The sequence below is a fragment of the Malus domestica genome, chromosome 17, assembly GCF_042453785.1.
Source record: "Malus domestica chromosome 17, GDT2T_hap1".
NCBI lineage: Eukaryota > Viridiplantae > Streptophyta > Magnoliopsida > Rosales > Rosaceae > Malus > Malus domestica.
In genome coordinates this window covers 34,430,848-34,571,820 of record NC_091677.1, presented here as the reverse complement: position 1 = coordinate 34,571,820, position 140,973 = coordinate 34,430,848, and the positions used below count along the sequence as shown (strand labels likewise).

The window sequence follows — 140,973 nt, the reverse complement described above, 5'->3', positions numbered from 1 at the left end:
GTAGCTGGTATATGAGATTTTGTCACTTTCGAAGCATCATTAAATGCATCTGGCATTTGATTAACAATACTTCAAAGATGAAATATTATTTTCGCTTCATTCTCACATTGAGTGTTTTGTGGATCAAAATGAGATAAGGTAGGTACAACCCATGTCAGCTCTTGCCGTTCTTCTGAAACAGTATTTTCTCCCCTTAATGACGGGAAGACTGTCTCATCAAAGTGACAATCCGCAAAACGAGCTGTAAACATATCACTTGTCAAGGGTTCAAAATATGTAATGATAGATGGTGAATCAAACCCCACATAAATTCCCAGTTTGCGATGAGGTCCCATTTTAGTGCGTTGTGGCAGTGCAATAGGCACATAAATAGCATAACCAAAAACTCGTAAATATGAAATGTTTGGTTGATGCCCAAACATGAGTTATATTGATGAGTATTGGTGGTTGGCTATGGGTCTCAATTGAACCAATGATGCAGCATGTATGATGGCATGTCCCCATGCAGAGACTGGTAATTTTGTTTTCATGAGCAGAATGCAAGCTATTAATTAAAGCCGCTTGATAAAGGCTTCTGCTAAACCATTTTGATTATGGATATGAGGAACAGGGTGTTCAACATCAATGCCCAGTGTCGTGCAGTAATCATCAAAGGTTTAAGACGTAAATTCACCAGCGTTATTAAATCTGACTGACTTAATAGGATGATCTGGGAACTATGCTCGCCACTTAATTATCTGAGCAAGAAGTCTCGCAAAAGTTACATTTCGAGTAGACAATAGGCAAACATGTAACCATCGAGTAGATAGATCAACCAAAACCATAAAATGTCGAAATGGTCCAGAAGGTGGTTGAATAGGCCCATAAATATCCCTTTGAATCTTTTGCAAAAATGATGGGGATTCAACATCAACCTTTAGTTGTGATAGTCTAATTAACAACTTCCCTTGAAAACAAACCTTACAAGGGTTATCATTTGAGATAGCAATGTGTCTGCTCAACAATGGATGTCCATTAGAGTTGGTAATGATTCTACGCATCATAGTGGATCTTGGATGACCCAGACGGTCATGCCAAAGCATGTAAACTTTTGAATCAATGAACTTCTGGTTCATGATAGTATGTGCTTCAATTGTCTTTATGTATGTATAATACAATCCACTCGATAAACCATGCAACTTCTCCAATATACGCTTCTAGGTATCATTGGAGGTAATGCATAGATATTCCACATTTTATGCACTTTTCGGTTCAATGTGGTATCCATTTAAACATATGTTTTTAAAACTCAACAAATTTCGAGTAGATCAAGTAGCATACAATACATTTTGTAAGGACAATATTGTTCCATTTGGTAACATGATCTGGGCTTTTCCTGAGCCTTCAATTACATCTGATTAGCCTGATATTTTTGTTACCTTTACTTTTGTAAGCATCAAGCTTGAGAAATATTTTCGATCTCGAAGTATTGTATGCGTGGTTGTGCTGTCTGCAAGATAAATATCTCCGCCATTACTCTTGTTTTGACAATAACCATAATTTTTATCCATGCTCTCTAAGTAAGGCAATCATGGTTAAAAAAACAGTTTATTCATAATAAAAGGAAACTGAAATGTCATTTTTATTGAATTGAAAATACGAGCTTTAAGCTACAAATTTAGATAATAAGAGTACATCAAATATAAGTGATTCAATCGAACCGATACACTTCATTCCTTCTTTCCACAATGAAGTTTGCAACATCCAGGTAGGTTGTATTCAATTGCCCTGATAAATCGAACACTAGATCAGGTATATTCATCGGTTTAGCCTGGTCGATAAAATTGGTTTCGATACCCTTCTCCTTGAGGGAGACTTGATACAAGTCCACCAGATGTTTTGAGGTACAACAGGTACGCACCTAGTGCCCATTGACACCACACCTATGGTAAACTCCTTCAGGATTTCTATGAGTGTTATTCATATGAGCTTTGCCTTTTTGGCGATTTGCATTTTTGAAGCTCGGGCCCGAATTATGCCTTAGAACCTGGTTTTGAAACTGGACACCATAGTTTTTGCCTTTCCCGTTCCACCGCCCTCGCTTGTTGCCATATCCTCGTTTGTAATTATTACCACGAGAGGATGGGGTATTTACTTCAAGGGAAGCAACATTCACTTCTAGGAATGGTACCGATCTAGTAGGTTGGGACTGATGATTCTTAATCAGGAGCTTATTGTTCTGTTCAGCCACAAGGAGCACATATATCTGCTGGTTGTACTCAGTAAAGCCTTGGGCATGAAAGGTGCTGAAAGTATTTTCCAGCATATCTTCCTCAATGATGGTTTCCCCACAAAGCTTCATTTGGGAGCTAATTATAAACATTGCATAATTGTGCTCAGCCATTGTCATGAAATCCTGGATTCTTAGGTAAGTCCACTCATAACGAGCCATTGGAAGAATCATTGTTTTCTGGTGATTGTATCTATTTCTCAGTGCCTTCCAGAAGGTTAATGGATCCTCAACAGTTAGGTACTCGCCCTTCAGTCCTTTATCAAGGTGGCGACGAATAAAGATCATGGCCTTAGCCCGATCTTAAGAGGATGCATTGTTTTCCTCCTTGATGGTTTCTCCAAGATTCTCTGCCTCTAGATGGATCTTGGCATGCACTACCCACGTAAGGTAATTCTTCCCAGTAATATCCAGGGCAACAAAATCAAGATTTGTCAAGTTCACCATTTTCTTTTCTGAAAGAAAAATGAGATGTGCAAGAACTTGCAATAATATGTATTCTGGAGGAATGTAATGTTATAACTTCTGGTTCTTACAAATTTTTCATTTTGATCTTCAAGCCAAAATGATAAGCACTTGAAACTTCATGCTCGAGATTTTAATGAGGAGGGCGATTGTACCGCACCACTCTCATTGAAACAATATAGCATAAGATGGGTGATTGTACCGCACCACTTAAGTAGCAGAAAAATTTAAATATGCAGAGCGGGGTGGGCAATTATACCGCATCACCTAAATTTGCAGTAAAATTAAATTTGCAGTTCAAGATGGGCGATGATACCTCACCCTCTTCGATTGCAGTAAGATAAACACTGGGTTAGTAATCAGGAACTACACCAAACAAAAAATCAAAGGTATAAGTAATTGTCATATTGAGAACTAGAAACAGGCATGGTGTTAGCAGTTCTTTACGAGGGTACATCCAGCAGGTAAGGCAGATGAGAAAGAAGAACAGGAAAATCCTTGGAATAAATGTTTTTCACCGATGTGAACAGTTTAGGGTTAGAGAGCCTTGCTGATAACGTGTTATAAATAGACAAAAGTTAGAGAGATAACCTTTGCTAAGGACAGGAACGAAGCGGGTACGAAATATCACACTGTTTTGCTTCGTAGCTCTAACACAAAAGGATTGCATATAAAAGAGGAAGTGAGGGATACTGATATTATTGATTTGGGTTCTTTATTTCTTAATTTCTTAATTTTCCTATTCAATTTTAGTTTGTTTTCCAAAATAACTTAAACTCGAATGGTGGGTGGTCAGAGAAGAGAATGCTTTGAATGTGTTAATTGTATTCTTCTCATTTTGAGGTATATATAATCATGTACAATCCTACTACAATAAAGAATGAATAATTACAATCAATTTACAACCTAAACTAGGAAACCCACTATTATAGGAATCCCATAATTAACGGGAAATATTATACAAGTCAACACTCCCCCTCAAGTTGGTGCATATATGTCACACATGCCCAACTTGTCCAAGAAGCTTGAGAACTTGTCACTCGAACCAGCCTTTATGAGAATATTAGCCACTTGATCCTCGATCCTAATCAGGGGCAATTCAATTATTTTTTCCTCCAATTTCTCTTTAATGAATAACCTATCAACCTCTACATGCTTTGTTCTATCATGTTGTACCGGATTATGAGCGATATCCCTAGCAGCTTTGTTGTCCTAAAATAACTTCATCGGCGAACTATGGTTGACCCCCAAATCTCGTAATAGAAACTTAAACCACAAGAGTTCACAAATATCAAAAGCCATACCTCTATATTCCGCTTCTGCACACCAACAAAAGTGAAATATCCTGATGTTGAGCGTCGATCATCTACCGAACTCGCCCAATCGCAACGGTATACCCTTCGATTCTAAAATGCTCATTTTTCTTAAACATAATTCCTTTACCTAGACTTCCCTTCAAGTAACACAATATCCTCATCACCACACTCATATGTTGTTCTCCCGAATCATGCATATACTGACTGACTACGCTCAAGGCAAAAGCAAAATCAGGTCTTGTATGTGCCAAATACATCAATCTCCCAACTAACCTTTGATATCTTCCATTTGTCTACTATTACTTGATTCTTGTCGAGGCTCAACTTTGTTCCTTCAGCTAACAGAGTTGCTACAGGTTTATAGGCTGACATCCCGATCTCATTTAACAAATCAATGATATACTTTTTTTAGGACAAGAATATCCTAGACTTGCCTCTTGATACCTCAATCCCAAGAAAGTACTTCAGAGGTCCAAGATCTTTCATTTCGAACTCCGTAGACAAATACTTCTTTAGAACCGATTGTTCCATTGGGTCATTCCTGGTAACCACTATGTTATCCACATATACAATGAGTGTTGTAATCTTTTCATTCTTTCGTTTCAAGAATAGGGTGTGATCCTAATTGTTCTGGCTATACCCGAATGCCTTCATTGATTTAGTGAACCTGTCGAACCATGCCTTTGGTATAATCCATATAGTGACTTCTTTAGCTTACATACCTTACCCTTATTCATGTCTATTCTGGTACATCCTAGTGGAAGCTCCATATAAATTTCTTCAGTTAAATCTCCATGTAGGAATGCATTTTTGACATCGAACTATTGAAATGGCCAATCTAGGTTCGCTGCCATGGACAAGAGAACTCGGATAGTATTGATCTTGGCTACTAGCGTAAATGTGTCCGTGTAATCTATGCCATACTTCTGAGTGTACCCATTTGCTACTAGTCTTGCTTTAAACCGATCAATCGTTCCATCTGCTTTGTATTTCACTATATAGACCCATTTACATCCCACATGTTTCTTGCTTGCTGGCAAGTCCGATAGTTCCCAGGTAGCATTCTTCTTCAACAACCTTAGTTTTTCATTCATTACTTCTTTCCATCTATGATCGGCTAAGGTTTCCTGCACACTGTTAGGAATATATATAATAGACAATTGATTCATAAAGGACTTATTTGATTCAGACAAGTGACAGGTGGACACATAATTGTTTAATGGGTACCTCACTCTTGAGTTATGGGTTGGTTTGCTCATTGAATGCTTAGTTTTACACTTAGGGCATAAGTGGCTTTAGGAATACCTCGATTAATTCTTTCTAGGAGACTACGAAGTGGTGGTCCATCTGGCGTAGAAAATGATTGGTTATAAGAATCATTAAGAGACGAGTTGGCATGTACTGTTTCTTCTACAACCGCGGGCTCCACCTGCAAGAGGGCCGATAGAGCCATGTATCCTATTATCTCGAACTCGATAGAAAGCTGATGTACAGCAGCAACCTGCTCGAAACTTGGTTGTTGTGCAGTCGACACGGGTTCGGTGGTAGGCTGTTGCACAGTGGCCTGCTGCTTGACGGCCTACTGCTGCACCGTAGCTTGCTGCTTGGCAGCAGGATATTGTGGAATGGTCTGTCGTTAGGTGGTGGGTGGCTGCACCATAATGTGCTGTTCAATTCCATAATCAAGCATACGAACTTCATCACCATGAAACTCCCCTTGAAGTGAGGACTCAAAGGAACCAAAATACATCTCTGTTTCATGAAAAATGACATCAGCAGTGATAATCATTTTCTTAGTGGGACGGTGATAGCACCGATAACCCTTCTAAGTAGTAGCATACCCCATAAACACACATCGAAGAGCTCGAGGTTGTAGTTTGTTTTGCCATTGTGAATGATGTACGTGGACAAAAGCCATGCATCTAAGAACTCGAGGGGAAAGGCTAGGGACTGGTGGGCAGCTGAGCAGAGACATAAGAGTCTAAAATGGTATCTGAAACTCTAGGGTACCAGAGGGAAGTGATTAATAAGGTAAGCAGCTGACGTGAAAGCCACACCCTAAAATAATACAAGAGAATACGTGTTTCAATAAGAAAAGCACAAACCATTTCTAACAAGTGTCAATTCTTCCATTCAGCCACCTCATTCTGCTGAGGAGTATACAGATATGTGGTCTGATGAACAATACCGTGCGTATCAAAGAAAGAGCGAAGTTCAATATTAACATACTCGCCTCTATTATCACTTCGAACCACCTGAATTTTCATATTGTATTGTATCGAAACCATTTTGTGAAATTTTTGAAATGCCATATTCACATAACTTTTTTATTTTAGCAAAGTGACCCAAGTCATTCTCGTACAATCATTAATAAATGTGACAACCCAATGAGCTCTACCAAGAGAGGCAATTTTGGAAGGGCCCCAAACATCCGAGTGCACATTCATAAAAGGAACGGAACTCTTATTTAAACTTGGAGGAAAAGAAGTTCGATGGCTCTTAGCCATTTCACACACATCACACTTAAACTAAGAAACATCGTTTTTCACAAACAAACTAAGAAATAACTTATGCAAATAACCAAACGAAGCGTGGCCAAGACGACGGTGCCGCATCCACAAATCGAACCCTTTATTATTCTCGGCTGGAGTCCCATTCACTGACAGTGCTTGAGTGAGCAATCCCGAGCTACTGGAATTCAACTCAAGGTAGTATAGCTTCCTTTGTCTAATACCATAACTAATCATCTTCCGCATCCAAATATCCTTAAATACATAAAAATAAGGCCAAAACACCACCAAACAATGTAAGGCAAGGTTTATTTGGGCAACCGATAATAAATTATAATTCAATGAGGGAATCACAAAAACAGTATCAAGTTTCATGGTATCAGAAAGGGAAACTGTGCCTTCCCTAAAGACTGGGGCGACATCACCATTAGCCACATTAACCTCAGTGTGGGTAGAGTTTTTTAGTGAGGAAATATGTCTAGAATCACAAGTCATATGTTCATTAGCTCCATAATCAATTATCCACGTAGTATTCATAACAAAAGTGGAGACGTTAAGTGCCTTACCATCAGTACCTACTGCGGCAATCAGAGCTGATGTTTTGCTTGCTACATCCACTGAATCATCCTTGGTTTCTGCAATGGAAGCTCGAGGTTTGTTGAAGCGAGGGTCATGTTTCTTATCCCAATTCTCGGGATACCCAATCAGCTTGAAGCACTGATTTTTGGAATGTCCCGTTATACCACAATAGGGACATTTGCCTTGAGGAAGATCACGACTGGGTTGGCCGGTTCTTGGTTACCCATTTTTATTCTCAAACCCACCTCGGTCGGTGCGGTTGGAGGGATCGCGAGCCTTAGCTGCCATTGCAGCCAGTTCTGAGCTTTGACCCTCCATCTTCATAGCTTCCTTGCAATTTGCTTCACGATGAACATACACATAAGCAACCTTAAGTCCAAGTGGTAGGTCTTTGTGCAATATTTCTCCACGAACCTGATCAAACCCATCATCAATACCACCAAGAAACAAATACAACCTTTGTCGCTCGGTTGTCTTCTAGAAAATCATAACATCTTTTGCACATGCCATGGTCACTTTGTTAAAGTGGTCTAATTCCTGAAAAATATCTGTTAATTCTCCAAAGTAACCAGCCAAAGACCGCCCATTCTGCTTGAGACGTGAAGCTTTCTGATTTAATGAATAAATTCTAGCCTCATCATTCTCATCAAAATAAGCAGTCTTAAAAGCATCACATATCTCTTTAGAAGTTGACAATCGAAAATAACGTTTCATGATCTCCGGCTTCATTGCCGATAAGAGCTAACTCTTAATTCTCTGATCTTCAGAGAACCAATCATCCTATTTGGGATTATCCTCTGCATGGGCCTTAATGGAGCCATGAACATATCCCATTTTCTTCCTTCTAGCATTATGAATTTGAATAAGAGAAGCCCATAAATCATAGTTCTTCTTAACCAAAACCATCCCAATGTTGAAGCTTGAATTATCCAACTAAATCATGATCGGAGCGGTAGCAGAAACGATTTGGTTGTTCTCAGCAGACATCGTTCACGAAGAATAGGAAACATGTGCAGTGGCAAAGGTACTCGAGGCAGCAACAACACACATTGTTCACCAGAATTCGGGGTAAAAGATCGAGACACAGCAACAACTTCACGTTGCTAGCTGTTCGTCGAAGGCATTACGGTGGTGTTGGGCACGACACAGTAACAAACCTTGTTAGGGTTCGAAACTTTCTTTCCTTTTTTTACGACCTGGCTTTGGTGCCAAGAAGAGAATGCTTTGAATGTGTTAATTGTATTTTTCTCATTTTGAGGTATATATAATCATGTACAATCCTACTACAATAAGGAAAGAATAATTACAATCTACAACCTAAACTAGGAAACCCAATATTATAGGAATCCCATAATTAACGGGAAATATTATACAAGTCAACAATCAGAGAAATTGAGTGTCCATAATCTATTTTTGAGTGTAAACAAAATCACTCTTTTAACGTAGTTGATTGCAACAACACTAATTGCATTGACACTCTTAGTTGCACAAACAATCCCCCAAGTCAAATAATCTTGGAAGCTTTAACCATGTCCAACGAAAGCTTCACTTTTTGAGCTATCGATAGCAAAAGTCCTGCTCTCCTAAGGTTTCATGTTGAGGACATATGTCTATGAGTAGACCTGTAAACGGGTCGGGTTTGTCGGGTTTATCGAGTTTGGGTTCAATCCGACCCGTTAAGTTAACGGGTCACCTGAACCCAACCCGTTAAGCTAACGGGTCATCCAAACCTGACCCGTTAAGCTAACGAGTCAACCATTTCACCGGTTAACACCCGTTAACAATTATTATTATTATTTTATTTTATTTTCATATAGTTTATTTTTTGTTGTTAAGACTTTACTGAAATTACTAAAATATCATCAACTAATGGGTGATAACGGATACTAACAAGTCTAATGGGTTGACCTAAAATGACTCGTTATTTAACAGGCTGTTAACGAGTTCACCCGTTAGCGATCCGACCTGTTAAGCGACCCGACCCGTTAAGCATCCACCCAAATACTAATATTAACGGGTCGGGTCGGGTCAGGTCCAAAATGACAGGTCTACCTATGAGAACCAAATGCATATTAGTAGTAATATGTAGATCTAATATTTAACAACTTAATAAAGTAAAACAAGAAAATGAGAGAGTGGTATGAATAGATAAATACGTGTCTGTGATGACCAAATGCATATTAGTAGTAATATGTAGATCTAATATTTAACACAGAAGGCCTGCTGAAATTTTATGTAGTTTTGGCAAATACGTGCTAAAATTTTATGTGAAGATTGTGGAATGTGAGAGTGGTTTAGATAGGTAAAAGAGGTATATTAAATATAATTTTTTATTTAAAAAATGGCTGTTGGGTTAGTATGTATGGCCGTGTTCAACAAAATGTGAGATGATTATACACTTCAAAGAAAAGAGAAGGAAAAAAAATAAAAAAACAAAAGAAAAAAACACCAAAGCGGGCAGATAAGAAGGGTGTCGCGCGCGTGGCACCGGCTGCGATGGAGGTAGCCTACGCCTAGGGTTAAGAAAATTAGATCTAATAGCGAGTGCTTAAATTGAGATTGAAACTGAAATTGAATTTGGGGGAAAGATTGAATAGATTGCAACCGCAGCAGCAGCAGAAGATGAAGATGAAGAAGAATTTCAGAAAAAGAAGCTTTCCGGCGGAGGATAACGACCAAGATTGTGAGAAAACCAGTGCCCAAGAAGATGAAGAAGAAAAAGAGAGGAGGTATTGTTTTCGTTTCTTGATTTATAAATCTGTCTGAAAGGTAGAAATACAGATTCTACTGTTATTTTATTTTGAAAAGAAAGAATATGTAATGTTTCTGCAAATAATGGAACTGAACTGAATGCTTAGGTTGGCACTGGAGGAGGTGAAATTCCTTCAGAAGCAGAGGGAGAGGAAGTCTGGGATCCCCGCCTTAACCAATAATAACGCCGCCACGCAGACTCTTCCCGGTTCCACTAATAACAACAATAGTAACAGCAACAATAATGCTAGCTTTAATAAGAACAAGAACAAAAGAGGTAGTGACGACACTCATTCTCCGAGTAATAACAACAACGGTGAAGGCGGAGGCGATGGCGACAAGGACGATCTGGTTCTCCAAGATACTTTTGCTCAGGAAACTGCGGTCATGGCTGAAGATCCCAATATGTAATGTCCTCTTGCTATTTTGCTATTGCTATTGCTTTTGAGTTCTCCGGAGTTGAATTGGTATTTCAAATCACATGTTGTATTCTAAAACCTCCACTGCATCTGCCACCCACATAATCCATAAAAACAATATTCACATTAGGTGTAGTTGAATGGGACTACTATAGACTGCTGTTATCGCTCAGCATGATTAAGACAGACTTATATATTGATCATTCATTTGACAGGTTGAAATATGTTGAACAAGAACTAGCAAAGAAGAGGGGCAAAAAAATTGATACTTCAGATCAAGTTGAAAATGATTTAAAGCGTGCTGAAGATGAGTTGTACAAAATACCTGACCATCTTAAAGTGAGTCACTCAGTCCTCTAGTTTTCTTTTGTGAAATGCTCTACGCTACGTTAGAAACATCGGACCTATCTAGACCTATGACTTCTTTTAACTTGGTTCATTCCCTGCCAGGTGAAAAGGCGGAACTCAGAAGAAAGCTCCACTCAATGGACTACTGGGATTGCCGAGGTTCAGCTTCCCATTGAGTAAAGCTCTTCTATATTTAGATTTGTTACACTATATATGTTATTGAAAATTCTCATTTGACATTAATGATAGAGCATTGATCCCCGCAAGGTTATGCCTTGGTTAGATCTGCATTGATAGAGTGAGAGCACAATCCTTGCATGTATTCTCATGATACTTAATTTATGCTATACATTTTTCTTTCTAATGGTTGCAGATATAAGCTGAGAAATATTGAGGAAACTGAGGCTGCCAAGAAGTTTTTGCAGGAGAAGCGGCTCACTGGGCGGACAAAATCAGAATTTAGCATCCCTTCAAGTTACAGTGCTGACTATTTCCAGCGTGGCAGGGATTATGCTGAGAAGCTTAGACGAGGTTGGTTAGATTTGCTTCTTGATCCCCTTGAACAATATAAGTAGATTACCTAGATTGACTTCCGACCAGACTGGCAAGACAAGGGTGATCATAGTAAAGAGATCTAGGTTCCTTTATGTTAATCTTTGTTTTAACTTCACAAAATATTTCTTTTTGTTGAATTCTTTATAATTATATTATGTGTATGGCATGCTACCAATTACTAACAACAAACATGAAACTCACAGAACATCCCGAGCTCTACAAGGACAAAAGTTCACAGGATGATGGTGGTGTTTCCAGACAAAATGATACTGGCACAGAAGCAGCAGGGCAGAGGCAAGCTGCAACAGATCAGTTCATGCTCGAGCGCTTCCGCAAACGAGAGCGTCACCGCGTCATGAGGAGATAAAATGCCAAGATGGAAAATTTAGCTAATAAAAAGGAGTCGAGTAGCTTGTGCACTCATTAGGTAATGTACTAATTAAAATACGGCATCCATTGCAGTTTATGTGGCGAAAACTCATAGTTTCGCTAAAGCATTGCCTTTTTTTATGTAATATCTAGCATGACTTTGCGTGCTTAGAAGCAACGGTGGTACTGAATTTGATGGAGCCAGATCTCCAGCACACAGCTGCATGTCTATCCATTTATCAAGGCTCTTATCCTTTGATTTGATTTGGGAATTTTGGTTCTGGTTCTCGACTATTGGTCCTCACGCCTCCTCGACTTTTTTCACTTGTGTTTTTGTTCGGGGTATTGAGGTGCCCACTGTGTTGGTTTCGATAAAGGACCATATTTATGCATTGGAGGTTCTTTAGGATATGTCAATGTCTCCATTCCACCGGAAGTGGTACAAACTGTGCTAAAGTTGAGTTCATAGCGAGGGCTCTTTGGCTTTGTAGGTGGCTGCTCGTCTTCCGAAAACCACTACCCTTCAGAAATACCTTGCAAACGAATTGTAATCTTGTTTGATCACGAATAAGCTCATACTTCATTCGACAGTCCACACATCAATGGCAATAGGCATTGGAATTTCATGAGATAATAATGTCACATACACGATGCATACATTAGCCTCGATATAAGCATCCTGTTGGAAAAATCAAACCCCGAAAACATAGAACTTAATCCTTATATATTCTTCCAAAACCTGCATAGAACCCGTTCCCGAGTTCTAAACACTCACTTCTCCCTTGGGTCAGGGACTTGCGTCATCCCTACGCATGTGCATAACTGAAACAACCACTTAAATTTGCCCAGCATTCAGAGCTTAAGGAGGAAATTGAATGCCAGATCGTTTTATATCGTATCATGACTGCACACTAGTGTTAAGGGGGAAAGTTTTGAAACAGGTGCAGTGGGACAAATTCGAAGGCCCAAACCACCACTGGGCGATCGACCACTTGCATGCATGCCACAGCTGGGTGATATGATCAGAGACAAAACAAGGGAGAGATGAAAACCATGACTGGCAATGTACTGCCAACTGCACATAAAATTATTTGACACTCATTTATCAATCCTAAGGTTATTACATAGATGTCCTAGTTCAGGCCTCGCGTCCATCCATGATGTGAACTTTATATCAGCCGCACAAGTGCAGTAAAGGTAGGACCTAAATGTGATTAGGAAAAAGTACCGCCTGCAGATGGAAAGAGTGGGTTAAATTAATATAACAAAAAAATGAATCATGAACTCAACGAAAACGTTATTGCTTGCTGAACACATCCATGTGAAGAATTCATATCTGGGATCAATGCAGTACAAATTCAGGTTTTTGTGGGTTTCAACAGTAAGATGAGAAATGGAGAACCTATAGTCAAGACTCAATACAACACAAGAAATAACTCATAATCAATGATTTTTTTTTTTTTCCTTTCTTTCTTTCTTTCTTTCTTTTCTTTTATGAAAAGGAACAAATTTATTAAAAAGTAACCAGTGAACAACTAGAAGCCAGATACAAAGGGAACTAGCAGAAATTTACAGCAGCCACATAAAAAATCTATGATATTAACATCTTCCGCTGCCGCCCAGTCTAGCAAGATAGTCGAAAGTAAATAAATCCCTAAACTATGACAAGCCCAAAGCCCAAAGAGAAGTGTAAAGAGAATACTTAAGGGATAGGGTATAATATTGTAGCTAAGACCAAATATTTAGGCCCAAACCTAAACCAAAGCGAATAGGCTAACTTGGCTATTGCGAGAAAGCTACATGACACCAGCTCACACACTACACAGGATCGACATTGTCATTCCTAACATAAAATTTGGAGATCAAAGAAGAGTTCTCATCCTCTACTGATATGCAACCTCCTACTGTTGGAATTGGTTTTCATAGACCACCTGGACTGACTATATTTATCCAATACTTTAAAAGGTGAATGAAATTTGACATAGGCCAAACCTTCTTATCTAAAGGTGGAAGACATGATGCAAACATTCATAATAAATACAAGAAAAGCAGGACAATGCTACTTCAACCTACTTTAATGCTTTGATCCCCATGTCCATGAGACATGCTCGTTGCTCGTCATCAGCATCAGGGAACTTTTTGAGTTCCTTACTATAATAAAGAATGTCATCTCGCAGATGTCCCGCACCTGCACACCTTTTAATTGAAGAACCAAAGTAAGAAGCATAAACAAGAAGTGCCAATTATTAGCAGCTGAAGGTATGTTAAGGATCATTTACTCCCCACAAATGTAAAATAAGCAAAAATCGAGCAAGTGCATAATTACACGAATGAAACACAATCACACAAGCATAGAAGCATTATTTTCTTTTTTATGTCGACTGAAGACATGGGTTATATGACACAGCCAATACCTAACAGATTAGTATTTGCAATTTGTGAGGGTCGTTGTAGCTATTGTATGAAATTCTTGATTAATAATGACACAGCCAACACCCCAATTTATTTTTTCTACACTACTGATTGCTAAACCTGCTTTTACATTTGAAGACATTACCTGATGCTTAGACAAGAAGGAAGTACCATAAGGAGAGAAGTTCCACATGGACTTTTTCATATATAAAATACCTTTCAATAACAATGTCAACGTCTGCTTTGCTCTTAGGACCGTACACAAGAACTCTTGTAAGGCTTAGTATGTCTCGGTAGTCACCCATCCTCAGAACTTCTTCATCAGAAGCTCGAGAAGGCAAATCCTCTTCAGGTGTACACATGAGGTTTGTTCCAACCAAAGGTTGTGGATCCTTTGGTAGGGAATTTGTTTCTGCACCAATTCTGATACAAATAATAGCCATTGCATATGCAACTCCTCCAAACCCTGTGTGTGATACAAAAAGGTAACACCCTGCAGAGCTATAGGTAAAAGTCAATTTTACTGAAATTTATAATTAAATTCATAAATAAATTCACAAATTGAACACCCGTAACATGTTAGTGGTATCCAAATGCCAGAAGTGGTGTATTACTGTAAAACCTCCGAGTGTTTTTCATTTAGAAAAATATAAAATAAACTCCTGTAAAATGTGTGTGGTATCATGATGAGGAAAAATCCCTTCAGCATACAACTTTGTTATCGTAACAGAGGGCAAAGATAAAATTCCCAAAAGAAATAATGGTGTCGAGAGTACTTGTAATTCACATCTATAAATTTTGTTTCACAATTTTCATTGTTTGGTACAATTTTGTTAGTTTTGATATCTTTAGTGGTATCACCAGTTACAGATGGGAATCATACGAAGCGTGGATACTTACTCATCTATGCAGTATTGAATTGCATCCACATCAGACGCTAAAGCCTCTCTTTCTCTAGTTAATGGTATTCTCCTGTATGCAATATTATAACCCTCATCTTTCAGAGCGGCATATACTTCAGCAGGTGTCTTAACATCATCTGCAAAGATGTTTTCTAAGTATCCTATGACACTGGACTGGTTTAATGCCGGGCTATATTCTTCACGGTGTAAAAGCATACGGCCACCGGACTGCCTGACCTCAGATAGTATATCTTCTTTTAGTCGTGCTTCCATGTGTTCCACCTGCAAATGGTTCCGTTGAATTTAAAACTGGAGTTTATAGCTAGCTTAGGGAATTGTACTTGAAATATGAAAGAAAAAACATTGGTGCACACCACTGAGCCTGTGATTCCCACATGCTTGAGTGTATCAACAGGTTTGTTTAGCTCCCGTAGGACAAATGGTGTACCATTAATGTAGACAATTGCTTCTTCTCTCAGATCAGTTAAAACCACTTTCTGAGCAGCAGATCCTTCTGCTTTGGGTTTGGCACCTAAATATGCCAACATCTCTTTGGCACCAAGAATTGTTGGTGTAGCCATGCTATACACAGGATATCCATCCACCTGATTGAAGAAAAAAACAAAATTAGCCAAAAAAAGTAGAAAGTCTCTTTGTTCTGTCCAACTTACCTTTCTATGTAATCCACTAAAGCTTATAAAAACAGTTATACATGCCAATGTAAAAATATGGCTCCAATATGATAAAAAATATCTTGATTCATGCAATCAATAACTCAGAGTGCCGGAGTTAGCCCTTCAACATATCATTAAGCAGGGAGTGTAGCCTTTAAGCAAACCCACTGTGCACTGTTTATGGCTTGCTTGGGAGTTCTTTTGGCAGCACACCTAAGGAAATGCTTCCAAATGAATAAGTTACAACTTACAAGCAATTGGGCTCTTAATAAAAAATTTCTACATGTTAAAAATTAAAGAACCACGACAAATAACACTACTGAATAAACCCGCTTTTTACGAAAAACACTCCATAGAATTAACTTGAAAACTATTATGATTCTTGTGAGGATTTTGGTTCAAAGATGCAAGCAAGTGTAAGTAAATAAATCTATGCTTCATAATCATTGGTTGGCATCGATTTGAAGGTTTTAGCTTTCGATGTAGTTGATGCATGGCCGATACTGTTTCCCAATTAGTTGTAATTTCCATCATTACCAAGGAAAAAGTCAAATGCCTTGAATGTCTAGAATCTCTCAATTGTATGACCTTAAACGAAAATTAACTTAATTGCTTAAGATAGATGCTGTGTTGTCAATTTGGTGGCTGAGGATGACTCTTGAGGCATTTTATCTCTAATATAGGGAAGTAGTAGTTATGTTATAAACTAGACTATACAAATATCCAAACTTTTTTAAAAAAGAGAAACGCAAGTATAATAATTAGTGAATGCTTGAAAAATATTTTAAAAAACTTGCCCCTTTTATCTTGTCGAACCAGAAAGGAGCAGAGAAAAGAAGGCGATCCAATTAGTTATCTGGGTGAAAAAACATTAGGCAGCTTTGCAAGGTTCGTTACTCCTACGATAGAGCTGGGTATATGAAAAGGTGAGTTATCTTCTTTTTCCTTCTCTTTCTTTTACTCTTTTCCTCCTACATGGTGGTAATAATAAAACAACCCTAGCCTCTGTCTCATGATTTTAAACAAAAAGGAGCAGAGAAAGGATGGTCTTCTGTGGCTGGCTCAGAAATATTTTGAATATTACAAGGTAGGCCCTTATGCTTGCTTTAAAAACCAAGACCCCCATTTGAAGCGAAATTGCAAATGTACCCCTGTTGTATCTGTGTGACATACCAACCAAAAAGTTAGGGCCGTATATGTTTGGATTGCTAACCAATTTTAAATATACGTACGACATAGCTCACCACTCCTAATATCCCAGGCATTGATTATTTTTTTCTTTCTGTAAAAAAGGTCGTACCCAGTGCACAAGGCTCCCGCTTTACGCAAGGTCTGGGAGAGGTGAATGTCGGCTAGCCTTACCCCCATTTATGGAGAGGCTGCTCCCAATATTTTTTTCTTTCTGTAGTCGTCTTATAATCCATTTCATTTCCTATACATGGATGTGTTGTTTTGTCTCTCCTGGTACATAAACCATAGCTGGCCTAGTGAGAATACAACCCACATGGACTTCTTCAACAACTTTAGCAACAAGCTCAAATGTAACACTATGAATCCCCTTAACCTTGGCAATAAGAATATACATTACTTGTCCATCATTAGATTAAATAGCCAACATTCAATGAGGCTTACGGAAGATATGTATGCCACAGGCTTTCCTTCACCTTCCTACCACATCTTTCACTACTTTCCACAACTATCATCCCCAAAAGAGGCTTAAAATTTTCCCCAAAATGTGAGAGTATTGTTGCTAGTGAAGAATCCCAGCACCTCATTTTCCCTACCTGCTCCTATTGACCTATCAACGTTCTATTTGGTGAGATTAGCGTTCCACATCAAGTATGTCAAGCCTTGCACCCCAATACATAAATATCTTGGGCCTCTACACCAACGTCAGGTGGTTTTGGGTTGGTTACGTAACCAGAGAAATTTTTCACGTGTCAGGCACAATGGCTACAAATATTCCACATCATCCAAACATAATGCATCCAAATATTTGTCTCAGACTCCGACACATGTTCGGTCTCATTTTGAAAATATATATATGGATCCAATATAACAGTCTTTGGACCACAATATATAATATCCTGGACCTCTCCGCTCATTAGTAATGGGTTGGGTGCTCTAATTTTAGCACTATTCTTCCAAATTTCGACCCCTCTGCAAGGTTATAGGATAAACCATTTCCTAACCCTGTTAACTTATTTTAATAAATCATTGACCATGAAGGACACCTAAAACCAGAAGACCACCTGCAGACTCGCTTCACCTCAAATATGTAAATTTAAATATATAAGTTTGAATAAACGCAACTACATGAAGTAATGCTGTTACACACATTCCATCTGTAGCCTTATCCAATTGAATAGAAACTTGAGATCCCTACTTATCTATCACCCAGAAAGAACTATAAGCATACCTTATAAACATGTGGTGCACCATGGATTTGAATGTGACTAGACGTCCTTTGACCTGGAAAGAAATACATTTTAAGTATAGAACCTTTCCCCAAAACAGAACCGTTACGGGCCTTGATAATGGCCTCCATGACAGCATCTCCATGTTGGGACTCATGTGGTGCTCTCAACTCCTCCTGAATTCCAAAACCAAAGTGTTCAAAAATTATATATCCATCCCAAAATAAAGAAATATAAATTAACCTCTTAGAGTAAGCTTGCCAACCAATAGAAAAAAAAAAAGAAAAAAAAAGAAAGTCTCTAAGCCAAAAGTAGAAGGGATTTACAGGGACAGTAAAAAAGCGTCCAGGTCTTAGTCTTATGCTCCATTTCATTGCTTGAACCTCTGGTCTCTGATGCAACCAATTCTTAAACGTCATCCTAGATTCTCCTTGCCCACAGAATCCATCAAATGCTTCACTTCCTAAGTATGCTGCAAAAGCAATTAAACGGAAGTAGCGCTCCAAGTACTCAGCACCACGATTTAGTGCCACCCTCCTTACCCTTGGCTCAACATGTTGTTGATTGAATACCTTTCTATACTGCAGAACAGCCTGACGTATGTTCTGTAGAGCAGAACATCTATCTATAATAGCATCTAAGGCCTCCCGGCATTCCACCCCATTATCAAATAATCTTGTTATTTTCCACAACAAGAGGATGTCATTCATGCCGAATACACGGCTTTGCTCCTTTTCATTTCTAAAATTTGTAACACTGGAGGTTGATGCAGCACTACTACCTCCAGTTTCGTCACCACTTGAGCTACCACCATCCACCTCTTCAAGGGTAATATTGTCAACCAGGATTTTGATAGGTCTCCCATAGTCAATTCGGAGTTTCAAAAGGCAAGCAATTACCGTACCTGTGGTTGTCCTTCCTCTACCCATCTGTGAATATTAAAGGAAAAAGAAAAATACTACAGATTGGTTCGGAAAAAATTTATTGTCTCCTTGCACGTAAACAGAAAAGAAGGAAAAGGGAAAGAATTAAATGTGAACCTGGCAATTGAAAACAAAAGCAGTGTCCTTGGAAGCAGAAGCAATATTAATAGCCAATGTGTCAAAGTCAGAACTTTTGGGAGCTTTACCATCCGTTATGGGTACACGCGCATACTTGATAGGAAAACCATCTTCCTCCAAACCTTTAAAAACCTCTAGCGGGGTCTGAATAGCCTCAGAATTTACATGCTCCCAAGCATCAAATATTTGCCCATCATCTGTTTCATGAATAACCATTATGGCACCCCCATAATGATCGGCTTCTCGCAAGATATCTTCTTTTAACCGAGCTTCCATCCTCTCCACCCTCTCACGATCAATACCCTGGAAAAATAGATCATAGTTTCAATATCTACCTCAAAAAGGAACAAAAACAAAGCCATTTGTACCAATGATGACAGTTGTAATTACGCCTTGAGATTTTACCCTTATATGGGTCTTAGATGCCATGTTCATGCTACAACATCTTTGTGCTTGAAACCCCAAATGTGCCTAGGTTGAGGTCCGTATTCTGTTCACTCTTGTTAAAGTTCAATGGAATCAAAGGTCTGAGAAGAGAGCCATTTACTCTTTCCCTTTTGTAGTACAAATCATCCATAACTGTAAAGACATCTGTCTTCATATGATTAAAAAAAAATTAATTATGGACTGGTGCAATAAAACTGGACACTGCACGACAGTTCTGTTAATAATTATTTCTATTTCTAATATAAGTATGACTAGATGAAAGATCAAGGAAATGCTTGTTATCTAGGGGTGGGAGGCTTAGTTTTGTGCAATTTTCTTTTTCCTGTTTATTAACGAAAGAGGTTCTGGAAAATTCACTGGCATACCATGTCTTTCTTCAAAATTCCAAATCGCGTGCAAGGTAAATTAGAGATCATTTAGGGAAGGGCAGAGGAGAAAGGGTTAGTACATGGTGAAGTGGGAATTGGTTTTATACCTATTGGAATAGGACCAGACTCAGGGTGGAATGTAGAGTCAATGTGGTATCGTTATTAGGTGGTATAATATATACATTATGGATGTGATCAAGGAGCAAATCCATTTGACATGCTGTCCTCAGGAGTAAATATTGTCTAGATGCCAGCGGGTGGTTATGTTTATCATTCCCCCACAAGAGAGACTCTGCTGTATGAATCTTAGAACGCCATTGCGCTCGGTTTTGCGCCAAGTCTTCCGTTAGCTCCAAGTACTCCTTATCTTTTCTTATAGTCTCTTTCCCAATCTTCCTAGGTCTTCCTCTACCCCTTTTGCCCTGAGCCTCCGTCTCCTAGTTGCATTTTCTAACCGAAGCATCCATAGGTCTTCCATTCATGTGTTCAAACCATCTTAACCGATTTTCTCTTATCTTATTTTCAATTGTGGCCACTCCTACTTTACCTCAGATATCCTCGTTCTTAATCCTATCCTTTCTCATGTGCCCACACACCCAACGAAGCATTCTCATCTCTCCTACACTCATTTTCTGGACATGTTGCTTTTTGACAGTCCAACGTATATAAAGGATAATATTTTCTTTTATTACCATAACATGCTTATGTTCTCAAATTCTCAAACAATGAATTGCACCAATCTTCAGGCAACAAAAGCATCTCATGATGCCCAATTATCTGGCAAGGTAACACATTTGCATACAGCTAGACATGTATTTTGACAGTATGAAGATGATTAAAGTACCATGCAAAGTGTACTACCTATGCCGTAGAAGAGTCCATTTTGCTCCTTGTAGCATATAGCAAGTTATTAATTTAATCTAGCTTTATACTGCAAGGAGAAAATTGCATTTTATGGTATGATCAAACAACTTTTGAGTATAAACTACCATGCAAAGTGTCTGATGGTTAAAGTTAACTCCAAGCAACAAGTACTGCTTCATTTTTTATTTCCAATAAATATCATATAGATGTGACATGAAAGGTAAAACTAAGACAAAAAATTACCGTGTACTCGAGCATATTTTTGTAAGGCCTTTCAACCTCACGAAGTACAAATGGTTTTCCGTTGATATAAATAACAGGTTCTTCTCTCATATTATGCCAAAAAACTGGGCGGCCATCTTTGGAGCTACCAATCCTGTGGATGACAGATCGTATACCATCAATTGTTGGATTTGCAACTCCATAAACAGAAAATCCAGGGACCTCTCGGAAATTAGGGGCACCATCCACTCTTTCTGGTAAATTTTGGTTTTGACAACCAGGACAGTGGTCACTTTTCAGAACTGTTTGACTACCAAGAACCTCGCCCTTTCTCAAGGCAGCAACTACACCCATCTCACAAGGCCGACCATCAGCAGATTCAGCAATCTTCTTTAAAGATGGATTCAAACTTGCATATCCAAGTGCACCCATTGGATCTCTTCTCAGAAGCCTACAACCAAGAGAAATTGAAGCAAAAGAACTTAACCAGATGGTGTCCCAATAACTAAGCTGTGCTATATTTCATTTATGAATTCGCAAAAAGCCATGAACATAAAGTAATTATTAACTAAGTTTCATCTTATTTGTACCTTAGTAGATAAGAAAAGAAAAATTACCAAAGATGGTATAAAAAAAGAAATGAAAACTCAAATGCTACACCTGTTATTTTTACCTGCGAATAATACTATACAATTCAGGCCTAGCTTTCATCCAATCAGCAAAACCAATATAATCACAGGAACTAGAACGGAGGGCTGCTCCCTCTGAATGAATGTACACGGTAAAGCATATAAGGAAGTAGTATCGTTCCAAATACTCCATGAAAAATGAAAGTGATGCTTCCTTTTTCATCTCATCTGGCTGGCGCATAATACTATTGCGATAAGTAGCAATTGCTTCACGTAAGTTCTGTACTTAGATTCAATAGATAGAAACATCAAACTCTTAAGATAAACCATCAAAATCTTAGATAACATGAAGCAATAAAATCATCTATCCAAAAAGGAAAAAATAAATTCATGCAAAGGTAAAACATGTACTGAGATGCTGTACCATAAAGTTAATAAATAAAGGATTGAAACTATACCTGCATAGAGGCACACTTGTCAATGACTTTATCCACTTGTCTCTTGCCTTCAACGCCACCCTAAAGGCATGTTGTTGATTAATAAAATACTTGAGAATATCTTAACCATTTAACATAACCATAGGCAGCAAAAGAAGATATCAAATACCTCTAATACCCGAATCAAGCTTCTTATGACAGCATATTCACCTCTACGAATCGCATCTTCTGAACTTGGAACATTGTCACCAACAATTTCACTGGATTCAGAAATTTTTCCAATTGAATTGGTTCTTGGAATACCTATTTTATTTGAAAATAATATACAATTATGAAATCCTTTAAAAGCATAACCAACAAAAAAGTAACCAATAAAGGACTTGAAATTCTCTAAACTAGACACACCCAAAATAAAAGATAACTGAAATTATTGTAAATATGCCCAGGACTCTCACAAGAAACCAGCAGAAAATGCAGAACATGGTTTATTTTTCAATGGAGGAATCTGCTAATGGTAAGAGAAGCTTCTGGTATTTCTCAGAAGTCAAAAGTAATATTAATAGCTGAGTGTTGAGTGGCAGGGATAAACACTCAAAAGATGGAGTTAGTCTCAGTTTTGTTATGTGAGGTGAGGAGATGGCCTATGACACATTTAGGATTATCTTCAAATGACAAGGCAACACAGAGGGAATAGCGTTTGGTATCCTGTTGTAGAAAATGTGGAGAAGAGGCTAGATGGTTGGAGCCAAGAATTTTTGTCTCAAGGTGGTAGGCTGTAATCCATTCGGTTTTAAACACGTACCGGTAATCACCTTTCACTTTTTAAGATTTCCAGTAATGTGACCAAGAGGCTAAAGAGAGATGAGGAATGTTTCATGGGAGGGGGTAGCGAAGAGGAAAATAGATCATTTGAGTTGATGAAAGTAATGGCTCGGGTGAAGGAAATGGGAGGAATTTGGTTAAGAATTATAGGGTGCTTGGAAAATGGTTTTCAAGGTTTCGATTAGAGAGAAATCCCCTTCCGTATGCTGTCATTATATAATATGGGCTTTATGAGAATGGTTGGGATCCAACTTTGTGACAAGAGCCTCAAATTGATGTCCATGGAAAGATAATTTTACTGCCTTCTTTTTTTTCTTCTTATTGTCGTTTTGGGGTGTTGAACGGAGAAGGGGTGTGACTTTGGATGAGTGTTGGGTTCCAGTATTAGGGAGAATGACAAGTCATCCAATATAGTTAATATTAAATAGTTTGTTAAAGCTAAATGTAATTAGTTCTGTTAGTAACTGTAATTAGTTAAGGTAGTTGAGGGTATTCTTGTAACTAGCCTAAGGCAGCTAAGGCTATATATATTCACATCTGTGTAACTGACTTATTCATTCAATACAATTGGAAAACTTACAGAGGAAGTTTTCTGTTTCTATATGGTATCAGAGCCATTCTGCTTCACAACATCGACCTTCCCTTCAGCTCGTCAAATCGATCGATTCTCGATCGATTCTTGCTTTCTTCTCTCTAATTCTTCTATTTTTCGTCTCCGATCTCTCTTGAATCTTGATCTCTACAAGATATGGCTGCTCAATTTGAATCGCCACCAACTGGATCGTCTTCTCCGATCATCTCCCCTTAGGTCCAAAACCCTAATTCTTCTTGTAATCCAAGTCCTCTGAATTCGTATACCTCTCTTACGATTCACAACATCAGCAGTATAGTGTCGATCAAGCTGAAAAGATCCAACTATTTGCCATGGCGAGCACTGTTTGCTCCAATTTTCAAGCGATACAAACTTCTTAGTATCATTGATGGCACTGAGATTTTTCCTTCACCATTCTTGCCTGATCGCTCGATGAACCCTGCCTTCTAGGATTGGTATGAAAAGGATCAAAATCTCTTGATCTGGCTTAATTCTACCCTATCAGAAGAGATCATTCCGTTCACGGTTGGGGTTTCCTCTTCTCGCGAGCTCTGGGTGAAGCTTGAACAGCGCTTTGGTGGAGTTTCAGAGGCTCACATTCACCAATTGCGATCGCGACTTCAATCAATTCAGAAAGGATCTCAGTCCATCTCTAAGTATCTTCAACAAATCATGGAAATTGCTTATTCCTTACAAGCTGCTGGTGCTTCAATGTCCGATCATGACCTAATTGCTGCCACACTACATGGATTGCCTGATGAATTCAAGTCCTTTATTGATTCCATCATGCAGCGGTTATCCTCTACATCCCTTGATGAACTCCATGGTCTCTTACTCACCAAAGAGTTATCTATGGCTCGCCGCAAGACTATTATTTCATCCTCTGCAACTTGGTGGCAAAGGGCTTTCATCAGCAAGGAGTTTATTTTCAAGAAACCTTCAGTCATGTTGCTAAACCAGTTACCATTCGGATTCTCCTTACACTTGATGTCCAATATAATTGGTTTTTGAACAAATTAGACATTAGCAATGCATTTCTTCATGGAGATTTAAAGGATGATGTTTACATGCAACAACCTCCTGGTCTTATTGATCCTAACTCTCCCAGTTTTGTTTGCAAGCTGAAGAAATCCTTATATGGTCTTAAACAAGCTCCTCGAGCTTGGTTTGATAAATTGTTTCAAGCCCTTCATACAATTGGGTTTCACCAATCCCAATCTGATGCTTCTTTGTTTGTTCTTAATGGCCCTTGGTCATTGTCCTTGTTTATGTGGACGATATCTTAGTCACTGGACCCAACTCTCAACTCTGTTAACAGTTTATACAACTTAGCACTCAGTTTCCAATGAAAGATCTTGGTCCTTTACACTATTCCTTGGGGTTGGAAGTACGCAAATCTAACAAAGGACTCTTTCTACATCAGACCAAGTACTTACTTGATCTCTTTAAGAAAACAAATATGGAGGGTGCAAAACCTTGTTGCACTCCTCTTGGTTCTAAGAAACTGGATCACAGTGGACCTCTCTTATCAAATCTCACTTATAGTTGGTGGGTTACAATATCTCACTTGGACTCGACCGGATCTTGCATTTGCTGTCAATCAGATATGTTAATTTATGCATGCTCCAAGAGAACATCTTCAAGCAGCAAAAAAGGTCCTCAGATTTCTTAAAGGTTCTATTTCCCATGGTTTATGGTTCACTAAAAGTCCTATCAATCTTTCAGCATACTCGGATGCTGATTGGATTGGCTGCACATTTGATAGGCGGTCCACCAGTGGATAGTGTATTTCTTGGCTCTAATCTCATCAGTTGGAGTGCAAAGAAACAAAGCATTGTTGCTCGTTCCTCTACAAAAGTTGAATATCGTTCTTTAGCACATACTACTGCAGAACTCACTTGGGTCTGCAAAATTCTCAAAGATCTTCATTTCCCTCTACCAACACTGCCTACACTATGGTGTGATAATATCTCAGCAATCTCTTTAGCATCTAATCCTATTTTTCATGCTCGAACCAAGCATGTTGAGATTGACTATCACTACATCTGGGAGTTGGTACTAGCAAATCTCATCAAAGTTCACTATGTTTGCAGTGAAGACCAATTAGCTGATCTCCACACCAAATCTTTGTCTAGAAGCAGATTCTCTTATCTGTGTTCCAAACTTCCAATTGGAATCCTCTCTGATTCCTCCTTTAGTTTGAGGAGGTGTATTAGGGAGAATGACAAGTCATCCAATATAGTTAATGTTAAATAGTTTGTTAAAGCTAAATGTAATTAGTTTTGTTAGTAACTGTATTAAGGTGGTTGAGGGTATTCTTGTAAATAGCCTAAGACAGCTAAGGCTATATATATTCACATCTGTGCAACTGATTTATTCATTCAACACAATTGGAAAACTTACAGAGGAAGTTTTCTCTTTCTATATCCGGAAGTGTTTGTACTATTATAGAACTTTGTGGAACTGTTTCGAGGTAATTGGACTGGAGAGGAATAGCATAATTTTTTAAAACTACAGAGGTAAACCACAGGAGAGTTCTTGAGAAGAAGTCAGGTTTCCTTGTGAGCTTCTCTTTCTCAAGCCTTTAGAATCTTTCATTTTTTTATCTTTTTTTTTTTTGTAATTTTATTAGATTGGAGAGCTGCTGTGGGGTAGCTTTTAGAGTTGTATTACAGTGTAACAGGTGTATTTTGGATCTGTCTTTTGACATTTGTATCATTTTGTTTCTGACATCTGGTTCACTAAGTTTTGTATTGTGACTTTAAGCTTTTAAATAAAATATTGTTTCCGGAATGAGATAGAGAGAGATCAGAATCTTCCAATTGTAATACAACCTAAATGATCAGGAGGTGGGAGTTAACTTCATTACTGTCCTGGTTCTTGCTTTACCTTTCCGGTCCCTTTTACAGGAAATAGGGGAATCTCGAGGTCGGAGTCGTTAGAGATACTCTTGTAAATCCTTTTCAAGACAACTAATGGAACACTCTTCTCTTTCTCCATTTATTTCCTCTCATTTAATTTAGAAGGCTAAAGTATCGCTCAAGTTACAGGTGCTAGCTTAGATAATCAATTAGTCACAAGAGGTTGATTACTTGTATATGGCTTCAAGAAGGAGACGACCTTTTTCTTGTCAATCTCCACATTGATGTGTTTTGAGTAAAAGTGAGACTTAAAATTAGACCACTTGCTTATTTGCTGTCCAAATGTGTTGTCCTTGTGGTTTGAGGCTGTTCAGGGAGGCTGATATGAGTTGGATGATTATAACCATGTTGTCTTTGTGATTATTGTCTTCTAATATCAGAAATCACATAAATACTGTTTAAACTTGAAATGGAAGAGGTGGAGAGAAGAAGGAGCATATGAGGAAATCCTATTTTCATTAGAATAGCACAAACAAACTCCTTCAGAAAAGAAATATAGATTAACCAAGTTAACAAGTTCTAGAACAACAAAACTCCTTCGGATGACTGAAATGAGTCAATTCAATAGAATTAGTATTTGAGTGAATAGAGTAAGAGGATTACCGGAAGCTCCTATACGGTTGAGGTATATCAAAGTTGCAATCACCATTCCCGTTGTAGTTCGCCCACGTCCCATTTGACAGTTAAAAATTATTTCTGCATTTATGTCAGCTTGAGAAATTTTATGAACCTGAATACAAAGAATAAAAGAGTAAATAAAGCGCAAACATCAGCAAATGTAATTCAGGAAGGTGATAATATTCTATGACCACAAGACCACAAACAGACTTTAACTCTAGGAGTGCAGCTCAATTCATGGTCATGCCAAGAACTAATGCACTCCAACCAATTTAGGTTCGGTTGGTCTTGGTTCCCATCTTCTTGGACCCAATTGATTGAGGTTTGGTCCCAGGTTTTACCTGGCCTGAAAAGAATTGTGCTACATGTACTGTTCGACTAGAAAATGAACTAACCAAAATATCGAAATCCAGCTCCTTAGGTGACTTTTCATCAGTTATAGGAACACGTTCATAGTCAACAAGGTATCCTTGTTCTTGCAATTCCTCGTAAACCTACAGAATAATAAAATAAATAAATTACTTAACATTAAGTATACAGGTGGGTTTTCACCTGTTCTCTCATTCCCATCTATGATAGTTGTTCCAATGAGATACCTCTAGTGGTGTCTTCACAGAATCACGTGACACTGGTTCCCATTGATCCACCATCTGACCATCTGGCAGTTCATCAGTGACAAGGATCTTATTTCCATATCTGCTATTTCAGATGTGGAAATAATGTCCAATATCATAGAAAGCAGGCGTGAGAAAATGTTAAAGTTTATGGTGCACAATTTCCTAACATCCAGAGGTAAATTCAGCGTACAACCAAAGGAGATACCTTGCAGCTTCAGTTAAAAGATCTTCCTTTAACCGGGCTTCCATTTGTTCAACCCTAGCCCTGTTAATTCCCTGATGGTTTTTGTAAAGCCACAATCAATTTAGAAGGAAACAGAAAATGTGGCTAATTAACACGTTGACATGCTTGTGCATTGCAATGCAAATAGCATTATGCATGTATTATAATTAGCAATCCTCTATATTCTCTAAGTCCCGACCCCAATACAAAACAAAAGCAGAAGGGTAAAAACAAAAGAACAAAAAGAAAAAAACCACCATATTCTCCCCCCCCCCCCCCCAACAAAAAAAGAAGAACTATATTTTATAATAGATAATGTTAGACCATGCAGTTATTCGTTCACTACTTCTTAAGTAATGAAGGCAAGTATTTAATAACTAAATCATCGAATATGCCAAATTTGATGGTAAAATTACATTTACAAAAAGCATACCGTATATTCAAGGTTGGAAAAGGGCCTCTCCACATCACGCAAAACAAAAGGGCGACCATTAATATAGACCACCTGTTTGAAGATATGAAGTAAAGTCAGAAAATGCATACTCAAGGGTAATTTTATATGAGATTTTGCAAGTCTAAGAGTACCTTTATATACCGATTAAGGAGTAGGACTAGACTATTTTAGATTAGTCCTATGTTTGGAAACATCTTGGAATAGATGGCAAATCTAATCCCCTTTTTTATTTATATGAAACAAACTTTTATTAATGAAAAACTAATACAACAATGGTGAACAAGTGGTCAGCAGCATAAAAAATACAACCACTATACAGAGGCTTTCCAATTTGACCAAATAAAAGTAAAGGATAACTCTCTAAATTCTGAAGGCATATGCACACAAAGACGCCCAAAAATGCACCCTTAAAAAACAAAAGGAATAATTGGTTGACCAGAGGGGAGAGGTGGATTTACACGGAAAACTGGGGCTTAAGGGAACTCTACTAATTGATACAACCAACAGACCCACCTTATGGTAGAAGAATTCAACTCATTCATTCTGAAGTATCTCTCTACAATCCATTCCTTTCAAGCCCTAGCTTTCTCCTATTCTTTTTGTCCCTCTTTGGTGGGGTAAATAGAACTTTGCCTATGTAAGTTTATCTCATGCTACCGGTTCCCAGCTCGGATAAAGGAGGAAGGTGGAGGGCGTCAGGTAATCGACAGCCGACACTCTGTTTTCACATTGAATCCCTAAGATAACGAATCTTAAATGAAATTGCGTTAAAGCTAGGTCGTCACCTGGAAGTGACGCCTTGTGTGGCCAAGCACAATGATAATTAAGCAAGGGTGGTGACGTACAAACTTCTTTTTTAACGACTCCACTCAAAGTTGTTTGGAAACATCTAATGACATCAACTTTACCCGGGACACTCAAAAGAAGTAATTTGACCTTACTGGACGAGTGAGGCCAAAGAAGCTAGGACTTGAGGGAGGATTCAAGAGAGTATAATGCGTTTAGGTAAGTGGAATGTACAAATCCTAAGAGGAAATTCCTGATTTGAAAACCCTAAACTTTTTTCCATACCAAACCATCCTCTAAACAACCTAAATAATTTAAGCCAGATCACCATTAACCTTACAGTTTTCTGCCATCCTTTACAAGTCAGATTCAGATCCTTTATTAAGGTCTGCCCACCATATAAGAATCAGTAGACAGATACGGTCTTTATTCAGATCTTTACAAATCAAATTCAGATCCTTTATTCAGATCTTTCATACCAGAAGACAAATGTTGTGGGATAAAGTTCGTTTATGGTCTTTATTATGGTATTCGGTTTCTACAGAATTTAAAGAATCTTTTCCTTTATTTGGCTTCATTGGAAAGCTTCTATTCGTTCGCTTTATGGAATTTTCTTAGCTCTTACAATTTTATGGGGACTTTGTTTGTCATCTTGTTGATTGCTTTCTGCTTTTCTTTATTGACATATTGTCCACTTGTGTAATTTTATTGTCATATGCAATAATATTTCATTTCATTAAAAAAATAAAAGTGTCTGGAAAATTCATCCGTCGCTCGACACACCAGTTGGCAGAATGGGCAACATTGAATACTACAATTACAACGGGATTCAGTGAAAGGATGAAGCCAAGAGCTATTACTTGATGTATAGGCACAATATCATCATAAACAGTTGAGCTCATTAGCTTTTGACTGTCAATAGCTATTCATTAAATTTCTAGTTTAGGTTTCTTGTTTATAAGAGGTCGCACTTGGTGCGATGGCAAGTGCCTTCGCCCATGAGCGGTAGGTCTCGGGTTCGAGACTTGGGAGCAGCCACTCCATAAAATGGGGGTAAGGCTAGCCGACATTCACCTCTCCCAGACCCTGCGTAAAGCGGGAGCCTTGTGCACTGGGTACGACCTTTTTAGGTTTCTTGTTTATACAATAATTTTCAATATTAACTTCCCAAAACTGCATTTAGTTCCGGATTGGGTGACTGCATACTCGAGATTAAACTGCTGAAACTTGATCATTATTATATTCTGAAAACAAGATTTCCTACAATAATGTATTATTTTGGTTATTAACAATCAAAAAGACGATGCACATTTTATAACTGAAATATGATGCTAGTCATTTGCACAAATTGTATTGTGCAAACTTCCAATATAGGAAAGAAAGAAATCAAACTCTGACATGTAGAAATAGCATGGAACATATTAACCTTACCGGCTCCTCACGAAGGTTAATCCAAAGAACTTGTGCTCGCTTGCCATCAATTTGTTGAGCTCCAATATGGTTAAGAACATTCTGGATTCCATCGATTGTTGGAATGGCAACACCATGAACATGTAGCGAATCGGCCTATAAACCAAGAGGATAAATATGGAAGGAAAACAAATCAAACAACGCAAGGGATGAGAAGGGAAATGACGTGAAACATGTGCGAGTGATTTAGAGAAGTTTCCATGTAATATTCAAGTTTCATTAAAACGTAAGCATTAGGATGCTACAATGAAAATATGTTGAACCTGATTACGGACAGATTTATATACCTGAGACCACGATGCTTGACGTGGTTGAAGAGGCAACTACTTGACAATGTACATTTTGGTGACAAATCAAGTGAAGTTGTAAGTGGTAAGTATGTGATTGTCTACATATGCGTGAAGTTGTAGAATTGAAGCATTAAAAGCAACCAATAGATCCAGTGGTCAATCAAACAAACAAGTGCTGACTAAATTGAATCCATTAACCCAAAAGGATGCATAGCATATCAAAAGAAAAATGGTTGGCTGATTTTAAGAGAAGTAAGAGACCTGACGGTAATTGGGAGCGCCATCGATGTGGGGATACAAGCGTTTGTTCTGGCAGCCTGGGAAGTGGTCGCTCTTGAGAATGGTCTTCTTGCCCAGCACTGATCCTCCTCTTAGTTTCATTACCTGCTCCGGCTCCTTTGGTATCGACATGGCTCATTTATCTAGTTTCTTTGTTGGGTATCAAATAAAAAACAAACCAGGCAACCGAAACGATTTCCTTCTTTCTTCTAGTAGTGCTACTACTATTGCTATTTCAGTAATCTAGTTAGTCGTCGTAGGTCAAAAATTGCCCTAAGCAAGCACACGGCAGACCAATGACTGACCGCATACAAACATAAGATGATGAAAGGATGAGATTCACTGACTACAAAGTAGAAGAAATAGGAAAGAAATCCAACAACAACAAAAAAACCAAAGGAATCTATCCTCAATTGAGAGAGAGAGAGAGAGAGAGAGAGAGAGAGATGGGTACAATTGAATTTAGAAATAGGAAAAGAGCTGGATTTTATAATTACCTCCAATCCAATCCTCAGTTTCTCATCTCATCTTATCCACGGTAACTGGAAACAAATGTCTCTTTCCTAAAACGAGAGAGAGAGAGAGAGAGAGAGAGAGAGAGAGAGAGAGAGAGAGAGAAAGTGCGAGCGAGGGATGGATGTCGATGACGAGATGTTGTTTTGTTGAGACGGAGTTGCTGAGTTGCTGAGTTGATGTGCGAGTGCGAAAGCGAAGTGGGGCAGAAGAGAGTCCTCGAGGCCCCTCCTCCTCCTTACTCCGCCTCAATCACTCCTCGCACTATACTAAACGTGAAAAGCGTGTTTTTTTCTTGGGATTCTTGGTTTATTTCATTTGCCATTTGCCACGCCAAGGCTGAGCGACAAACATGGCAGTTGGATTTCTATCCAATGGTATAATTATTATAATTTTAAAAGGAGTTCTTGTTTGTAACCGTTGGATCGAAATCCAACTGTCCGTGTTTGTCGTTCAGCAGGATTCCAAGGGTTTGCCTCGGAGAGGATCCAGTTCCATTTAAATGTATCAAGGCTAATTGCTGTGTATTTTTTAAGTTGCTTATTTTAAGAATAATTAATTGTAAAATAAAATAGTTCAATATTGGATAAAAAATAACAGTTTTAAAAGTGTCGTGGGTATGAAAAGTAAAAATGCAATAACAAAGACGAACATGGTAGTGAGAGTGGTGACAACAACCACGGTGATGGCAGCGCTGGCAGCTGTGGCATCGACATTGATGGGGTAATTGGCGGTGTAGGGGCATTAATGCTGGTGGAGAGTGGTGTATACTTGACGGTGGCAGCGATGACGGTGGTGATGTTGGCAATAGTGTAAGGGTGGATGTAGTAGTTTTAGGTGGTGGCCACGACAGCGGTGACCGCGGCGCAACCAATCCAAATTTCAGTTGATGGTGGCAGGTTGATATCGGTTCCAAAAACCCACCTCTTCAAACTTTCTGCACTAAATTTTCCTATAAATTTTCCAATTTAATTTGGTATTACGATTTGTTTTGAATTGGTTTTAGGAACTTAAAGATTTATCTTTGCTTAGAAATAACCTAATTTGTTAATTAATCTTTGCTTAGAAATAAGTTAATAAAGACCAAGTACCAATTGGTTACTCCAGCAAACAGAGGAAGTAAATTACGTTCAGTTTTTATTCGCCCTTTCTAATGGGAGCAGAACAAGCGTACAAATATTATGAATGCAACAAATCATGTAAAGGTACGCATGGGAGAGAGATTGAGAAGTGTTATCGCTCCCTCGCTTTATGTTTTTACTTTATTTATTTATAACGTGAAAAGCAGTGGCATAACACAGTGGAAGTGACAAACCAATTTGTAATTGGTTTACACCAGATACCGAATGATGTCTATCAAACTGACACACCAGCCGCAACAGCATCCACACTGGCAACTTGGCTTATAAAATTTTTGGATGAAGGCAAACCGGCAACCACGTCTTCTTCAATTCCACACTCGTTTGTTCCTCTTCTGATCTTGAAGTAGCCATCCTGCACACCATATGCAATTACGCATACACAATTAGTTTGTGCTTTAGGATCTGAGAGGCCACGTATAACTGTTATCCATAGTTGTTTCAAAACAAATAAACAATTTAATTGAGACATACATCACCCCAGCTTCTATTCCACTGATTCGCCAGAAGCTGAAACACATGAGTGCACGGTCAACAACTAGTGTTAGAAGACAAATTCTGGTTGCAGAAAATACCAGTGCATAGACATACCCAATAGTCCTCTCCATCATTGGTTGTCCCCCATCCAATTAGCTTAACAGCATGACCTCCCAATACATCACCTTTAACATGCTTGTAAACTCCTGATTTATAGTGTGCAAAGTCCTGTAAAACAGTTTAAACAAAACAAAATTTGCGTTGAGTTTAGCGAACTATTATTGGCATTCCAAAAATCTAATTGTGCACTCCGCATAAGAGTATTTTTCTTTCTAAATATACAAAGTTTGGAGTGTCAATAACAATTCCCGTTGTTTGTTCTTTAAATGTCAATTTCTTGCAACTGGTCATCAAAGTTCCTAGTATATAAACTTGGCATTTCACATGTCATGACATTTAACAGAAAAACCAACACACTTTTTGTTTTCTTCGGAAAGAAAGCTTAAGGAATAAAGAGAGGAAAAGAACAAAAGGCAGTGGCCAGACCACCCCTAAAAAGATGAAGCAGAACTGAGACAAAAACATCCCAACTGAAAAGAACAAAAGGCCTAACCAGAACTAGGACATGGCAGCTTTCCAATAGGCAGATTAAGGAGATGCAATTCCTTTTGAATTGGGGGAAACTGAAGCTCAAAGAGCCGACCAAACTTAACTATACTCCATAGTGCCACCATAATCTTCAAAAATCTTTCGGTTCTTTCCATCCAAATAAATGAAACCAGAGCAATCATACAACTCCACATCACCTTTGATTTCTTACCCTTCCAAGAGATAGCAAAAGATTCACTGAAAAGAGAAAGAATCCTTTGGAATTATCCAACACAATCCCATTTCCTTATCCCACTGCAACCACAATACCAAGGACACCGGAGAATCAAGGATCACATATCCAAGATAGTATATGAGGGTTAATCCTGAATTAAGTTTAGGATAAAGTCTGATGACCAAATTGACAGCAAAGATAAGACTGCTCAAATGGGGATATAATTTGTTTATGCAAAGTGATGATGCCATATTTTTTTTTTCTCTAATCTTCTTGACTTTTAGCTGACCATGAGTTCAGTTGTGTTCATTACAGTGTCACACTCGGCTCATGCATACTACTCAGTTGTGTTCAATGAAAAAAAGCTGCAACTCTGTAGGTATTATCACCCCCTGCGCCACCCTCTCTCCCCCTAGTTTCTCCCCAAAACCCCTTCACTTTTAATATGAATGATAGTTGTGAAGAGACGTAAAATGTTCTTGAAAATGTTATAAGATTATATCAAGTTTGGAGTGCCAGGCCATCAATGCATTAGGAGTTGAAATCTCAGTGAAGACTGATAATCATATGAAGAAGGCAAATAATCATATTTAGTTCTTTTCCAATATCACAAATGGGGAGGAAAAGGAAAAGAGAAAAGGACAGAAAGTGTTAAGAACATTGTACACCTAAATTGCTGTTTTCAATTATGGAACAAGAACTTACCTCGTAAACAGTGAATGCAACCTCAACTGGTCCATTCCTATAAACCTCTGCCATGATACTGTGAGGATCAGAGTTGATTCTATACGCACTGATACTATAACGCTTTGAATTCTTCCAGATCTGGTTCCCATCTACACATTTTTTAACGCACTTTGGAGTCGGATAAGCAGGCTCACAACCAGGGTGCGAGCAGCCAGTTGAATCAAAGTATGGGTCACACTGCCAGATGGAACACTAATCAGGACTTCATGCAGTATTAAAAAGTTGTTTATGAACCTAATGAAAGAAAGAACCCTTAAATTTTATATCAGACGGGACTGGTGCAGATTAAATGGAGAGACTAACACAGGGACCTCTTTTTTTTTTTGTTATATTGATTTCCCTGTTTAGGATGAACTACGGAATTATTCCTAAGTGAGAAGAAAGACTTGCAATTCGCGTGCACTGACAATCATTCTAACAATGGAAGAACAGTACGCTTTTAATGCAAGGGTTAGGAATGGTCCCTATGTTGCGAGAGTTGGACTTCCCTTTTGGGTGAGAATTGGTTGGAAATACAAAGGAACCCATTGTCTTTAGGTAACACAATGACCTCCCTTATTTTCTGCAGTTATGCTGACCTCCTTGTTTAGGAATTAGGATGAGCTAAGAATTATACCTACATCGCAAGAAAAACTTTTAATTCTAAAGTAAGCAGTGACAGTCATTCTAATGGAGGAAGACTGAGCTTGGGAGCAAGGTTTGGGAATGGTTCTTATGTTGCAAGAAGGCTTCGAGTTCTAAGGTAAGAGAGCACTAAGATATCATTTCAATATCAAAGGTAGACTTGCATTTGATGTGAAGGTTAGGATTGGTACTGATTATGATCTTGAAAACATTATGTATCTGACAATAGTTCTACAAATGATGGCATAATAGGCAGATGCAAGAACAGAGGTAAGGTTTATCTACTATCGTTTTGAGATTCCACTGGAGAGGTAGGATTGGTACATGAATTTGCTACCTCTTCAGTGACAACACCATGGTGGATAAAGTACCGCCAAGCATAAATTGGATATCCCCCATTACAACCAGCTCCACACATGAAACCACAACACGCTAGGAGATCATTAACAGACAGAGAGATATTCTGCAATAAAGCATAAAGCAAATTAAAAAAGAGAACAAAATATACAAAAGAAGTCAATGTAAATTAGAAATGGAAAAGAGAAAGAGTGCAGCTTTTACCATGCCATAATGGACACAAAAACGATCTGATAGTGCTTCAACAGCAGCAAAAGCCCAACAAGAGCCACAGTGACCCTATATTTCCAGGAAAACCAAATTTTCCCCTTGAATTTTCGGCATCAATTTATTGGACAATATATCATTGGGATGTAGGACAAATTATTACCTGATCTTCATTAAAGAAATTGATCCAGCATTTGACATAAAAAGGGGAATTCATCAGCACCTTTTGCCTTTGAATTTTTAAATCAAAGAAAAAGCGGGATAACAACATATAAAACGAAATCACCAACTGACCTAATATTCTTCCAATGGTGTTACACTGAGGCCAAGCGGTTCTGGCATCAAAATTATTTGGCAACTTGAGAGATTTTGGATAAGTTTTGATAGGAAAACTCTGCAAGTCCTTTTGGGGTGTTGGTTTGACTCCCAGGAGGTGCATAAACTGGCTAACCTGTGGAAAGAAAAGGAAAAATCTTGGGACCTAGTAGTAATACAAAAATAAGCAATAGATGCATCTGTGAGGCAATAGGAGGGCAGGAAATTCGTTTAAATGTGAGCATAATAATATCCTTGGGGTTGAAAGACTCACAGTGTAATTGGAGAATCGAGGATTCATGGCAGCTTCCCATCCAGCCTTGGGGTTTTCATTTATCTGTTTAATGATCGAGTCCTGTTTGGGGGTGAATCACAAATTAATAATGGAATGGAAGTCTCAGTTATTAGCCTAACACCCCCAACCCCCAAAAAAAAACAGGTATTGTATTATCCATAGCATTGATAGATGAGGAAGCAAAAGAGAAAAACCTGAAGAATAGGAGATTGAAGCTTAGTCTTGGAAAGTGGTTTGGCTGCAATCAACTGTGGAGAGTGTTAAACGTTAGTTTGATTTTTGGCCAGCAACCAACGACTGGCGTTAGCTTCAACAATTGAAACTCCAATTCTCACCATATTCATATAATTGATTATGAGTCAAAGAAAGGAAACAGAACAAACAGGGGATAAGATCAAAGGAGATTAATTGACAAGACCAACTTACCTGTGGTTGAAAGCTGGAGATGGCCCCTAAAAGTAACAGACAAGTCGCAGCAGCAAAATACACCTGCGGAATTCTTATGGTAGCCATCTTCCTCCCTCCACTCCCCCTTTCTATCTTCCTATCAAGTCTTTCTTTGTTAACAAGGACTCGACTCCAGGAAAGATAATTATTCTCTCGCTTCCCGTCTTCTCCTTGTATCCTCCTTTTGCTATTTATTTATTTATTTATCTATTTATTTACGTTGTTGGTCGCTTGTCAGAAAAAATTATATGGAAATGTTATTGGTGGGATTAAAGAGATTGTTGCACGACACGTCGACAATGACTTAGCCTTGATATTTGTGTAAAACATTATGGGCCGGCTGGCTACTGCCTTTAAGTGCCCATCCAGCATTGGTCTTTGCAAAACTTTCCTCATCCGCCAGTTTGTAAGGATAATTACTTTCCTCGTACTCCTCATAAATCATCTTTACAAAACACTAGCTAAATTAAAAATGTTTGCGACATTTAATTGAATTCAAATAAATTGACAAACATTATATTCTAAAAAATATTAAAAAAATTCATGATAATTAAATGGACAAATAGTTTCGAATTGAATTAATTTTTTGCAAAGATAATTATGAAGTTCGATGTGGTGTGAGCCCCATAACTAATCCCATTATTTTGAAGTAAAAAAATGAAGTTCCCTTTCCTTAAAGGTTTGGAAATATTATAATCATAGTTGTTCATTCTCTTTATTATCATATAACTATCATCTTAGAAAAATTCATTCAATCTCAAGATTATTTAGTCATCCCGTATGAATTACTATAATCATTGGTTTGTTTGACAGATATGAATGTAAAATAGTCTCCAAATCAAATGAATTTTCTAAACACAACATTTAGATGATATTAATGAAATGTCACGTTTAAAGAGACATATTCTCATGCAACCGATGACGACATATGACAAACGTTTATTGGATAGTTGTGGTAGTTTTGAACATGTGACATTAACAGATCAATGACACCACTAAAACTGTGTGTATTGATTTCAAAAGAGATAAACTCTAGACCTAACAAGCATTCAATGGACCAGTGACGACGCTTGTGACATCCCACATCGCGCCAGGGGAATGATCCTTAAATGCATATTCTCATACCTACGTAGCACGAGGCATTTTGGGAGCTCACTGGCTTCGGGTTCCGTCGGAACTCTGAAGTTAATCGAGAAGGTGGCCAGAGCACTCCCATGATGGGTGACCCACTGGAAAGTTGCTCGTGAGTTCCCAGAAACAAAATCGTGAAAGCGTGGTCGGGGTCCAAAGCGGACAATATCGTGCTACGGTGATGGAGCAGGCCTGGGAAATGGTCCACCCTAGGCGGGGATGTGACAAAGACATCCGATAAAAATTGGAACGATACTAAGAAGATTAGCATGGCCCATGTGCAAGGATGACACGCATAAATCTAGAAATGGTATCAAAGCCATCCATGGCCGGAAGTGTGCCGACGAGGACGTCGGGCCCTTAAGGGGGGTGGATTGTGACATCCCACATCGCCCAGGGGAGTGATCCTTAAATGGATATTTCCATCCCTACCTAGCACGATACCTTTTGGGAGCTCACTGGCTTTGGGTTCTGTCGGAACTCTGAAGTTAAGCGAGAAGGTGGCTAAAACACTCCCATGATTGGTGACCCACTGGGAAGTTACTTGTGAGTTCTCAGAAACAAAACCGTGAGGGCATGGTCGTGGCCCAAAACGGACAATATCGTGCTACGGTGGTTGAGCAGACTCAGGAAGTGGTCCGCCCCTGGCCGGGATGTGGCAACGCCACTGAGAGCATATCTTTTAGTTCCATAAAGCTCTATCCCACAAGTTGTAATCAACTATATCCTACAAGCAGTGGCGAAGCCAGGATTTCTCGAAGGGAATGGCGAACTTAAAAGAGTGCAAGGTTAAAGAAAAATGGCAACAACTAAATCTTTTTATATAATAATGTCTTCCATAATTAATCAATACAAACAAATTACAATTGTTGCCGGCGAAGTTTCATGAGATCCATACGATCAAAATCTTGAGGATAAAGTTGGGCAAAACGAACAATTTTTGCTTTGTCAAAAGATGCAAAATTATTTACCGAACTCAAACATGTCATACAAAGAAGGAACTCGGTGTTTACCTCATTAAAGCGATCATTCAATTCATTTAGTTGCATATCAAGGACTTGAAAATAAAGTTCCACATGATAGTAATGAAAGTTTGTGATTTTTGGAGCTTTGTGCCTTGATTTTCCAGGTACAAAATACAAATTCTCCATGTTAGGAATGATAATATCATGTTCCTCGCAAATGCAAGGCATGGGTCTTGTGATTGGTTAAAAGGGGATTAGGTTTGAAAAAGTGAAGGTCTGCTTTGAAAAATGGAAGGCACGGGGAGTCGGGGATAGTGGTCCCCTTTAAATTTTTCTATCTTTTTAGGCAATTAATGATGGCGATGACATCATTTGTTTATTTAAGGAGTTTTTTTTTTTCAATACTTAAATGAAACGATGCCGTTCCATTTAGGGGATTTAAAAAAAAAATTACACAAGCTGCTCAGAAACACAGAAAGGCAGAAACCATCTGCAGACTACAGTGCAGGTGCACCATTCATTCCGACAAGACCAGAGGGGCGGAACCACGTTCATGGGCTTAATTTCCAGCGAGGGGAGGAACGGCCGCCCCTCCTAGTCCCTCTGTAGCTTTGCCACTGCCTACAAGGCCCACGTGCACGAGGCATGATGGGCTTCGATTCTAACGAAAATGGGTACAGAATTCCTAATAGACTTTGATAAACGGAACATAATTTCAAGTCCTAGTACAAGCATCTGCAGTGCATTTTCAATCCCTTACGTCTAACGTTTTGTAGTCAATTTTTTTACTAACTTGGCCTCAATCCCTTAAGATTTGATAAAAAATCTCCCGTCCAAACATAGCCTAAAGTGAGTGTACAATCTCAAACACACACAGTTCATCCTAAAGGCATTCCTTCTGTAAATTTAATTATCGAAAATATCAAGAACTCCAAAACTTAATTTGAAGAGCAACAGTAAGCCCAACCCTATGATTAGTTTATTCTTTTGAAAGACACATTGAACGATGGCAATTAGAAGCAATGGTCCAACCGTCCAACCGTCCAACCAAATGAACCAACAAGCCTTTTCTTCTAGTTTTGCTGTGTCGAAGAATCTAAGCCTTTTCTTCTAGCTTTGCTGTCTCGAAGAATACAAGCTGAGAGCGCATTCATCCTTTTAGCCTCGAAACAATGTCTGTGCATAAACTGCATATACCAGTATCTGACAAATAAGAATTGTCATGCAAAGTAAACTATTGGAAGGCAGGTTGATCAAAGTCAAGAGGAGAGTAGGTTTTAAAAGAAAAGTGGCATCCAAAGTCATTAGTACTTGAACAATTACCTCAAAAAAGGAAAAGAGAAAGCAAACATTAGTACTTGAAAGTTGAAACAAGTATTTCCCAGCAGACAAATTCTACTTGAGAGGCTTCATACCCTGCACACGTCACAGAAAAATTCAACATCTGTATTACTGGCACCAAATTTTTAAAATCCAGATAATTTGCTATATGCATTTAAAAGAGACCTGCTTAAATTATTTCATGAAAAAGTTGCTGAGAAGGGTATTCTAACCCTTACTTCACAAATGATAAAATATTGGGTCTATTAAGCCACTACTGTCTCTTCCAAAAAAAAAAAAAAAAAGCCATTACCGTCACATGCTCTAACTAATCATTGGGTATTCCTACGCATGAACCCAGTTTCACATGTGCTCAACTCAATATTACAAAATATAAGCTTTATTCATATTTCATTATTATGATATGTGCGGCAGGCAACCTCTTAATCAAACCTGAAAATCCTAAAAGGGCAATATATAATCGAATGGATATAACTAACCATCCTGTTAATTTTTAATTAGTTAGTCAATAATATTTTCATTGTGCCCTCTCCCTAGCTTTGTAAGAGGCATAGATTCCAGACAGCCACCAATCAGATTTATTTCTCCCCTCGATTTGTAAACAGAGAAAAATAACTCCAATTGATTCTTAAACATTAGTAGTTCAGGTGATGGTACTCCCACATGCTGTATTGACACCCAATCTTTATATCTTCTACCCCAAAAACTGCTTATTAACTTCCTATGAACTACAGTTTTCTGTCTCTTTCAAAACAATTAGATCAGCCCGACCTCAAACCAAATAATATAGTCTTTTCCTTCTACTACCCGACCCTCTTAAAATTCAGCTAACTAACTTCATTTACAATTATCACTCACCTAGCTCTAGGGGTGGGTTCCAAAAACCGAAAACCGAAAAAAACGGAAAACCAAACCGAACCGAAACCGAAAAAACCGAACCAAATTGAAAAAACCGAACCGAACCGAATTCTTTTGGTTTGGTTCGGTTTTAGTGATCTAGAAACCGAACCGAACCGAATTAATTAAATTAATTTTTTTATTTAATTATTTGTTTTGGGTATTATTTTCTAAACCGAATTTGTAAGTTAAAATGTGCTAAACCCAATGTGTTGCCAAACTTTAAGCTCAAAATATTAAAAAAAGGCCTATAAAAACTCTAAACCCTAACCTATTATTTCACCTCTCCCAGACCCTGCGTAAAGCGGGAGCCTTGTGCACTGGGTACGACCTTTTTTTATAAGGTTTCGGAACCAAACCTTCTCTTGAAGTACCTACATCCATCTCCATAGCACTGTCTACTTCTGCCCCAGCTTTCTTTTCCAAATCTACTCTCATATAACATGTAACAGAATCCATAAACATTTATTTCGGGTAGATTACTTGGGTAATTTGTGATAAAAAAAAATCCAACACACACTAAATAAATCCACCCATGCATTACTTTTACTAATCAAGTTGTCAACATGCAGTTACAAGCAAACAACCTTGATCTTTGAACAACATCATACAATTTAACTTTTCTAAGTCATTTGTACGATTTTTGTGCTGTGAGGTTGTTAGTTTGGACTTTGGAAGACTTGATTGATGATTTTAGTTCAACTTTAAATGTTTATTTTCATTGTCTTTGATTCTAGTTAGAATGCTTATGTTATGATTGTGTTGGATATGTTAAAATTTAAAATTTCAATATTTTTCATTTTTTGAAAAAAACAAAAAACAAAAAACCGAAACCGAACCAGAAAAAACCGAACCGAAAAATAACCAAACCAAAAAAAACCGAAAAAAAAATGAACCGAACCGAAATTTCGGTTTGGTTTCGGTTTTGGCAAAAAACTGAACCGATTTAAACCGAACCCACCCCTACCTAGCTCTTCCTGCGTGGTGCCACCTCTTTGTTCATGGTTAATCCCAGATTTCAAGTTTTCCCTCAACCTTTTTCACTTTGCAGCTCTAAGACTTTCATCCATTATTTAGGGGTGGGCTTGGTTGTTTGAATACGAAATATCTTTTCATGTTTATGGTTAAATTAGCTTCAACTGTAAGTGAATTCCTAGTCCTCAGCATTTCCTTTTTTGTAGTTTCAGTTTGTACTCATCTGTTATTTTAAATATATTGTGTTCCTGGGTTTTTCTATTCTATATATAAAAAAATCAGGTTTCAGGCAGACGCATCTTGTAAGACAGCACATACATATAACACTTTGTCAACTGAAAATTGGTTCTCACCTCTTATCAGAATTTCCAGAGCAATTTTATTCACACAGGCCTATTTGAATCCCCAAGTTCTGCTTTTATGAACATGTTCGACTATTTTGGGTGTCAGCACTCATTTGTACTATTACAAACTTGAGTCAGGAAAGCAAATCTTAGGATAAAAGAAAAGAATTTTATGTCACATGCAACATAAAGTAGTATATGCAACTTTCATCTTTGGCCCACACGCAAGATCATACGAATATGATTTTCGTATGGAATCCATGGTTATATTAGTCACCTGAACTTTAAACTGAGTACTTAGTTTTAACTTCTGCGTTTACTAGGTGGCCACCATATTGAGTGTTCTTGTCCTAACAGGAAAGCAAATGTTCTATAAAGTACACATAAGATACGTTACATAAAGAATGCAGGTCAGACAAGAAAAATATGAGCATTTGTTTACCAAAGGAATGTGTGCCTAGGATACCTCTGTATGGTCTCTGTGTGTGTGTGTGTGTGTGTGTGTGTGTGTTTGAGGTGAGGAAGATGTTTGTGGGGGTAATTATTACCACGCCACTCTATTCTAGACTAAAAGAACCCCTACTTCTCTTATCTCTTTGGAGTGGCAAAGCCTGAAAATACACTTCTTTCTTACAAAAATAAAGCAACTAGAATCCAGGTCTTCTCTAGAACCCTTAGCCCTTCAAACAGCACTAAAATTCCTACTATTACTGCCAATCTGAATCTCTGGCAAGCATAATTTTCTATCTTCCACAATTTTTACCCTTCAAAATTTTTGTTTTTTCATCTCTTAATGTATAAATCTCATTTCTGTTATTTCACTTTCCTAGAATCCAAACCATACTGATTTCAACTGTAGAAGCAAACATAATTTGTTGGTGCAAGTACCATTCGTTATGGCTAATGCAAGTACAAGCAAGGAAAGGAACAAAGCCGGAAATAAAATCCTGGAACAATAGTTGCCTGGCGTACAGGAAAACAAAATGGTGCCCCTCAACTAAGAATGCCAAGGATCATAACCTCTAACTTTTGGCTAAAAAGTTATACAAGGATGCTATGCAACTGACTACTCTTAGTGCCTGAAGAATCTTGGTCCCCACAGAGGAGAAGGAGGAAAAGACCAAATGGCTTCATATTGTTATCTTACCTTTTAGATTGCTTAGAAAGTTAGAAGTAGGAAAAATAGCCCACTAACCTGATATGGAAAAGATTCTTGGTCAATAGAAACGGCACCGAAATAAAATTGATGAGGACATCAGTGCTAAATCATTTAAGGTTTTTCACCAAGAGAGATGGAGGAAGAGACCACAAAGCTCTGCCTTTGCTTTGTGGCTGGATCAATGTTCCCTACAGTTTTTTCTTTTGGAATCTTCCAGGAATCAAACTATTGTCTTTTATGGTTCTAAATGTTCCAGAAAGATAGAGGGTGCATTCATTTCAATTTCAATGGACCTTGCAGTTACTCCCCAAGCCTTTGGTAGGCAGCTTTCTAGAAATTAATAAGTTAATGCATCTAGAATTTTATAGGAGTCGAAAAGCCTTTTGCCATTAAGAGTTATCTGGACTATAAATATATGTAAGTGCCTTTACGCAAAGCAATTAAGTTTATAAATAAAATTCAGTTTCAGAAATACTCTGATCTCTTTCCTGCGAAAGGAATTTGGTGTGAAGCCAAGCTTGGGTGTTAAGCCCCTGGAGTGAATCCAGTTCATTTCTTCTTCTAAAAACAGGTTCTCTATTTCCTTACCCCTCTCATCTCGTACCAACCATTTGCACAACACTCTACAGGAATTATTACTCGCATTGGAGTTGAACCAACCCTAAACTACAGGAGTCGAAGCAATTTAAAACTACGTAGTTTCTAAAATTTGCGAAGGGACATACTGTGGGTACAAAAATCCGCTTGTATTACTCTAGTTTCCTACTCTGAATTTTCTGGTGCGTTATGGGTGTTTGTAGTTTCTTATGACTTTTTATTGTTAAATTAATTTTACTATTAATCTTGTCCCTAAACATATCATGCATGGAACTCATTGTGACCTAAAGGTTGTGGGTTTGCCACAGGACATAGCCTAGCTGAAAGCAGGGTTAAGGATACATGTGTCTGACCCTCCAAACCCCAAATGGCATTACAGAAAGCATCTAGTTACCTAATAACAGCAGGAATAAGTTGTTATCCAAAAGTCAAAAGCTAAAATATGAAAGTGAAGTGATAATTCCTATAGTGAAAATTAGAAGTATTACCTTGGAAAACCTTAGTTCATTGACTGCTAGTCGGAGAGAATCATTCGAGAGTATTAACCGCGACAGAGCACCTGTGCTCAACCTGCATTATTTAGCAAGTAAGCTATCAAACAGAAGAATTATTGTCTAGACATAATGAACTTTTTTCCGCGCCCTGATGTTTGCACAAATTAAACAAAAACTTTCCATTTGTAAGTAAGTGAATCATCAAACAGAATCATCTTCCCGTCTATCCTATTTTATCCCCTTTTTGTTGCTGGTCGTTCTGTCAATCTCCAGTGGAAGTTAATTCGAACTGGAAAATGGTAGTTTTTTATTTATTTATTTTTATTTTAAAAGAAGAGTGGGAATTTTTGCTGTTAATGATAACTTATGTAGGCTGTACTTTGAAACCACTACTGTTGCCTTGGTGCATGTACATGGTGTCTCCATACAAACTGGCTAGTCAATCTAAGATGGAGCCAACTGGAAAGGGATTGTAAGAAGAGAATACGGATAATGTGCACAATTATTAATTACGGAGAAAGTGTAGAGAACATTGGGAATGGTATACCCCAGGAACTTTGCTGTCTCTGAGACAGAACCGTCAACTGTGAAAATGAGATCCAGCAGAGCTTGCATTCCCTGCAAAAGGAGAATGACTAGTATAAGATCGTCCACAGCGGTAGACGATAGTAGAAAGAATGACTTAATATAAGAGAATTAACATACCAAAATGAACTTAGGATTGTTGGGACCAATTTGGGGACCACAATCTGAGCCTCTGATGGTAGACTTTGGGGGAAGAATTTGAAGAAGCTCTCGAGGAGGGGAATAAGCATCGAGATCGACGGTGTTCCTGACTAGACTAGAATAGAATAGTTCCATAAGATAACAATTTGATAATTAAAAATAATAATAAGAAGAAGAAGAATATTGACAGGGAATGAAGTTGTTCACCTTTGAGAGCTATAAGAGTGCGAAGGCGAGCCAAGGCTGAGGCACGATTCATATGCTGGGATCGGTCCTCCGCAGCCTAATAAATAAGAATTGGAATTCCAATTAATTGAATTGACTACGAAGAGAGAGAGAGAGATCGAGACGAGCAATGGATCACCTGCGCAGTAATACCGGTGGGGAGGTGCTTGAGGCGTACGGCAGACTCTCGCTTGTTACGGTGCTGACCCCCCGGACCAGACGTCTTGAAAGTGTCCATTTGGCACTGGCTCATCAGCTCTTGGTCCGTAGATTCCAGATATCTTTTTCCGACATTGGAGCCATTAGGCCCATTACTATTACTAGCACTGACGCTGCTACTGCTGCTGCTGCTTCCATACTTAGAGCACCGTACGAAGAAGAAGGATTGTGGCGGTGGTGGATGTTTTTGGGACCACGCCCAGTTGCTGAAGCTTTCCTTTCTTCTTAGTGTTACAGCAGCAGCAGCTGCTCTGCCACTGCTTCTTGAAACACCACCTACTCCCCCTACTACTCTTAAACCCCATGAATATGAATACCACAATTTCCACCCTGACAGTGCCACTGCCATTATCATCTGTCCCTGAATTCTCTCTTCTCCCCTCGTTTCCAAAACCCCTATTGCCTATTGCCACCGCCGCCCACCCTTTGGGCCTTGCCCTTTGCATACTTTTCAATCCCTGGGCCTTGCCTCCGATTTTCTTTTAATTTAAGGGAATATTTATTTACACCCACATTTTAGTTAATCTTTTACATTTACCCTTAAATGCATTTATCATTTAACTTTACTTTTTGCCCCTCACTTTTAAGTTCCCCACATTTTGGTTTTTGTTAAACTTTACATTTATCATTTAACTTTACATTTTGCCCCTCACTTTTAAGTTCGCTCGACTAAAACCATTTATCCAAAATATTTAGGTTCACCCGTTTCCTTTAGCTGATCAGGGAACTAGATCTCATCAGCTAGATTGGTCTTTAATTGTGGGTAAATTATTTTAACCATTTGTTGAAATGTCTAGAAATTAAGTATCACGTTCTCTAATATTGTCAAACAAGGATGATGAATTTATTTGGGACTTTCATAAACCTCACACCAACCACCACGATGGCATTTTTGCTCACCACCATTTAGTGTGGTGTATGCTCACCACCTTATTTATCATCATTAGATGGGTTTGAATTTCGAGATTTGTGCCTATCTACTACACGAATCTCGAAATTCAAACTCATCTAACGGTAATAAATAGGGTGGTGAGCATACACCACACTAAATGATGGTGAGCAAAAATACTCCCCAACCACCACCCCACCTTCACCACATCTCTGTTGTAGATCTGATGTCAGCCACCATTTATACTCACTAAGGATGCATTTGTTTGCCATCATTAACTTTAACCGGATTGCATTGAATTACATGTTAGTGTAGACTAGTGTTTGTTACAGACATGACTAAGTTTAATGGAACAAAGGAAGACTTACCTCAACTAAATCCATCACCATGATGTTTTAGCAAGACCCCTCAAAAAGCATCAAACCGCTACACCCGTCTGCTTTGCTTCGTCTAGGACCAGTTCACACATCTTCGCCTTGAAGGAATACTAGAGGTCAAGAATGTTGGAGATTTCACATCAGATCATTCCTTCATCCATCGAACCGCCAAAGGAGCACCATTGCAGCAATACAACTGTTGAGGGGAAGTCGTAACGTCAAAAGCACTATGAATAGATCATGATTTAAATATTCAAAATTATGTTGGAATCAACGAAATTGAGGATTCCCGATTATGCATTTTGCAGGAAAGATCTATCAAAAAATCGGAGAAAAAGAAGTGATGGGAGGGAGAGAGTCGAACGGAGAAACAGAGGAATAAACAATATACTACCCTTCTGAAATGAGGAATAAATAATTGGATCTTTGAAATTAATTCAGCCTGCGATAATTTGGTGCACAAACGCACCACAAATTGCTTCTCTTAACATAATCTTAGCCCATTGAAGAAAAAAAAAAAACATAATGTAACTCATAACGTCGCTTCACCCGCAAACTTCTCTTTCACTATTCGGTCCCACATGCCCAACTTTCTTCCACTCTTCTTTTTCACCCAATGCTACAACAAGCTTGACCAACCAAAAATCCAAAGCAATGTTTGACAAATCTCTAGTGGGCATAGAGTAAAGGTCTAGGCCTATGTGGTTTTTTATTTTAGGGTAAATATCAGTTTACTACCCTCATATTTTATGGTTTTCAACATTTAGTACATCAAGTTTTTTTTCGTCCCAGAGTCATACTTAAAGTATTAATTTTGGGATAGTCACATACATCCGTTAGTCAAATTGTTAAGTCTGCCGTTAACTGATGACTTGGCGCCTATGTGGATAATGATTGGGTGCCACATGTCATTAAGGGGTCCACGTGGATTTTTTTTGGAGAAAGAGTTAAAAAAAAAAAAAAAAAAAACCTGTCTTCTACCTCCCCCAACCCCCCGCACCGCTTCCCTCCCTCTCTCTTCTACAACCTACAACCTGCACCACCCTCCCTTCGCTCTTCCTTCCTCCCTTATCCTTCCATTCTCTCTTCTGCACCAACCCACCAAACCCTAGAAAATTAATTTGCAGACTGCACACCGTAACCCTTCTCTCTTCTGCAACCCACACCCTTTCATTCCCTTCTCTCTTCTACAACCTGCACCACCCTCCATTCTCTCCACGTCATCAGTTAATGGTAAATTTAACAGTTTGATTAACAGATGTATAAGATTGTCCCAAAATTAACACTTTAGGCATGATTATGAGACGAAAAAAACTTGATGTACTAAATGTTAAAAACCACGAAAAATGAGGGAAGTAAACTGATATTTACCCTAAAATAAAAAACCACATAGGCCTAGACCTTTACTCTATGCCCACTAGAGATTTGTCGAACATTGCTTTGGATTTTTGGTTGGTCAAGCTTGTTGTAGCATTGGGTGAAAAAGAAGAGTGGAAGAAAGTTGGGCATGTGGGACCGAATAGTGAAAGAGAAGTTTGCGGGTGAAGCGACGTTATGAGTTACATTATGTTTTTTTTTTTTTTTTATGTATAAGACTGTCCCAAAATTAACACTTTAGGCACGATTATGGGACGAAAAAAATTTGATGTACTAAATGTTAAAAACCACGAAACATGAGGATAGTAAACTGATATTTACCCTTTATTTTAATTAAATCTATTATATAATATAGTAAATGTTCACTTATACTATAATCTAGAAACATAAAATGTAAAATGACAAACTATATAAATTATAAAGTACTAGAATTTATTAAAAGCAAGGACGAGACTATGGCAAATGGAGACGCATGCAGTCGTAGAGAGAAAGAGTATGGGTTTCCTTTTTTTGTCTAAAAGAGAAAGTCGTGACTCTAAATTTTTTAACAAAATAAGAAAATAACAAAAGAAAAGTCGTATATAGCCTGCCTAGGCCCACTTAGGCCCTATTTAATTTTTTAAATGTCTAGAGACTAATTATAGCAGTGACCAGCTGGCTACCACCTAAAGTCACCTTTTAGAACATTGAGAAAAGACGTATGAAAATGGGTATGAGATTTCAAAATGACATTAAACAACTGTTAGGAAGCTTCTATGAGTGTTCGGACAAAAATTGTGAATGCCTCTTGGAGAAATTTTTAATTGTGACGAAAACACAGATGTTACACCATGTGTTTTTGTGTAAGTGGTAAAAAAATTTAATTTTTAAGTTATTAACTTTTTAACACACATAACCCACCATTTATATATGGACACGTAGCCAAATGAGAAATTTCTAATTCGACCAATTAAAACTGAATCTCACTTAAGATAACATTTATAGCTTTGAATCTTAATTATTATTATTATTATTATTATTATTTGCTTTCTCAATCTATTTTGTGATAAATGTAATTTGTGTGAATCAAAATAAACACTTTTATAGTTAGGCTATGGGGATTATAGTTCCTTGGTTCATTTCAAGTGGTATTGTGAAAGGGATATGATTTTTATATATGTGTGCTAATTTTTGTCTAATGATTCTCTTTTGATTTAAAGTAATGTGCCAATGCGTATGGGCTTCCGAGAACTTGAAAATTTATGATGCCCTTCCTGCAAAATAATGCTACACACTGTAGATACTCCCAAATGCTTTTTGGTTTAAAGTGTTGAAAGGCAAATATTTACCACATGGTGATTAACTTACAACATCTAGAGGCTACATGCCTTCTTTGATATAAACAAGTCTATTGCACGAAAGAAAAACATTTGTGGAAGGATCAAAATGGCAGATTGGTGATGATAGAAGCGTGAATCTGGCTCTCAACACCACTTGCCTTAAACCTACAGTTGTGATACCAAGACCTGCTCCAACATTTGTATGTGATGCAATCTGTGATGCGTACTAGTCAGTGGCAGTTTGGGCAATCATCCATTTTCTTATATGAAATAGCAATGAAACGAAGTCTGTGAGAGTAGAGAATATGAGTGTGAAAATCATTTTTCTTGTTAAAAGATTTAAAATTAATATGAAGAGAAATAAATTTATCCGTGACTGTAGGAAAAATAAAAAAAAATATAGAAATTGATTGGACCATTTTCTTGATAAAATAAAAAATTCTAATTTTTTTAATAATTGTTTGATATGCCCTAGAACTTAGCTGTGATCTCACTTTACTTCTTGAAATTCAAATTTTGTCACTTTGCACTTTCAAACTCAATTTCGCTTCAATTTGACATTTTTCATCCAATCCATCATTTATAATATTTAAGTGAGTCTCGACCTAAATATGACGTTTGCCTTTCTCTCCATCTCATTATGATGGTTGAGGTCTCTCCTTCTCTCCATCTTGAATGTCGACTAGGCGATCCAACGCCATGAAGAAAACTAAGGTATAAGGAGACAAAAGTGATACATTTTTCAAGCTCTACAATTAAGTGACATAGGAATTATGTGGCAACCATATCAACAGTTAAGTGGTCCTTACTCATGCCATGTCAAATTTTAAATAGACTTATTGATAGACTTGACGGAAAATGACAAAGTGAAATGAAAATTGAATTTGAAGGTGCAAAGTGGAGAAGTATGAGGTTTAAGGTGCAAAGTTGAGAAATAGGACATTTAAGGAGTAAAGTAAGATTAAATTGGAGTTTTACATCGGGCATACTAAAAAATAAGTCTAATTTTACTATAATTTTATTTCTTTTGATGGGTTGTCTCACAAAAGATGAAACTTTGCTTTCCATTAAATAGGAAATATTTTAAGTGTGCTTAGAACACGAACACTCATTATACAAGTAAAAAATATTTGAAAAAAAAAATCATAACTGTTGTAGAACAGTGGATGTTCACTCAAAGAATTAAATAATGGGCAATTTGCCCTTTCGAGGCTTGCTTCACACGACTCCTATTTTCCATATAAATACAAACTCCCCACAACATCAAAAGTAAGGAAATTCAAAAAAGAGGAAGAGAGAGAAAAGAGGAAGAGGAGATGAAATAATAAAGAGAGTTATTTTTGTACTACTATTATTTCAGACTCTCGATGAAAGTATCACTGCTACCCCGAGGATATACTCCAGTCACACTAACTGTAGAGGAACCTCTTAAATTTTGTGTCTTGTTTCATTTATTCCACTGCACACACCGTCAATTTTATAACACGTTATCAGCACGAGAAGCTCTCATATCAGTGGAAAGCACAACGCCATAAATCAGGTGAAGCACTATTTACCTCTCACATCCGTTAGCTAAAATCTCACAGAATAAAAGGTATGTCCATTTTCTGTCTCTCCCACCACACTAGAAGCGTCCCATCGAATTTCAGTGAGAATTGAAATTTTACGACCTGTAGTCGTCACGAGATGAGAAAACTCATACTTGATAATTGGTTTCCAGAGATCCAGAAAAATCTCATCAAACTTAGAAACCCAGATCGCATTGTTTTCAACGGATCTCGAGGACTCCCATGAATCCTCAATTGTCTGAGATGGTGATGGCAGGACTGACTCCACACAGGCCTCCCTCTCTTGTGCCTCCATCAACCCCGATGTCATCTATGTCTCTGTAGGAAGGTTCTTGTTTCGCGATGTCATGTTCCCTGGGCCATGCAAGAACAACAACAGTCTCTACTAGCCTTTTGGATTGAATTGAATTTAGGCAACCTCCACAACAACCTCGCTGGCCCTACATTTCGAGACTGGCAAAGACAGAGAAGGAAGAAAAATAATAGAAAAGGGGGATTGATGGAATGGTAAGGCACATGTGAAAAAAGTTTGGAAATGTGTGGTGTTGACTGCACCCTAAGAAAAATAATAATAATAAAATGTAAAGGGATTTGAATGGTGCACGGCACCATTTGGTCAAAGTAATAAATAAATAAAAAAACAAATATAAAGGTTTCTATTGGTGCATGGCACCATGTTGCAAAAATTAGAAAAATAATAATAACAAGGTTTGAATAAGTGCTGACAAAAGAAAGAAAAATAATAAATAAAAGGAGGTCTAATACTTCTTGTTATTTATGTGAATTGGCGTTGGTTTAAAACCTTTTCACAAGTTCTATTTACTTTAAAGCAATTTATTTATCATGGACGGTATTACCGCCTACTGCTTTAAGTTTTGATTTATTTGAATGGTGTTGAATTAATGCCCTTGTCACAAACTTTATTTACTTAAATGCAATTTATTTATTATGGCTGGAATTACCGTCTATTGCTTTAATTTATTTATTATACTTATCTTTTGTTACGATGAATATAATAAGGACCCAAAGTTCTTTGATTAGATCAGAACCTGCAATTTCTTGATTCTCATCATATAAAAATGATTGGACCCAAAGTTCCATATACAAAAAGATCGGGCATGAAGTCCCTTGATCCTCAAGATTAGGACAAGAAGTTCCTTGATGAGTATCGTAAGTTTGCAGTGCCGCAGTGCCTCAACTTAATTGTAATAAAAGCCATAAGAGTCTCAATCTACAGACTATTAAATAAGGACCAAAAGTTCCTTATATCCATACTCAAATTGGTTTAGTAGAAGTTTTTATTAAGCAGATAAAATTGATTACCCGCGCTTTGCTCATGAAAACAAAATTGCCAGTTTTTACATGGGTACATGCTATTTTGCATGATGCAGTATCAATTTGGTTGAAATTTGTTACCAACCATCAATACTTCTCAGTACAACTCGTTTTTGGAAACCAACCAAACATTATACATTTACGAGTTTTTTGTTGTGTTATCTATGTGCCTATTGAACTGCGACAACATACTAAAATAAGGCATCAACGCAAATTGGAAATTTATGTTGAATTTGATTCACCATCTATCACTCAACATTTGGAACCCTTGACTAGGGATATGTTTACCGCGTAGTTTGCGGACTGTCATTTTGATAAGACAATTTTCTCGCCGTTAGGGGGAGAAAATAACATCGTTCCATAAGAATGATGAGAAAATAGCATTCTAGAAAAATGGTAAGAAAAAACCGTTATAGAAGAACGAAGAGAATTTGTCTTATTTTGATTCATGAAACAATCAATGAGAAAAATGAAGTGAGAATGATTAATGATGCAACGAAATTGATGAAATCATATATAATTGCTGCAAATGTACCTACAAGAATTGATGTCCCTGTTGGACAAAAATAATGATGCAGTAAATGATTTCTCTGTTGCACGCCTGAAGCATGGCAGATTCTTAGACTAAAAAACAGATTCAATCTTTCGAAAAAAGAAAAATATGGCACTACTAAACTATTGCATTCCCGAAGCATAATTGTTGCATACTAGAAGCATGATAATCGCCGCATGGATATACGTCCTAATAAGGACAATCTGCAAACATGGGAATTTTGGTGTCTTATGCATGAAGCATGATAGACGTATAGGTTCCAATAACTCAACTCCCGAAATGGAGATTAAAATCCAAGCTCTATAACGCTCAAGAAGAGGTTATGATCCGCATTCTCTAAATTACGACTATCCTGGAAGAGATCGTGTAATGATCTTAAAGAGGCAATGGATATCTAAAAGCTTTTATGCATGCGCATGCACATGAGAATACGGGAACACAAATTGATGATAACCAATAGTAATGTTGGTTTTTACAAGTAGCTACTAAATTCATAAATGAGCTGTGTTGATATTGAGTCCCGTTCTTTTCCGTCAACAAAATTTATTGGCCAAAAATGGAGAAAGACAATTTCATTACAATTTTGTAAGAACATGGAAAAATGGACCTATATACTTGAATACAATACAAATAGCCAAAATATGTTGAACTTAGAAGGTTATATATAGACATTTGTAATGCAGTGAAATACACTCACATGATATGACACAAGGTTTCTAATTGAAACCTAAAATTATACTCTTGTAAATAAGTTAATATGAATGGAGAATCATATATGAAGGGTTTTGAATCATCCACATCATATCTTCATAAGTAAATCCCTCAAGAATACATGGGAGCAAACTGCTTTGTATAAATTTCAAAGGAAAATGTGTCATGAAGTGTAGAAAATCCCTGAAGGATTCATATTGCTTGAAGAAAGCCTTGAAAAGGTAAAACATAAATTATGTACTCAATACCAATGGAGGATATAAATTGTCTTAGTGAGTATTATTATTATTATATTGTTAAAATCTCTTGCAAGACTTGATGATATTAAATTGAAACTCCTGAAGAGTCTAAAAAGAGTATAAAGTGTTGAGAGAAATATTATCTCAAACTGCAAATTTAACAATATGCCAACATGAATCTTATCCATGATGTTTATGATATTAAAGAATCATATAAATTGAAAATTATGAGTTGAATACTCAAATTATTTAGACACTAAAAATGATCATTTATCTTCGCGAGGATAAAGATAAATTGATATTTGGTCTAGAAGTACCACATCTTAGTGAAGTATATGCTTTATTGTATTTACACAATACATTGAATGAAATAAAGCTTATTTATTGATATCTCCGAGAAATTACAGACATGTACATACACATGAGTTAAAACAATTAAAAATGATGGAACCTTCATAAATGTTACTCATGTGAAGCATCAGTACTCGAAAATATCCCAGTAGGGGGAGACACCGGATGTTGATTATTTGGAGCCTCAGTACTTGGTGGAACTCCATACGACTGGGACAATGTGTGTCATTGGAATAAAGCCTCAAACATCTGATTGTCACTTTGAGTCCAATTTTCGGATTCTAGCAGCTGGTCAATCTTTCTTTTCATGCTGGTTGAGTAATTATTTGCAAGCACATGTAACACTCTATTCTCGTGCTTGAGCCATCTGATATCTTGTTTAAGACTTGCCACCTCAGCCATCAATGATTCAACTTTGCGAGTTCAAACAAGTAGGCGTTGACCTATATTGGAAACAGAGCTAGCACACTGAACACTAAGAGCCAAAGAGTCTTGAACGACCAACTCATCAGACCGTTCTGAAAGGATTATGTTATCCTTTGGAGTAAGAAGATTCCTAGCTACTATTGTAGCAATCATGTTATTCCTCATCACAGAGTCTCCAACTGTAAGAGGGCCATTAAAAGATAAGAATGACGGGCGCCATATATTATCCTGATGCGGCTCGTCTATATCCCTCGTGAGACTCAAATCTAAACAAAGGTTAGATGGGCAAGCTATTATCAGAAAATGATGAAGGAGAAGAATGTCAGATAAATTAAACTCTCATAAATACAACAGAGACAATTTTCACAGGTGAGAAATCTTCAAAGTGCAATTTGAATACAATCGATACCTCTATAAAAGAAGAGGCAACGTGGTCATGTGTTCAAAATTGAAGAGACACCATTATCCGAATTTCAAAAGCTGGATTTCCCTGCATAAAGTTAGTCAACATTTTTCAGATACAATCTCAGTTTTTCGGGTATCACGTGCAACTTTGTTAATGATATCTGACAGAGTTGAAAACACGTGAAGTTACCGACACGCGTAGGTAACAAGGCCACATCCGCACCACTACCTGCTATTGGGGAAATCCCTATATATGTCGACCTTCATCCTCCATGGCAAAGCACACATCCAAAACTCCTAACTCTCTCTCATTGTCGAAAATGCATCTGGAACCAAACCTCTCAACATACTCAATTTTCTTCCTTTCCAAACATAACTCTTCAAACAAGTCACACCATAGTAAGAGTATATCATATCATCAAGGTCGAAAGCAAGAGTATCTCATATTATGCTTTCTCCCTGTCCTTTCTTTTGCCCTTGTTCTTACTTGCAAAGACAATGATAAAGAAAGCAATATGTCTGAACCTCCAATCAAACTTCCTGTAAGGTTCACCTGGAACTTTTCATGATTGCTTACCTAGAATTGCTCTCAAGTAGCCATCTTCAACTGTTGATGGAGTTGTGTCTCAAGTCACCAACACCGTAGAATAATTAGCCCATTGTTGGCTCTTTACACTGAAGCTGCCATGCATGGATGAGTCACCAAGAAATGATGAGCTATCTAAATGCAAGGGTTGCATTCCATTCCTGCATCAATGAACAAATACTACAAGAGAAGATGTCACACATGCATGGGGGAAAACTAGGGAAAATACCACTTCTGCAAAGGGAACAGATAAGGCAAGTGAAAATGATACATCGAAGCTCGTAGAGAATCAACAAGCGTAACAAACACATGCTGATTCATTCCCGACGAAGCTGAAGATCACTTGTCACGTGAAGCTCTTCGTGTTCCAATTTCATTCAACCTCAAGCCTAGATAGCCTTTGAAGAAATCACAAGTCTGATTCAAGATCAAGTGTCCACTACCCTTGAATAAAATTCAGCTCCAGATAAAATGAGTAAATTCAGACATTTGGAGGAAATCTAGTAGAAGGCCCTCTAGCCCAATTCAAGAACAAGCCTGTGGAAAGTCAATAAGCACAACATATATGGTACTACTCATCAGGAGGAACAACCAAAACAGATCAAGATTTTAATGAGTCAATCAAAGACTTATGGCCATCCGAGAAGAAGTGTTGTAGAACAGTGGATGTCCACCCAAAGAATTAAATAATGGGCAAGTTGCCCTTCCGAGTCTTGCTTCACACGACTCCTATTTTCCATATAAGTACAAACTCCGCACAACATCAAAAGTAAGGAAATTCACAAAAGAGGAAGAGAGAGAAAAGAGGAAGAAGAAAGGAAATAATAAAGAGAGTTATTTTTATACTACTATTATTCCAGACTCTCAATGAAAGCACCACTGCTACCTTGAGAATGTACTTAGAAACCTCGTAAATTTTATGTCTTATTTCATTTATTTCACTGCACACACCGTCAATTTTATAACAATAACTCTTATATAATAACATGGCGTAGTTGCGGTCACAATGTAAAATCTCTAGTCAAGTTGATATTCTCAGTCCGCAAATAGGGTTTTAGGTATTTTCCCCTCTCTGTCCCTTCTGCTCTCGATAATTGTTTGTCTTGTTTAATTCTAACCCCCACCCCCGGTACCTTCCTTGAGCTCCTCCCTAAAATCTCGTACGTCTGAATCGTACCATCAGCATCACCGGCATCAGCATCTAGGGCTTTAACTGTATATTCAACAGATCAGTTTTGCAGTAGGCTTGTCATTACAGGTAAATTCTGCCTTCCCTCCTGCTCATTCATCTGCTTATTAACCGTGCAATTTGATTAAGAAGGAGAAGAAGAATCGTGATGTTTCGAAATTGAATTTTATATTTGTTTTCTGTTACGTTTACAGGTGATTGGAGATGGCTGAGGTAGTTTTGAATGAAAACATCCCTTCTTGTGAAGAAGAAAACGAGACTTTGGAGCCTACAAACAAGGAGGCCGCTCAACAATCTCCAACTTTGCATCTTGTAGATGAAGATGACGACAAAGGTTTATAAATCTCCTCCTTAACATTTAATCATTCATAACTTTTATTAGCATTAATTAGCTTCTTCATCTCTGAGGAAAACATAATCATGACTATATTAAGGAATGAATCAAGCTACAAACATGAATGCCTTCATGCTTAATCGTGTTTATATGTATTCACCCACTCAAAAGAAAATCCTTAAATTTCTTTAATCACGTTAATGTTTGGAATTTATCATGAAAGGGAATGCCTTTATGCTTCTACTCCATTATAATACTTATCTTTTTCAAGAGAAACAAAAAATTATAATACTCAATTAATCATCACTTCTGCTATTTCTTCAGAACTTCTGTATCTAAGAGTCTAAGTGGTGCTATAATCCTCCATGCAGGTTAAGCATTCCGTTGTGGTGTGACTATTGTATTAGAGCCCGCCATTTAGTTAACCATAGAATATTTTAGTTGATGGTCCAATAGTAGATATACCAAGTTATCCCCCGAGATTTTATTACGGTGAGGGATGAGCAAAAATCTAGGGCTCTGATTCGGAGAATGAAATAATGTGGGGGCATTTTAAGTTTTTTATATTATAAATACTGATATAGTGGGGCATTTTAATGTCTTATACTTCCAATTTGTTCGTGTGTTTTTCTTCTAATGTATCAAGTTTTGCATCTCACCTCTCTCTTTCTCTCTCTGCCTTTCTCCTTGAGCAGACATTTCAAAGAAAAAAAAGAAGAAAAGTAAGAGCAAGTAAGGAAAATTTTTGTGGTGTTACAAACAAATGCTTTTTTGTTTGAACATTAAAATTGAATTTTTGTTGAATTTCTTTCCTTATCTGCAGGAAAAAGAAAGCACAACATGAGCAGACTAATCCACAATCTATGCAAGGGCAGACTGATCCACCATCTATTCCTCTTGTTGACCTGTTCCCATCTGGGGAGTTTCCCGAGGGTGAAATTCAACAGTACAAAGACGAGTGAGTGTATTTGATTGTTCTTGTAATTTACAGCACTTCTTTTAATGGTGTTTGGAACTTTGTAATTCTCCACTAGTTAAAGAGGCAAGTCTGCTCATGGGCGAAAGTGTAACCCATATTTCTCTAGTACCAGAATTGAAAAGGGCCTGTTGTTTGAGGTGGAATTTTGGGGAAAACTAGGAATTTTTATAACAACATTTGATCCCAGCTGAAGGTAATGGAGGAAAGAAAAAAGAGAAGAAAGAGGAGAAAGGGGGAGGGGGGGGGGGGTAGGAGCCAAGAGTTGTAAAAGGAAATAGAGGAATTGAAGAATAATTGAAGTCTGATGTCAATTGCGAGAGGACGGGTGTTGGCAGAGCAGGGGTAGAACAAGTCAATAATTAGGATAAGTAGTTTGGAATGTACTTGGGAAGTGAAAGGTAAATAAGTTTTAGTTATGGGGTTTCAGTGAAACCAGTTCTTGGAGATTTATCGTTTCATGTTACTTTACAAGATTGGAAAACTGCTTTTAGGTATGATTGGGATGATCTATTTACAAGTGTTGCTAGAAGTGTAATCATGTTTCTTATTGCGGGATAATGTTCCTGGGATGTTATTTGTATCAGGGGGAAGGCAGATGTCTTGTCCAGTATTTCTATGTATTATGTACATTAGTTGCTTCTCAATTAATTTTTTTTCTAATCTATAAATATTGAAAGTTAAGACCTGTGATTCTCCAACAGTGCATTATGTGTGAAAGAGGAAGTGACAGTGGGGATTATCTGTTTCTTCACTGCTCTATAGTTGATTTGAGTTGGGTGATTGCAGCTGCATGTTGCTCTTTTGTCTGTGAGATGTATTAGGCATCGGCAGCACTAAGAAGCCAAATCTTCTGATTATTGTGTTGTGTGCTCACTATATTTTGGTTAACCTGGATGGAGAGGAATTTTGTGAATCATAGTCGTGGAGGAGGTGTTATGGGATAAAATAAGATTCGGTTCAATGTCTCCGGGATATTTTGTTCTGCAACTTTGGGGAGTTAGAATGCAGCTTTCCTGGAAAAATTGAAAGGGTTTTGTTGGATAGCTTTTATTTGTTTATTTATTTTGTCGTGCTCCTGCAGTGTTCTAGTCTACAATAGCTGTACTTTAGTATCAGGGGGGCTGAAATATTTACTGAACTTCTGTTTCTCATGAAAAATATTTCATAGAATTTTCATGTATAACAGCCAGCTAAAATAATCTTAGTTTTCTTTGAGCATAAGTAAAAGTTATAATATTACATGCCAATTGAAATACAATTGCTTATGAAGCTTTTCAATTTATAGATCAGGAATTTTGGGTTAATGTACGTGCAGTGAAACTGAGTAATATGCTTAGAATGCATGACCAAGAGCATTTTACCCTTGGTAATGGACAACCATCAATGTAATATGCTCTCAGTGTAACCGTCTTATTGGTTAAAGTCAGCCCAAGTTTGATTTGCATGATACTGGACCTGTGCGGCTATTTGTATATCATTTGTGTGTATTTCTTCAAGATAGAAGTTAAATTTGGTATTGTGTTTTTCAGTAACCTTTGGAGGACTACCTCTGAAGAGAAGAGGGAGCTGGAGCGCCTTGAAAAACCAATGTATAATTCTGTTCGTCGAGCGGCAGAAGTTCATCGCCAGGTGCAGTTTTATCATGCGAATGTATTCTGCTTAAATTGGCATAGAAGGAATGAGAGGAAATTATCCTGTGGCTTTGTTTATTTGTAATTAGGTTCGGAAATACATCAAAGGCATCTTAAGGCCTGGAATGTTGATGACTGATTTGTGTGAGACTCTGGAGAACACAGTGAGGAAGTTGATATCTGAGAATGGTCTGGATGCAGGCATTGCTTTCCCGACAGGATGCTCTTTGAATTGGTAGACTTTTTAAAATTCGTCAGCTTCGAATTTAATTTCTTCTATTGTTTACCACATAAGTCTGTTTGTGTTCATTCCTGTTCTTACTGTTAGGGTTGCTGCTCATTGGACCCCTAATACAGGGGACAAGACTGTGCTTCAGTATGATGATGTAATGAAGCTGGATTTTGGAACTCATGTTGACGGTAATTCATCCTTCTTGTGTTTTAAAGCCTGTTGGGAAGTCAGCTTTTGGTGAACTCTAGTATGCTTGGCCAATTTTATAGTGCATGAGTTATTGTTGACTTTACAGGAAACATAGTTGACTGCGCTTTTACAGTAGCATTTAATCCTATGTTTGATCCACTCCTTGAAGCCTCGCGTGAAGCAACAAATACGGGTATCAAGGTAAGAATTTATGCGTTGAATACACTTTTTTTCTTTCTTATAGTTTAGGCAAGTGTCAATTGAACCCATCTACTTAAAAATTCAATAAGACCCTAAATCTTTACAATTGTGGGTTGAAGTCATTATTGCTAGCAATTGTTTTGTTGCGACTAGAGTAGTATAAAGTAAGACTGATAATATCCTTACATGAAAGACAATTAAGGAATCATTCATCACAATGTCATCACTCTTTATACTAATTGAGGTGAAATATGCAAGCAATTGCCGCTACATTATCTAAGAGACAAGCCAAACATGTAAAAACCGGGTTTTTTGTCCTTCTGTCGTGCTCCGAGACCGTGTAGAATATCACTAGAGGTGAAATTAAACTTTGTTTGCTCTTCTCTCAAGGGAAGCTATTTAAAGTGTATAATGCATATGAGAAGAAAGAAGTAACTACACTGACTGTAAAAGTTAGCTCCTGATTGTACACCTTACAAGTGAGCTTATTATACAATTCAACAAAGGCCTGATATTATGAGGGTAAGACAGGGAAATGAACTTGTAGCATTTGATGCCCTTGTCTACTTCTAGTGCTTCCAACTTTAAGGGTATGTTTGGGTTGAGGGACTTCCAAATTCCACGGCATTTAGACAAAATGAAGAAGAAATGAACCACAAAAAGTTAGAAGGAAGTAGAAAATACACCACATGAACATTACAAAGTTGTGTACTAGTCATATGAAAATCCCTCTCACATACCTTGTAATACTCATGAGGTACACTTTGTAATTCCTCCACTGTCTAATTCTTTGTTATCCGTTTTCTTCTTCATTTTGCCTAAATGCCTTGGAATTTTGAAGTTCCTCACCCAAACATACCCTAAAACTAAAAGCGTTGATTGTGTTTGATCACTTTCGTTTCTCTGTAGAAGGTTTCCTGTCATCCAATGCATATCAAACTAGTTTCAACTGATTTCAAATAATTCTGGTACTCTGCTGGGATGTATAACTTGTAGTTGTTTATCATTACAAGCTGACTGGATATTTTTTTCTCTGAAACTTGAATTTAGTGCTTCAATCAAAGGTTAATTACTCTGTAATATGTTGGCTTTATAATTGTTTAGGAGTCTGGAATTGATGTGCGTCTTTGTGATGTTGGTGCTGCAATACAAGAAGTCATGGAATCATATGAGGTTGAAATAAATGGAAAGGTTTATCAAGGTAATTTTCCATGTGATGTGATTATCTTTTACACTCGTAACAAAGTACAAGGTACACATTTGTTTGAAAAGGTGCAGCCTTCACCAGCAACACATGTTGTGAATAAAATTATTGGCAACATTTGAGTTACACTAATTCTAAACAAGTAAAACTTATGTTTTGTGGTGAGGGAAGTATAGTTGTCTCAAACTAGCGAACAGTCTTTCTTTCTCAAGATCAATATCTGAAATGCTCAGTGTAAATTTATTTTACGAAGCTACTTTCTACTATTAATTTCAAGAAAAGTTGGTTAGGCATGCTTAGTCCTTTCACCGGCAGGTTTCTTGGGGTAGACCATACCGTTGCACCAAGGCACACCTTTGGTGTTGGGATTTATTGGTACATAATGAGATTCATAAATAACAAGCCACAATGGAAGTGAATAAATAGATTAGGAGGAAAGGTTGTGCGCAGTGCACACAATATTACATGGTTAGGAAACTTGTTGTAGATTACTACTCTTAAGGGGCACATGGAAACACCCAACTTTTTGAGAAATATCCTATCTATGCTCATGGAACAGAAATTTGTTCTTCACTATGAGAGTAGATGGTACAACACGTACTTGAGCCAAATCAACCACTGGTATATGAAAATACTCTCTTCCCTAAGTGTAGGAGGGAGGGTTTGAACCCAGGACACAGTGGGTTGAAGAGAAAGGCCTTAATAACCAGGGGAGTAAAACAAACACACAATTTCTCACTTTTTTTCTTTTCTGTTCATTGTTGTATATTTAGCCGACCCCACTTAGTGGGAAAAGGCTTTGTTGTTGTTGTTGTTGTTGTTGTTCATTGTTGTATATGCTCAACAAGCAACGAGTAATGGGTTTGCCAATTGTAATACAAACAACTCTTATACTTTTTATGACGTCTGTATGATAATTCTGTACATGTGAGGTAGACTTTGTCTGATGTTGACAGTTAAAAGTATTCGAAACTTGAATGGACATAGCATTGGACGTTATCAAATCCATGCTGGAAAATCTGTTCCTATTGTGAAAGGCGGGGAGCAGACGAAAATGGAAGAGGGTGAATTTTTCGCAATTGAAACTTTTGCATCAACTGGTAAAACAAAGTTTTTGTACTTGGCAGCAATTTGATGTGAAATAGGTAGTAGTCCACATGCTATTTACTGTGCTAATTATCCCATTTTCTACAACTTATATCTAGGGAAAGGGTATGTCAGAGAAGATCTAGAGTGCAGCCATTACATGAAAAATTTTGAAGCTGGCCACATCCCACTGAGGTTGCCCAGGGCAAAGCAATTGCTAGCAACAATTAACAAGAACTTCTCCACATTGGCCTTCTGCAGGCGTTACTTAGACCGCCTTGGAGAGACTAAGTATCTTATGGCACTAAAGAATCTGTGTGATGCCGGCATTGTGCAGGTAATTTTCATCAAACAACTTGCTCATCGAAATGTAGGTATATTAATAGTCGTTACAGCTGTGCTTCTACACTAATTTTTCATCACTATCTGATATTGTGAAGCATGGCTTAGTTCGATTTCTTTATGCTGTGAAATAGTTTTCCTGTAAACTGAATTTGCTCTCTGGTCGCAGTGGCCTTAGTTGCTGTCACACAAATAGAGTTTATTGTATAGTACTTGCATATGTTATGGTTCCAGACCGATTCTAGACTGAAGCTGAAATTGCTGGTCTAGAATCAGGTGAATGGGTCCAATTTCAGATGGTTGCAAGTCTTTAAATTGACGTTCTAACATGCTTGAGGAAAGGGGATTTTATTTTGTAGTTTACCTAATTGAGTGTCTCTGGAAATATCTTCAAGTCATTTTAGGATGAAAATAAAGAACCGAGGGTAAAAAAAATAAACCTACTTGAAATATGTGATTCTTGTGTATCTGGGTTGCTCTTCCTTGCTCTGTAAATTAAATTTGCTAACTATCCAACCACCGCCAAAATCACAGTCAGACATGTGCATGATTTTTTAAATGAGTAATTTATGTAGATTTGACAGTATGTAATTTCCGAGGAACGTTTCAATATATCACAATGTAGCTTTTATTATATGTTGTGTTTGGCCATAAGGCTTCTTGCAATTGGTTTTGATGAAGAACCTTGTTGATTTTTTTTTCTTTTTATGGCAGCCCTATCCTCCTCTCTGTGATGTTAAGGGCAGCTATGTTTCTCAGTTTGAGCATACCATTTTACTCCGGCCAACCTGCAAAGAGGTCATATCCAGAGGCGACGACTACTGATATCGGTGCCAATAACTTCTCCATGAAAACCGGCATGGTGGTTATACCATGTTTTTTCTAGATTACAAACGGGAGTGCGTTTATTTCAGTTTTCCGCATTTAGCTTTGTCTCGCAATCTTTTTAACTCTCAGTGAGGCTCTGTCATCATTTATGGTCTGCGTATGTGACTTGATTTTTTTTTTTTTTTTTTTTTAAACTCAAATTTCGCTCCCTTATGAATCTCTATTTTTTTTCTTTCACTTTGCCTGAATTCCATGGATTCCGTCGTACCCCTATTTATCCTCACTTATGAAAAACCAACTCAATTATCTACAACTTTCTCTTTACACCAGTTTTGTTTTTTATTGTTTTTAATCAAATATGCAGAATTAAATTCCCAGAAACAAGATTGCAAACATGAATGACCTTTTAAATGTTTTGCTGTTGTGTGATTATGCACTTTAATAATAACTACCATCGTATCCAATCATTATCAACTGCAAGCACCTTATAAATTGTAAATGGCATCCACACTTTTTTGTCTAAAAATTTCTTCTATCGTCGTCTTTTATGTATTTTTTGCAAATTAGGTTTATATGTTGTCCATTCATTTTGCAATTTCATGCAAGTCTAGAGCTCTTGTTATATTTTCGCGTTCAAATTATTATTATACCTTTTAAGGTCCGTAGCGGTCATTTTGCAAAAGAACAAACTTGTAATTAATTTTTTTTATTAAAATGTGAGTGATGAGATTAGACAATGGGACGAAAATAATAACACTCATCTGAATATCAATGGCTGCTTCTATAACCTTCCTTGTGCACAAAACTAGGTATTTGCCATCACTTTGACAGCACCGTAAGTAATAAGTTTGGAAACTTTTTTTGGCTTTCACATGTTAAGATGTTGCTCCAGATTATTCAATTGACTGAATCCACAACACACGAAAGGATTTCCGTTTGTTACTGTGGAGAGGAGTGGTCAGTCTCAAGAAGCCCTAAATCAAGTAAGTGATCCTCTATCATAGTGGTGGAGAGGAGTGCTTTGCACCACGGCATGGATTCAAATTCCGTTGACTCTTTAATTTTATATCTATCTAATAGATTTGTTATTTGACGGAAAAAAAGAAGCCTGAAATCAGCAATACAAAATGGGAGTTTTAACGAAACGCTACTGATACTATTCACTTTTAACGAAAAACCACATTTTTACCTTTATCTGGTGCTGCAAAGCCTGCATTACAAGGTAGTCATGGGTTTATATGAGGTTGAAATAAATGGAAAGGTTTATCAACGTCATAAGAGCATTCTCAATAAGAGGCTGTATATGGGGCTAGAAAAGTGGTGGATATAACCCAATTTAGAGCTTCAATGAATCTTTGGGGCTCCAAAAAAGAATCTCTCCCAATAAGGCGCTGTATATCTTTTGGGTTCTATGTGGGACTATATATACTATTTATGTAGTAATTTGATTACATGGTCAATTTATTTTTGTCTTAACTTTTCTTAACTTGATTTTTGGACGTGTTATATTTTAATTTATGAACTTTTTAATCTAAAAAATTCAAATTATGACAAAGTCAGATTTCATCACTTATGCACTGTTGTAGGTCCTCTTATCTCAACCTCATTCGTTGGTTTGTTTCTATGAAATTAGACAAGATAAGATTTCATTTCATAACAACCATTGGATTTAATTATTTTATCTCAATCTCATTAGTTGGTTTATTTCTCTGATTGACACATTCTCCGAAATCAAAGAAGATTTTCATTTCATAACAACCATGGGATTGGATTATTTTATCACAATTTAGTTATGTTATTTGTTTATGTGAACACGGAAAATTCCCGAAACGAAAGAGACAAGAACAACATGCACAAACAAATATTTGTATTTGATGATTTTGGGTTACAATCTCTCTTAAATTTGATCATCTGATTCAATCTCCGTAAGGTGTGTATTTGTGGATGTGTGATTGATCCAAAGGGCCGTTGGGCTTGATCTAAGGATGAACGTTCTTCAAGGGCCGTGGACTTGATCTTGAAGGTGGATTTGAGCGGATCTTCAAAGGGGCTTTTGGGTTTGATCTTTGAAGAACAGTGATGAATGGATCTCCAAGGGTTTTTGGGCTTGATCTTGAAGAACAATGATGAACGGATCTTCAAGGGCTTTTGGGCTTGATCTTGAAGAACGGTTGGATGTGTGGATTTGTCGACGTTTGTTGATCCAAAGGGCCGTTGGGGCTTGATCTTAGATGAACAGTGACGAACGGATCTCCAAGGGCTTTTGGGCTTGATCTTGAAGAACGGTTGGATGTGTGGATTTGTCGACGTTTGTTGATCCAAAGGGCCGTTGGAGCTTGATCTTGGATGAACGGATGATGAACGATGGTGCTTTCTTCAAGGGCCGTCAGGGCTTGATCTTGAATTGGTGGATGGTTGATCCAAGGGCCGTCGGGGCTTGATCTTGGATGAATGATGAACGAAGAACGAAGAACACTTTCTTCAAGGGCCGTCGGGGCTTGATCTTGAATTGGTGGATGATTGTTGATCCAAAGGGCCGTTGGGGCTTGATCTTAGGATGAACGATGAACGAAGAACGCTTTCTTGATTCTTCGGGAACCTGGATGCTTGAGAGCTTCAGAGTTTCAGAGCTTCAGAGCTTCAAGAGTTTTGCCTAATGATTTTGGTTCCCATAAATGAATGAATTAGCCTTCTATTTATAGAAATTTCCAAGGCCTAATTTTGAATATAATATCCCAGATGAAATAAGTCGTTTCTGCCAGGTGTTGACATGTGTCCTGTTTGATGACTTTTCCAACTATTTCGATTTTTTGTTTAGACACACGCTACGTGTAAAATTTATGTAATACATGAGCGTTGAAACTTTGATTTATCGGTCAACATTTATTTACTGAAATTTTGATGTCTACAAATGCCCCCACTTCAAGGCGCGTCGTATACATGTGCTTGTCGCGTGTAGGAGATGCGTTTTGAAGTCACTTAATATAGATGTCGATCCAAGGGCCATCGATGCTTGATCTTGAATTGGGCTGGAGCTTTCTTCAAGGGCCGTTGAGGCTTGTTCTTGAACTTTTGTTTGAAATTTCTTCAATGGCCGTTGAGGCTTATTCTTGAACTTTTGTTTGAAATTTCTTCAAGGGCCGTCGAGGCTTGATCTTGAAGGTTGAAATTGGACCACAAGGAACTTCATGTGGTAGATGATCTTTGGCTTTGGTAGTGGATGAATCAGCACGTATTTTGTTGCACTTGTTGACTTTCCACAGCTTTGATCTTGAACTGGATTGGAGAACTTTCTGGATTCCTCCAATTGTTGACTTTCCACAGCTTATTCTTGAACTGGGTTGGAGGATTTTCTGGTTTCCTCCAATTGTTGACTTTCCACAGCTTATTCTTGAACTGGATTTGATTCAAGGGTGGTAGACACTTGATCTTGAATCGGATTTGTGATTTCTTCAAGGGCCGTTGAGGCTTGATCTTGAACTTTGGCTGGAAGCTTCTTCAAGGGCCTTTGAGGCTTGTTCTCGAAGGTTGATTCGAACACATGGCAAGCAGACACGAGGTAAAGGTGACAGCCTATTTCTTTGTTCAATCTTTTTAATTCACACCTGAGCAGTTTGGTCAACGGTATGATCTTCAAGATTGATGGGCTCTTCTTCCAGTTGGTGACTTGATCTTTAAGGATTCGATTCAAGGGTGGTGAATCGGCACGTGCAGCCCACAACGCCTAGTAAGTCGACCCAAGAATTTGAGGGTCAAAACGAGTTTACCGTCCAGAGTGATTGCAACCCTGATGATATGAGATACTTTTGATTTTGAAGAAGTAGCGGATGACTCAGCACGTGCTTTGTTGCACTTGTCTCCACATGCTTCAAGGTATCATTTTCATTTCCTTTAATTGTTCCTCAGGCAGATGCGGCATCTTCTCGAGTTCTTCATCTCAGACTCTTTCTGCTGAGTTGATTGTGCATGCTGCATTCTTCTCTGCTTGTTTCTTCAGGCAGATGTGGCAGCTTCTCGAGTTCCTCAGTTCGGACTCCTTCTGCTGAGTTGACTGTGCATACCGCATTTTTCTCTGCTTGTTTCTTCTACACGTTGTCTCCACATGCTGCAAGGTATCATTTTCACTTGCCTTTATCTGTTCTTCAGGCAGATGTGGCAGCTTCTTTGGAAGTACAGCAGCAATGAGAGACGAGTACTCGAGAGCAATGCTAGGTAGGCAATCAGGGAAGGGTTCCCAGCAGTCGGTTCCTTACCTGAGTTTGAGTGGAAGTTCCGGCATATTGTTTTCTTTATCCTTGTCTTTGTAGGTAGGAACAAGGACAAAGGAAAGGACAGGGAGAACGCATGATATGAGATACTCTTGCTTTCTACCCTGGTGATATGAGATACTTTTGCTTTGGAGTCATTGGCTTGCAGAGGTACCCCAAGGAATAAGGAACATTGAATGACTCGAGAGGCTTCGTTGGGAAAGCATTTTTTGGAGATGAAGAAAGGCTCTGTATGTCTGCCTTGCTATGGAAGGCGAAGGTGGACATTTATAGGAAGTTCTTTGATACATGTAGAGGTACTATTCTTTCACTCATGTCGGCAACCAATGCGTGATTGAACAGTAAACTTCACGTGCTTTCTCCTTCACCGAAAATCTTCGACAAATTGCCCGTGATTTGCGCAAAGTTGAGTGTGCATATGACAGGTGTTGACGAGGTTGAAAAAGACTGGCGGCTCTTCGATATCTGGGATCGGCGCTTCGACAAATTACCCGTGATTTCCGCAAAGCTGAGTTTGCGTGTGACGGGTGCCGATGCGTCTGGAAAAGCAAGATGCTTCTCCGATTTCTGAGCTTGCCTCTTCGATTTTTGAATGGCCTCTTCGAATTCTGAGCCCGCCTCTTCGATCTCTGAAATCCCGTCGAGTGCTGATTTTTTATAGAGGCATGCAGTTCGTTTCAAAGCACACTTGAATTTTCGCTTGTAGAAATTCCCTTCTTGCACTTCTAAGATCTTGATTTGTCCGATCTCTTTTTCCTTCAACACTTTGAAAATGTCTGGACCCTCCGACCGTCGTTTTGACTTGAATCTTGGTGAAGAGGCAGTCCCGCCTTCTCCAGACAACATATGGCGCCCATCCTTCATATCCCCTACTGGTCCTCTTACCGTTGGGGATTCGGTGGTGAAGAATGATATGACCGCTGCGGTGGTGGCTCGAAATCTTGTCACTCCCAGGGATAACAGACTACTTTCCAAACAGTCTGATGAGTTGGCTGTTAAGGATTCTCTGGCTCTCAGTGTGCAGTGTGCAGGTTCTATGTCTAATATGGCTCAACGCCTATTTGCTCGAACCCGTCAAGTTGAATCATTGGCGGCTGAAGTGACGAGTCTCAAACAGGAGATTAGAGGGCTTAAGCAGGAGAATAAACAATTGCATAAGCTCGCACATAACTATGCGACAAACATGAAGAGGAAGATTGATCAGATGCAGGAATCTGATGGTCATATTTTACTTGATCATCAGAGGTTTGTGGGTTTGTTCCAGCAGCATTTGCCTTCGTCTTCTGGGGCTGTACCGCGTAATGAAGCTACAAATGATCAACCTTCGATGCCTACTCTTCCTGGAGTTCCGCCGAGTGGTGTGGCTTCAAATAGTCAGCCTCCGGCGCCTCTCATTTCTGGAGCTTCGCCGAGTGGTGAGGCGGCACCTGATCGTCCTTGAAGATCCCCTCTTGTAAATTTGATTTTGATTTGATTTTATTTTTTTTTTGCTGTAAACATATATATTATGCACACACACATACATACATATTAATTTTTTTTCATGGACTGATTCACCATTCCAAAACCTTTTCCCCTTTTTTTTTGCATGGTGCTAGCCACCAAGGATCCACTTACTTCTTTATATATATATATATATATATATATATATATATATATATATATATATATATATATATATATATATATATATATATATATATACATATATACATATATATATATATTTTCTTTCTTTTTCTGCACATGGTCTTTTTTTTTTTTTTAAATTAATTTTTAATTAATTTATTTATTTTATATATATATATATATATATATATATTTTTAATTTCTTTGCACATGGTGCCTGAAGCACCACCTTTGCTTTTCCCTTTTCTTTCTTTTCCTTTCGTGGTGCTTACACCCACCATCACTAATGAAATGATGGCCCTTATACTCACACCGCACCATGATATATATACATATATATATTATTTTATTATTATTATTTTATTTTTTTTTCCTTTATATACGGTGCTATGCCAGCCTGGGGTACTCTCGTTCCCCTGGCAGAGTTGATGCAGAGGTGAAAGAGGTGGCAGAAGTAGCTTTTGCTTTGCTTCTAGTCGTGATACCCAACGTGACACCACTTGCGACGAGGGCGCCTTTGTTCTTTGCGCCGGTTATGGGAACAGCTTGAGCCTTCCTTGACGTCATTGATTTTGGAAGTGTGCTTATATTCCTTGAACGGAGAAAGAGATGAGAGGCAGAGATTGTCCCACCGGGCATGCCAATTTGTAAACACGGAAAATTCCTGAAACGAAATAGACAAGAACAACGTGCACAAACAAATATTTGTATTTGATGATTTTGGGTTACAATCTCTCTTAAATTTGATCCTCTGATTCAATCTCCGTAAGATGTGTATTTGTGGATGTGTGATTGATCCAAAGGGTCGTTGGGCTTGATCTAAGGATGAACGTTCTTCAAGGGCCGTGGACTTGATCTTGAAGGTGGATTTGAGCGGATCTTCAAAGGGGCTTTTGGGCTTGATCTTTGAAGAACAGTGATGAATGGATCTCCAAGGGGTTTTGGGCTTGATCTTGAAGAACAATGATGAACGGATCTTCAAGGGCTTTTGGGCTTGATCTTGAAGAACGGTTGGATGTGTGGATTTGTCGACGTTTGTTGATCCAAAGGGCCGTTGGGGCTTGATCTTGGATGAACAATGACGAACGGATCTCCAAGGGCTTTTGGGCTTGATCTTGAAGAACGGTTGGATGTGTTTGCAGTTTCAACTCGTGCAGACAAGGAGCATTTGGTGCCGTGTTGCAGTTTCAGCTCGTGCAGGCAAGGTGCTTTAGTGTTACCTTTTATGCTCGTGCAGACCAGGAGCTTAGTGCCATGCAGTTTTAGGCTCATGTAGGCGAGGAGCCTTGTGTCTTGCAGTTTAGGCTCTTACAGACAAGGAGCTTTGGTGTTGCCTTTTATGCTCGTACAGACGAGGAGCTTTGGTTCGTGCAGTTTAGGCTCGTGCGAACAAGGAGCATTTTGTCCTACAGTTTAGGCTCGTGCGGACAAGGAGCTTTGTGTCTTTGCAGTTTAGGCTCTTGCAGACAATGAGCTTTGGTTCGTCAAGCGATCTGAGAGAGTTGTTCCTCGCAATCTTCATAGCAAGGAGCCTTGACTGAGTAGTTGAAGAAGTCTTCTGGGAAGATGTCACGCATCGTGATGGGGATGGATGATCTTCGTGTCAAAGTTTCATTATCTCCAACACTTTCACATTGTTCTGGAGGTGAATAGGAGCTGTTTTGCCCCATTTCCCATTGGTGAGCTTGTGGAGAAGACATATGCTTCTTGTGCAATTTCTTCGGAGTGACATAAGTCCATCCTTCAACTTCACTCGGCTTGACTGGCATGTTTTTAGAGCATGCCCCCAGCGATTGAGGTGAAAATTTTGAGTTGACAGAGCCGAAAGTGATGTCTTCTTCCAGGATTTCGTCTTCTTTGTCTTCTTGGGCCCTCTCTTCAGTGCGGTCCTCTTGGGTTTGTTGCCGTGAAGATTGGCCGGTGTAGATGATGGTGCGCCTTCTTACCTTCAATGGTCCTTTTGTGTCGACTTCCAAAGTTGCTTGGCGCCTCATCCTTGAAGGAATCAAGCTTTGAACATCGTCTTTTCCTGCTAGACTATAGAGCTTCTCTCCCTTTGGCGTTGTCTTTCTGTTTCTAGAAAGCTTCTTAGTTTCTTCGAGTCTGTCCAAAGCCGACCGTTGCGGAGGAGATCTAGCTGTGCCGCTTTGTTTCTTAGGTTTTGATAACCTTTCAAAGACTGATCTTTGCGGTATTGGCGTCTCAAGCCTTTTGAAGACGGAAGTTTGGTCTCGACCACTGAGGCGATCAAGTGCTGCAATTCTAGGTTTTGAATAATTCAGCCTTTCGAAGACTGAAGTTCGAGGGGCGGGTTTAGGCTCCTCTTTTGGCCTTGTGGCTTGTGGTCTTGGCTTCCTCGTTTTTTTGTAGGTTACCGATGTCCACCCTTTCTTATCACCAGTAGATGCATCTTGGTTGCTTGCCCCCGGTGATGGTTGTGTAGGAGGTGCCATGTGACTTGAACATTGACGGGAATGGTCATGCATGCTTCGGAGATGCACAGGATCGAGTGATTCAAACACGATAGTAGTAGTGTGTGCCGCAGCCGTGTCTTCGAGGTCAAGCTCGATTTCCCCTTGTTGTGATAGCTTCAGGATGAGATCTTTCAGTACGAAGCACTTTTCCGTTGAATGACTGATGAAGCGGTGAAATTTACAGTATCTTGGGTTGTCGGTATGATTCATCTCTTCCGGCCGTCTGCACTCAGGCAAACTGATCACCTTCTTGTCCAACAGGTCATCCAGCATGGCAACTACATCAGAGTCGGGGAATGGATAAATCTTCTCTTCAAGCTCCTTCAAAGTGCGTCTACGCATCTTTTGATCACGAAAAGCTTCGGTTTGAATCGCCTTACCTCGTGTGGAGATTTTGACGGGAGCTGTGTTGACCGGCATCGCTTCCTTGGTGGGTTTCCATGCAGCCTTTTCCACCTTTGTCCCAAGAACTTTGTCGTTCTTGTAGTCGACGATTGGTTCTTTCTTCCCATGATGGGCGATGCTCAGTTCCATGTCATGGGCGCGAGTGGCCAATTCCTCGAAGGTCCGTGGTTTAATGCCTTGAAGGATGTATTGCAAACCCCATTGCATGCCTTGGATGCACATCTCAATTGAAGAGGTTTCCGAGAGCCTGTCTTTACAGTCGAGGCTTAGAGTGCGCCATCTATTGATGTAGTCAATGACTGGCTCGTCTTTCCACTGCTTTGTGCTCGTTAGCTCTAGCATGCTCACAGTGCGGCGGGTGCTGTAGAAGCGATTGAGGAATTCCCGCTCCAATTGCTCCCAACTGTTGATGGACTCAGGCTCCAGATCCGTGTACCACTCAAAGACGTTTCCTTTCAGCGAGCGCACAAACTGCTTGGCGAGGTAGTCTCCCTCCGTCCCCGCGTTGTTGCAAGTTTCGACGAAATGTGCAACGTGCTGCTTTGTGTTTCCTTTTCCATCAAATTGCATGAACTTTGGTGGTTGATAACCCCTTGGCATCCTTAGGGCATCAATCTTCTTGGAATAGGGCTTCGAGTAGAACAATGAGGTATGTGAGCTCCCTTCGTACTGTGCCTTGATGGTGTTGGTGATCATCTCCTGCAGTTGCTGGATAGAAAGAGATCCCATGAGTGCCGCTGCTTGGTCTGGCTCCGGCTTCACATCGTTTTTCTCCACCTGAGGCTCATCTTCTTCGTCGTCTCTTCTCTTTAGTGGATCATTCTCTGGGTTGGGGTTCTCGCCGTCCTGTGGCTCCAGTCGGCAATTTGCAAGTCTTTTTCTTCCACAATCTGTGTTAGCCTTGCAATCGCTTCATTCATTTGAGCCAGTTGTTCTTCAACGGAGGTAACGCCGATAGTCATGACTTGTGCGACCAATAGACGTGACTTTCCTTTAGACATCCAGGATGCTGACGAAGAACGTCGTTGGCTGCTTTGGGACGTCATCGTGTGTGCCCCAACATCATGCTTCGGTGCCCCCAGTGAGGTCAGGTTGATGACATACTCACACCTTGGATGCTCCCCTTGCTCTTTTAGCGGCACCAATTTTGAAGTGGCATGTTGAGGAGCGGTTGTGGCGCCAATGGATTGTCCGTTTGCGGCAGAAGTGCTTAGGATCTTTCCCTCAGTGGTTGCAAGAATGGCTTGTCCCTTGCTTGATGCCATTGATTTTGAGGTGTGCTTGGATTCCTTGAACGGAGAAAGAGATGAGAGGCAGAGATTGTCCCACTGGGCGTGCCAATTTGTGAACACGGAAAATTCCCGAAACGAAAGAGACAAGAACAACGTGCACAAACAAATATTTGTATTTGATGATTTTGGGTTACAATCTCTCTTAAATTTGATCCTCTGATTCAATCTCCGTAAGGTGTGTATTTGTGGATATGTGATTGATCCAAAGGGCCGTTGGGCTTGATCTAAGGATGAACGTTCTTCAAGGGTCGTGGACTTGATCTTGAAGGTGGATTTGAGCGGATCTTCAAAGGGGCTTTTGGGCTTGATCTTTGAAGAACAGTGATGAATGGATCTCCAAGGGGTTTTGGGCTTGATCTTGAAGAACAATGATGAACGGATCTTCAAGGGCTTTTGGGCTTGATCTTGAAGAACGGTTGGATGTGTGGATTTGTCGACGTTTGTTGATCCAAAGGGCCGTTGGGGCTTGGTCTTGGATGAACAGTGACGAACGGATCTCCAAGGGCTTTTGGGCTTGATCTTGAAGAACGGTTGGATGTGTGGATTTGTCGACGTTTGTTGATCCAAAGGGCCGTTGGAGCTTGATCTTGGATGAACGGATGATGAACGATGGTGCTTTCTTCAAGGGCCGTCAGGGCTTGATCTTGAATTGGTGGATGGTTGATCCAAGGGCCGTCGAGGCTTGATCTTGGATGAACGATGAACGAAGAACGAAGAACACTTTCTTCAAGGGCCGTCGGGGCTTGATCTTGAATTGGTGGATGATTGTTGATCCAAAGGGCCGTTGGGGCTTGATCTTAGGATGAACGATGAACGAAGAACGCTTTCTTGATTCTTCGGGAATCTGGATGCTTGAGAGCTTCAGAGTTTCAGAGCTTCAGAGCTTCAAGAGTTTTGCCTAATGATTTTGGTTCCCATAAATGAATGAATTAGCCTTCTATTTATAGAAATTTCCAAGGCCTAATTTTGAATATAATATCCCAGATGAAATAAGTCGTTTCTGCCAGGTGTTGACATGTGTCCTGTTTGATGACTTTTCCAACTATTTCGATTTTTTGTTTAGACACACGCTACGTGTAAAATTTATGTAATACATGAGCGTTGAAACTTTGATTTATCGGTCAACATTTATTTACTGAAATTTCGATGTCTACAGTTTCGGTTTAGGTCTCTAAACTACCAATGATTTGTTTCGGTTTAGGTCTCTAAACTACCAAGTTAAATATCATCACTTTTTTTTTTATGAATTTTTAATCTAGAAAATTAAACACAAAGCATAACATTTTTTTCTAATCAATAACACACACAAAATAGTCGTTGTTTGTATATGTTTTGTTAATCAAACAATCGGCTGAAAATAACTTTTAAAATCCTAAACAGTTGAAAAATAAACCCTTAAAATCATGTTATGGAATTAAAAATGGGGCTCACTCATTAAATAAATAAAAAATAAATAAAAAAAACCAAGACTGGACCCTCAATTTGGTGTGGGTTTGATATTTTTTTGGACTAGATGAAGCCTAATTTTTTCTACCCAAAAATTGAAGTTGCTAGCCCATGTGATGGATGTAGCTCAATTTTCTTGCTTATTCTAGATAAAAAATTTCATTGAAGCTACAAATATGGTAGGCCCAAAGAGAACAAGGCTCCCATTAGGAATGCTCTAACAACTAACAAAGTACAAGCTATTAGCTATAAACTTGTTTGATAAGGACTGACCTCTGTGCACACATAAATGTGGTGGTCAGTGAATTTAATCACCACACATCAATTTTGTATATGCTGTCTAAATCCGTTAAACTATTTTGTTAGTTTGATGACGTGACACACATAAAACCTATTCATATAATAGTTTTCCAAAAATGGTGGGGCTTAGCGGGCTTACTTTTTCCCAAACTGATATTGCAAAAACAAGCTTGAATTGAAAAAAGTGGTGAAGTTTGAGTGGGTCGGTGATTTTGAACAAAAATAGTGGAAGCCGCAGATTTAGGAACGTTGTCTTATAAGTTTAGAATTTAATGGAAATGGAGGAGAAAAATCGTGCAAAAAATAGTGTAGGGATCTCATATTTTTGGAGGCCGAGAGCAGTTGAGGGAGAGGAAGAAATGGGGCTGGGGGAAAAGTTGATGGCAATAACTCAGTTGGAGCATCTCATAAAAGATGACAAATATAATATGTTAAAATTTTATTATGTGTTTTTGTCTCTCAATAAAATATACTATGTCAAAATTTTATTTGGAATATAAACGTTTTTGTCTATCATTAAAATGTTTAAAACTAGTAGAATTCCATGAAATATATTGTATGTTTTTGTCTCTATATACAAGGCTCCTAAAGAGAGAGAAATTTGATCAAATTAGATATGTAGTGGGCCAGGCCTAATGAGTATTAAGATGTTTAGTGGGCTCAATGTGTAAAACATGTGTGCTGGGTGGGCCTAATAAGTAGACGATTTCATTCCTGCAAATTTCAAATTTCAAAGGCACATTGAGAGTCGACCGTTGAGAGAGAGAGAGAGAGAGAGTTAAGTAAACAAGAAGAGGATTGGACTGGATCTGCTCAGAATTTACAAGGAAAGACAAAAGACACAAATTAGTCAGCAGTACTGGTTCTGTGTTTGGAGAAGGAGCAACCGGCAAGACGATTAGCAACTAGTCTAGCCTAGTGTGGTTGGAAATGAACAGGAGACGCCATGGCTGGCAACGCCCTTTCCATCCTCTCCAGGTAACTCCGACTCGCTTGGTTTCATTTCATATTTTGGTTTCATTTGGTAACTTTGCGAAACCAAACGTAAATGTGGGAGTTGCAGATTGTTGGAATTGCAGTTTACAGTTTTCTTGTGGTGGTCTTCTACACATTCCTCGGACTTTTCCTCGGAAATAGAACCGCCGAAATCACGGTTACCACCGTCTTTTCCTTTGTGGTACTCTACTCTACTCTTCTCTATCAATCGATATCAGCATGACATCTCATATCTGAGTGAATTCATTTTAATCTTGAAATTTGAAATATGAATTTCAGGCTGTATCGGTCATGTTTCTCTTCATAAGGTGCACAGCCACTGACCCATCTGACAGAACCAGCCTTAAGAAGAAGAACAAGAAGAAACCTAAAGGTGGCAAAGGACTTCCGAAGCTCAACTACGGCTTCCTTCTCGGCCAGATTGTAGTCACCTTCTTTAGGAGGGTGGAGAGGAAGATCCTCAGGACTTTTATAAGGAGGAGGTATCTCGATCCATGGATGACCGCCGCTCAGTTGGATCCCTTGCTCCCGTTTCCCTTTGTCCTCATGAAGGAAGACGCTGTCTCTCCTGATTTCAGGGAAGACGACATCTCTTTCTGCGCACTCTGCGACTTTGAGGTAAACAACGGATTAATCCCTAACCCCTAATCCTATTCCGAGCTTAGATATCTCACTCTCATCACATAATTTGTATTTACACAAGTAATTGTAATTCTGTTTGCAGGTGAAAAAACACAGTAAGCACTGCAGGACCTGCAACCGTTGCGTTGATGGATTCGACCACCACTGCAGGGTGAGAAATGTTGAATCTTGTCCTTGTTTTTCTCGTTCAATTTGAAAGAACAAATAGCAAGTATTTTATTTAAGATATGTTATTTCAGTTTGAAACTGAATTGTTTCTATCTTCCAGTGGTTAAACAACTGCATCGGGAAAAAGAACTACACCACATTCATTCTCCTTATGATTTTCGTTTTGTTATTGGTAAGTTACAAGTTGAGATTTTAGTGACTTTGCTACACCTGTTTTCTGTCCCATGGTAACAAACTTACTGCTTCCGGTGACACAGCTAATCATAGAAGGATCAACTGCAATTGCCATATTCGTCAGGTGCTTCTCAGATAAAAATGGAATAGAACAGGAACTGAAGAGGAAGCTCTACGTGGAATTCCCAAGAAGCGTTCTTGCTACAATATCGGTAATTAATCTTGTCTCAAATCTCCATCACAATCATCACTCAGTTACTTGTTCCAACTCCATGCAAATCTTGCAGGTTTTGCTGACTTTAATGATAGCTTATGGTTCAGCAGCAATGGGACAGCTTTTTTTCTTTCATGTGGTTCTCATACGGAAGGTACTTGTCAATTCTCAATTTCTCATATGCTATTGACCCAACATTCCTCATTATTTGCCAAATTCCAGTCTCACAGTAACAGTATATCTAATGCTCTATCTCACTGAAACTTTTGGCACAACAAATTCCTGCTGCAGGGAATGAGAACATATGACTATATCCTGGCAATGAAAGAGGAGAGCCAATCCATAGAAATGGATCCATTCGATGTCGATTCAGATTTCTCCTCGGATGTGAGTAGCGATTTTGATTCACCTGAAAAAGCCTCATTCATATCGCGGTTTATATGCAGAGGAAGCGGTGCAACTCAGGTAAAGTCTATATCTTATACGGCATACATACAGCCTTCCCTAGTTTTGCATCTTCAGATTTCAGAAGGCATACAAGTCTATTTGCCACATGACTTATGGAATAAATTGCCATTTAAAGTTACAGAACAACCGAAGGTTGTCCATAAGAATTGATAGCGATCCTCAGCCCTTTACCTCAACTAAGAAACAAGGCTTCCGTGTCAGCATTGACCCCTGGAGACTGATCAAGTTGAGCAAAGAGAAAGCATTGATAGCAGCAGAGAAAGCCAGAGAACGGATTGTGAAACAGAAGCCGCCTACAGAAGAGGATTCATTGAAACCCCTACCGTTAGAGACCAAACGTGGACCACTGATGACGAGCACAGATAAAAGCACGGCTACTGCTATAGGATCAGGCTTAACACCTCTTATATCCAAAGGGTGGATGCCTGGGTCACCCGGCAGAAAGTTTTCAAGCCCAAGAAGGCGGTTTTCTGGCTCGCCAACAACGTCATCTGGCATTGCGCCGTCACCAAAACAAAAATACCGAAACAATTTTGACTTGAAATTGACGGAGGTGTCGAGGGAGCTGGAGACCTACATATCAAGGCAGGTTTTGTGTTCTGTTATAAAGAAGGATGGGAATGAGGCATCTCCGAGATAGGGAGGATTGTGCTTAGTAGAAAATTGATTCTCAACCTTTGAGAAAGGTTCATTTACCACCTGTGTGTGTACTCTTGATATCTTATGCGGTTTTTTTGGAGACTAATGTATATGCACTCTTAAAATTATTATACCACCCATTGGATGTAATTCTTTTAAACTTTACTCGCCATTCAATGTACTTTTACTTTCATCGAAATGAACTTCACTAAAATTTGGGTCGTAAAACTCATCTGGGCGCTCCTCATACTGACTGGTGAACCTTATAGCTATTCCTATACCATCCAAGGTCATGTTTGAATTTTGATACATATATATTTCTCACATAACCACCCTTTCCTGGGGAGGTCTTTATTCTAATACCTGTTTTGGAACCGAAAAAGTGGAGGTCTTCTGCATGAACTTCTGACACAACTCCCGACATCTCACTTCCAATTGCAATTCCTGCGCTTGTTTCAGTTTTACCAGTAATTCTTAGAAGGATGATGTTTCTACTGGGACGACCATATAAAGTGCCATACTCATCCCACCCACTTTTGATGAAAACCAGTTCATCACCAGTACTAATATGACAGTCTTCAATGCAGAGATTATCTGAAGAGTCTGGATGCAATAAAATGGATGGGTAAGAAAAAATTTGTGTGCTCATAGTTCAACCTGCTGAATGAAGGGGGTAGAACGTAGTTTAAAGTTGATGCAGCTGGTAAAAAATGAAAGTGAATCATGTGCTTATTTGAGCTCAGCAATTTTCAAGGGGAGAGTGACGGTCCACAACAACGACGGTGGATAATCAGGCGCATTTGTGTGGTAAAGGATTAACATTTGATCCGCACATGCAGCAAAACTATGATGTTTCCCTTATTTTTGTTCTATAGTGAGAAGTTAAGCTGAGCACCCCACGGGCTTTTTACAAACTACCCTAAGTGCAGTTGGTTTTGACATATTTGTATGACAAGACAACCATGAGTGATTGGTGTTTGTAATTATTTATATTTGTATAATCATCTTTAAAGGAGATTTTGGTGATTCACCTGGATCAATGCCGTCGTGTTTCGAGACCTTAGAGGAGAAAGGGTTGTCCGATTATGGATAGTAACATGGCTGTTCAGTCCCACCATAATTCATAAAATCTTACCACTTTCCATAGTGTTCAAATAATACTCAATGCACTTCAGTTGACTAAGCAAGGACAAAAGGTGATAGCCAATCCTTGTGGATGAATCATAAAACTAACCTGCAATATGCAGGTGAAGGGTCCAAAATGGTGAACTTAGGAAGGTCAGGTTTGAAATGACAACCCCAGTCGAGTTTATCAACTCCAACAAATGGGGCCTTGTATAATTCAAGGTTTTATTACGGAACCAATCCCACCAGATGCTACCTTGGTCACCACTGGTGCTATTATCACCTGCATGATGAAAGCAGCAACATCTACAAATCAAACAAAGTATATATATATAACAGAGCCGATTCCGCATCAAATATTACCAACCAGTTATGATAATGTCCGTCAAATTGCATCCCTAGATGAGACTTTGATGTCTTCCTCCTGTCAACTCCCTTCCTCGACCGTAGGCTGGTAATGGTTCAACAATTGGGCAATCATCGGAGTTCTGGAACATTACAGAAGAAGTTACTCAGTATTATGAGCTAAAATATTATAAATGTGTCCACAAGGTCAAAACAGATAGCATAGCACTGCCCTATTGAACTTGGAGTTCAACTCTTATCTGGACTGGAGATTGAACATAATTTATACTTTTGGAACTAGCACCAATAATCACCGCAATAATTAAGCTATCCTGAATGCACAATAAACTTGGCAATTTCTCACAAACAACATTTCAGAATTCTGGCAATAAGCTTAGTATTGACACTAGTGACCTATAGGATTGTGAATGGCTTTTATGTTTAGGGTGGCCCCATCTCCTACAGCGCCAAATTCAGCGATGGCGACACTGTGAGGTCGAATTGCTCCTGAGTTGGTCTGATTGCTGCAGTGTGGGCTGCCCTTGACAGACCAGGGAGCAGCACCGCCGAGCAATCCAAGTAGCAGAAGCACATTCACCACCTGAACAAACGTGCACAGGACGTTGGTCCTTGGATACCATACCACACCATGATTGTAGCTGCTGATTTTTCTTTTGTTCTCCATTTAATTTGTCAATGTTTATTGACAACAACGAATACCTATTATTTACAAACCCAAAAACATGACTCCCCCTTCCCTTCCTTCCCTTTTCTTTCCCACTTAGCCTTTCTCACTCTTTCTTCCTCCAAATTTCAAATTTCATGTCACTCCTCCCTTTTTCCTATCTACTTAATTGCATTAGTTTTGGGTTTCTCCCTTTCTTCTAAGATCCTTTGACCCTCAAAAAGTTGCCAACCAACCGATATCATATGTTCCATTCATTTATTTTTTCCAACCCTCTCCTAAGTCATAACAAATATTAAATTGTAACAAAATGTATAAATAAATCAGACTTGATGCACAATTTTTCATTTGTTTCGTTCCGTTCCGTGCACTTGAAAATATCATTCCACACTCTTGTTCGAGTCATAAAGTTAATATCATTCCAAAGCTTGGCGCTTCTACTGGGGCACTGAGCCTCTCTTCCTCACTACCGTTTTGCTAAAATTCTTAACCAAACTGGTAGAGGTTTTTCATGAAGCAGTGGGTGTGCATAAACATGCCACCCATAAACAAAAACATCCATGCTTCCAAGTCTGCCTTTTTCCAAGAGTACGTGCGTCCTTTCTCCTTTGGGTATTTGATACTTTCTGAGTTCTAATTAATTGTCTTTGTCGACAAATACATTGTGTTACGAAGTTGCTTAATCTCTGTTAAACATGTAGTTTCTATGAAGGGGAACGTCTTAATCGTCTTCTCCAACAAATTGGGAGGTCAATAGATTTTAACTTGAGCGAGACTTATTATCCAACAACAACAACAGTATTAGTCTAATGCTTTTTATTTTATTACACAGAAAAATAGAGTCAGAAAGACTTGTGGATGGCAAGTCCTTACCAGAAAAGATGTGGTTCAAGGTTTGTGCATTTGGATCCAATTCATCATGTATTTTGTTTGATAACATGTTTGTTTTTTAATCCAACGGGAAAGAGGATTCGAAGTTGGGACCTCTTCAGACACACTGCAACAAGTGTGATGAATAACTGTATTGTGTTTGTAGCAACAATTTGCAATAGGGGTGAATGACGTGGCGCGCGTGCTTGAACGCATGGCATCAACAGCAAGAGCAAGCAGCTTAGCAGGTAAAGCAGCAGCAGCATGCGAAAGCTTCAGGCTGTTGTGATCGCATCCGATTGCAACCCACGATGGCTGTCAAAGCATCTGCCAAGCTTGGCTCTTTCAGGGAAGGTCCCAGTCATCTTTCTCAAAGATAACGAGGGAGCTTTTTTAAGATTGGGCCAACTTCTCAAACTCAAAACAGCCATTGCCATTGGTGTTAAGGTAACTAGCTACTGAAAAGCATTGAGTGCTCCAACTTTAGCCATTTCCCTTGAGTCGTTTGCTCTTCTGTTTTGCAGGCTAAAGGAAATGCCATCAATCTACTTTTTGAGGAGATTCTTAGTGGCAATATAATGCAACTCGGTGTCGGAACTGAAGGCCTCAACTCTTCAGTCTCAACTCTTCTCAAATGCTTACCACAACACAAGGAGAAGTTCAGAGATGAGCCTCCTATGCATGTAGATGTTGAAGACAACAGTTGTAGGTGCTGTTTCTGTTTCAGTTTCAGAGATTGTTTGTATGTACTATGTCTGCCTGACCATGCAGCTAGCTTCTTATGATCAAGCCAATGAATGGAACAGAGATACAGTAATCTTGCAATTTCTATCATTATGATCATCGTAGTGTTACAACAAATTTCCCATTCTTTCGGTCCTATTTTCTGTAATGCGGTAGATTGAACACCCTCCTCCGCCTTTTCCTATTCTTAAGAAACACGTTTGGAGATTTAACACCTCTTCGTCCAAAATTTTACATTACAACCAATTGTACAGTAATATATACCAATCAATACAATGGAATGAAGCTTCCATTTTCTCGGCATCTTCCTTTTCATCTTCTGCAGGGATAACCGTGTAGGTCCATGTAGATGTTAAGCACTAGATTGGGGGGTCGCAGCTGCTGAAGGATCGACAGAGCTCAACGGATCAGGGTTATTATTACTCCTCCTACCATTTGTGACAACTGAATTGTTATTCTCTCTTTGGTCTCCATCCTTCTTTACCATCACCGGTTGAAACTGCCATATAATAAAATACAAATACAAAATTAGAATTGGAAAGCTTGATATATTTGACCAACATGTTTCTGATGAAAAAGTTTTTAACTTTTAATTTGATACACACCTGGTATATGGAATATATAACATTTCTTCTTATCTGTGCCATCATCTCTAAGAAAAGATTATAGCCTTCAAGCTTGTATTCAATAAGTGGATCCCGTTGTGCGTATCCACGTAAACCAACAGCCTGTTGAACAAACTTAAGTGCTTGTAAGTGCTCCTTCCACAGGCGATCAATATTGCTTAAAACTAGGAACCTTTCAGCATCCTTCATCAAGCCTGGTGCTTTGCTCTCAATAATATCCTGATACACGTAGTTCAACAACATTGATAATCAGAATTATACGCCTTCCAGAAAATTGATAGCAAGCCTAGTTTGCAAACCCAAGTTATTCATAACAAAAGATCACTTGCAAGACTTGGTCTGTCAATATACAGATTTAACTCTATATTCAGAAAAGGTCACAGCAGTAGCATTTGTCAGTAGTAAGTTGTGATTACCTTAGCGAGTATTACACAAAGAACATGCACAAATATTTGTCTGAGTATTCATTCATGGTTGCCACATTTTAGCAGAATTTGTAATCAAAATAAGCAGAAGCTTGCCCTTCTAATTATAACTAAGCATCCCTTTAAATCGGCGAGATCTTAATATTCTCAATAATCATGAAATTTTTCTTACGAAAACTTCTTATACTCACCCTTTTCTGCAAATATGCTTCACGACCACGAAGACGAAGGTACTCCTGCAAATCCTCATAACTTGAACAATTGCTCCTCAGCAAGTCCGGTGTCAAATCATTCAATAGGTAGCAATATCTAGAGCCAAGGAAATATTGCCATTAAAAGTCTTAAGTGCCAAAATCAAACAACTAGATCACACCATAGAATTGACATAAACAGCTAAATTTACAAGCATAGAGCAACCTTTTCTGCAGATATTCTTAACAAAAAGCTTGCAGTTGCAGCAATCAATAGTTAGTATAAGTATTGGGTTTTCCAATAGAGTTTAAAACTCAGCTTCTGGTAACTAAATGGTAGGATTAGAAAGAAATGATGTGCCATCATTCATCTGACACTTTTTTTACACAGCTTTTGCATAAGCACAGAGAATGGAAGACAAAACTTACTGTTGAAGTTTCTTGATGAGCTTCTCAAGATCCCAACTTTCTTTTGAAGCATCTGACCCAATATTTGCCTATTCACCATACAAAATTTGATTTCTCAGACCCAAGAATCAGATACAGATCGACTCTGCAAGAGATCTAAGGGAAAAAATTATCAAAAAGAATATTGTTTAGCATGCGTACCTCCAAGATATCATCCATTGTTAGTTCAGCATATTCAATAATAAGTGATTGGAGATTGTCAGATTCAAGGGCTCGTCTTCTTTCCGTATAGACACGGTCTCTTTGGCTGTTTAACACTTCATCAAACTCAAATAATTGCTTTCGGATATCAAAGAAATAATTTTCCACTTTCCGTTGAGCTTCATCTAGTGCTTTGGTTAGCATCTTGGACTCAATTGGCAGGTCCTCAACTCTGAAAGCTCTCATTAAACCCTACACGTTGCAATGCCAATCATTCGTTAGAAGGCCTACAGCAGCATTAGCAATTAAAGACCCAGGATCAAAGCTTAAACCTGAATACGGTCTCCACCAAATATACGAAAGATGTTGTCTTCAAGACTTAAGAAGAACCGAGAACTTCCAGGATCCCCCTGCCTTCCAGTTCGACCACGAAGCTATACAGATACAAATTACTGAAATCAATTTCGAGACGTGCTCTCTGGCAGGAAATCTCTCATGACCAATGTTGAGAAAATAAGGAAATTCAACTAAAAAGAGTTTTAGTTAATTGAAGACAATATAACTAATCTTTCCAAGACCTAAACCTGATTATCGATTCGACGAGATTCATGGCGTTCTGTCCCCACGACATGAAGCCCGCCAGATGACACAACCTGCCAGAGATTAGAAATATAAGATATCAGCACTAATACAGAAAGTTGAGGAAATTGTATTTTGTGGAACGAAGCTAACCTTCTTTCTTTCTTCCTCTGTGTAGACCTTATATTCTTTAACAATTTCTAGAAATGCACTCCGCAGTTTGGCTATGACTTGGTCCTCAGCAGGGCCCTAACAAATGTGAAGATTCAATAATCTATTATAAGGATAGGAGGATAGGAAGTTCCAGCTAAGAATCAAGGATTCACCTTTTCACAAGAATAAGATAAACGCTCCTCTGCTTCAAGCTCATTTAATGACCTCTGACCCCACGTTTCAACAGCTAACTTTACAGCTTCCTCAGCCAACTTGGTCTTTTCATTGGATAGTTTGCATGGAAATAGGTTTTCATTAACCTGAAAAAATCATTCTGAGTTTCAAGATAATAAATTCATTGAACAATGCAACTGTCATGTCTAAACTATTGTACCTCAAGTGAAAACCAATTACAGACAACCATAAAGAAAAACACACCTTCCATGATTTCTTTGGGGGAAGTTTTTTCACTGACACATAACCACCTTCTGTTAGTTTAACAACTCTGCAAGAAAACGAAAGGCAGAATGAATTGTGTGCTTTAACCTTAGATAACTTTTAGAAGAAAAAAAGCAACATCCTGCAGAGTATTTGAAAATCAAATATTGTAATTGTCAGAATACAAGGCCCCATGAAACATTCCCATATAAAATCAATGGAAATTCTTCCTTCAAAACAAGTAACTCTAAATACTCTAAATACACTTCCTAGGCATTAGTCGGTGGGCACTTGTACTCTGTCATGTACTATATAAATTTCATTTAATGTAAGCATATTTTTTTTATAAAAATAAAAATAAAAATAAAATCTGAATACTCTAAAGTGAATGGAAGTGGAAATATGCTAACTACAAAAGTCAAACACATAATATGAACTTCTTAGTATTATATAGCTCTGCAATCTGCATGCTAGGATAAAGAACTTGTAAGTCATATTTTTGTTAATTAGTCTGTTGTCCAAAACAAACACTGAGTTATAATTTTGGTGTTGAGTTGAGTAATGCTTCACAGTGTCAATAGTTACGTTGATGACTACCATTAAGACTGATCATGGTCTAACACATTCCATTCACATTGAAGACAACTCAAGACTTGCATCTAGGAATGCAAAGTTGATTTAAAAACTCATATGTATCATTCTAGTTAGTTAAATCTTGGATTGCATACATTCATGTGTTAGTCATTATCAGTTTGGTAAAAAATCTGTCCAACTCCAGTAAGGGGGAAAATGATCAATATCAAGATAATGTTTGTTTATTGAATTATTAAGAATAAGAGGTGAAATCCTAGTAATTGTTTTCTGTTACTTATTAAGAGCTCAACTCAACTCATTTGATTTCAAAAAGTAAGCTTTGCTTGGTTACTGTAAAACAACTTTATGAATTGAACCCGGCAATCAAATTTCAAGACATTCGATTTGATTTTCTAGGTATTTTGTTGAACAAAAATGGGAGGTTATTTCATCATTCACATTGTAAGCTTAAAAGTAAATAAAAATGATACAAAGACAACTAAATCAATGTAAATATATTTTTCAAATTAAATAAATAAATAAATAAACCATTGTAAATAAGGTAGTGCTAAGGTAGTAGTAGTAGGGAGAATTGTGATTTGTTCTAGGTAAGTAGGAGCAATAAGATTCTGAGATAACATATTCCACCCCTCTAGAATATTTTATCCATCTTAAGGTTTCCTATGTAGTATTGTAGTAGACCATAATTCCTAACAATCTTCTAAGTGGTATTGGTGTCTGATAAACATTAAGTCCAAGTTTCGAAAATGTTAACTACTAGGAAAACAAGCTTGAAGCTCAGACAATACCTTGGCATCAGCATCTCCCGTAGCTTCAGCCTTGCCATAAATTCAGCATTCCCACCAAGGATAATGTCAGTTCCTCGACCTGCCATATTGGTCGCAATAGTCACTGCCCCTAGACGACCACTTTGTGCCACAATTTCTGCTTCCCTCTCCACATTCTCTGGCTTTGCATTGAGAACCTTCCAGAAAATATAAAGATAATAAATTTCCTCTCAAAAAGCACATAGTATTCTACAGTTTCTAAATAACATCATCCAAATTTAAACTAACAAAATAAAGTGAAGATTAACTTTGCACCCAGTTGGTCTTCAAATAATTTAATAGTACAAAATCCCCAAGTAATGATTTTAAATATTGACAGAGGAGACCGTACCTCATGGGGAATTCCAACTTCTTGCAATTGCTCAGACAATGAGTCACTCTGCTCAACACTAGTTGTACCAACAAGTACAGGACGACCTGTCTTGTTCATCCTAGAAATCTCTACTACAACAGCCCGCCATTTTCCTTTAGTTGCCCTGAAGACTACATCAGATTCATCCTGTGAAAGAGATTAAAGAGATGATAAGAAACTTGATTGTACTAATTATAGTAAAATAAAACCATCACAGTCTTGTGCAAACTACCTATATTTTGTATACAGGGCATCCAAATCTATTTACTGAACCACTTATAAAAGTATCTATAAAAGATAGAAATAAGAGTAATTATTAGCAGTACAATTTGTATAGTTTACTAGTATTTTATAATGGCAAGATAAAATAGTATAAAATACCTTTCTAATCATAGGCTTGTTTGTTGGAACAATTGTAACTTTAAGCTTGTATATACTTTCAAATTCTGTGCTTTCAGTTGCTGCAGTGCCAGTCATCCCACAAAGTTTTGGGAACTGTAATAGTTAAATAAATAAATAAGTTTAAGAAGATAAATTCCCATAAATATGACAGATATTGAGATGAGAGATAGAATGCTCCAACCTGGAGAAAGAAATTTTGGTAGCTAATTGAAGCCAGTGTCACAGTTTCATTTTGAATGGGCAGACCTTCTTTTGCTTCAACTGCTTGGTGAAGTCCATCACTCCAGCGCCTCCCCTAAATGACAAATAATAAGCCACTATAACCTGTACCTTGAGAGATTAAGAAATATAACCCTGACTTTTGCACCCATATTTCTCATATATCTAATTCTGAGATAGGAGAACACTTTCAACAGATTACCAACATGACTACATTTCTCACACAAGATTGGAAATCAATCGGTTATAGGCTATGGCATCACCGCAAGATAGTTAATATTGCATGGTTTGTGAGATAACTCTACATGAAAATGTTGTGTTCGATGGGATTGATTTAACATATATATTACAAACTATTGCATTAGTAAATGTATGACACCACCTAGGTACCTAATCATTCCATGACCACAAAATACATGAGAAAACAAACTACACTGCACAACACAAACAATAAGGCCTTTAACTAATCCAAGAACTAACACACTGGTAAATTATATAACTATTGACAAATATAATCACCTGCATAACTCGACCTGTAAACTCATCAACAATAAGAACCTCTTTTCCACGGATGATATAGTTTACATCTCTAAGAAAGAGTTCTTTCGCTTTTATTGCATTCAGAACATAAGATGCCCACTGTTCTCGGGGATCATATAGATCTTTTACACCCAGAATCTCTTCCGAATCTTCATAACCCTGTTCTGTGAGCAGAACTGTTTTCATCTTTTCATCCACCTGCAACAAAAACCTCAGTAAGAATACTACAAGATCTAATTCATCATTCATGGCTCCTGGAATTTATTAAATCCTCCAGATAGAGAAACTTCTGCATTAAAATACACAGCAGTCTTACAGTGTAATGTATTTCACGCTCAAATACTGCAGCTATCTTTGCAGCTTTATAATACCGATCGCTAGGTTTTTCTGCAGGTCCAGATATAATGAGAGGTGTCCTTGCTTCATCAATAAGGATGGAATCAACCTCGTCAATTACACAGTAATTGAAATTCCTCAAGACAAGCTCCTCAACACTCTGCACATGCCAAGAAGTACATTCAGTTCGAATAATATAGTTAAACAATCTCTTGAATGGATGGAAAATGTACTCAGCTAAATAAAATAATATGGAAATAGAAAATAAGGCAAGAATTACTTTCCGTGGCCAGATTATCTCTCAAGTAATCAAAACCAAGCTCACTGTTGGTAACATATGTGATGTCGCATAAGTAATTCTCCCTTCGTTGCTCACTTGTCATATTCTCTGCTCAAGGAAACATCCAGTTGTTAGGTAAGTCCGTAACTGTCCAATCTCAATTAGCAAGCAAGCAATATGTAGAAAAAAATATCCAGCAACACTTTAAATTAACATCCTCACTAATAAACATATCAGTAGACTTGCAAATAAACAATAAATGGCCATGAACTAAACTCTAAAAAGATTTTCCATTATCTAATTTTAATTTTAAGTGCCACAACATTAAAATGACGACTGGTAGTAAATAGACTTTCAAATTGTAGGAAAAGTGAGGCATGAAGCACTTAGTACTTGCAGAAGCAGAAGCACTCAATCTACCAATCTCCCGAGTTCCTAGGAGTTAGTCTTGATCCAAAATACAAACCAATAGAAATGGAGATTGAAGGAAGCGATAAGAAGGAGACATACGTTGGATTAGGCCAACCTTCAATCCAAGGAAACGAGGAACCTGGCCAACCCACTCACAATCCCGCCGTGCCAGATAATCGTTGACAGTAACAACATGAACTCCTTTTCCAATTAATGCATTTAAATATGCTGGTAAGATAGCAACAAGGGTTTTTCCTTCTCCAGTTCTCATTTCAGCTATTTCCCCCTTATGAAGAACCATGCCACCTAAATGATCAAAAAGTAACATCCGGTAAGTAAAGGCATAACATGCATATTTAAGCACCCAGCAGAAGTGAACAAAGGCGTCCTTCTGTTCAGACAATGGGTGATCTAAGCAGAAGTGTTGTTTCATTTGAGTATCTCAACCAATACCAACAGAACAATAGTATAACAAATGAAATGTCATGCATCTGTACCAGAGGCCAAATTAAATGTTCATTTATTTATTTTGACAGGACGATTTGAGCAAGATTCAGATGGATAGTATGTGAGGGAGTGGAGGATAACTACCTATGAGTTGGACATCAAAGGGACGAAGGCCTAAAACCCTCTTCGAAGCCTCCCTTACGACGGCAAATGCTTCCTGGAATGGGAATGCTTCTTTGGTTATAAATATAAGCAAAGAAAATATACAACAGAAACTATAAAATGGAGACGAAGAACTGAGTAGCATCCTCGGCCTGAGCAACAAGCACAATCCAGAATACAAAACCCATGTTTTAATTCCTACGTTAGAGAAAACCAAAAAGTTAGAATTTAAGGAAGAAAATAATACTGACAGGTAAAAGGGAATCCAAAGATTCTCCCTGCTTGGCGCGTTCTTGAAAGAGGCGCGTCTTCTCCCTCAGCTCCGAATCGGAGAGCGCAGACATCTGAGCTTCCAAGCCATTGATGACAGACACGGTGGGAGCATACTGCTGCCTGGTGGACTCACCAGTGTCGCTTCCTTTGAAAATCCCACCTAATAAACCTCCCAACGAAGCCACTGCTTGCATTCTTCGTCTTCTTCGGCACACCATTCTCGATGTTTCGGGCATTTGGAAGGTTCTTCCGCCGAAAAAGGAGGAACCCAGCTGCCGGTTTTTAAGGTTGAGGGGGTGGGAAAACTTGGAGCACAGAGGTGACAGCTGATGATGTTTCACCAGAGGAAGAGGCGCCACCGCCATTATTCCTTGAGGTTGCGAGTTCAAGGAGGGATTCAAACGGTTTGTCTGTTATTTACAAAAGCCCAGGATCCAGAGGTTGGCTTGCTCTCGAGTCTGAAACCAATTGGATAAGGTGAGCGTAACTGTATAATTACCCCCAAAAAATAACAGGAAATGACCTTGAGAATGGAAACAAAGGGTTTATCTGTGGCTTTACTCTTTATATTTGAATTCTTTTAATTTTGTAATTTATCAACTGTTGCAATTCATGGACAACATATAGTCTTACACTCTTTTGTTTATTTTCTTGACGAAGTAATCAAATAACCCTCTCGTGGAGGGATATTAGAAGTTATGTCGAACTCATCTTTACGTCTCAATACGTTACTTTTTACTAAGTCATGTGATTGCTTCATTAAGAAATAGACAGAAAATTGGACAATAAACGCATTAGTATTTGTAACCTATAAAACAAAAATACACGTACAAAATAATATTTGTATTGATACTCCCTAGAGTTCAATGTCAAGATTGAACTAAAGGTGACGAACACTTGATTTTGGACCGGAATGTGATTTGGTCAAAAATTATCGAGGCTTGATCTTCTTCAATTTGGAACCGCGAGAAGTGTGAGATGGTCTTTAACTTTAGGTGTGAAGAAATCGGCACATGTGTGGTATGTTTTGGTGACTCACCACGACTTTAACGAACAACACGAGAATGTTTATATGTTTGATGTTTGCTTTGAATAGGGAGATTTTTTTGGTTGATCAAAAGCTTGAGCTTGCTTTCTTTACGATAGTCTAGTATTTTCCAGGAAGGAATTGAGACTAAATCTGAAAATTCTAATTTCAATTTAACCCTTGTTCTTTCTTTCGTGAACCTCTTGTTTGCCTCATTATAATATATAGGCATAATAAAGCAACATTATCGTCCCAGTTAAAACAAAAGCAGCAACTATAGCCTAGAGGAAGAGAATGATATTGATCATCGGATGGAATGGGATGGGAGCTCATGTCTTTAACTGCAATTTCCTCTGTTGACCAAAAACAAGAAAAATAACTATAATTTCCCGTTAACAGCGAGAAAAGAAAGAAAAGAAGAATCCCTTTTGACACAATTTCCTCTGCCTTTTTGAAGCGACATTAGCCAACAAGTTTGTTTAAGAAAGCAAACATCCTCTAGCTTGGTTCCGGAGGCACCACTTTCAAGCTTCGTACCCACTCGCAGAAACTAGGCTCGTCAAAACTAATAAAACTGCTTTTCAGCTTTGTCCGCTTTTCTGTTGTCAAAGTTCGTAGCTGTGGGAATCTTGCCTCCTGCAGTACATGCAACAGTTCAATACGTCATTCGCACCAAAGTAAAACCAATGTAAATAGGAAACCGTTTAGATTACAAAGACAATTAGCCACATTCGCCACTGTTTATCGTCTTCACTCTCACCTGCTCATAAGGAGGATCCTTGTGTGCAGGTATGAGCCGCGATACAAAATATCGAGCCTGAGAACTTCCTTCCTGTTTAACAACCAGACCATTAGGTTCAGCTTCATTTCTAGAGATTACAAAGAGCAAGAATATACAAAGAAATAAGAAAGAATATACAAAGAAATAACCTTGAACGACAGGATCCGAGGAGCTGGAAACCGCAGTTCAGTGAGCTCTTCAGCTAATGTTCTGCAAGCTGCTAAAGCAGCTGCACTTTTTCCTTCATCAGCAGCGAGTTCAGCACCCTGAATACACCATTCAAAAGGAAGCTGTTCAACTAAAAGATATGGAAACAATAATATATGAAAAAAATCTATGATATTTCTGAACAGAGAAAGACTTGAGCAACAAAGAGAAAACAAACTTTTGAGTTTAAGACCAAAGACTGCTCTAAGTAATACTCCGTTACCTGCTTGTGGATGTTATCATATGAATTTGTAGACTGCTCAAGAGCGCTCGGCACAACCAGCCTATACATCTATTTTAAATAGTTATTATTTCTTCCTTTTAATTTTAAGCAAGGATTACAAATTACTTTTGTGCGATAGGATTTGCTATGGAACTTCAAAATCTAACTCCCACCCAATAAAGAATTAATAGAAATGAGGAACATCCCTAAAATTCTTTGGTGTTGATGTTTATAATGATGTCGAAACTGTTACCACCACCCCCAATACTCACCCCCGTCAGTTTTGTTTCTGAGAGATCCTAATTCACTCAACTCACCCCCTTCGTATTCCTCCTATATTATCATTTCCATCCACCTTAATCTGCTAAGCCTAACTCTAAAACTAATGTAAAAAATGCTTGAAAGATCTGGACTTTCCCTAGATTTCTATAGGCATTAACCCATGCTTAAGCCCAGGCAAATGAATTTTAAGGTTGTCACAATAGTCACACCATTATCAACATGTGATAAATCACCATATTACTCTTCAAAGCATCCTTCTATAGAGTATCATCCACTTCATCAACTGATGAAATCTGCTAGAATCATCACAATAACCGCTTCACCACTATGGATAACCGTTACAAAATCATGGAATCTTACAATCATACACATCATCACCATTGATATTGAGGTTTTTAGTTTAAATCGCCCCTTCAAGTGATTTTATATGAGGGCAAACTTTTAATTAATTTTTTTAATAAAAGGGAGGTGGGGAAACAGGTTTGAAGGGTGACACTTCCTCCCTCTAATCTCCTCTAATCTTGGAAGATTCTGTTATTTCTCTCTATTACAGATCACCACAAGGGTAATCATCTTATCAGCTCTCCCAAAAAATCCTTGACCAAAAACAAGTGGTAGTTTCTAGACCAAACCCCCATCACTTTTAACCATTGCAATAACTCGGTGAAAGAGCAATGCAAAGAAAATATGATGGATATTATCATCATTACCCTTACATAAAGATTGACAATGTAGAGAACTAGAGATAAACATGCATAGGTTCTCTTCCCTAGAGCATATCACAAGTACTATCTTTTCCAGGGGGAAGAAACCAAGTAAAATTCTGTACCTTAAAAGGTATCCTAGCCTCCGTATCATCTTACACATCAAGATTTTCTAACGAGAGAAAATTCCAGAAATATGAATAGTGATACTACAACGGTCACTTCAAGTGACTCCATGCACTTACACATATAAAACTTCATATATCAGAGGCAGGAATAGTATTTCCGATTTCTTTTGGGGGCATTAATAGCAAGACTTTAATGCTTTTCAATTTAAGTCCAATCAATGTCAGAAATGACAAAGTTATGGCCCTTCTGGGCAGATAGATGGCATGCAACATTTAGAATAAATAAATAAAAATTGAAAACTGTATGAACCAAAGCACATACCAACCAAATGAAGACATCTGTACCATGGTCAAGAACAACTGCTGCATCTGACTGCATAGCAAGGTCATAAGCTGGTAGTTCCTCAAATGTTCCCCCTTCCCGATGCATTAAACAGCGAGGTGCTACCATTCGAAGTGAGAGATCAAAGGATGCATTCAGAAACAAGTTTCGTAACACAGACCTCTCATCTTCATGGCCAACAATGCTTCCCAACAGTGGGCCCCTTCTTAGCTGAAACAGGAGCTCTGGCAATAAAGAGATCTCCTTTGGAAACCGATAAAACTTTGACTTTGGTACTTGAGACCCAAATTTCAGAGCAATGTCTTTAATTCTTTCATCTATTGTTGCTCGCATATCAATTGCATCAGAATAGTTTTTAGCTCGCAAGAGAGTCCGTTTTGCAATAAGAACTGCTGCTACTTCATCTTGAACACTTGTAAGATATGCTGAAACACTATCAACTGTTGGCAATCTAACAGTAATTACTCTTGATATATCAGCTTGATACACATTTAAGTACTGAATTGTAAACTGGAAATACACATACTCAGTCCTAATGTCCCTCTTATTTTCCAAGGAGAGTGAGAAGCTCTGTGTCTCCTCAACACTAAGCATTTGTATATAAAGGGAAGTGTCGTTTTTGAAGGTTTCATGAGTGTCAATATGTGCCTCTTCACCAGGACCCACAACTTGAGTTATGAGAATGTCATCGGAACAGCGTATTGCCAAGAACCCACGGGAGCCTGCAGCCCTGGTAGATGCCCTTTGTAAGTTCACACCAAAGGCTTCCCCAAAGTCGTCATGGAGAACAAAAATGCCTCCAGAAGCTTTTGCAAGAGGCTGCAAAACAGGAACTCTTACAGGGCATTGCCCAGCACATAAAATGTCGACCACTGTATTTTGTCGGTGTGCCTCTTGACCCAGATGCTCCATCCATTTCAATGCAGTCTTTTCCATATGAGGATAATTTGGGTGACTGAAAGAATGAGGAACAGATCCAGGACCGTATGTATTAGGCCCACCAGCACAAACAATGATTCTGCTATTACCCCCAGACCTTTTAATTACCCCGCGAGACATTTCTCCTGATGGCCCTTGAACTATAGCAAGTGCAACCTCAACTGCCGTACCCAGGCACCGATCTCTAGAAGTTTCTGAAATTTTCAGTTTGTATGGCCTCAAGGATGAGAATATGGCATGTGCTACTGGTAATGATGCATGCATTGGAGACAAGTATAAACCACTTCCATATATCAAAGCCTTCAAGGCGTCCTGACTTGGTGATTTATCTCCTGGAAGCACATCAGCAGATGCAATTGATTCCTCTGAAAAATCATAAACTGATACTGTGCGACCATACAGTATTATTCCAATTCTCATTGTCGGGGGAAGTGAATCAACAAATGCATGCAAGGAGCTCTGTAAGTCCCACAGATGTGGTTCGTCTAAACACTCATCTATGACAAGAACTATAGGTGCAGACATTCTTGAGTCAGAAACGGGAACAAAACCGGGTCTATTGTTCCCAGTTTGAACATAATCAACCATAGGAGATGACAACTCTGGAAAATTACAAAGATCTTCCTTGCTGGGAGCTCTGTATTCGCCCTCGCTTCCATTCAGTTCTCGGCAAATTACACATTGCCACTGACCTGAGCCCAATAAGATGTTGCAATAAATATTGGCATAAGCTCCACAACTGTGGCAGCGATGAGGATCACGTTGTATTATCTGGGGACCTGGAGAAATTTCCCTTCCAGGTGAAACCAAGGCCCCAAAACCCAAACTGGGTACATTTGCTTGTTTCTTTTGTTTCAACACCTATATAATAACATGCATAGGCGAGAGGTTCAGTGAAAGTTTTAACCATCTAGGGAAAGATACATTCTTTCAAGCATAAATGATTGCATACTGAGCTCAAGGATATCTAGATATATGTATGTTTCCACAAAAAAAGAAATCTAACATGTCCTTACTTAAAGTGTGTGGTTAGAGAAATCTAGAGGCAGCTTATAAGTTCTAAAAAAGTTTAAAAATCAACCCAAAGTTTACATATATACTGACAAACAGATAGTAAAACCGTAATGGTTGAAAACCAAGAGAGCAAGATAGATACCTTATGCGCTGAGAATAGGACATATGGTGATTCTCCAACAGGCACAGCATCATCCTCTGTATCATTAGAAAGTTGGTGCTGTGAGCCATTCGAAAAATTGGGAGGCGAACATGTTGACAAAGATGTACCCGGGGAGAAAGCAACTGGCTGAGGAGTTGCAGGTGAAGCACGAAAAGGCACAGCAGCAGGCCGCACAGGGGAAGTAAAAACAGGAGGTCCAGGGGGTGTACTCAAGTGAGGAATAGGGCTGCCAGTTTTCAACCCATTAGCTGGTGATGGTACATTTGGGGTTTTGATCAAAGGAGGAGGAGTTTGATCGTGTTGAAACTTTGGTGGAGGGAATCTAGGAGTAATTAAAGGTGGTGGAGGAATAGAAATTTTCTCAGGGTCAGGAGATGGTATGTGTGGGCGTGAGGGAGTGATACTGACAGAGTATCCAATGGGAGGCTGCGGTGGATTTGACATCGAAAGTTTCCAAATCCCTCTATAGAAAACAAAAGAAGCTCAAGAACCCGGGATTGAGAATTAAAATTTATTATGGCACAGTAGAAATAAATTATGTTGAAACCCAGTTGTAGAAAGCAAGGGCTTCGAATTGGAAGGCAAATTGAACGAGTTATTCATATAAATTGAACTGAGGGATGATAAGAAACAGTGTGATAAGTAGGTTCACACATGGATCGTATTGAAACCCAAAAGATTTCGAAGAAAGAATGAGCTAATAGGAGGCCTTTGATGAACAAAAACCTCCCAAAACCCCAGAGTCCAAAATTAAGAGTAAAAAATTGAATCGAACCGAATGGAATGAAATCAAGGGCAGAACCCTACTGGGTCGCCAACATTTCACAATTGAAGCTTCTTCTTCCCGCTGCTTCCAAATTCGCTCTTGTACTTGCGTACACAACTCAATCTAAAAAAGACACGGAAAACATGAAATTCACAATTTTGAATTAATTCAATTGTGCTATGAACGGAAATGCAATCAAGCAAAGGATCTAGGGTTTCTATTACATTAAGAATCGGAATTCAGCTGGAATCAAATTGATAAGAAATTAAAAAGAAAATTGGAAATTTTGCGTACCTGAGGCTGAGAGGGAATTGGCGAAGACTCGATTTAGGAGGATTTCATGTGACATAGAATCTGAGGGCATATTTCTTTCTTTTTTATTTCGAAACGCAGAAAAATCAAAGACCCTCTCTTGACTTGAAGGAGCTTTCTCGGTTTTTCTTCTCTTCTGTCGTTCTTTGCCTTTTTGCCCCGTGTGTTTTATTTTTTTATTTTTTCTTACTTGTTCTTTTTATAATTTATATTTACGTTTTATTACGTTAGGAGCTTTTGGGCAGGGAAATGGAAAACTGTGAAATTTCACACTTTGGACAAATGTGCGGTAAAGATTTTCACCATACGCTTTTTGTCACTGCCTATCACGGTTGGCACTGTTTCTTGTTTTGATTGGAAACGATCCATAGAAATATAAGAAAACTAAGAAAAAAAATTTGAAATTTTAAGTTTTAACGATAAGGTCAAAATAAAAGGTAAAATAAATAGTATCAGGATTGATATTTTAATGTAAAAATATGGTTTATCGTTAAAATGAACAATATCGAAAACTTTTCATTAAAATTCTCAATAAATATTGCCAAAAGTGTTATTTTAAGTAGACACAGTACATATTATGAACTCAATCTAGCATGAGCTAATTGTTTATTCAATAGGCAGTATATTTTTAAGAATATGTGACCAACATTTGTTGGATGTGACATGATTAAAATTAAAACTTGGTTGTAGAAGAGAATTTTTTCAGCATGATTCTGTATTTGCCAAAATCACCATTTGGTTGGTCAAAGAAGGTCGACAAGAAAACCTAGTTCCATAACACAGAGAGAGGCCTTAGCACCCCTTCTTCGGTAACTCCAAAGGAAAATAAAAGAATAAGAAGGTATCAGCTCATACACCTCCTCCTCCTGGTTGGGCTCGAGAGATCTTGGTCTATTACTTATTAATGATTCATTTCTAGGCATTAACATATAGTCAAATTTATTTTCGGAAGGAATCACATTCAATTTGTTTCTTCATCAAATCACTTAGATTTTTCCGGTATAAAGGAATCAAGGTCATACAGTAAATCAAAAATTTTGAGTCTAAAAGAGCTAAATTCAATAATTGAGTGTAATATACACATCAATTGAGTTTGATTACCAAAAAATATGATGCTCATGTACTATTAAACTCGTACCCACTATTGCAACAATGTCATAAAAATCAGCACACATACGGTCTGAATGCGTGAAAGGGATTTTTTTTTTTTTAAGATAAAGAATATAAAGTATTAGGCGAGTCTAGCTACATAGGCTTGTTATCGGTCTACCATAGTAGGCTTACTCTTTAAACCCGCATAAGATGATCAGAAAGAATCAAGACCTTGAATTTAGCTATGAATTACAAAGCGGGTTTCTTCATTCTCACTCGGAGTGATTAGAAAGGACAAACTCCTTGATAGCCATGTTCCCATCTCCGCAATTTTATTAAAAATAAAAATGGATAAAAATAAATACATGCGGGGGTGAAGCCATAAGCTGCAAAGAAAAAAAGAAGAAGACATCAACGAAAAATTATAACTGAAGAAAATTCCTTGAATCAAAGTCCCAAACTGAGCCAATCAAAGTGTTATAAACCACCTAGATGATATACTTTATCATTAGCTAAGTAATGCGCCACTTGAAAGTCGGGATACACATTAGTTAGGCAAGCCAGCAATGTTTGAAAACATGGCAGCACAAACAACCAACGATTGAGAATTGTGCCAAACTAGATTAGCTAAGCAATCGACCACAACATTTGTCTCTCAAAAGATGTGAGAGCAATAAAAAGTCATCTCACGAATAAGGGCCAAAAAAGTAAACCTTGCGTGCGAAGAATCCAAGGAAGATCAAAATCATTTGAACAAAGAACGAAAATAACATTAGAAGAGTAACTTTCCAATCAAAGACAACGCCAACCCCTCTAATAAGCAAATTCTTCACAAAAAATAATTCAATAAAGTTATGCAAAAAAAGAATTATGATGGCTAATACCTTGAAGATAACCATCAAGAAACCGACCACAACAATCCCTGAAAAATGTTTCCACAAGCAACAGGACTAGGATTTCCTGTAGACAACTTGTCTGTATTAAATTTAATCCAAATATACTATGGAGAAACCATAACACGGAAAAAATAATAGAGGTCGTACGAGGAATATGCTGAATTCCTAAAGAAGAAATGATACGAATATCTAAATCTTTAGAGTATCCCAAAATAAACTTTACACCATGAAACAACCCATAATAGATAGATATGCAAAGACAATGGAAAAAGGTTGATTGACGTTAAAATTAAACTTGTTTCTAACTATTCAAATAGCCAAAATAGTTAAGGACCCGCAAAGACTCATAGATTGTGCAACTGGCAGAAAAGGACTCACTTGAAAAATCATCCCCAAAAAACAGTCAAAGAATCTAAAAAGGCGATGATGTACCAAATTTACAAGCTAACCACTTCCAAAGTTGCTTAGAAAACTGGCACCCGAAAAAAGATAAGTAGTAGATTCTTAAGAAACATGACTTAGACAACAAGGTGCAACCTCGCGAGAAGTTTATATGAAAAAGACGCCAAGCAAAAATAGATAGTTGAGGCGAAATGACTCAAAATAACTTTTGCTCAAGCACAATTACTATGTCTCATTCAAATTAGATCATAACTAGAAGATAGGGAAAATTTATTAGAAGAATATGACTCCTAAATCAATTGTCATCAGGTCAAAGGTAAAGGATGATGCAAAATTTCTATGCTACATATGGGAATAAATCTATAAAATAATTCGACAATGACTAACTCTAAGCTTGAATAAAATTTGAAACCCAAGAAAGAACTGTACCCAAGAGAAAATCAAGATGTCTCAAGACATGAGTTCAATGATGGGAATAGGTCAGCCCAAGATAAAAAGTACTCTTATTTGCATTAACAACTTGCCCAAAGCACAACCATACTTATCCAAGAAATCCTGAAGAGAACTAACAGATGGAGCATTCCCACGATAGAAAGTAAAAAAACCATTAGTATATAAGTTATAACACATGATCAGTTGGAGGACAACAATCCCGCGGGGCAGAAATAAGAGTTATACATCTAGTAGAGCAAAGCAAAGTTAAACCATGCTCAGAGCCTCATATGCAAGACAAAAGAAAAGTGGAGGAATAGGGTCTACCTGGGATGTTGGTGAATTATAAAAAAAAATTTCACTTCACTAATCAGCACCGCGCAGGAAAAATATTTTTTTGGTAAGAAAATAAAATAATATGCTAAATACATTTATATTTTCAAGTTTGGAGCGATTTTTAAAGGAGATCATGAGGTTCTAATTTTATCACATTGTATCATGAAGTTTTAAAATTGAATTGAGTTAGATATTTTATCTCTTAGAACATCTAATCCTCTATTAAATTGATGGGTTTTTTTTTTCTTTTTTTAATTAATGTGGTGCAATGTAGCTTACACTTTATCTTATACAAGAACATCACGTATATTATCAATTTAATGAAGATTAACAATTAATCCGCCAAAAATATAAATGGATACAAATTCAAAACTTTATGGTGTAAAAATAAAACTTTCATGTTTCGTTTTGAAAATCATCCAAATCTCAAGGTGTGAAATGTAATAATATATACAATAAAATTGTTGGTTGTTTGTTAAATTATGAGTAAATTGTAGCTATGGTCCCTTAACTTTAACTCAATTGGAACAATGGTCCCTCAACTAAAAATCCATTACCTTTGGTCCCTCAACTTATCAAAACGTGCAGCTATGATCCCTCAACTAAAAATCCATTACCATTGGTCCCTGAATTTTAATTCAAGTGGAGAAATGGTCCTTTAACTTTAATCCAATTGTAGCAATGATCCTTACAATATAACTCGTTTTGACAAATGTTTTGACATAGTTGATGAAAAGAACCATAATTATACACTTTGATGAGTTGAGGGACCCTAATTATATAAATGGTCATTCCAACATAGCTTATTTTGACAAAATTTTGACAAAATTGATGAAAAGGACTATAACTACACATTTTGATAAGTTGAGGGACCAATGGTAATGAATTTTTAGTTGAGGGACCATTTCTACAATTTGATTAAAGTTGAGGTAACATTTGTACAATTTACTCTTAAATTATAGGCGCGTAGCCCGTGGAAGCAACAGACCCGAAGGACGAGTGTGAGAGCAAAAGCCAATAGGTAGAAGGAAGGATTGTGACTGTTAGTATTCGGAGTCGGAGAGATGGCCGAGGACGATTTCACACGCCCACCCCGGCTTATGAGCTTCGTCTCCGAGGAACAGGTGTTGTTATCTCTCTGAAAACCCTAAAAGCCCTAATTATCCTTTCAATCAACCATCCTAATGCAATTTTGGTGCATTAACGCTGCGTTTTGATGATGTATTGCAGTTGGATGAAGCCAAGAGAGCAAGGGGCGAACGAGTTGAGGATGGCACTGCCCAGAGAGACAGACCCCTTTTCGAGGTACGTTTCCCTTCTTATTCTTCTCCTTCTTCCATTCTCTCAGTTTCATTCGAATTTTATCAATTGTTTGTGTTTACATTCAATTAATTGCAGATTTTGAAAGAAAACAAAGACAAGAAGGATGCAGAGTTCAATGAACGTTTCAAGCACAGTGAGTGCTCCTCAAACCTCAAACTTTCGTTTCTTTCAATCACTGTATGGAGATTTAAACCTTTCATTTGATCAACATTGCATTTTGTTTGATGAAAATAAAATCAGTCAAAGAATGTTGGTGCTGCTATGCGCTCGGTGCTCGTGCTCTCTCTCACTCACTCACTCACTCATTTTCTCTTTGCAGGACCGCCCAAAGCTTTGGACGATGACGAGACTGAGTTCCTTGAAAATTTAGAGACTGTAAGACAAGACTCTATGTTTTATTATTCATTCATGTTATCAGTGTTACTCGCACTTCATTTGAAGCATTTACTTGTTGCATATCAAGTATCTGTGGATTTTCAATTTCTAATAGGGCTTTCTTAGGTTTGTAGAGTAGCTTAGTAGGATTTTATTCACTGCAGTCTTAAATTTATTCTTCTTAATTTCAAGACATTCGTCACTGCTGCTGGATGAAGTAGTTAAACAATCAACACAGCTGAGATACTAATATTATCACATGTGTTATTTTCTTGACATTCCTTTTCAGTCAAGGAAGGAATATGAGCAAAAAATTGCAGATGAGGAAGCTCAACAGCTTCTGAGTTTCCAGGTATGTTTTCAATGACATTGGAATAGTAATCCTACTTTTTACAGTCGAGGCGTCGTATTTGAGGTTTACTACTTTCTCTTCTTTTTTGGGTGAACACCCAGGGCCTCAAGGCCCAAAACAAATAAAGACTTACATCAGAAAGGCGCTATGTTGACTTCATTTCACAAAAAAGAAAAGTTTGAGAGTTTAGACTTCATTTCACAAAAAAGAAAAGTTTGAGAGTATACTTTATCTTGATTTCCTGTATGCTAGAATTTGGCAGTTTCAAAGCTTCACATATTGTCTTTAACCTTTGTATTGAATTTAGTAATAGACATACATCTATAATTTCTCGCAGTTGACCTCTTAATGCTTGAAATTCTAATGTTTGAGGTCATTTCATGGATGCATTTGATCATGAAAAGGAATCCATTTGATTTTTAGCTTTAAGTGCTTTTAAGATATACTACATTTTTCTATCTAGATATTTGGGAATGTTCAGCCAAATGAAACTCTAGGTTAGACCTCTCTTTATACTTACCTCTATGTTATGAGCACAGGTGCTCTGTTTTTAGGATAGGGTGAGTATCTGATAGGATATGACTCTTTTATGGTGAGATATGTATCCAATATGAAAGTTGAAGTACCAGTTTGAATTCTTCTTTATGTTGAATTTCGGTTTGGATATGACTGGGATATGCGACGGGTACACTGAAAGATATAACAGGCGATTTTAGAGTTTCTTAAATAGGTATGCTTTAAATTTAAAAACGTTCAAAGCTCAATTTTGAATGATGCTTTAGTACCCACCTGCTCTCCTGGTTTGACAAAAAGAGTAAAGGGTCATGTGGTTTGTTAGTTCTACTGAATAGAAGTAAAATCAATTGAATATAGGTTCCCTATTTTTTTCTCTTTTTGTATATATCTTATCCGTTATTGATGGGTATGATAAAGTAAATTTGTCCAATCCTTTTTTCGATGGGTATGAAAAATTATGATAAAGATTAGTAGAAATAGGCCAAACATGATTTCCTGGCCATTTCATTAGTCTTGTGTGACAAATTTTTTACACCAGTTGTTCATATCAGGCTGCGGTGGCGGCGAAGTCTAGCATTGTGCAAGAGCTTAAGGAAGCACCTTCGGTTCCTATAGGCCAGGTTGGTACATAAATATGAGGAATATGACAGTGCCAGAGGAGAGATGGCCTCCTCCAGTAGTTGGAAATGTTAGTTACGTTTCTGAATAAAATCATTTGGTTGCAGGAACAGAAATCAGCTGAGAAGAAGAATCCACCTCCTCGTCGATTAGGTATGATTATTAAGGTGCAGCCACAAGCAAAGAAAGCCAAAATTGATCGGGGAGGTAGTGAAGAACCTAGAAACACAATGAAAAGCCCACATGTAGATACAGAAAAAACTTTAGAGGTAATTAAGACGCTTAATGGTGGTATTGATAAGTCCAGTGTTGCTGCCAAGACAGGTCTTGTTTCCTATAGTGATGACAGTGAAGAAGACTGATAGTATTGTTCTATATGTCTTTAAGGAGCAGTTAATGTTGATTAAACTTTTTTTTTCCTTTTAATCTCTTTTGATCTCTAATAGACTCAGTAAGGCAAAGCAGGATTTAGGATAATCTGTTTCATAATAAATTTATTAATGTATTGCCGCGTTGGAGAAAAAGAAGATATAAAAGTTTGAAGTAGGACATGATCCCTCCCTGACATGGTCTATAAAAATCGTCTAAACACGATCTTTTATTCACAAGCTGCATTTGCACATCTGTCTCTATGCCGGCCTGTTTCAAATAACCGGTGTTTGTGAATCACTCTCATGTGTATCATGAAGGTCGAATCTGAAGTTAATTGGAGGAAGGAGGGCCTAGGTTTTATCATTGGAAATTAGTGCTAGGTTTTATCATTGGAAATGAGTGGTTTCTTGAATGAATATGATTTGGCTTTCGTGTGGGGAACTGGACTCTGGAATTTTAAGGGTTTACCTTCTCTCTACAGAGGGGCGCTCTTGTTTAGACAAATTAAGTGTTTGAGTCAGACTCCCTTGCCTTCGCATTTGCGGAAGAAGTCTTGTTGCTAAGCTGGTTTAGATAGTGAGCATTGCTTTTTTAGATAGATTGTGTCTGATCCTTTGTTTGACGCAAGACTCGTTATAGAAACATTGCATCGTTGCTTGAATCCTTACTCAGTTTTTTCACAAAGAGATTAACTCAAGTGAATTAATAACATCATATGACATTGCATCGTTAATTGAAAACTACTCAATTGCATGGGTCTGATACTAACTTACAAAAAATGGGTTGCATTCCTTTCTTGTTTTAGAACAAACAAAATCTTACACAACAACTCTCATTGAGAACCGTATGTTGCCTATTATCATGCAATAATATAAGCACCACGATCTTAAGAAAATTACAAAACCACAACAACAACAACAACAAAGCCTTTTCCCACTAAGTGGGGTCGGCCATATATGAATCCTAGAACGCCATTGCGCTCGGTTTTGTGTCATGTCCTCCGTTAGATCCAAGTACTCAAGTCTTTTCCTAGGGTCTATTCCAAAGTTTTCCTAGGTCTTCCTCTACCCCTTCGGCCCTGAACCTCTGTCCCGTAGTCACATTTTCGAACTGGAGCGTCAGTAGGCCTTCTTTGCACATGTCCAAACCACCGGAACCGATTTTCTCTCATATTTCCTTCAATTTTGGCTACTCCTACTTTACCTCGGATATCCTCATTCTCAATCTTATCCTTTCTCGTGTGCCCATACCTCCCACGTAGCATCCTCATCTCCGCTACACCCATTTTGTGTACGTGTTGATGCTTCACTGCCCAACATTCTGTGCCATACAACATCGCGGCCTTATTGCCGTCCTATAAAATTTTCCCTTGAGCTTCAGTGGCCTACGACGGTCACACAAACACGCAGGATGCACTCTTACACTTCATCCATCCAGCTTGTATTCTATGGTTGAGATCTCCATCTAAGTCTCCGTTCTCTTGCAAGATAGATCCTAGGTAGCGAAAACGGTCACTTTTTGTGATCTTCGCTAGATTGCTCCGGTTATTTGTGTGGATAAGTATATAAATGGATAGAGATAGGAAAGCAAACACAAGATGTACGTGGTTCACCCAGATTGGCTACGTCCACGGAATAGATGAGTTCTCATTAATTGTGAAGGGTTTACACAAGTACATAGGTTCAAGCTCTCCTTTAGTGAGTACAAGTGAATGATTTAGTACAAATGACATTAGGAAATATTGTGGGAGAATGATCTCGTAACCACGAAACTTTTAAGTACCAGAGTGTGGTATCGTCTTGACTTGCCTTATCTGTCTCATAGGTAGATGTGGCATCTTCTCTGGAAGTACTTTTCCTCCATCCAGGGGTGGTATCTGTAACTGGTGGAGATGCACAAGGTAATGTATCAATTTCACTTGAAGCTTACTTGTAGTTTCAGGCTTGGTCAAGCGCGATACAAACCATGTAGTAGGAGTCCCCCAAGTCGCCGAGCTAGAGGATCTGCTGAAAGAGGTGACAGACAAGGTAAGCAATCAGAGCTCTGGCTGATTGTTCACATTCTCCCTATCTTGCAGGCAGCATGAAGGATAAAGAGAAGAAAAATGAGAAGATATGATATGAGATACTTTTGCTTTTGAAGAAGTAACTTTCCACAGGCTTATTCTTGAACTGGGCTGGAGGGTTTTCTGGTTTCCTCCAGAGTATAAGGCCGACTGAAGAATTTGAGGGTCAAAACAAGTCCATCAAATCTAGAGTACGTTCGACCCTGCTGATATGGGATACTTTTGCTTTTGACAGAGTAGTGGATGTATCGGCACGTGTGCTGTTACGCTTGTCTCCACATGCTTCCTTGTATCCTTCTCACTTGCCCTATATGTTCCTCAGGCAGATGCGGTATCTTCCCTGGAAGCATAAGATGTTGAAGATGAGTACTTGAGAGCAATGCCAGGTAAGTAATCAGGTAAGGGGTTCCAGGCAGTCAGTTCCTGGCTGGAAGCTTGATTCCAAGTGCTGACTGATTGCTCTCATTCTCCTTGTCTTGCAGGTAAGAACAAGGCCAAAGGAAAAGACAGGGAAAAAGCATGATATGGGATACTCTTGCTTTTAACCCTGATGATATGAGATATTCTTGCTCTAGTATAGCTTGTTTACAGAGGTGTTATCGGGGGGAAAGAAAGCTGAATATTTCGAAAGGCTTCGTTGGGAGTGCCCTCTCAGATAAGAGGAAGGGTTGAGCATTTTTGCAGGTCTGCCTGTCCGTTGGGGATGGAGGTCGACATATATAGGAGTCTCCCTAACATCAAGTAATAATGCTATTCCTTTACCCTGCTTGGTCATAGCACGGTAGTGGGAGCTGCCAGCTTCACATGTTTTAACTCTGTCAGAGCACTTTGAAAAAATGGTCTGTAGTATCTGGAAAGCTGATGTTGCGTGTGAAGATTACAGACAAGCTTTATCCAAGGAGATCCAGCTCTTGAAGTTGGGAAAGTGATGCCTCTTCGGTTTTTGAACAAGCAATCCTGTCGGGGATCTAGCTCTCGAGATTCGGAGAACGATGCATCTTCAATTTTTGAGAAAGCAATCTTGCTGGGGGTCTGGCTCTCGAGATTCGGAGAGCGGTGTCTCTTCGATTTTTGAGAAAGTAATCATGTTGGGAGTCTGGCTCTCGAGATTCGGAGGGCGGTGCCTCTTCGATTTTGGAGCAAGCAATCTTGTTGGGAGTGTTTTCTCGAATGTGAGTAAAGGTTGGGCATGTTTGCTAGTCTACCTTGCCACGAAGCACAGAGGTTGACACACAGGGACTTTCCAATTATCCAGCAGTGGTACTGTTCCTTTACCCTCTCTTCGATTTTTTAGAAAGTAATCATGTTGGGAGTCTGGCTCTCGAGATTCGGAGGGCGGTGCCTCTTCGATTTTGGAGCAAGCAATCTTGTTAGGAGTGTTTTCTCGAATGTGAGTAAAGGTTGGGCATGTTTGCTAGAGGTTGACACACCGGGACTTTCCAATTATCCAGCAGTGGTACTGTTCCTTTACCCTTGTGGGTAATAATATGGTAGCTAGACCTTCAAAATTTATGTGTCTAAACTTTGTTAGTGTTGTTTCTTTGCTATTCTTTTACCCTTCTTGGTCAGAGCGATGTAGTGGGAGCTGCAAGCTTCACGTGTCTCAACTTTGTCAGAGAACTTTGGCAAAGTTATTTATGGTACCCATGAGCTACTGTTGCGTGTGGGAAGTGGGTGATTGAACAGTACGATTCATGTGCTTTCTACTTCGACAGAATGCCCATAATTTCCGCAAAGCTGAGTGTGCGTGTGACAGGTGCTGACAAGGCTGGAAAAGTAGGTGCCTCTTCGATTTCTGAGATTGGCCCTCGTGGTCTCTGAGCAGCCCAGCTTTTGAGAAAGCAAGCCTCTTCGATTTCTGAGATCGGCCTTCGTGGTATTTGAGCAGCCCAGCTTTTGAGAAAGCAAACGCCTCTTCGATTTCTGAGATCGACCCTCGTGGTCTCTGAGCAGCCCAGCTTTTGAGAAAGCAAACGCCTCTTCGATTTCTGAGCAGGCGCCTCTTCGATTTCTGAGCAGGCGCCTTTTCGATTTCTGAAGCTTCGTCGAGTGCAGATTTTTATAGGGGCTGACATTAAGTTCCAAAGCACACTTGAATATCCACCAGTAGAAGCTCCATTCTTGCACTTCTAAGATCTTGATTTGTCCGACCTCTTCTCTCTTCAAGACCTTTGAAAATGTCTGGCCCCTCCGACCGTCGTTTTGACTTGAACCTTGTTGAAGAGGCAGCCTCGCCTTCTCCAGACAACATATGGCGCCCATCCTTCGTCTCCCCTACTGGTCCTTTTACCGTTGGGGATTCCGTGATGAAGAATGATATGACCACTGCGGTAGTGGCCAGGAACCTTCTCACTCCCAAAGATAACAGACTACTTTCCAAACGGTCTGATGAGTTGGCTGTTAAGGATTCTCTGGCTCTCAATGTTCAGTGTGCAGGTTCTGTGTCTAATATGGCCCAATGCCTATTTGCTCGAACCCGCCAAGTTGAATCATTGGCGGCTGAAGTGATGAGTCTCAAACAGGAGATTAGAGGGCTCAAGCATGAGAATAAACAGTTGCACCGGCTCGCACATGACTATGCTACAAACATGAAGAGGAAGCTTGACCAGATGAAGGAATCTGATGGTCAGGTTTTACTTGATCATCAGAGATTTGTGGGTTTGTTCCAAAGGCATTTATTGCCTTCGTCTTCTGGGGCTGTACCGCTTAATGAAGCTCCAAATGATCAACCTCTGATGCCTCCTCCTTTTAGGGTTCTGTCCAGTACTGAGGCTCCGAATGATCCCCCTCCGGTGCCTTCTCTTTCTGGGGCTCTACCGACTGCTGAGACTTCTCCTAAGCAACCTTTGTGAAGTCTCCCTCTTGTTTGTTTATTTTGACTCAAGTATATGTACATATTTGTAACTTATCGGGGATATCAATAAATAAGCTTTCCTTCATTTCAACGTATTGTGTTAAATACACCAAAGCCTTCTTCGCTAAGTTCTTTGAATTTTCTTTTGTTGAAGCTTGTATGTTGAAGCTTTGTGAGTGGAGCATGTAGGTTGAGGTAGTGTTCCTTTAATTTCCTGAGTGAGGAAAACTTCTCGGTTGGAGACTTGGAAAATCCAAGTCACTGAGTGGGATCGGCTATATGAATCTTAGAACGCCATTGTGTTCTGTCCTGTGTCATGTCCTCCGTTAGATCCAAGTACTCTAAGTCTTTTCTTAGGGTCTCTTCCAAAGTTTTCCTAGGTCTTCCTCTACCCCAAGAAAATTACAAAACCAAATGCAAAAAATAAGGCCACTATTTGGTAGGCATCGACAACAAAGTTTCTTGGGTTGAATTCGTCCAACTACTTTGAAATTCCTCTCAAAATATATTGTGAGAATTTGAAATGAAAAAACACACTTGGAGTTGAAACAATACGAAGAAAGTTGTGGTATCCTTTTCTTTTCAAACAAGCTCACCAACAAAACAAAACAAAAGCCATCTTCTATGACCTAAAACTACATTCTTATACATCTACTAGAAATAACATTGACTACATTAAGGATTAGAACGAGAAAATATAATCATTATGCATTTATCTACCATTTGCCTACACGGATAGGTGGCGTGACAATGCCATTTTTTTCTTTAGTGTTTGGTGAGAAAAGGGTAACAAGAAAGAAGCTCATGCAATTGAATCGCTCATGTGCAGAGCAACCAAGGATGCATAAAATCCATCTGTAATTTTGATCAACTTGTCATGCTTTCCTTTTTCTACTATCACTCCGTTTTTAACCACCGCAATCTCGTCAGCATTCTTTATCGTCGATAGTCGATGAGCAATTACTACTGTGGTCCTGTTTACCATCACCCTGTCTAATGCATCTTGAACCACTCTCTCAGATTCAACATCAAGTGCACTTGTAGCTTCGTCCAACAGTAATATCTTGGGGCTCTTGATTATCGCACGCGCAATGGCTACTCGTTGCTTCTGCCCGCCAGATAATTGTATTCCCCGTTCTCCTACTACGGTGTCATACCCCTGCACAACGCATTTGGATTAGTTCTGAAACAATCTTGTTTTAAACTATCCCAAAAAGAATTTATTAAATGTTCTAACCTGATTCAAGCTACTAATGAACTTGTGTGCATTGGCCAACTCCGACGCAGCTATGATTTCTGCCTCACTTGCATCACCATCCTTTCCATATGCAATGTTGTCACGGATTGTGTCGTTAAATAAAACAGGTTCTTGCCCCACAAGCCCCATCTGCTGCCTCAACCATTTCAAGTGGAATTTTCCAAGTTCAGTTCCATCCAGTGTGATATGACCTGAATCCGGATTATAAAATCGTTGCATCAATGCTACTACTGTCGATTTTCCACTCCCACTTTCTCCAACCAGGGCAACTGTCTGCAAAACATATTCACCAATACAAAAAACATTATATCAAGTCTTGAGGTTCATCAGCATGTCATGAAGTTATAAGTAAAATTAAAAAAAAAAGAACACAAATACAGTTCAATTGACGAAATATTTACCTTGCCAGAATGGATAGTTAAACTGAGGTCTTGGAAAATCTGTATCTCTGGCCGAGAGGGATATTTAAAGCTTACATGGCGAAGCTCAATATCTCCCTTTACGCTATCCAATTTTATGCCAGACTCTTCACTAGGGTCTATCTTTGACTTCCTGTCTATTATTGCAAATATGGAAGCAGCAGCATTCCTGGCTTTACTAGAATCAGAGCCCAAACTGCTCATCTGAGAGATTCCCGTGGCTGCCATGGTCAAAGCAAAGAAAACCTGCAAACCAAATACACATCTTAAAATCAGCTACATACACCTAGGTGTGAATGTATATATCACTTTGATTTCGTATGTATGCTTTCAATACTTTCTGAAAAGAACTGATAGATACATATGGAGAGGGAATAATTACTTGGAAAACGTCGGCAAATGTTGTTTTGCCAGCCTTGACGAGTTTAGCTCCCGCGTAGAAGCTGGTTGCGTAGACACAAAAGAGAAAGAAGTAAGATACCCCAAATCCTATTCCACTGATCACGCCTTGTCTTTTCCCTTCCGCTCTAGGGCCTTCACATTTTCTTCTGTATAGTTCCATTACCTTCTTTTCAGCACAGAAAGAAGCAACTGTTCGTATGCTCCCAACTGCATCATTTGCAACTTGGCTTGCTTCCTCATACTTCATCTGCAACCATTTAATTATACATCTTTATGAGACCTCAACAGAGAAATAATTTGAAATGTGCTACCGAATCAGGGAGCTTTTAATCATACCTTTGCATCTCCACTGAATCCTCTCATGAACTTTGCTTGAACATAACCACCAAATCCGATCAGAGGAATCAATGCGAGAACAATTAATGCCAGCTGCCAGGATGCAATAAAAGCAATGATCAAACCTGCAATTCCAGTTGCAATGCTATTAACTATCTCAGCTAGTGCATCTCCAACTAGGGTCCGCACTGATGCTGCATCTGCTGAGAGCCTCGCACCAACTGAACCACTTGAGTTCTCCGGCTCATCAAACCACCCAACTTCCATGTGAACAACTCTCTCAAAACACATCAATCTGATACGTTCAATTAACTTACTACCAGCAACTGAAAAGAAGTATGCTCGTGCAGGGACCACCAGGAATGATGCCAGACCAAGTACCATAAGAATAATTGCCCAAAACTCCGAGTCTTTCTTTTGTTGACTAGGTGGTTCGTACAAAGTCTTTACTACCCTGGAAACAAGCACACCGAAAATTGGAAGTATAACGCCATTGATGGTTGCAGCTAAAGTTCCAAGAAGAAGTGCTGGAATCTCGGGCTTGTTGAGGGCAGCGAGGCGGCGGAGAGAAACAGTTGGAGGTTGCTCTGATGCCACAGCAGCGCCCTCTGGTTCTGCCAAGGTAGTGTCATGCATGTTAGCATGTCCTGTGGGTAAAACAAAGGCGGCTGAAAATGAATGGCGGCTGCTATTTCCTACAGAGGAATTCCGACTTATGGATCTTCGTACAGAGGAATTCTGACTTACGGATCTTTGTAACGACATTCTTAGACTTGATTGTCTAAAAGATTCTGCAGTTATAACTGATTTGTTTTGAACTTCTCCTGTTTGTCCTGAACCCTTGTTTACTTCTTGCAAGCGTATAAGTTGAGAATATGCTCCTTCAGGATCCTTGAGTAATTCTGAGTGCGAGCCTGATCAATGGACAAAAATATGGTTAACTGATATGTCTTCCTACACGTGACAGATTGGCAGGAACTTGGAATCTAACAATAAATTGCAGCCACGAGTAAACCGAAATTCTATCCAGAAGTACAAACACTATGCCTGGACTCTAGAGATTGTAATAGATTTCGGTGGCAAAAGCAACTTGTCATATCAGAAGAAAGCAAGTCAAAATCAGGGTTGATTGTGCAGATTTCTTGAAAGCAATGCATATATATGTCTATCAATACACTTGACAAACAGCATAAACTGGATACAACATCTCCAACCAAGGGAAACATACACAAGAACTAATAAAAAGAATGTGCTAGCTTTATCAGGTACAATACCTTTTTCAACCATCTTTCCTTTATGAATGACAGCAATCGCATCTGCATTCCTCACCGTGCTCAAACGATGAGCAACAATAACAGTAGTTTTGTTGACCATAATCCGATCCAATGCTTCTTGAACTATCCTCTCAGATTCTGCATCAAGTGCACTTGTAGCTTCATCCAAAAGTAGAATTCGTGGATCCTTCAAAATGGCTCTTGCTATAGCAATTCTCTGCTTCTGCCCACCAGATAGCTGAGTTCCATGCTCACCGACCATGCTGTCAATGCCCTAAACACGAAATATTCAAGTTCTAGTGAAGTAATATTCTTATGATCATGCACTTATTTGAAAGCTGCAATTAAAATGAGCTAGAACTTAATTAGCACCTGAGGCAATTTATCGATAAATTTGGAGGCGTTTGCAACTTCAGCTGCTGCTTTTATCTCTTCAATGGTAGCACCATCTTTTCCATAGGCAATATTGTCCTTAATGCTGGATGCAAACAGTACAGGTTCCTGGCTGACAAGACCAATTTTACTCCGAATCCATTTCACCTGAAATTCTTTTAGGTTTATGCCATCTATCAAAACTTCACCAGCTCGTGGATCATAAAATCTCTCTATCAGACTGATGACTGTCGACTTCCCACTTCCACTTTGTCCAACCAAAGCCGCAGTGGTGCCACTAGATATATGAAGAGAGAACCCGTCGAATATTGGTTCATCTGGTCTGGCTGGATAACTGAAATAAACCTCTCTCAGCTCTATGTCTCCACGAATGTCATCCAAAGTCTTTCCTTTTTCGTCATAAGCATCAATCTCTGGTTTCCTACTGATAGTCTCAAACATCTTAAATGCTGCAGCTTGACCAGCAGCGAATGCACTCAAGCACGGAGATGCTTGCCCCAGAGACCTAATTGATCCAAAATTGTTAATAAATTTAAACAAAAAGGGAAGAAGAAAAGGAAAAGAAAAAACCAAACTAGGCACTCACGTATATATGTACCTGCATGTGTGTACGAGAATTTAAATTCAAACATAAAGAGAGAAAAAAAAAAGACGATAACATTACACAATTCTAAAGTTCGGGAGGGGGTAACTGTAGCTTAGCTATGGTGGAATTCAAACTGGTTGGGAAGGTTACAGAGAGAGAAAGAGAGGGATGGGTGGGGATTTTGAACAGAGGCAAGTAAAGGCTCTTTTGTCCGCCCCATGCTTTCATGTCCTGATTGTAAAGGTGAGAAATATTTTTCAAATCTTTTGTGTACTGTTCGATTAGTAAATACTGATTTTCGCATTCCTCTCTGCTGCTCAGATTAGATTGACAGATAGAAAGAGAGAGAGAGAAAGTGCTTAAACAGAAGAAGATGGTGTTCTTCTCGGAGCTACCAATGGAAAAGGTGATTGCTTTCCGTCGTACCTGCTTATCTTCAACATAGCTCTGGCCAACTTCAATGGCGTTCTTGCTGCAGTTGTGTTTTCTCAGGTTTGTTTTGAATACCCTTTTCTTTGTTATCTGTATTGTTTGTGTTTTCGAGCTCTGTTGAAAATTTCATCATATGGGTTTGGTCTATTTTGTGGGATTTTTAGACCAACGAATTATTCACATTCTCTAAATGGGATTTCACACGATATGAAGTAAACCCAAATACTTGTAATTGAATACTATATTCGGACAATTTATACACCATTTAGTGTGAGTTTATATACTGGATTTATCTTCCTTGTGTTTGATGAGTGCAAATTGTCATGTACGCTTGAGATCTGGCGTTGAAGAAGACACTAAGTTTTGGATTTAATGACTGCCAAATCAAACAATGATTACATTACGTTATTATTGGAACATTATTCTAAAGTATTTCTCTTTATTTTTACGATGATGGTTTAAGGGCTTTAATCGGTACTCATTTAGTTATTTGTTAGTATGTTTTCTAAATTAATAAAAAAAATCATGATTTGATTTTTGAGAGTTTTAACGAAAAGTCCACGGTATTGTTCACTTTAACGAAAAACCACATTTTTACATTAAAAAGTCAAACCTGATACTATTCATTTTACCCTTTATTTTGTCCTTATCGTTAAAACTCAAAGTTTTCAAGCCATTTTCATTAGTTTTCCTTTGATCTTTTCTATGCACTCTTTATTTCTCAAAATTGTTGCTATTTGTCGGTGTTTCAATTTATTTGTATTTAATTGTTTAAGTTTGTGTCTTTACAGTTTTAAAGGGAAGTTTCAAGCGTTTTTGAATTCAAGACAACAAAAATTTGTGATAAGCCCCAAGAACAGTTAAGTTCTATTAAGCCATGTGAAATAAAGTTGTGAATTATTTTTTTGTTGTACATAGGTTGTTGATATAAAGTTAGTAAAATTTAGATGCAAACTAATGAATGTGAACAATTTATTTTCTCTTTGTGATTTGTACTTTGAAATCCATCATTTTAGTTGTACATAAGCTCTTAATGTAAATTCATAGAATATAGATGCAAACTAAAAGACTTATTTCTACAATGTGGGTTCAGCTGTTTTGATCGATTTTTTGAATTTTTTTAGAGATTGTGATTATGATTTTAAAACCCACAGCAGAACGCGGGCATTTGAATCCATCTCCAACCCTTTGATTAAAACCTAAGATTTCTAACCCAAAAAATTTAGGTTTTAACCTAGAAACATTTTTTCTGCTCTAACATTCTGGATTAAATTTTTAGCCCTAAATTATTAAAGAATGAATTTAGGATTTTTTTTCTTCTTAAAGTAACATTTAAAAAAATAATAATTGTGTAAACTATCCAAATTTAATTTTAAAAACATTTTAACCTAAAAAAATTTGGGAACTTAATGAAAAGGGCTTGGGCTAAGTTTATTTTAACAAAAAAACCATGCTATTGTTGTAGTCCTATTGAATTAAGGGCTGGTTTGGTATTGTTGTGCTTTGAAAAAAAGCTGCTGTGAGAATAAGCGGCTGTAAAATAAATCGGCAGAGTGTTTGGTAAACTTTTTTGTAAAAGTGCTTTTGAAAAAAAAAACAGTCTGATAGTGGGTCTTTTCATTAAAGGAGCACTGTAACTCTGTGTGCTTTGAAAAAAAACCAGTTTTCCAAAGCTGCAAATAGCAGCTTCAGCTTTTTCCTTTGATTTCAGCTTATTCTCACAGTAGCTTCCAAAATAATCCTTTTTTTTTTTTTTCAGTTTACCAAACACCTAAAACCCTCACAGCTTTTTTTTTATGGGTGCTTTTTTTTAAGCACCTCACTCCCAAACCACCCCTAAGAATGTGATGTAAATCCTAGTGTATCTAGGAATATCTTTGTATATTCCCTTTAGTAGTTAAATTCTTGTTAGAGTTGTAATCCTATTAGGGTAAGAATTACACTTTCCCTACTATAAATAAAGGCACAATGGGGTGATACAACACACACCTCATAATTACATCTCTCTCTCTCTTGTTGCCGGCCCTCTCCCTCTCTAGTCCTAAATACAGTTCAGTCGATTAGGCCTACAACACGTTATCAGCACACTCTTGCCAGAAGCTAAGAAACTGAAGGATCGTGGATGAGGCTTTCTTCTACAATATCAAAAGCTTTCAATTATTTGCCGCCAATTAGGTTCTTTTAAAATAAATTAAGATATGTGAAACAACCTTGAATCATGAAAACATTCCTCATGATGCATGAACCCTCTATATTTATATTTTCCTTCCAATTATATATATTACATATGTGTCCATATATTTTGTCAATATATATATATATATATATATATATATTTTGTTCATGCAATACGCGATTATGCTACGTGGAATTTGTGAGTCAAGGCATCAAAATTAATTTAGAAGCAATTAGGGTTTTTAACCCAAGATTTGATTTTTTTTTGGGATTGAGCCGCGGTTTTACGCCGTGCCGCCAAGCCAACACGGCTAGCTTGCAGCCACACCATCACTAGGACAACGTCGTTTTGACGCCACTACATAACACCATGCCTTAGCCTGGGTTGGTCACCATACGGGCTTGAAGCACTGAGTCCACCAACAAGCACTAAAAGCCTTGATGGGCTTCACACGACCTGGCCCGCCAGTAGCTGGGCTTTGTCCTAGCCTCGGTCTACAATCCAAAGTCAGCCTTTTGGCTGGGCTTTGCTCACCCATGCACAAAATTGAAGTCAACCCACGACTGAGCTTCGCGAGCACCTCTAGCCAGCTTCCAAGCTGGGCCTGTGTTCCCTTGTGCTGTTGGGCCTATCCCCAAACCCCGGCTTATAGCTTTGGGCTGCTTCACATCCAACCTGTGGTCCACTAAGCCCTTTTTAGGGCCTAGCCCGGCACACAGCACCCAAGCCCACCGTGATTGGGCTATGGTTTTTTTTTAATCCAATACTGTTTTTGGCATTCTCTATAATTTTAACCCGAATATTATTATTATTTTTGCTTCTACGATTAAACCCGAATGGTTACGATTTTTGCTTATGTGTTCTTGCAGGTACCCTTATATATGAATCGAACGTTCATAACTAAATCGAACTTGTAATTTTGAATATAGCACATTTGAAACCCGCAATTTTCATTTAAAACTTACCACTTGAAACCCGTAGCTTTCATGTTCAAATTAAACCAATACATGTCTATGGAACCCGTATGTTCTACGATATATGTCTATGGCTTTCCATACGACTAAACCACATTTTGTTGTACCCTTTGTTTTAGGGACATGTCAAACTTGAACAAGCTCGATTTCATCGCTCTGGAAGTCTTTGAAAGAAACTACCTAAAATGGGTTCAAGATGTGAAGCTCCATCTTACTGCAACAAGTCTTAGAGTTACTATTGAAGAACCTATCGACGATGAACCCATCAACGAAGCTCAGAAAGCTACTGCTATGATCTTCATCCGCAGACACATCCACGATGCACTGTGTTTATACCATATTTAGGATCTCGTATTTAGATCTCGTACAAATACTCGGGGGACTTAAATGTAATTATGCGATAAAAGAATTGGCAAATATGTAATAAGTGAGGAGTCCTTATTCTATAAAAGGACCCCTCACCCTTACAATTAGGAGAGGCCAATGCCTAAGACTCCTCACTCCTTCTCCAAGCTCTCACTCTCAGAGCTCTTTCTTCCTCATATAAATACATATCAGTGTGGACATAGCCTAAACATTGGGGTGAACCACGATACATCTTGTGTTATTTACATTTCATGCAGATTCACGGTCAGATTTACGTTGTTCCAAGACCTCTGGTTTTGTGCATCAACACACTGCAAACCGAGTACCTCATAGAGGAGGATCCACGTACCCTCTGCTCATCCTGGCTGATAGCTTCGATCACCAGAAAGACATTTTCTTGCCTAAAGCAAGACACGACTGGAAATATTTACACTTCTAAGACTATAAGTCTGTGAATGAATACTGTTGATGCACAAAACCGGATGGGTCTTGGAACAACGTAAATCCGACCGTGAATCTGCAAGAAAGTAAAGAACACAAGATGTATCGTGGTTCACTCCAATGTTTGGGCTACATCCATACTGATATTGTAGTTCTCAGTTTGCGAGAGGATTGTGAGGGAAAAAGCTTCTGTATGTGAGGATAAGGGCTCCTCTATGTGAGGATCAGAGCCTGAAGTTTGTGAGGGTGAGGAGGCCCTTTTATAGAATAAGGGCTCCTCACTTATTACATATTTGCCCCTCAATTTATTACACAATTACATTTGAGTCCTCCGAGTATTTATACGAGGTCTAAATACGGAGGCCCTAAGTATGGTACAAATAGTAGTCCCCCAAGTCTTCAGTCAAGAGAGTTTTTTGGTTGGAGACTTGAAATTCAGTCCATGTGTGGGCTGAAGTAACTAGATGTCGTCTAGAACTGATACTCGATATAAGGTGGTGCCCAATCTGAAATGATGCTCAACTAGAAGTAGCACATGTTGCGAGGCTGCTCTGTTTGTGGCTTATGTTGCCTTGGTTGGCTCGGCTTGTGGCATTGAAGGTGAGGGAGTCCCTTTTATAGAATAAGGGCTCGCTCCTCAATACATGAATGATGGGCTAGAATTGATGCTCTCTAATGATGGTGATGGAGTCCATTTTATAGAATAAGGGCTCGCTACTCAATACATAAATGATGGGCTAGAGTTGATGCTCACGACGAGGCGGTTGTTCAGCAGGCGGCGATGCTATCTAATGATGGTAAGGGAGTCCCTTTTATAGAATAATGGTTCGCTCCTCAATACATGAGTAATGAGTGCTCTCTAATGAAAGTGAGGAAGTCCCTTTTATAGAATAAGGGTTCGCTCCTCAATACATGAATAATGGGTTAAGTCTCCCGAGTATTTTTCACGAGGCCCAGTTGTGGAAGCTTAATATATGGTATATAGTGTAGTCCCCCAAGTCTTCAGTCAATAAAGGCTGTTGGCTGGAGACTTCAATTTCAATCCATGTATGGGCCGAAGTGGCGGTTGTTCGGAGGCAGTCTTTGTATACCATGCACTGAAGCTTTGTAGGTGAAGCTTTTAAAGTGAAGCTTTGAAGCTGGAGCTCTGTAAATGAAGCTTTCGAAGCTGATTGACATGAGTGATGCTCATGAATGTTTATGTTGATTGACATGAGTAATGCTCATAAATGTTGACATGAGTGATGCTCATAAATGTTGGCATGAGTGATGGTCATGAATGTTTATGTATGATTGACATGAGTGATGCTCATGAATGTTTATGCATGATTAACATGAGTGAAGCTCATGTATAATTTAAGAGTACTGAATGTACTTTTGATTACCTAGTTGGTGATAATAGCGGCATGCTGCCGAATAATTTTGGAGTACTGGACGTACTTTTGATCACCTGGTTGGTGATAATAGCGGCAGACTACCGAATAATTTTGGAGTACTAGACGTACTTTTGATCACCTGGTTGGTGAAAATAGTGACAGGCTGCCGAATAATTTTTTGTAAACTGGACATACTTTTGATCACCTGGTTGGTGATAATAGCGGCAGGCTGCCAAATAATTTTGGAGTACTGGACATACTTTTGATCATTTTGTTGGTGATAATAGAGGACCTGGCTCTTTTGGGCATATGGGCCTTCGCCCTCCACACAACATTCCAGCCCATTATTTTGGGCTTGCCCTTTTTTTTATTTTTAATTTTTTTATTACCCTCTGATGGGGTTATACAGATGTCTCTGAAAGATAAGAAAAATAAATCATATCATTCAAAAAATAAATCTAACCCTCTGCTCAATGGGTCACACCCATAATTCCATTTCCTGCATGCCATCATCATCTCAATTATGTCTGCTTCTTTTTATCTTCTTTTGCTTTTGCTTTTACTTTCTCTTTTCCATTTCTTGCATGTTCTCTTGTAAAATGTAACAGCTGCCTGGACAGCTTTGACACCACCCACTTGTTTTTCTCGCTTTTCTCTAAAGTGACAGCTGCCTGGACAACCCAAAACCACATGGAATACTATCAGCTTTGTCGAACCCAAATCTAGCACCAAAGTAGAAAGCAACAAAAACTAGCCAAGCATCATTATGAACAGCAACCAAAGATAGCCAGTCTTTTTCTGCCACGCCATCTCTTGCAAAATTGATACCCAGAGTAGGTTTTGGCAATTCCGGAGGCACTTCTTCAGCAGGTAGGTTGACTTCCCACAGCTCACTAGGATATCTATACAAAGAGAGATTCTCTTTCTCAGGATCACACATCTAAAAGAATATATCAACATTAGAAGTGAGAGCTTCGATCATTTTAGATTTGCGGCCCTTGAAATATCTGAAAACCTCGTCGACCGTTCGAGGATTGTAAAGCACGGCATCAACTCATTTCATTGTTATCTCTCCCTTTCTTTCTCTCTCTCTGAGAAAACTAATCCCTGCTGGCTCCGCGCCACGACCTCAAAACCTTCCGGCAGTTTTGCACCTCATTCCCGTGGCTCATCCAGACCACCTGCTTATCCCCAACCTTTTTGGACCCAAAAATCCCAGAGTTCCTCTCCACCTCAATCTCCATCATCTCATACTCCTGCTTATCCCCAACCTTAACCACTCCACCGGACCTCTGCACAATCAACTGAAGCCCGTAGCAGACGCTGAGCATGAATACTGATGTTTTCGTAGTCGGGGTCGCTGGTGGTGTTGAGCTTGGAGTCGAAGGAGGCAGTGCGGTGGAGGATGACGGCGTAGGCGCAGAAGGCGCCGGAGCTGTGGGCGTGGTCAGGGGGTGGAAGACCGACATCTTCTGAGTTGGCTCTTAGTAGTGGGCCCCTTGGGGAGAATCCACGAAAGATCAGAGTCTTCATTCTCGATGACATCGAGAGAATCCTGATCGGAGTAATAGTACTCCTCGTTGCTGCCCAAGTAATCCTTCATCGATTATTTATCGCCCCCCAAGCAAGAAAATCGAAAACTTACTGTAATTTTTTTTGAAATCGACATGAATAGGCAGTACGCATATGCAGGGAATTCACGTAGGGATGAATTGGGGCTTGGGTTTCTGCCCTGAGAGACGAGAGATTGAAGGATTGATTGAATTTTGAGACGAGGGTTCTGTGAAGGGGAATGGTGGAGCTGAACGATGTCGTTTGAGCTGGTAGGGGAAGTTGAAGAGATGGATCTAGTTAAAGTGGTGGATTTTGGGTGTGCTTCTGTAGAGGATGGGTTAGGAAGAAGCTGAACTGGAAAGTCTGAATGAGAGAGAGATCTGCGAAGGTTTTTCTGGAACAGCCCAATGAGGGAGGTTCTGGGTTTCTGTAGATTCACGGTGGAGGTGAAAAAATGAAAGAGAACCGACATAACTTTTCTTATCGTTTCCCACAGATGGCGCCAAATGTTGATGCACAAAACCGGAGGGGCCTTGGAACAACGTAAATCCGACCGTGAATCTGCAAGAAAGTAAAGAACACAAGATGTATCGTGGTTCACCCCAATATTTGGGCTACGTCCACACTTATATTGTATTTCTCTGTTTGTGAGAGGATTGTGAGAGAGAGAGCTTCTGTATGTGAGGATAAGGGCCTTTCTATGTGAGGATCAGAGCCTGAAGTTTGTGACGGTGATGAGGCCCTTTTATAGAATAAGGGCTCCTCACTTATTACATATTAGCCCCTCTATTTATTACATAATTACATTTGAGTCCCTTGAGTATTTATACGAGGTCTAAATACGGAGGCCCTAAGTATGGTACAAACAAATACAATTCTAAAGTTTGTAGAATCCGATCATTACTTAAGTTCTGTAAAGAGGACAAAACCGAACAAGATCTCCTGGAGAAGACCTATTCAACCTTCAATGCCATCAATATTGTCCTGCAGCAACAATATAGGGCACATAAGTTCACCAAATTTTCAGATTTGATATCTGTTTTACTTCTCACTGAAAAGCAGAACCATATTTTGATGAAGAATCATCAAGCTCGACCCACTGACTCGAATGCTCCGCCTGAAGTGCATACGACTAATTCTAGCTACAACAACTGGCAGAAACCCCATCGTGGTCGTGGAAATGGACGACAAACCCCACCATGGGCCCAAGGTCAACAAAACAGAGGCTTACCCAAGGGAGGAAATTTGACCTAGAAACGCCAACCCCTTGCCCCTTAGGCCCCAAACTTCAAGAACAAGGGAAAAGCTACCGTTCAATTGGCTTTCATTGAACTGGACATGTGTTATCGCTGTGGATCAAAGGATCATTGATCATGCGTATGCCAAGTTTCCTCCGAGGCTATTGCCCAATATCAATCCCCTCATGAGACTAACTTTGTGCATGTAGAACATCCCGAAGATACTACTATAACTCTGGAGGTTTCATATTTTTAGGAGGCATCCGCTCTCATGGAAGAATAAAGTTTTATTTTTCTAAGACATGTTAGGGCGGTTTGCACCCCTAGTGGCCGAACACATTAGGAGTGGCCCAAGCCCCTTTAAATTTTAGGTTTATGGTATAATTTTCAGACAAATTTTCTAAGTCTTTGAAATTATTTGTTTGGTTTTGATTTTTTTTTTGAATTATGGATAATTATTTTATGGATATTATTCTCTAATTAATTAATTGAATGAATGGAATTATATTTATGCATGTGACCAATTCAATTAATTGTTTATAGGTATGACTAGTGGGGAAGTTAGTTGTCTGGCTGATAGTGCCACCATGCACACCATATTATGTGAGAAACACTATTTACTAACTTCGTACCTAAAAATGTACCTCTGACAACCCTCTCAGGCCTATCCAACCTAATAGAAGGATACAAAAATGTCCGTGTTATGTTGTCCAATTGTACTGAATTAACCATTAAAGAGGCACTTTATTCTCCATATTCTGGAAGAACATTGCTGAGTTTTAGAGATATTTAAGATAATCATTATCATGTCAAAACCACTGAAGAGAATGGTTCTGAATTTCTTCGTATCATTTCTTACAAATATGGTCGGAAGCGTATTCACAAGAAGCTGGAACGTCTCCCGAGTAGGTTGTACATAACAACCATTCGCGCCATTGAGACCCATCACGTGGCCGGCCCAATGGCTGGATTCCAGAGCACTCTCCTACTTTGGCATGATCGAATGGGACACCCCAGACGAGATATGATACGCCATATCCTCAAAGTATCACATTGGCATCACTTGAAATCTTATCTTGGCCATCCGCTTTGCAAAGCATGATCCCTAGGGAAGTTGAACATTCAACCCTCACTTACAAAGATTATTCACGACCCCCATAAATTTAATCAGATGATTTAAGGGGATATTTATGGACTTATCCAACCAACATGCAGTCCATTTAGATACTTCATGATGTTGGTTGATGCATTGACATGATGGTCACATGTCTGCTTATTATCCACACACAATGTTGCATTTTCAAAACTCCTAGCACAAATTATTAAGCTTAGGGCTTACCACCCTGATTATTCGATCAAGTCGATTCAACTGGATAATGCTGGAGAGTTTACGTTACAGACATTTGACAATTATGGCATGTCTATAGGGATTGAAGTTGAACATCATGTACCCTATGTTCACACATAAAACGGCTTGGCAGAAGCTTTCATAAAGTGCATTCAAACGATAGCTCAAACTTTGGTTATGCGAAACAACTTGCTCGTATCTGCTTAGGGCCATGCTATATTACGCGCAGCTATGTTGGTCCGCCTGAGGCCCACCACTACCCAACCTCATTCACCGTTACAGTTGGTTACTAGATACGAGCCTGATGTCTTGCATTTACGTGTGTTTGGGTGCGCAGTCTATGTGCCAATAGAGTCACCACTAAGTACCAAAATGGGTCCTCAAAGAAAAATGAGAATCTATGTCGATTATGATTCGCCATCCATTATTCGCTACTTAGTGCTCTTGACAGGAGATTTCTTTATTGCATGTTTTGTGGATTGTCAATTCGATGAGACAGTCTTCCAGTTGTTAGGGGGAGATAAAATCACTAACGTTCCTGTAGAACGCCACAAATTATCATGGATTACTCCCACTTTGTCTCATTTAGATCCTCGCACCCCTCAGTTTGAAACTGAAGTGCGACGTATTTTAGATCTTTAGAGCATCGCTCAAAGAATGCCGGATACTTTTACTGATTTAGCAAAGGTGATGATATCACATATACCCACTGCAAATGCACCTGTAAGGATAGACGTACTCAACATATGCCATATCATTACCTTGGAAAGCCAAACCGTCTCCGAGGGTGGGGTGGCTGTACCTTCCACGCGGCCTGGTACACTGGCGGCTAGCCAATCATCTGCTTCTACCCTGAAGCGTGGCAGACCCCCTGGTTCAAAAGATTCACAACCTTGGAAGAAGAAAATGACACAAACTAGTGATTCTAGTCTGAATCTAACCATTATTTACTCATCTATTCCAACGCATGAGGTTATTCTAGATTACAGTGATGTCTTAGATGAGACATACCTGCCTCCCGAAAATCGTGAGATTTCAGTCCACTACACAGTATTGGATGAGGTTTGGAATTGGAATGAGATGATTATCGATAATGCATTTGTGTATACAGTTGCTTCCGACATCATGCTTAACGATGACATTGAACCACGTTCCGTTGATGACTGTCGACGTAGAGCAGATTGGCTAAACTGGAAACTAGCAATCCAGGTCAAACTTGATTCGCTTACGAAATGTAAGGTGATTGGGCCTGTAGCTCCTACTCCACCACATATGAAGCTCATAGGCTACAAGTGGTTTTTTGTAAGGAAACGTAATGAGAAGAATGAAATAATGCGATACAAAGCACGCCTCATAACGCAAGGTTTCTCTCAATGTCCAAGGATTGATTACGAGGAGACGTATTCCCCTGTAATTGACATCTTAAAGTTCCACTACCTTATCAGTTTGGTAGTTTTCGAAAAATTGAATATGCAGCTTATAGACGTGGTAACCACGTATCTCTATGGGGATCTAGATACATAAATCTACATGAAAGTTCTAGAAGGACTTCCATTGACTGGTTCAAATAGTTTTAAACCACGGAACACTCTCTCGATTAGATGGAGAAAATCACTTTACAGATTGAAATAATCCAGGCGGATGTGGTATAATCATTTGAGTAAATATTTGACAAGTCAGGGTTATGTGAACAACGAACTATGCCCATGCGTGTTCAGAAAGAAGTCACATTCTGGATTTTCAATCGTTGCAGTTTATGTCGACGACATGAACCTCATCGGAACTTCTGCAAAGATTGAGGAAATTGTCGTTCACTTGAAATCGGAATTTGAGATGAAAGATCTTAGGAAAACTTGATATTGTCTCAGCCTGGAGATCGAGCATTGTTCAGATGGAATCCTAGTACATCAATCAAACTACACCCAAAAAGTGTTGTAACATTTTAATGATGATAAAACAAAGCCTTTGAGTACTCCTATGGTCGTTCAAACTTTAGATGTTAAACGAGATCCTTTCCGTCCCAATGAGGATGATGAAGAGATTTTGGAGCCTGAAGTTCTATACCTAGGTGCAATTGATGCTTTATTGTACTTGGCTAGACCCGACATTTCATTCGCTGTTAATCTTTTGGCTAGATACAGCAATACACCTACACGCAAACACTAGAATGGTGTTAAAGACATTTTCCGCTACCTCAAGGGTACGACAGTTTTGGGCTTGTTCTACACCCATGAATCCTCGAGATGAGCTGTTGCCCCTTTCAGTCCTCGGGTTGATTCCCGCTTTGTTGGTTACGCAAACGCTGGTTATCTGTCTGACCCACATAGGGCATGTTCTCAAACAGGCTATGTCTTTACAGTTGGAGACACCACTATATCTTGGAGGTTTACTAAGCAAACGCTAGTTGTGACTTCTTCGACCCATGCTGAGATTCTCGCCCTGCATGAAGCATCACGTGAGTGCTTTTGGTTAAGAGCAGTCATGGAACATATTCGAAGCACTAGTGGTCTTACTTCCGTCGTTGACCTTCCTACGACGATCTTTGAAGACAATGCAGCATGTATCAAGTAGTTAAAGAAGGGATACATCAAAGGAGACAATACCAAGCACATAGCGAAGTTCTTTTATTCTCACCAGCAACAACAACATCAAAACATTGAATTTAAGCAAATCCGTTCCCAAGACAACCTGGCCAATCTCTTCACCAAGTAATTGCCTAAGTCTACTTTTCAGAAACTTGTCCAAGGAATCGGTATGCGTAAATTATATAAGTTGAATTGTTCTCTTATTTGGAAGTTATGTCTAATTTAGGGAGAGTATCTTGAAGCATACTCACTTAATCTTAATGTATTTTTTTTTCCTACGATTAGGAGCATTTTTCCCACTGGGTTTTTGCTACCTAACGAGGTTTTGGTGAGGCACCCATCATGGGATGATCATACTCCGTTGAGTTCACTACTTTCGCCATGTTTGACATTTGTTTTAGACATTATGCGTACTTCTCACTTTTCTCCTGAGTCTATAGGTTTTTACCTACCTAAGGTTTTACCATAGTGGGGTTTTGTGAGTTTTACTACCCATGCATACTTTCTTTTAAATTTGAGACTCGTATTCACCTGTTGTGCCAACAACTTCATCAACTGTTCTACCTTATATGCTGAAGATCTGATACGATGTTTTGTTTGAGTATTTACACACTAAATGGGGAGTGTTGCAGTCCTATTGGATTAGAAATGTGATTGTGTAAATCCTAGTGTATCTAGGAGTATCTTTGTATATTCCCTTTAGTAGTTAAATTCCTATTAGAGTTGTAATCCTATTAGAGTAAGGATTACACATTCCTTACTACTTTAAATAAAGGCACAATAGGGTGATACAACACACATCTCAGAATTACATCTCTCTCATCTCTCTTTCTGGCCGCCAGCCCTTTCCCTCTCTAATCTTAAATACAGTTCAGTCAATTAGGCCTACAACATCTATAACTTTATTTAATGAAAAAGACTTAAATTTTAATGAAAAACTCTTAAATTTTTAATAAAAATAATAAAAGAACTTAGGGGGGTGTATTCAATTGGGATTTTGAGGGATTTTAATTCTTTTAGGGGTATTCAATTAGGATTTTAAGTGATTATTTGAAATTCAATGTGTATTCAATTAGGATTTTAAGATAGTTTATTAAAATCCTTAGAAATCCGGGTGTATTCAATTAGAATTTTAAAGAAATTTATAATATTCCAGATGTATTCAATTATAATTTGAATTTAAAGAATTTGAAAAAGTTGAGGAATTAGAGGGAATTAGAGAGATTTTGTAGTGTATTTTAAGCATTCACAAATCTCACATATTCCCATGAGATTTCGAGGGCATTGAATCAAAATTTTACATGGAATCTTTACAAATCAGTTAAACTCTATAAAAATCCATGGATTTATAAATCCATTAAAATCTCTCAAATTCCCAATTGAATACATCCCCCCTTAAATTTTAATGAAAAAGCCATAACTTTCATTAAAAAAAAAACTAACGCATGAGACCCGCGCGCCCTCACACATACTATTTATGAAACTTCACGGTACCATACTATTTATGAAACTGACACATTGTTTATGAAACTTAACGGCACTATACTATTTATGAAACTTAACGGTAATACACTATTTATAAAACTTAACGGTATTACACTGTTTATGAAACTTAACGGTACGACACTGTGTATATATGTATATTATTTCTTTTGTCTTAAGTAGGTACGAGTGAAATCTACATATATCACTTATATATATTATTTATTATATACATGAAAATACACCTTATGAGATTATAGTATCAGACGTATGTTTGTATTATCTTGCTTTGTCAAAGACCTAAAAATGGGTGTCATCGTTGTTACAGTTAGCTAATTCATACATAATATAATATGTATGTGTATTTTCATGTACTTTTTCTCATTTAGTTATATTTGGGGCCAGGGGGAGAGGGAGAAGGGTTAAGGGGACGCACGCTGAGCACACATGTTTATGTATATATATATATATATATTTTTTTTTTCTTCTTATCATTAAATAAAGTTATTAGATGATTTTTTTGTTAAAATGCAAAGTTTTGAAGCTCTTTTCATTAATTTTTCTAAAATATTTAGGTTCCAATAAATATTGAAAAATTACTAAGCCGACACCATGAAACTCGTGGAACACCATGACAGAATATGAAACACATGAAATATTTTTTTTAATTATTTTAGCCATTAGATTTAAATTTGGATCGTATGATTTTTTTATATATATTGGATTTGATCATATTAGATCTTAGCCGTTGGATCTAATGAATTTATAAATATAAAATTAAAAATAAATACACATATATGATGGGCAAACCCACTAACCTAGGAAGGAGTTTTGGCTTAAATTTGCCCAAAAATGAGTATTGCGTTAAAACTCATATTTGGCTCAAGGGTTGGGCAAGTTGAGGTAGGTTTAGAACTTAAAATTTGAGTTTTACTCTAAGACCTAATCCAACTCTTGGAGTAAAACTCAAATTTTAAGTTCTAAACTTATCCAAACTTGCTCCAACCCTTGGGGCAAATATGAGTTTTAACTCAAAATTCATTTATGGGGGCAAATTTAGCCCAAGATTCTCCTGGTTTAATTGAGCTGACCTACCATGTATGTGTAATTTTTTTAGTTTTATATTTATAAATTCATTGGAATTCAATGGTTAATATCTAATATGATCAAATTCAACGGTAAAAAAAAGATATAACAGTCCAAATTTAAATCCAACGGCTAAAGTAATTAAAAAAATTTATTTTATGTGTTTCACAGTGTTCCACGAGTTTCATGGTGTAGGTTTAATGATTTTTCAATATTTATCGGAATCTAAATATAGGTTAAAATGTTCATAAAATTAAATTAGGATAGTCTATATGATTTTTTTTAAGGTTACTTTATGAAGAAATTATCCTAAATTCATTCTTTAATAATCTTGGACTAAAAATTTAACCTAGAAGGATGAGAAGAAAAATTGTTTCTAAGTTAAAACCTAAATTTTCTGTGTCAAAAATTTTAAGTTTTAACCCAAGGGTTAGAGTAGGTTTAATATCCTAAAAAAAAAAAAAGAGAGGGAAAAAATATGGAGCTTACATGGATCCAGTCAAAACAGCAACAATCACATTCAGCACGTCACCCCCGGAATATCCATTATTCCTTACCATTCTTGAACCAAACCATATCGCCAAGGCATAAGTGCAGAAGACAACTAGCGAAACCAAGCCAAAACCTGCTCCAGCAGCAGTACCTTCGTAAACGCCTGATTTGTAAGCATCCGCAAGATATTTGTTGTAACTTGTTATAGCTTGCTTTTCTCCAGTAAAGGATGCAACCTACGTAAGCCAGATGACAAACATCATACTATTGGACAAACAAACGACAATTATTCCAATAGTTGTAACTTTTAAGGCTAACGTGACCTACGGTTCTGATGGAGCCTATCGTCTGTTCAACTACAATTGCTGCTTTTGCATAAGCACTTTGTCCACGGGTTGCCATCTTGGATATAATGATGGACATGGCTGCACCAGATGCCACAAGCAAAGGAATCGAGGATAACATGACAAGGGTAAGAAGCCACCCTTTGATGAATGCTATTATAAACCCTCCAATGAATGTTGAAAATAGTTGTAAAAATTTTCCAACCTGAACAAACAAGTACACGAATATAACAATTTATTACATAATAAGAATAACAAATTTCAAGGTTTTTATTCTCCCTGGGGTGAATTTAGGGGTTGCAGTTGTGCAGCCAGCATAGTACCTTCTCGCCCATGGCATCTTGTATGAGAACAGTGTCTCCAGACATTCTCCCAATGACCTCACCAGTGTATGTTTCCAAATCAAAGAAAGCAACGTCTTGTCTCAAAAGTGTTTTCAAATACAAACCCCTTATCCTTGCAGCTTGTCTTTCCCCTGTTACCATCCAGCACGAGACCTCTGTGAACAAGAAATACAGCTGTATCAGTTCAAATGCTTGATATATGTATGAATTTCTCTGTGCATGCATGAAAAACTTTTGTGGTTATGGGTATGAGATGTACTTACGAAGAGTTGCGGCCACACCTGTCCCGATTGCCAGATAGAAATATATTAGAGCGACCTACAATGTACCAAGATAACTGAGTGATGATCTACATGTTCAGGCTAACATCTAATATTTGATCTCATAAGGGGAAAGGGGTAACTCAAAACGTTATTGAATATTCAACTCAATATCTCAACAAAGATAAAGATTAAATTTCGGCTTGTGCAGCATATTAACTTCACCTTGGAAACAGCACTAACTACGTCTGTATTGTTTTGATTAGATCCAAAAGAATTGATCATCTCCCCCAATAATATCGTCATAAGGGGCATGGCCGAGCCATTCCCAATGGCACCAATTGTGCCGAAGAGCATCAATATAATATCAGTCTTATCTGCATACGAAAATAGCTTGGAAAACGGAACTTTTTCTACTTTCTCATCTCCGCCGCTCTTGTCTGAGCCTTGATGATCCCCTTTCGTGCCGGTGCTTTTGTCTTCTTCTACTTGGCTTCTTGAAGTGGTATCCCCATGCTCTTGAGGCATAGCTCTATCCACCCCATTTTCGTCAGCCATGTTACCAAACCCAAGAATTTATCTCAGTATTCAGATGCTTTAAGCCTGAGTTCTTATACCTCAATCTGCACCTGCATAAGCAGTCCTGTTATCGTAAACTTAAATGCCAAGCCGGCGAATTTGTGCTGGCAGTGCGGCCTGCAGAGAGGACACGGACTACTTCCAAATCTACAAGCAGGCCTCAGATTAAAAAGTATAGTAGGGGAATTGACTCAGCACATCTCTTTCCTCAACTATTCATTAGACAAAATAAAAGATGATAAACCGAGTCTGAGTCTAATTGCCGAAGGACAACCCAACTCTAATATGGACACGCCTGGTGCTGAAGAATAATCCAAGCCTGTCCTATTTCTAGTTCTAGTCTAGTCTAGTTCTGGTTGTAATTATGTTTCTGTATTATTCTTCTACACGGATTGCTTTTGTACTCCTACAAATGTTAATGATCAGTAGACTTGCTCATTCGTTGAGTTGAGAAATCTTTTCATGGTATCAAGAGCCAGCAATAATGACAAAAGTTACACATAGTCAGGGGACATAAACCTTATCATTTTGGAAAAAAAAAAAAGACAACACAAGAAGTGGGGGCAACATAAACTTTATTCTTCTTGAAAAAAAAAATACAAGAAAAAGAGGGGAGTGGGGCATAAACCTTATCCATCTCGGAAAAGAAAATGCAAAAAAAAAAAAAAAAAAAAAAAAAAAAAGAGAGGGGATGGGACATAGGATCAACCCCCTCCAAAATTATATATACTAAAACTCAGTTGAAACCGGCACTGTTCAGAAATAGTGAAAGGGCGGAACTGCCCCTGGGTCAATCATTTGTTTTCCTTTGTTTGGCCTGCTTCGTACGCCGAAAAGACGTTTTTACCCATGTTGTCCGCGTGTCCGCCATCCTTATTCTCTCGACTTCGAGAGTCTTCTTCCCCACAAAAAAGTGGTTTCCAAGGTTTCCAAAGTTGCGATCGGGGGGTCAATAATTCAGAGTGTTATTCTTTTTTTTTCTGTCTGAGATTTTTGGGTTGTGGCTGAACTTTGGCCGATTTCCAACCCGTTTTGGTCGCGGCCCGTCATCAGATCGCTGCGGAACAGATGTTATTCAGCTAAGGTGTATTTTATAATGGTTGTCTTTCAATTTTTATTTTGGATTTTTGCTTATTTGGAAAAAAAAACCTAACGATTTCATTGTTCTTTCAGTTGTGGTGCTCTATTAGGCATTTCCCGGCTAAAAGAGCATTTTGCATTTGGTTGCTCTGTTAATAAATCTGACATTTGCTAGCACCTGTGACGCTGCTCTTATATTCTGGGTAAGTTTTATGTCCTGCTTTTTTCCAGTTTCGAAATGCATTAATAATTGTAGGATTAAAATGGACTTATAATTTTTGGGAAGAAATGAGAGGATTCGTTGGAATTTTGGAAAGCTTTGTCTTTCTGTCTTAAGAACAGGGAGAGGAAGAATTTTAAAACTTTTTATGCTATTAGTGCTGGAACCTATGTGTTTTGTTGGGAAATTGATAATATGTAGAGTTATTAGAATTTTGGAAAGCTTTGTCTTCGTCGCTTTTATCCGGCAGAGGGAACACAAACATGGAGAGGATGACAGTCAACATTAGTTTTAATTGTGGTTTTAAATTTGTTTATGCTGTTGGTGGTGGAAGTTTTTATTTTGGATTGATATGCTAGTTGTCAGATTTTGCTTGTTTGAAGTTGTTTGGACCCGATTTTACACCATCGGCCCGTGCAATCGAGACCCTTGAATGAGCAGGATTTTAGGCCGGTGGATGATAAAGTGATTAAAACGATTCTTAGTATTGAGGAATGATATTGTGATTTTAATCATAATATTATCTCTTAATAATAACTAGGATATTTAAACTTAATATGTGATATGTTCGATGTGGATGGTACAATTCAAATGGACTTTGGATTCATGGACAGGGTTGAAGCACGTAGCCTTGTCTTGAGATATGATGATGAATTTCATCAATTGTTTTTTAGAGTTTAAGCTGATGAAGGGATCATCATGCATGCATGTGGTCTTTGTCAGGGGAAATATACATGATGGATAAGACAATGAGTCTAGGTAAGCTAGGCTATGATGATAAGAAGACTTTTATTTGGATAGGCTTTTATAGGGTTTGAAAAGTCACAAAAGCTAGAGGATAGGCTTTGGCATTTCACACGGATCAATTTTACAGAGTCAGAGTTGCAGTCGGACTTTACACAGTTATCCAGCCGTGCCAAGCAAGTACAAAATGCTATAAATACAAGATGCTATACGACAGAAAAAGCCCCTCCAATTCAACACACAACTGCCCTGCGCAAACTTTCTCAACAACTTTGAGATTTTTATTTTCTCTTTTCGCTGACACATCTTCCGTTGGCATTAACAACACTGTGAAAGCAACCAGTGATATCTTAAGTCAGCATGGATAGCTCTGTCGCCGTAGAATCAGCCGATCTCGCAGCATCTTCCGTTGGCATCAACAGCACTGCGGCGAGGGCGGTTGGTTACCTATCCAAGTCTCGGTCGAGAAGGATTTCCGAATCCTTATTGATCGAGGTCATCTCATTAGCCTTCTCGGCGAAGTGAGGTGTTACAGCTTACTGAGCTCGACGCATTCTCGACGCATTGCACGCCGAGTTATTTTATGATTGGATACTCTCAAGTGGGATTTAGAGTTCGGCATTCAGACGGTCGAACCACGTTCACTATTAAGACTTATATTCGCTTTGAGTATTTGTGCCCTTACACTTTGGTGTCGATTCGGCATGAGTTTACTCTGACGAATAACATCACTGTGACCGAATCCGACGACGGTGATTCGTGAACTTCGTAAGAATAGTAGCATTGTCTTCAGGTTCGAGAACCCACGAGGCCGAGACGTGTTCCTTCCTCGGTCGCAATCGCAAGACGCAGAAGTCAGCCGCGCACCCAACGCAACATCAACAAATTTTACTCCTCGGCCGAGCTCGGCCGACGAGTTGGCACGCCCCGCATTCACTGAAGGACGTAGTTAGCTTATAGATTACTCGGCCTGCGCGCCACGTAAGTTTGGTAGTTTTTAGGATCAACAGAAGTTTATGTTTTTAGTTTTAATTTTTGATGAAAGTAACTCATGTTTGCTTACCCGGCGGTGGTTACTTTTATGTGCATTGTACAGGGTTTTAGTGTTTGAAGCCCTAGCCACATAGGTTGGCCAAGTCAGAAAAAGCCTTAAATCAGCTTCAATCCAACTCCTTTCTTTGCTTTGCTTACATAACAAATTAACCAATTTTGTTCCGTTTTGATAACCTTTTGAAACATTTGGTGTCCGCATGGAACAATTTTTCAAATTTTGGTTTCTTTTATGTTTTGCCTGCTCTGTCTACGCTTACAATTTGGTTTTCTTTTTGTTTTCAGCATGTGATGCTCTTTGTTTTTTGCAGCTTCAATTTACAGCCTTTAAAACCATTTGTCATCCCACCGAAGGGAAAATATGGAAGTGATGATTATTTATCCAAATGATCAAAGCTGAAATAACTGAGCAAATAGTATCTTTGTGTTACACAGAGACACCTAATCAGCTCTATCGGATCCATCTTTGAACATCCTTTTTCCCATATTTACATTAGAATCAATACAAAACTGGCTTACATATCATTTTACACCATATTCTCATTTGTGATGCATTTTTAATACTGGTTTTCAATTTTCTCTAGTTCACCTGATCAAATTTGCCTACAATTTTTACCCTATTTTTTATTCATTCAAAGATAGCTTGCTGCAAATTTGACTATCATTTTAGTCGGTATAAAACATAAATTTACTTCTTAACCTGCTTTTCCAATCTTTGGACATCATCTTCTTTTTATTATGTATTTTGCCTTTTGTTCTTTCTGTCTGTTCCCATCTGCTTGAACATCAAACTAAAGTTTTGTTTTCCTCAACAAATTATCAGCATGGATTCCCATCATCTAAACTCTTACCTCAACTAAGTGCAGAGCTCTATATGCTTTTTAATTCTTCATATCCAAACGGTATATATGCATGCTGTGGAGCCAAAAATATTCACAAGGCGACACGTGGATTTTTGACAAAAGAAGACAAAACTACCCTTAGGACATACCGGGATTCCTACGCGCAAGCAGCGGGCAATTATCCCTCAACCAAGTCAAAAGTACCCAAAATAGGTATCAACTTAAAACCTAATTTATTCATATATTTCCTATTTCATTATTTAGCTAATCAATTAGCTAAATACTATACTTATTCCATAATTCCTAAAACATTCCTTCTAAAATAATGATAAATAGCTAATTAATGAGTTAATTAGCTAATGATTCCCTTAATTAGCATTTAGACCATTCACTTTACCCTAACTCCCACAAAAAGGCCGGTTAACTTTCATCCCCAAAAGAAGTCAGCCTTTCCTTCTACCTTTTTTCCTTTGTATGACAAATAATTAGCCAAGTTAATTAGGGAGTTATTGGCTAATTATTTGGTAACTCCTAATTAAACCTAAATTAAACCCAAAAAAACCCTAGCCACCCCCTATCCCTATAAATATACTCTCATTCTCACCAAAAAGCCAATTCCAACACTTTGGCAAAAATCCCAAAATTCTCTAAACACTCTTTCTCTCTAAATTCTAACTTTGGCATTGGAGGTTCTTCGGCCAAAGCCCCCCCCCATTCATCGTGGGCGCGTGAGGCCCTTGGCCTTAACCTAAGGTGTTAATTGTTTTGTAGGTGCAAAATTGTCCAAGATCAAGGAGAAAGAAATTTGCATCCACAAATTGGTGCTTTCATTGAGAGTTGAAATCCATACTCGTAGAAGACTCTCGCACAAAAAGGTTTTTTCTTTATTTTCTAGTCCATTTGAATATTTTTCATACGTTCTTATTATTAGAATTTTTTACTTGCAAAGGTTCTTTGATAAAACGTATAAGCAAAATATAATGGCTAGAAATTTAGAAAATTCCACAAGTGAAAATTCTAATGTTCAAGAAATGGGATTGCGGAGATCCGTGAGGCTAAATGAGACAATAAGTGGAGCAGCACCACCACCACGAGTTTCCACCATGGGAACCATCACAGTGGCTACCTCGGTAGCCACCCGTGGCGAGGTCCATGGTGCCTTTACCACGGCTCGAGCCGTGCCATCCAAGGCTCACGGCACCAAGGCCACGGCCCAAGTCGTGCCATCCAAGTTTGCACGGGCCCGAGCCCAGGCCTCGCATTCGTTTGCATCACATACTAAACAACCTGCTCCCGCAAAGCAACCTGCTTTCGCGGCCCAGCCTGCTCCCACCAAGCAACCTGCTCCCACCAAGCAACCTGCTCCCACCAAGCAACCTGCTATCGCAGCCCATCCTGCTCTTGGCAAGCAGCCTGCTCTCGTGACCCAGCCCACTCCCGAGGTCCAGCCTGCTCCTGCCAAACAGCCTGCTCTCGTGACCCAACCTGCTCCCGACGAGCAGCCCACTCCCGTGGTCCAGCCTGCTTCCGTCGAGCAGCCCACTCCGGTAGCCCAGCCTGCTTCCGTTGAGCAGCCCACTCCCGTGGTCCAGCCTGCTTCCGTCGAGCAGCCCACTCCGGTGGCCCAGCCTGCTTCCGTTGAGCAGCCCACTCCTATGGCCCAGTCTGCTCCTGCCAAGCAGCCTGCTCTCGTGACCCAGCCTGCTCCCGACGAGCAGCCCACTTCCGTGGTCCAGCCTGCTTTCGTCGAGCAACCCACTCCCATGGCCCAACCTACTCCCGTCGAGCAGCCCACTCTCACGGCCCAACCTACTCCTGCCGAGCAGCCTGCTCTCGAGACCCAGCCTACTCCCGACGAGCAGCCCACTGCCGTGGCCCAGCCAGCTCCAGTCGAGCAGCCCACTCTCACGACCCAGCCTGCTCTCGTGGCTTTCCAAGCAGCCAAAGTCGGCCCAAGACTATCTCAACCATCCGGACCTACCATCGAGCTGGGGGCATTTTCACCACATTTTTTCGCGGATTTAACATTTTCCAACTCAAATCTCGCGCCCGGAGTCTACCACCCTTCCACTGCCCAAGGAGGCGCATTCCTTCCAAGCTCTTCCAATCCAAATGGCGAACAACACTTGTCTCGACAAGTCATAGAGTTGACGAGCACCCTTTCACAACAGACAACCTTGGTGAATTAACTTTTGCAATGTATCGGGATCCAACGTGCCCTAGATGAGGTATCCTGAAGTATGACAAGGGCAGACAGACCTTTCCAGCAGCGTCCCGGCAAGCAGCCACTCGACCAGCCACGAGCCGAACGTTTGGGCAGTGTACATTCTCGTCTTAGCACGCGAAGGAGCATGCACTCTCGACTAGGCCCACGGATGAGCATACATTCATGGTTGGGGTTATACTCCGATAGTCAACATGAGAAACCTTCCTGACAAAGTGTCCATTCACGGCTAAGCCCACAATGAGCATCATCCACCTCACATCAGAGTAGGCAGCACGACGGACAGAGAGAAGCAGTCACTCAATCCCGCTTAAGTTCAACCAGCAACCTGCGAAGAACTTGCTCGCCTGCTAGGAACGCACCACATGCACTGCATCCATGGCATAGACGAGCCAAACACATGGAAGAGCAGCCTAGACCAGCAAGTCATGGCTGGGGGCAGCCGAGAGCTCTACTACCCCAACAAAGGTAAATTCAGGAAGAAGTAGAGAGATTATTGACCAAACGATTGCATGATTTCCAACGCAACGAGGTCACCGATGAGGCACTACGACGGAACATGACCAACATAAGCAGGTTACCCTTCACGGACGATATCAAGTAGGCAGAGCCTCCACGCGAGTTCAGCATACCACATTTCACATCTTTCAAATGGGATGAAGACCCGGAGAGACACTTAAAGCGTTACCGAAGCGCAATGATCCTTTATCGAAACAACGATGATCTCATGTGCAAGATATTCGCCACCACTCTACAAGGCGAGGCGCAAGATTGGTTATACACCCTGCCGCCACAATCCATCTGGAATTTCTACGAACTTTCTTTGGTTTTCACCAAAGAATATTCATCTTATCGCTCGATCAAAAAGAAGTCTGACCATTTGTTCGACGTCAAGAAGAACCCAAAGGAGTCGCTTCGACTATGTGAGGAGGTTCAAAGTAGAGAAGGCAAAAATAGTCGAATGCAACGACTCGATAACTAGAGCAGCCTTCTAAAAAGGACTTCCAGCAGACCACCCGCTATTCAGAAAATTGATCATGAAAGAAGATCTAACTTTGGCAGACTCTTTTGCTTTGGCAGAGAAGCATGCACTTTGGGATGAGGCTTGCCAATGCACATTCAAGGACTTGAAGAAGTACCCGACATCACCTCCCTAGAAGCAACGGAGGACTTATTCACATGTTTGACGATATATAAAGTAGCAATAACTCTACCATCATGCGAGAAGAGATGGGGGCCCGACTACCTGTATTCTACAGTTCAAAAGCTCTCATTGATGCTATTAAAAATTCAAAAGCTAACTTTTGCGATAATTGTTGTAACCCAAAAGCTTAAGTTTTACCTTCAAACGCAAGCAGTCATCATCATGACGCACTATTTGGCCGAATCCAAACCGGCGACGATAAAGGCGTAGACCCTGGCAGATGCAAAGTTTTCTAATGAACGCAACAACTCGGCCCAACGACGCCCCGAAGGAAGCCGAGCACACTTTAGCCATACATGCTCCCTCAATAGAGATTTCTGGCGTTTGCATGTCGACGGCGCATCCAACTACGAAGGCTCGTGAGCAACCGTGGTTCTTGCCACCCTAGACGTTTCAATGCTCAAACAGGCGATCACTATAAGCTTCAAAGCATCTAACAACGAAGCAGAGTACGAAGCCCCACTAGCAGGCCTTCGAATGACAAAAGACTTAGTAGTGAAAGAGTTTTCCATTCATTCCGAGTCCTAGCTAATCCCGTCGAGCAGCCCACTTTCACGGCCTAACCTGCTCCTGCCGAACAGCCTGCTCTCGAGACCCAGCCTGCTCCCGACGAGCAGCCCACTCCTGTGGCCCAGCCAGCTCCAGTCGAGCAGCCCACTCTCACGGCCCAGCCTGCTCTTAGGGCTTTCCAAGCAGCCCAAGTCGGCCCAAGACTATCTCAACCATCCGGACCTACCATCGAGCTGTGGGCATTTTCACCACATTTTTTCGCGGATTTGACATTTTCCAACTCAAATCTCGCGCCTGGAGTCTACCACCCTTCCACTGCCTAAGGAGGTGCATTCCTTCCAAGCTCTTCCAATCCAAATGGCGAACAACACTTGTCTCGACAAGTCATAGAGTTGACGAGCACCCTTTCATAACAGACAACCTTGGTGAATTAGCTTTTGCAACGTATCGGGATCTAACGTGCCCCGGATGAGGTATCCTGAAGTAGGACAAGGGCAGACAGACCTTTCCAGCAGCGTCCCGGCAAGCAGCCATTCGACCAGCCACGAGCCGAACGTTTGGGCAGTGTACATTGCCGTCTTAGCGCGCGGAATAGCATGCACTCTCGACTAGGCCCACGGATGAGCATACATTCATGGTTGGGGTTATACTCCGATAGTCAACATAAGCAACCTTCCGGACAAAGTGTCCATTCGCGGCTAAGCCCACAAGGAGCATTCTCCACCTCACATCAGAGTAGGCAGCACGACGGACAGAAAGAAGCAGTCACTCAATCCCGCTTAAGTTCAACCAGCAGCCTGCGAAGAACTCGCTCTCCTGCTAGGAACGCACCACATGCACTGCATCCACGGCATAGACAAGCCAAACACATGAAAGAGCAGCCTAGACCAGCAAGTCATGGCTGGGGGCAGCCGAGAGCTCCGCTACCCCAACAAAGGTAAATTCAGAAAGAAGTAGAGAGATTATTGACCAAACGATTGCATGATTTCCAACGCAACGAGGTCACCGATGAGGCACTACGACGGAACATGACCAACATAAGCAGGTCACCCTTCACGGACGAGATCGAGTAGGCAGAGCCTCCACGCGAGTTCAGCATGCCACATTTCACATCTTTCAAAAGGGATGAAGACCCGGAGACACTTAAAGCATTACCGAAGCGCAATGATCCTTTATCGAAACAACGATGATCTCATGTGCAAGATATTCGCCACCACTCTACAAGGCGAGGCGCAAGATTGGTTCTACACCCTGCCGCCACAATCCATCTGGAATGTCTACCAACTTTCTTTGGTTTTCACCAAAGAATATTCATCTTATCGCTCGATAAAAAAAAAGTCTGACCATTTGTTTGACGTCAAGAAGAACCCAAAAGAGTCGCTTCGACTATGTGAGGAGGTTCAAAGTAGAGAAGGCAAAAATAGTCGGATGCAACGACTCGATAGCTAGAGCAACCTTCTAAAAATGACTTCTAGCAGACCACCCGTTATTCAGAAAATTGATCATGAAAGAAGATCTAACTTTAGCAGACTCTTTTTCTTTGGCAGAGAAGCATGTACTTTGGGATGAGGCTCGCCAATGCACATTCAATGACTTGAAGAAGTACCCGACATCACCTCTCTAGAAGCAA

At 38.9% G+C, this 140,973-nt stretch overlaps 11 protein-coding genes, 2 non-coding genes and 1 pseudogene across 18 annotated transcripts; 6 read left to right on the top strand and 8 right to left on the bottom strand.

The window, feature by feature from the left end:
- Positions 1–1,900: 1,900 nt before the first annotated feature.
- On the bottom strand, positions 1,901–2,557 carry LOC103406052 (uncharacterized). Its single transcript, XM_008345072.1, has one exon. It carries the CDS (start codon positions 2,555–2,557, stop codon positions 1,901–1,903), a length of 657 nt encoding a protein of 218 aa, XP_008343294.1.
- Positions 2,558–9,503: 6,946 nt separating this feature from the next.
- LOC103405976 (protein COP1 SUPPRESSOR 2) lies at positions 9,504–11,853 on the top strand. Its single transcript, XM_008345007.3, has 6 exons — positions 9,504–9,868; positions 9,998–10,297; positions 10,525–10,648; positions 10,760–10,833; positions 11,031–11,188; positions 11,416–11,853. Exons 1-6 carry the CDS (start codon positions 9,762–9,764, stop codon positions 11,577–11,579), a joined length of 927 nt encoding a protein of 308 aa, XP_008343229.1. The 5' UTR covers positions 9,504–9,761; the 3' UTR covers positions 11,580–11,853.
- Positions 11,854–12,440: 587 nt separating this feature from the next.
- On the bottom strand, positions 12,441–31,934 carry LOC103405977 (uncharacterized). 3 transcript variants are annotated; one of them, XM_070817307.1, is made up of 20 exons: positions 31,584–31,923; positions 31,069–31,386; positions 30,479–30,613; positions 28,241–28,312; positions 27,790–27,860; positions 27,564–27,663; positions 27,363–27,461; positions 26,953–27,079; positions 22,184–22,317; positions 22,036–22,095; positions 21,622–21,857; positions 20,970–21,399; positions 19,027–19,350; positions 18,313–18,915; positions 17,989–18,162; positions 15,270–15,500; positions 14,894–15,177; positions 14,210–14,494; positions 13,655–13,777; positions 12,441–12,812 (listed from the first exon to the last, which is right to left on the bottom strand). In XM_070817307.1, the coding sequence occupies exons 2-20, from the start codon at positions 31,216–31,218 to the stop codon at positions 12,680–12,682; spliced, it is 3,771 nt and encodes a 1,256-aa protein (XP_070673408.1). In that variant the 5' UTR covers positions 31,219–31,386; positions 31,584–31,923; the 3' UTR covers positions 12,441–12,679. The 3 variants fall into 3 exon arrangements, with proteins under 3 accessions (XP_070673408.1, XP_070673409.1, XP_008343230.3); XM_070817308.1 differs by having other exon boundaries at positions 31,069–31,359; positions 31,584–31,922; XM_008345008.4 differs by having other exon boundaries at positions 31,069–31,934.
- Positions 31,935–32,719: 785 nt separating this feature from the next.
- On the bottom strand, positions 32,720–37,320 carry LOC103405978 (cathepsin B-like protease 2). Its single transcript, XM_070817309.1, has 10 exons — positions 37,010–37,320; positions 36,778–36,831; positions 36,563–36,643; positions 36,260–36,424; positions 35,971–36,045; positions 35,747–35,872; positions 34,744–34,962; positions 33,330–33,443; positions 33,213–33,248; positions 32,720–33,093 (listed from the first exon to the last, which is right to left on the bottom strand). Exons 1-10 carry the CDS (start codon positions 37,094–37,096, stop codon positions 32,956–32,958), a joined length of 1,095 nt encoding a protein of 364 aa, XP_070673410.1. The 5' UTR covers positions 37,097–37,320; the 3' UTR covers positions 32,720–32,955.
- Positions 37,321–38,379: 1,059 nt separating this feature from the next.
- On the top strand, positions 38,380–38,484 carry LOC114822808 (U6 spliceosomal RNA). Its single transcript, XR_003771001.1, has one exon. It is a non-coding gene; the product is annotated as a U6 spliceosomal RNA (small nuclear RNA).
- A 1,519-nt stretch (positions 38,485–40,003) lies between these two features.
- LOC103417512 (uncharacterized) lies at positions 40,004–46,602 on the bottom strand. Of its 2 annotated transcripts, none has more exons than XM_029097545.2 (7): positions 46,024–46,602; positions 45,867–45,942; positions 45,639–45,769; positions 45,481–45,551; positions 44,928–45,009; positions 40,450–40,542; positions 40,004–40,329 (listed from the first exon to the last, which is right to left on the bottom strand). In XM_029097545.2, exons 1-6 carry the CDS (start codon positions 46,456–46,458, stop codon positions 40,522–40,524), a joined length of 816 nt encoding a protein of 271 aa, XP_028953378.2. In that variant the 5' UTR covers positions 46,459–46,602; the 3' UTR covers positions 40,004–40,329; positions 40,450–40,521. The 2 variants fall into 2 exon arrangements, with proteins under 2 accessions (XP_028953378.2, XP_070673159.1); XM_070817058.1 differs by having other exon boundaries at positions 40,004–40,313.
- A 10,463-nt stretch (positions 46,603–57,065) lies between these two features.
- Positions 57,066–64,767, top strand: LOC103405973 (methionine aminopeptidase 2B-like). 2 transcript variants are annotated; one of them, XM_008345002.4, is made up of 12 exons: positions 57,066–57,497; positions 57,623–57,762; positions 58,458–58,494; positions 58,586–58,720; positions 60,271–60,370; positions 60,462–60,607; positions 60,701–60,792; positions 60,900–60,994; positions 62,099–62,195; positions 63,155–63,298; positions 63,404–63,621; positions 64,341–64,767. In XM_008345002.4, exons 2-12 carry the CDS (start codon positions 57,633–57,635, stop codon positions 64,449–64,451), a joined length of 1,305 nt encoding a protein of 434 aa, XP_008343224.1. In that variant the 5' UTR covers positions 57,066–57,497; positions 57,623–57,632; the 3' UTR covers positions 64,452–64,767. The 2 variants fall into 2 exon arrangements, with proteins under 2 accessions (XP_008343224.1, XP_028953023.1); XM_029097190.2 differs by having other exon boundaries at positions 58,455–58,494.
- A 12,201-nt stretch (positions 64,768–76,968) lies between these two features.
- Positions 76,969–79,797, top strand: LOC103405972 (protein S-acyltransferase 18). Of its 2 annotated transcripts, none has more exons than XM_008345000.4 (9): positions 76,969–77,246; positions 77,332–77,445; positions 77,544–77,882; positions 77,989–78,057; positions 78,175–78,246; positions 78,332–78,460; positions 78,536–78,616; positions 78,754–78,927; positions 79,046–79,797. In XM_008345000.4, exons 1-9 carry the CDS (start codon positions 77,199–77,201, stop codon positions 79,568–79,570), a joined length of 1,551 nt encoding a protein of 516 aa, XP_008343222.2. In that variant the 5' UTR covers positions 76,969–77,198; the 3' UTR covers positions 79,571–79,797. The 2 variants fall into 2 exon arrangements, with proteins under 2 accessions (XP_008343222.2, XP_008343223.2); XM_008345001.4 differs by having other exon boundaries at positions 76,993–77,246; positions 79,052–79,797.
- Positions 79,732–81,724, bottom strand: LOC103406050 (probable polygalacturonase; annotated as a pseudogene).
- Positions 81,725–83,403: 1,679 nt separating this feature from the next.
- Positions 83,404–91,740, bottom strand: LOC103405971 (protein translocase subunit SecA, chloroplastic). The gene is made up of 20 exons (XM_070817306.1): positions 91,181–91,740; positions 90,912–90,984; positions 90,420–90,626; positions 89,915–90,017; positions 89,610–89,790; positions 89,273–89,491; positions 88,716–88,829; positions 88,514–88,627; positions 88,112–88,279; positions 87,742–87,917; positions 86,360–86,426; positions 86,095–86,241; positions 85,922–86,017; positions 85,774–85,842; positions 85,522–85,623; positions 85,190–85,441; positions 85,010–85,077; positions 84,581–84,698; positions 83,944–84,183; positions 83,404–83,837 (listed from the first exon to the last, which is right to left on the bottom strand). The coding sequence occupies exons 1-20, from the start codon at positions 91,565–91,567 to the stop codon at positions 83,691–83,693; spliced, it is 3,048 nt and encodes a 1,015-aa protein (XP_070673407.1). The 5' UTR covers positions 91,568–91,740; the 3' UTR covers positions 83,404–83,690.
- Positions 91,741–92,511: 771 nt separating this feature from the next.
- On the bottom strand, positions 92,512–98,283 carry LOC103405970 (protein transport protein SEC23 A). Its single transcript, XM_008344997.4, has 6 exons — positions 98,074–98,283; positions 96,993–97,902; positions 94,877–96,697; positions 93,160–93,276; positions 92,990–93,061; positions 92,512–92,865 (listed from the first exon to the last, which is right to left on the bottom strand). The coding sequence occupies exons 2-6, from the start codon at positions 97,455–97,457 to the stop codon at positions 92,728–92,730; spliced, it is 2,613 nt and encodes an 870-aa protein (XP_008343219.1). The 5' UTR covers positions 97,458–97,902; positions 98,074–98,283; the 3' UTR covers positions 92,512–92,727.
- Positions 98,284–101,602: 3,319 nt separating this feature from the next.
- Positions 101,603–104,859, top strand: LOC103405969 (uncharacterized). The gene is made up of 8 exons (XM_008344996.4): positions 101,603–101,735; positions 102,212–102,373; positions 102,480–102,554; positions 102,648–102,705; positions 102,892–102,947; positions 103,237–103,299; positions 104,367–104,435; positions 104,541–104,859. The coding sequence occupies exons 2-8, from the start codon at positions 102,314–102,316 to the stop codon at positions 104,793–104,795; spliced, it is 636 nt and encodes a 211-aa protein (XP_008343218.1). The 5' UTR covers positions 101,603–101,735; positions 102,212–102,313; the 3' UTR covers positions 104,796–104,859.
- Positions 104,860–110,330: 5,471 nt separating this feature from the next.
- LOC103405968 (ABC transporter B family member 11-like) lies at positions 110,331–131,912 on the bottom strand. Its single transcript, XM_017323848.3, has 12 exons — positions 131,116–131,912; positions 130,894–130,948; positions 130,610–130,785; positions 130,270–130,491; positions 129,940–130,178; positions 113,786–114,311; positions 113,414–113,687; positions 112,140–113,053; positions 111,784–112,050; positions 111,384–111,647; positions 110,962–111,255; positions 110,331–110,883 (listed from the first exon to the last, which is right to left on the bottom strand). Exons 1-12 carry the CDS (start codon positions 131,446–131,448, stop codon positions 110,527–110,529), a joined length of 3,921 nt encoding a protein of 1,306 aa, XP_017179337.1. The 5' UTR covers positions 131,449–131,912; the 3' UTR covers positions 110,331–110,526.
- A 3,012-nt stretch (positions 131,913–134,924) lies between these two features.
- Positions 134,925–135,027, top strand: LOC114822831 (small nucleolar RNA Z103). The gene has a single exon (XR_003771020.1). It is a non-coding gene; the product is annotated as a small nucleolar RNA Z103 (small nucleolar RNA).
- The last annotated feature ends 5,946 nt before the right edge of the window (positions 135,028–140,973 follow it).

What these genes read in the sequence shown, in the direction of transcription:
- LOC103405970 (XM_008344997.4), bottom strand. Translation starts at nt 97,457, where the DNA reads ATGTCAAATCCACCGCAGCCTCCCATTGGATACTCTGTCAGTATCACT. An exon ending in CAGATGTCTTCATTTGGTTG is followed by an intron (nt 93,277 to 94,876) that starts GTATGTGCTTTG and finishes TGGTGTATTCAG; the next exon opens with GGTGCTGAACTCGCTGCTGA. An exon ending in CTCGGATCCTGTCGTTCAAG is followed by an intron (nt 93,062 to 93,159) that starts GTTATTTCTTTG and finishes GTTGTTAAACAG; the next exon opens with GAAGGAAGTTCTCAGGCTCG.
- LOC103405971 (XM_070817306.1), bottom strand. Translation starts at nt 91,567, where the DNA reads ATGGCGGTGGCGCCTCTTCCTCTGGTGAAACATCATCAGCTGTCACCT. An exon ending in ACCAAAATTTCTTTCTCCAG is followed by an intron (nt 88,628 to 88,715) that starts GTTGGAGCATTC and finishes TAACTATTACAG; the next exon opens with TTCCCAAAACTTTGTGGGAT. An exon ending in CGGGAGATGCTGATGCCAAG is followed by an intron (nt 86,427 to 87,741) that starts GTATTGTCTGAG and finishes GTTTTCTTGCAG; the next exon opens with AGTTGTTAAACTAACAGAAG.
- LOC103405977 (XM_008345008.4), bottom strand. Translation starts at nt 31,218, where the DNA reads ATGTCGATACCAAAGGAGCCGGAGCAGGTAATGAAACTAAGAGGAGGA. An exon ending in GCGCTCCCAATTACCGTCAG is followed by an intron (nt 30,614 to 31,068) that starts GTCTCTTACTTC and finishes CTTGGTTTATAG; the next exon opens with GCCGATTCGCTACATGTTCA. An exon ending in CAACCGTATAGGAGCTTCCG is followed by an intron (nt 22,318 to 26,952) that starts GTAATCCTCTTA and finishes CAAATAAAATAG; the next exon opens with GTATTCCAAGAACCAATTCA.
- LOC103405969 (XM_008344996.4), top strand. Translation starts at nt 102,314, where the DNA reads ATGGCCGAGGACGATTTCACACGCCCACCCCGGCTTATGAGCTTCGTC. An exon ending in CAATGAACGTTTCAAGCACA is followed by an intron (nt 102,706 to 102,891) that starts GTGAGTGCTCCT and finishes TTCTCTTTGCAG; the next exon opens with GACCGCCCAAAGCTTTGGAC. An exon ending in TCCTTGAAAATTTAGAGACT is followed by an intron (nt 102,948 to 103,236) that starts GTAAGACAAGAC and finishes ATTCCTTTTCAG; the next exon opens with TCAAGGAAGGAATATGAGCA.
- LOC103406052 (XM_008345072.1), bottom strand. Translation starts at nt 2,557, where the DNA reads ATGATCTTTATTCGTCGCCACCTTGATAAAGGACTGAAGGGCGAGTAC.
- LOC103405976 (XM_008345007.3), top strand. Translation starts at nt 9,762, where the DNA reads ATGAAGATGAAGAAGAATTTCAGAAAAAGAAGCTTTCCGGCGGAGGAT. An exon ending in ATGGCTGAAGATCCCAATAT is followed by an intron (nt 10,298 to 10,524) that starts GTAATGTCCTCT and finishes TTCATTTGACAG; the next exon opens with GTTGAAATATGTTGAACAAG. An exon ending in TGCTGAGAAGCTTAGACGAG is followed by an intron (nt 11,189 to 11,415) that starts GTTGGTTAGATT and finishes TGAAACTCACAG; the next exon opens with AACATCCCGAGCTCTACAAG.
- LOC103405972 (XM_008345000.4), top strand. Translation starts at nt 77,199, where the DNA reads ATGAACAGGAGACGCCATGGCTGGCAACGCCCTTTCCATCCTCTCCAG. An exon ending in GATTCGACCACCACTGCAGG is followed by an intron (nt 78,058 to 78,174) that starts GTGAGAAATGTT and finishes TCTATCTTCCAG; the next exon opens with TGGTTAAACAACTGCATCGG. An exon ending in GCGTTCTTGCTACAATATCG is followed by an intron (nt 78,461 to 78,535) that starts GTAATTAATCTT and finishes CAAATCTTGCAG; the next exon opens with GTTTTGCTGACTTTAATGAT.
- LOC103405968 (XM_017323848.3), bottom strand. Translation starts at nt 131,448, where the DNA reads ATGGCTGACGAAAATGGGGTGGATAGAGCTATGCCTCAAGAGCATGGG. An exon ending in CATTTGCCGACGTTTTCCAA is followed by an intron (nt 111,648 to 111,783) that starts GTAATTATTCCC and finishes TTTGGTTTGCAG; the next exon opens with GTTTTCTTTGCTTTGACCAT. An exon ending in TAACTATCCATTCTGGCAAG is followed by an intron (nt 111,256 to 111,383) that starts GTAAATATTTCG and finishes TATGTTTTGCAG; the next exon opens with ACAGTTGCCCTGGTTGGAGA.
- LOC103405973 (XM_029097190.2), top strand. Translation starts at nt 57,633, where the DNA reads ATGGCTGAGGTAGTTTTGAATGAAAACATCCCTTCTTGTGAAGAAGAA. An exon ending in ATTCAACAGTACAAAGACGA is followed by an intron (nt 58,721 to 60,270) that starts GTGAGTGTATTT and finishes TGTGTTTTTCAG; the next exon opens with TAACCTTTGGAGGACTACCT. An exon ending in GTGATGCCGGCATTGTGCAG is followed by an intron (nt 63,622 to 64,340) that starts GTAATTTTCATC and finishes TTTTTATGGCAG; the next exon opens with CCCTATCCTCCTCTCTGTGA.
- LOC103405978 (XM_070817309.1), bottom strand. Translation starts at nt 37,096, where the DNA reads ATGGCTACCATAAGAATTCCGCAGGTGTATTTTGCTGCTGCGACTTGT. An exon ending in CTCGATTCTCCAATTACACT is followed by an intron (nt 36,425 to 36,562) that starts GTGAGTCTTTCA and finishes TTCTTTCCACAG; the next exon opens with GTTAGCCAGTTTATGCACCT. An exon ending in GGAATAGAAGCTGGGGTGAT is followed by an intron (nt 33,094 to 33,212) that starts GTATGTCTCAAT and finishes TATGGTGTGCAG; the next exon opens with GATGGCTACTTCAAGATCAG.
- LOC103417512 (XM_029097545.2), bottom strand. Translation starts at nt 46,458, where the DNA reads ATGATAATGGCAGTGGCACTGTCAGGGTGGAAATTGTGGTATTCATAT. An exon ending in CCACCGGTATTACTGCGCAG is followed by an intron (nt 45,943 to 46,023) that starts GTGATCCATTGC and finishes CTTATTTATTAG; the next exon opens with GCTGCGGAGGACCGATCCCA. An exon ending in ACAATCCTAAGTTCATTTTG is followed by an intron (nt 45,552 to 45,638) that starts GTATGTTAATTC and finishes CTCCTTTTGCAG; the next exon opens with GGAATGCAAGCTCTGCTGGA.